This window comes from Mastigoproctus giganteus, chromosome 7 (assembly GCF_048544385.1).
Source record: "Mastigoproctus giganteus isolate SK-2022 chromosome 7, ASM4854438v1, whole genome shotgun sequence".
Lineage (NCBI taxonomy): Eukaryota > Metazoa > Arthropoda > Arachnida > Uropygi > Thelyphonidae > Mastigoproctus > Mastigoproctus giganteus.
The window spans coordinates 221,128,429-221,272,607 of record NC_143581.1 but is presented as its reverse complement, the minus strand read 5'-3'; the positions used below and the strand labels follow the sequence as shown (position 1 = coordinate 221,272,607).

Below are 144,179 nucleotides of genomic sequence, written 5' to 3'. Positions count from 1 at the left end.
TATTCAATACCCACTCATTTGTTCTTCAATTCAAGTAAGAAATACGCAGTATTCTCCTGTAACACCACATTTCAAATTCCTCAATTTTCTTCCTGTAAACTCTTTTCAGATTCCATCCTTCACAACCATAAGTCGCAACTGGAAAAATTAACGAATCAGTGATTCTCAGTTTCGTCTTTAGGGGCAGAATATCTCTCCATAATTTTATCAGATAAGCGACCAACAAACTTTTTAGCAATTGCCTGTCGTCTCTTTACATCGTTTGAGCAGTCACTATTTTTATTTATTTAATCTTGACCCTAAGTAATCAAATTCATCAACTTCTTCGATATCTTGCCCATTAACCTTCACTTTACTGGAATCGAGATTATCATCAATCACCATAATATTAGTTTTACACACATTCAGAAACAATCCAGTTTTTCTTACTTGCTTCACATACTCTCCTCAGAGTTTCTTTAAGATGATCCTTAGAATTACAAATTAGCATAGTATCATCTGCATAACGAAGGTTGTTTATCTTCAGTCCTCCAATTTTGGCCGACCGGGCTAGCCGGGTGGGTAAAGTGCCTGCCTGGCAACCCAAAGGTCGCGGGTTCGAATCCCGCCTCGGGCTTGGATCAAAGTACTGCAAAAATCTTGGGAGGTGCATTATGGCCATAGAAGCCGATGCCCCAACAACTAACTAAAAAACAAACAAAAAAAAAAAAAACCAACAAAACCTCCAATTTTGATGCCAGTCTCTAAATCTTCCAAAGCTTCACGCATGATATCTTCGACATAAAGATTAAAAAGGTGAGGTGACAAAATACAGCCCTGCCTGCCACCGTTACCTATTGTGAAAAAGTCCGTGTTTCCCGTTTTCTCACAGTTCCTTCCTGTTCCTGGTACAGTAGCTTAATCAGCTGAATTATGTGGATTGGGAAACCCATAATAGTCATCGTGTCCCATAGTTTCTCATGTTGAACACAATAAAATGATTTTGCATAATCTATAAAACACAAAACGACTGAAACATTGAATTCTTTGCATTTTTCAATAATCAGTCGTAGGCTTAAGATCTGATCTCTGGTTCCTCTACCCTTTCTAAAACCTGCTTGCTCTTCTGGCATTTCTTCTTCAAGTTTTCTTGGGATTCTGTTCAATTTGATTTTAAGAAGAGTCTTGCTAGCGTGAGAAATTAGGCTAATAGTCCTGTAATTTGAGCAAATTTTCAGATCTCCTTTTTTTTTGGTAAGGGGATGAAAATTGATTTCTTCCAATCTGGTGGCCACTGTCCCGTTTCCCAAATTTTTACAATAATTTTATGAAAAAACTCGGGGCCCTTCACACCAGTAGCTTTAATCATTTCCGCTGGGATTTCATCAGTTCCAGGTGACTTGCCCACATTAGTTCTCTGATGGCTTTTTCGACTTCTTCCTTCAGTGGAACTGGTTCATGATCACGCTCTTGAAAAGGGGGTGGCAGATCATTAGTGCCAGCAGGACGAGCTGCTCACAGTATTCTTTCCACCTTCCTTTGATTGTGTTCTCCTCTGTTGACATTTCCCCTTTGGAGTCCTTAATTACATTAAGTTTTGGTCGGAACTTTTGTCTTAAAGACTTAATTACATCATACATCTTTTTAGTGTTGTTTCGTTTGTTGTGGTATTCGATTTCTTAACACTTTCGATTGATATAATTTGTCCTGGCTCAAACAGCGCTTGATGACTTTGCTTAGTTCCTGATACTCTTCGTTTCCTTGTACACCCTGGGCTTTTGCTGTTCTTCTCTGTTCAATAAGTTTAAAAGTGGCTTCGTGATCTTTGACCTTTCTCTAATGTGTCTATTTGCTGAATCCTTAATAATGCTTTTTGTATTTTACCACATTTCCTCAGGCAGCATATCGTCATCTAGTTCTAATAGAGCTTGAAAACGATTGCCTGCTTCAAGCATATAATCGTTTGGAATATTTTCTACATCCAATCATCTAGGGAAAACCTTATTCATGATCTTTTTCAGCTTCAGCTTGAGAACGATGTGGAGTAGCTGATGATCGCTGCCACAATCTGCTCCAGGAAGTGGTTTTGCTGTGATTATATTGGAACGCCACCTTTGCTGCATAAGGATAGAATCAATCTGATTCCTTGTTTTATGATCAGGAGATTTCCATGTGTAGAGCCTTCTCGGGTGCTGCTGAAAGCAGGTGTCATATATAACACCTTGTAACATGTAACATGTTATATGTAACACCTTGTAACATGTAACATGCCATATGTAACGCCTTACAAGACTGTTCAGATGACAAAAAAATTCAATTAAACTTTCACCCCGCTCATTTCTAGTGCCAACACCAAACCTGCCACATCCGGACTAGAAGAAACTGTTTTGCCTACTTTTGCATTAAAATCACTCATGAGTATCATAACATCCTTTTTTGGGACCAGATCAAGAGCTGACTGGAGATTTTCATAATAAACATCCATGTCTTCGTCTGTGGATGTTGATGTCGGTGCATATGCAACTAAAACTGTGAGATTTACTGGCTGGCTCTGAAGTCCACTGTCATCATTCTACTGTTAATAGGATTGTATCCAAGAAGAGACCTCGAACATTCCTAAATGACTCGACACCATGTTCTTTTACTTGATCACTTCCAGAAAAAACGACCAAAAACTCATTTCCAGTTTTGAAATGACCTTGTCCTGTCCACATGATTTTGGTTGCTCCTAAAATGTCAATTTTATACCTATCCATTTCATTGATGACCGTATCCATCTTGCCTTCTTTTAAACTTTTTACATTCCATGTAGCCACATTTACCCTCTTCTTTCTTAAATTTAATTTTGCAGGGCACACAGTGGCATCCGGGATCTGGTTAACAGCAGTTTTTTGGAGTTGTTTTTGTTGTGGTCTCTGTGGCATCAGATAATGTGGTGGTATGCCATTGCCTACCACATGGCCAATTTTGAAAGGGGCCGGCTTTAATCATAGGAAGAGTCATCATGCATCTCACGAGATGCTCGGGAAGAGAAAGCGAATCTATGGCTAAGTATATTTCGGTTAGAATCCCAGCATTAGCTAGAGGACTTTCGTAACTGTTTCACTCAGGGTTATAATTAGTTGGTGTCTCAGAAGAGATGCAGAGTGTCGATCAGCCTCCCTCTCTCCCCCTCTCCCCCACGCAAAATATAAAACCGACCTGTGAACACAAGCAATTTAAATACACATCACACTGGGCGCTTCTCTAATCAGTGCTTGTTTTGAGAACTGAACGATGATTTTCAATGACGGTGTGTCATTTGCATTATTAGTCGTTTTTTTTTTTTTCTTTGTTTTAATGAACTGGTATAATTCTTGAGTGGGGATTATTTCTTGAATTTTCGAATAACGAATTTGGTCGGTATTTCCACTTTCACATTGTCATCTTTCCATGGTTTACGAATGAAGGAGTTTGTAATTGCTTTTAAATTCTGTAATAGTCTTGCGGGTCTTGATTACGAAATTAATTAAATCCTGAGATGGTTAAATGAAATTACCCATTTCTCCTACTATCTCTAGATCCATACTCCATGTCAGTTTGAATGAATGAATGAAATCCAGAAACACTTTACAATTGCCAACGCGCTCAATGGAATCAAATTGCCAGAAAACTTTTACTGAATCAGTCCAAACTGCAGTTATGAACGGTTTGTTGGAGAAAATATCTACATAAACGAAATCCTAATATCAACTTATAACACCTTGAACCGAGCTGCAATATAATAATATAAAATCTTTAGATTTATGTTAACATACTGTTGAGTGAAAAGTTGAAGAAAGGAGGGAACAGGTACGTTGCGTGCAACAGTGTCCCCCCCCCCCTCTCTCTCTCTCTCTCTCAGTCTTTCTCACACGCGCGCGCACGCACACACACACACACACGTTTTTCTCGTAAGAATTTTACTTTATCTCATTTTTGATAGCTCCTTTCATGTCCTGCTAAGCTCATAGAGCTAGATTGGGGAAAATTGCATTTTAGAATCATCAAACAAAAATATCGTTAAAACCACAATTATCGGTAAGATATAAAGAAAGCAACCTTATTTATTTATTTCAGAAAAGATCCCATGAAAATGGTTTCAAAAAGTCCGTATAGGAACAAGGTCATCTGTTTATTATGCTTCTCATGTCTGTTGTTAATTTAATATTTATAGAGGTATTTTTTGTCTGTAGTGAAAATTGAGAAATCGTGTATTTAAACTTGTAAGGTTTTATATAGAGTACTTAGTAATAAATGAAAAAAGAGAGAAGGGGAGGGAACTCGATAAAATCTTGTTGCTTGGAAAACTGGACTGCACAGCTTCCTAAGAGAAATTTATAATGAACGTTAAACATTGCTGATGGGTATCAGTTATACCGAAGAAAGAACAATAAACCAGTCTGACGTCAATCCTTCGAGGCTATTTTAATGATCTGAGAGTTAATATAAAATGATCTGAGTTAAATATGAAAATATTATCCACATACATTGCAACCGGATACTTGCTTGTTTCAAGAAAAAAATCCTTTCTTGACTCAATGTTTAATAACGTGTAGGCTCACCTGTGGTCTTAATTACACAATGTATCGTCGTCATTATGCAGAAGCAATCTGTGACATCAGTAAGGTGGTATTTTGGTCCTTTCCTCTTTCAACACAACAGTAAATTCAGAAGCTGATTGCAGGTGTGTTGGCCTGGCTCGAAGTTGACACTTCAGTTTAATCCAAAGGTGTTCGGTGAGGGTTAAGATTGTCGTTAGCAGATCAGTGAAGCTTTTGCATGATCATGCGTGTCTTAAATCCAAGCCATTACAGGCTGTGCAGTATGAAATAGATTATTTGTCATGTTGAAACAGAAAGGGCCCCTCCCCATACTGCTGCAACAAGGAAGTGCGGAACTGTCCATTGATGTCAGTTTACCGCATGGCATCCATTGTTCCAAATGGCCACTGGTCCAAGCCAAAACCACGAAAAAAAAAAAAAAAAAAAAACTCCACACTGTCACAGCACGTCCACCAAATTTCATACTTGAGGCAATATATTCTAGTAAATAAGTTTCTTTACACATCCGCCAGACCTAAAGTGTACCGTAATTCATCACTCCGTCACAGTTTTCAAACGTTCCAGGGTCAATTACTGTACGATGGATTGTCCACCAGCACGTCGACGCTGCGCACTGCGTGCTTAATGTGTGCTGCAATATTTTCATAAAATCCGATACGATGTAGCTCCCTATATCGTCCTTGTACATATATCAGTTCCTAGAGCCTCCTTGAACTGCTGTTTGACAATAAAATGAAAAACATTTTGTGGCAATGGGAAATTGTGGGAACGAAGTTGAAAAATATGTAATTAATGATATTGAAATTTCGCAAGATTATTTAATGAAAAAACTTTCGAGCCTACAGGCCAGTAAGGCTCCTGGAGTTGATGGAATATACCCCATAATCTTAAGGGAGGCGGCAAGTGAGTGCATTGAACCATTGAGGCTAATTATGCGAGCATCACTAGACTCTGGGGTGATTCCCTTGGATTGGAAAAGTGCCAATGTATCTCCCATACATAAGGGTGGCTCTAAAAGTGAAGTGGGAAATTATCGACCTGTCAGTCTGACTTCTGGTAGGGAAAATCGTGGAGGCAATGATCAAGGGTGGAATTCTCAAGGATACTCAGCATGGTTTTGTAAAGGGAAAATCACGTTTAACAAATCTGGTTCGCTATTTCGAAAGGGTCACTCACGAGCTGGGTTTAGGGAATAATTTCGACATTGTTTATTTAGATTTCAGCAAAGCTTTTGACTCAGTCCCACATGAGCGGTTGCTTTATAAGCTGGAACAGGTTGGAATCACTGAGAAAATCTTTAGATGGATAGCAGGATGGCTTCAGGGCAGGAGGCAGAGGGTTGTGATAAATGGCTATTCCTCAGATTGGGTTGATGTAAGAAGTGGGGTTCCCCAAGGATCAGTATTAGGACCACTGTTGTTTTTAATTTTCATAAACGACATTGATGAAGGGATAGAGGGCGTGATGTCTAAATTTGCAGATGATGTTAAAATTGGTAGAGCGGTTAATCATCACTGTCAAGCTGAGCTTCTTCAGAGAGACCTAGATAGACTTCAGGAATGGTCAGAAAAATGGCAGCTATGCTTTAATCCAACAAAGTGTAAGGTATTACACCTGGGAAACAGTAATCCCAAAATAACTTATTCACGTGATGGAGTTCAACTAAACCCCAGTACTGGAGGAAAAGGACTTGGGTGTTACGATACGGTCAGACATGAAATTCTCTGAGCATTGTAAACAGGTTGCAAGGAAGGCCCATGGTGTCCTATCGATGATCTATCGAACTTTTGCAAGTAGAGATAGGGACTTTTTTTTTTTAAAGGAGCATTAGCAACTAAGGCCATATTGCTCCGGGGTATGCGGTGGTCATTCCCTGACCTTTCCGCATCCTCCGTATTTGGTGGTACGGGCTCGAACCCCGGTCTAATCAAGAAGCGTGTGCTGCTGCTCCTTCCCCCTTCCCCCCGGAGGCGCCGATAGGGACGTGATAATTCCATTATATAAGGCTTTTGTTAGACCACACTTGGAATCCTGTGTTCAAGTGTGGAGACCGCACCGAAAGAAAGACATCGAGCTTCTTGAAAGGGTGCAAAGATGGGTCACTCGCCTGGTGAGATTGGCAAAAGGGCGTCCTTATGAAGAAAGACTTTGAATATGTGGGTTGCAGAGTTTGGAAACTAGACACCTTAGAGGAGATTTGATTGAGGTGTTTAAGGCTCTGAGAGGCATCAGTAAAATGAATGAGGACGAAATTTTCAAGATTATAAATGATGCTAGAACTAGGGGACATAAATTCAAGTTACGGGGGGGGGAAATGTTTAGTTTAGAAAGAAAAGACCTGCAGGAAGTTTTATTTTAGCCAGTGAGTTATAAATTACTGAAATAAGTTGCCTATATGGGTGGTAGAGGCTGACAGTTTGGGGAAATTCAATGGTCATCTGGATAGTACTTTCGGGTCAGGGACGCGCATAGGATGATAGGTTTAATTTCCTTTTCTTTTACTAATTATTATTATTTATTTATTTTAATTATTTTTTTTATCATTGTTTTATTCGTTTTTTTTTATCATTGTTTTATTCGTTTTTTTTTTTTTTTTTTTTTGGCTGATGCAGCATAAGCCACAGGCTTTCTTGCACCATGCGGCCATTACTAATACTAATACTAATATTCGATTAGGACTGAAGGGATCTACTTACTACTCTTCTGAGCGCCGTCCAGTATCTTTATTTCTATTTTTGCGGTCTGGCCGAATGTTTCACGGCTATTGTACGAGCACCATGGCGTTTCCAGTTGGTGATGTCTTCGTCCACCGTTGATTTAGGGTGTTGCAATTTTGCAATAGTGGTACGAAGATTGATTACTAATATGGCATCCTGTGATGATTCCGTTGGAAATCGCTAAGCATAATGCTTCGACCCATTTACCGAAACTCGTTAATATGCTTAATCGGTGAACACAGTTCACCGATTAAGCATATTAACGTTGCTCGTATTAAGCATATTAACAGTTGCTCGTATACCCATTCCTGATACAATGAAGGGTATGGTTCATTCTTTTCTGATCACAATGATGTGCTGATGCTTTTGGCAATATAATGTAATTGCCAACCTCCGTCCGTATAAGGGCAAGGTCGTCCATTTACAGGTGTCATGACTATTGTTATTTTAATCATCTTTATAGAGACATTTTTTGTGTAGTGGAAACTGGTGAAAATCATGGTTTTAAACTTGGAAGATTTTGAACTCCTGCTGCAGGGTGATACATTTGGTATAATCACTGTCCTCCACATCGGGTAGAAAAGACCTGAGTTCGAATCCCGTCAATGATACCAGGAATTTTTATGGGCCTTTGTCACAACGTGGCTGAGTTACTCGAATTCGGGAGAAGGCAGCACGGCATTTCATCCAGCAAACGGCAAATCGACCACAAAACACCGAATTTATAGACATATAATACGTACACGGCGCAATATGGCCAAAGTTGCGGATGCACCTAAACCCTACAAGAACAACAAAAAACTCCTACTGATGAATTAAAATTGAAAGAGGGGAACATTCAATAAAATCTTGTTGCGTTGAAAACTAGAACTGCAGAGTTTCCAAGAAAAATAGTTATCATGAATATTAGTAGCCTATTAGCGTTGATTCACCGAAGCCAGGGCCTCTTTTACTGCACTAGCCCTATTTGTGAATCTCACTTGCCTTTGGACCTTTTTCAAGAAGCTCAACATCTTTTCTTAGGTGTAGCTTCCAAAGTTGGACATGTTCCGAGTGCAGTTTCATAATTGCGTTAATCAATGGAATTATGACTTCTGTCTATGTAAGCAAATTGTTTGATAAATCATCCGCAGTACGTCATGAACCACTATCGCCTTCTATCTACCCAGATCGTAACCTCAAAATTCCTTTCTTTTACTTTTTAATTCAACCTCTCCAAATGTACAGTATATGTTTTTTGGGATTGTTACTTCCCGTCATTGACGGAATTCGAATTTAAGTCCATCTCCTCTTGGCGTGGACGGGTCTACGTCGAGAGACGGCAGTATCTGCTTTCTGGTACCAAAGTGGCCAGAAACACTGAACAACACAACAAAACACCACTATACGAACGACACGGATTGGACAAGTAGGACCCAACCAAGGACCTGACTCAAGCAGACATGCAGCCGCCAGGCCATACGGCGACCTGTGCCGGCTCCCTTGCCGGGCACACTTTCCTCCCTCCCCTGGCAGAGGCGGAGGCGACAGCCTTCTTGTTGCCTCCCCCTGCCATCCCACATCTTTCTCTCTGGTGGGGCATGGGATTGCCCCACTGGCACATGCTGGGGTCGTCTACTCTATTGACCCCAGTCTTTCCTAGCTATTCCTCCCCCCGCTAGCCTTCAGTCTCCTCCCCTCTCTATCTCTATGCCAGCGCAAGATCCACACCAAAATTCTAGCTTCTTTAAATTATTTCGCCCTCTCCTCGGCCATTAAATTTTCAAACGCAACCCCTTCAAACCGGGAAACATGTATGTGATCAACATACAACATGCAAATTTTTTTTTAGGTCCTTGCCATTGAAATCTCAGGAAAATAGGTGGCAGGACCTGCCAGAGTAAATGCAAATTACTAGGTACCTGGTCTGCCTCCACGGGGCGAAAGTGGGGCAACGTTGGGCCTCAGCAGGGGCCTGGCGGCTAAATGGCCAGAAGAACAACGGTATACGACACCATACATTTCAAGATCCATACACTTTTAAATCTCTGGCCTTTACAGTGAACTGTATCACCACACAAAGTAAACTACGCGGAGATGGGGGAAACCCCTGGTGCCGTTTGACCCTAGATACACTTTACACTATACGAACATAGTACTATACTCATCTCTGGCCTGTTTTACAGAGTTCTATATAAAGACTGAGTACACGGCGGAATTGAATTAACGTTCTGGAGTCACTATTTATAAAAAACGCACACACACCTTTTTTTTTTTTTTTTCTTTTAGTAAATAAAAATTTAAATATCTCTTAATGGTACAGATCTCAAATATGGGCGATCTTCATCCTCCAAGGAGTTTCCTGAGTACTATATTTAATATTAGGTGACCAGAAAATTCGTTGCATTTGTACAATAAAATTAAAATATACACTCCCGCTTAAAAGTTTGGAATCACAGCATACGACAACAGTTTTCTTTAATTTTTTTGAAATTAGCTATGACAATGTAAGGGTTAAAATAAATTTAAAAATAAAAACACAATACCAAGTATTTTAAGATTTTTTATTAAGCATTAAAAAATTTAGAGCAAAATTTATTGAAATGATCAATATTAACAACTATACTGATTTTTAATCAAAATATCATCCACGAGATTACACAGACGTGGCATTTTTGCTGGCGATTAATTTCATAATAGGATGTGGACTAACTTTGTTCCAAGCAAACTTCACGGACTTGATGATCTAGACCAGCAGTTCTCAAACTTTTTCCTCAGCGGGACAAAATTGATGGAATTACGACAATAGAAATTGTAGGTGGGCCGTATACTGTGATAGTAGTGATATCATAGTTGATGCTGTGATATCACTACCATCCTCGCATGAAAGAATGGTAGGAAAGAGAAGGGTATGCAGGTGGTGCACCTTGTTATCCCGACTGTGATAGCTGGGATTTTCGTGGTACCTATCAGTCAACTAATTATTTTCTGAGAACCAATCCCCACCTATATGCCCAGTTCCCTCCATTTTTCTCCATACTTGGAATCGATCATCAAATATTTTACCACGAAATTCAGTTGTTTCGTATTGCTAGTTTACACTGTACTTAGTAAACAAGTCTTATGATTCTATAAAATTTGAACAAATATTTTCTACACATCTATACATAACATCATAAAAAGGGTCGCCGGCCGCACTTTGCGAATCCCTGGTCTAGATGATCCCATAAAAGCTCCGTTAGGTTTTTCAGGAGATTGGAGTGGTTACACAATAATTTTCAATACTCCTCCTGCTGTTTAGTTACTAAAAAGTCCGAAGCACAACTGTAGGCTGTGCTTCGGATCATTGTCTTGTTGTAAAATAAAATTTCTTCCACAAAATCTTTTGCATTATGTTCAAGAATGTTTTTATAGCCATCTTTTCTTAAAATTTCTTCAATTCTGACAATATCACCCACTCCAGAAAAACAGAAGCAACCCCAGATCATGATGATGGAACCACCACGGTGTTTGACTGTAGGCACTAAACTAAACAACGCAGCATAATTTTTTCTTCAGTTGATCGTCTCACATAAACTCTACGCTTGGATCCACAGATTTGGATTCATCTTCTACAGTGTACGTTTTTCTACTCTTCAATTGTCCAGTGTTGATGGACAATTGAAGAGTGGCACTATGAAATTACTCTCTCTCTCTCTCAATTACTCTTCAATGACAATCAACTCTTACCCCCAACACAACCGTTTCTTTCGATTTTCCTGTTTTAATAAGGGTTTTCGGACCGCTACATGTCCTGCTTGTTTAAGATGAAGTTGTACAGTGGATGCAGACACAGGAGTTTATCTGCTCTTAACGAACTCAGTCGGATTTTAGGTGCAGTAAATCGTCGATTACGTTTAGAAATCAGTGTTATGGTCTTATCTTGTGTTTCTGTTGTTACGCGCGGTCGTCCTGATCGTGGTTTGTCCTTTAAACTGCTGGTTTCCTTGAATCCTCGAATGGTAGTTTGTACTCCTTTAAATGAAATACCTAGTTTTTTGCCAATACTTTATACAGAATAACTTTATACAGCGTTATAATAGCACTTCTTTTTTCAACATCCAGTTCCTTATTTCAAGCCATGCTTATCATGAAACACAAAAGTTACACTACACATCTTTCTGAATGAGACGGGCGTTCCATGTTATGAGTTGCAGCTCTTAATTCTCAATTTATATTATTGTTAAACATTCCAGAATCATCTACAATCTTCTATAATATTGAAAAATATTTTCCTCTTTCTAGATTATTCTAGACATATTTCCAACCACATTCAGGAATTTCTTATAAACATTTTTAAAATATTATTTTTGCTTTTTTTTTAAATTTTTATACATAATAGAAAATATTTTAATAAAAATTGGTAATCAAGTTGAGTCTATTTTAATAAAAACTTTGAAAATTAAGAAAAATTGAAATGTGATTCCAAACTTTTGGTGGGAGTGTATGTGAAAAAAAAAAAAAAAGAACAAAAAACAGTTTTTCTCGTGTAACCGTTTGGTCAGAGCATAGAAACTCGAAAGGATGACACCAGCTATATTCAACTACACACACTGACAAATCTTTTATTGGGAAAGTGGGCCTCTTGGCCAGGGGTCCTGTGGAACACCACCGACTCCCTGTTGCCTGGAGCCAGGCCAGGAAGTAGAGAGAAATAAGTACTCTGACGGGACGAACCATGGGGTCGCCAGAAATTCCCAGAGTTTTTGTTTAAGAGGAGCACAGGGAGAAAGACTAAGAATGGGACAGTGAGTTACAGTCATACATGGGTGGTTGGAGGGGAAGGTATCCACCAGGTTTGGGTTTGCGAGAGGGGAGCAGAGGTGGTGGTGGCACATTATGGCCCACACCTTTTGGCTAAAATAAAGAGGACAGTAGGAGGATTTTTTTATTTATTTTATTTATTAACACACAACTGTATATACATTCTCAAGATATATTAATCAATTTATATACAATATTTATATACAGATTTTATATACATACTCTTATATATACTGTAGTCTTTCTGTACATTGATTGTGTGTGTCCTGATATGAAGGGTGGCTCCTAGACATAGTGTAAAGTGTAAAGTGTATTGATGTCTAATGGCACCAGGGGTTTCCCCCCATCTCCGCGTTGCTTTCATTGTAGGTGTACCAGTTCACTGGGAAGGCCAGAGGTTTAAAAGTGTGTGGATTTTGTATATATGTGTAGTGTTGTGTATCGTTGTTCATCTGGCCGTTTAGCCGCTGGACCCCTATTGAGGCCCAACGTTGTCCACACTTGGCCTCGTGGAGGCAGACCAGGTACACAGAATGAAGTTTTACTCTGGCAGGCCCTGCCACCTAGTTTCCTGAGATTTCAGTGACTAGGGCCAAAAAAAAAAAAAAAGACTCGGTAGGGGTGAGCGCTGGAATTAGAAAAGCCAATTGAGGTGTATGCGGTTTAATTTGGACGAAGTTAAGTTTTTGCAGTTTGTGTGGGGTTAAACGCTGGCGTATTAGGTAAAGTAGGGGGGGAGACTGAAGGCTGGGGGGAAAAGACAGAAGTATGGGGACGATAGAGAAGGCGACCCCAGGATTTTCAGTGAGGCAGGCCCAAGCCCCACCAGGAGAAGAATCAGGGTTGGCAGGGGTGGAGAGGAGACAAGACTGTCTCCTCCTCCCCACCAGGGGAAAGGGAGTAAAGGTACCAGGCAAGGGAGCCCGGTACAGATCGCCATCAGGCATTGACAGTTGTGAGCACATGGGGGTCCAAGCGATCTGAACTGGATCTTCTTTGGTGTTCTTTTTCAATGTAGGAGTCAGATCCCAGTCGCAGGGTCATACATGAATGAAGTCCTGTGTCAGGTAGTTTCTGGTTCAGACGTAGGTCTTCCTGGTTGTCAGTTCTCTCGTGAATAAGGCTAAATGATGGTCATGTTCGTAGTTGTGGTACAGTTTTCTTGTGTATTCCGGTTTTCTCTAGTCCTGGTTTTGGGATTCATCATCAGCTTCTGGGTGCTGTGCATGGTGGTTTGCTATAAGTGCTCGCCTTCTAGCAAAGAGTTTCTGTACAAAAATGGTAAGGGCTTTGTATGCTTGTTCCGAGTCGAGAAGATGCTGTTCCATGTTCTGCGGGAAGTAGGCTCCTAGACATAAGCCCATCTCCACCTTTTACTCCTGTGAAAGCTCAGAACGTCTGCAAAACAGGCCTGAAAAAAGAGCGTTATGTCAGGCCATTTCGCCACCAGGGATTAACCAACACCTGGATCAACCATTCTCTATGTGTGCTGTAATGCACAAATCCTGCACCTACCGGAAGTAATGCTATACTGGTAGGTGCCAGAAATCCCGCCCCCAAGGCTGCCCAAACTTGGAGGCCAGCGAAAAAATAAAAAAACTAAAAAATAAAAAATAAATAATAATAATAAAAAAAAAAAAAAAATTCCAACTAAGAACAATGTATACTTGTTGAAACAAAAGCAACATTATACAATTATTTACATGTAAATAGTAAATACATACACTTAGGATGACATTACCTTAACAATAACACTTTGAAACATTAACATTAACACTTAGATTAACATTATCTCCACTTAGAGTCCATCCACAAATGCAAGCCTGCATTTGGGTATCCAGGAGCAGAAGATCATCTCGCACTGTAAACAAGAAACATCCTATAAAGATGACATTACACGAAGTATTCTGTCGTCAAATGTGCAGCACTTCCCTTAATTGGTATCCTGCAATAGATTTCTTAACTCCTGTCCTCTTTTAAAAACTTTGGCCGAGAATTCCTGAAGCAAAGCAAAGATGCCCCACCTCTGAACCAAGAGAGGTAAATTATTCTCCGTGAGGTTTGGTAACCTATTTAGTAATTCCTGCCTGTCTGAAGTATACAGTCTGCATTCAAGGATGACATGTCTCCAAGATTCAACCTCACCGCACGAACAGTAGGGGTCACGTTCTAATCCTCTTTCAAATAGTTTGGCCCTTAAGCCATGTCCAGTGATTAAGTAACTCGTGGTCATGGTCGGAGCAAACCAAGAAGACACCCTCCTGTCCATTGCAAAGCTTACGGCTGGAATGAAGCCTTTGTAATGGTTCCATACTCACTCAAATCCCAACGTTGCTGCCAGCAATTCACAAGCTCACCCCAAATTCTACGTTTTTCCTCCTTTATGTTGTTATTTGGATTAGAGGTGATATTCAATATTTGTAACGCCCTTCCCTTCTTTAAGTTATATACAATACCTCGGAAAATAATGTTTAAATCCAAGGGGATGGTACCTGCAATAACCTGTAAGGCATTTGTCGACACTGTCCTTGGAGCGCGTATAACTGTAAGCAACATTGTACGTTGCAGGGACAGAAGCTTGGCTTTAGTTGTAACCTTGGTAGCAGCCGCAAACCAAATACCAGCACCATAAACTACAATGGGAAGAAATATCGTCTTGTAGTACAATACCAGAGTTTTTTTGGATAAACCCCATTCCTTGCGGGAAATTCTAACAACTGCAGCTACGAACTTTTTGATTTTTTCATTAATTTTAGTGACATGTACGTGAAACCTGAGACGATCATCTAAAGTTAACCCAAATACTTGGTGTTCTGTACATATGGAATTTGAGTACCATATAGGGTTACCTTTGGCGGCCTTCCATAATCGAAGTGGTGTTTAAACACCATGAAATTGGTCTTGGTGACAGAAATCTTTAGTTTATTCAAACCCGCCCATGCCACTAAATTATTCAAAACTGACTGAATTTTTTGTTCGAGAATTTGTCTTGATCCTCCCTGCACTGCCACCACCAAGTCATCTGCATAGGCAACTTTGATGAACTCATCGCTATCCTTCGTGAGCCACTGGTCTAGCACTGCATTCCAAAAGAGAGGTCCCAAGACTGAACCCTGAGGGCATCCTCTTGAAACGGTAGTCGTGTATGATAAATGCTTTGCACATACTCTAATTTGTCGATCCTTAAAGTAAGATCTGAGGACTCTGAACAGGTAGTCATCACACTTTGCCAGTTGCAGTGACCTGAGAGCACTCTCCCACCAAAGGGAATCAAAAGCGCCCTCAAAGTCAATAAAAACAGCAAGAACATATTTGCTGTTTGCCTCCTGAATGTAAGTCAGCAAGGTTGAGATTGCGTCCTCAGTTGAACGTCCTTTTTTGAATCCAAACTGGCAATCAGAGGAGAGTTTATGTTCTGTAAATAATTTAAAAATCCTTGGGGCAATCATCCTTTCAAATAATTTGCCAAGATTGGCCAATAAAGAGATTGGCCTGTATGCTCTGGGGTTTGTTTTTGGCTTTCCCGGTTTATGCAAGATTTTTAAGAGCGCAAGCTTCCATTCAAGAGGGAAAAGCCCTTCTAGCAAGCATTTATTAAATAAGTTCAATAAAATCTCAGGGAAGAATTCATAAAATTTTTCAATTACTTGATTCTCAATGAGGTCAATGCCAGGACATTTTTTATGGTTCAATTTAGCTACTGCAGCTCCTAGCTCAAGCATATTAAAAATGGCAGTTTCGGTTGTCCCCTTATATTCCCGATTAATGCGTCTAATTTCCGCTTGATCAGGGCTGTCCATATACGGCAAGTCTTCCGGAAATAGGCTACTCACTATCCCTTCGACTGTAGATTCCCAGTCCGAAGTTTCTTGATTCTCTCTAATTATCGTGTTGTAAATTTCACCACACAAAAGTTTATTTCTTGAAAGCTTATAGATTATACCCCAAGGGTCAGCATTTCCTGTTTCCTTCACCAGACGTTGCCAACAATTTTGCCTGCTATCAGCAATTGCTTTATGGTACCTCTTCCTCAAGTCTCTGTAATCATTTTTCAAAGCCTGAGTGTCTGCGTCCGATAGATGCCTATTCTTTTGGTATGCTTTTCGTGCTTGTTGAGTTTGTTGTCTCAATTCAGCTAGTGCTGAAGACCACCATGGGACAGAAGTTCTTCCTGTCTGTTTTCTTTTCGTCGAGTAGGCCATCGCTTGATATAAATGATATTGAACCAGAAAAATATATTCTTTTGCTGTTAAGGTGTTAATGATTACTTTGTCATCTCCATTAAAAATTGTATTCAGATATTCACGAAACTTGGTCCAGTTCACCCTGTCCATCCGAAAACGCCTTAAATCCCTTATTGTTATATCCACTTGCCTATCCTCCGGTAAAATCGAGAAGGTGATTGCTCGATGGTCACTATTAATTAGATACGGATTGACGTCCCAATTTTGCACCCTATCCACCAGATTAATGGAGGTTAAAGTAGCATCTATATTAGATTCACCATTTGTCGTCGAGAATGTATATGGTTTATTTGGCAAGTTCTTTACACAGAGATTATGATCCAAGATCAGATCAACCAACTGCTCGCCTCGAGCATCAGAAAAGCCGCTGTTCCCAAGTGTAGACTTAGCGTTGAAATCAGATGTAATTAGTAAGTTGTTAGCTGAAAATCTGCTACATACCCTGTCAAGTCTGTGTAAGGCTGGCTGAATATCTTCCGAGGGAGGAAAATACTGGGAAACCAGATAAAACGACTGGTCCCTGGAGGAAACCAGGATACAAACTGTGGTAGCAGAACATTCACTTGAGATAGTTGTTATTATTAGTTCACTGTTAAAGATAATTATGGCGGCCTTGGGTCGATCGTCACTTGAGGCAATAATCCTTGCCGAAATTGGATATCCTATAACTTTATACGCTGAACCCCCTACCTGAGAAGAGTAATACGGTTCTTGCAAGCATACAATATCAAACCCCAGATCATCAGCAGCTTTCCTAATCTCGTCCGCCGCTGCACGAGATCTTTGCCCATTAATTTGAAGAATTTTTATTTCGCCGTATTGCAGGTTAACACTTGTTGAATCAATTACCCTTGTATTATTCACGTCTGGTTCTTCGGTCTGTCACTTCAACAGCTTTAAGATACTCAGGGCATTTATTATCCTTGACCGAGTGATTACAAACCCTACCTCTACTTTTACAATTAACACACTGAGGTGGTTCCTCCTTGTGAATACAGTCAGAAAAAACATGGCCTCCACCCCCGCAGTGGCCACAAGATACAGCTTTATGGGAACAGAACTGCGCACTGTGACCATATCCCAGACATCTGAAGTAGGAGGAGGGGAGACGGCAAATGTGTGAGAAGGATAAAGTCATAGGACTACGGCACCCTCTTTGGACCGCTACATAATAGTCCCCAGCCATCGCCAACCCAGCGATGGCTGGGCCCGTGGCTGGGGACTTTGATCTGTGCGGCACGAGTTAACGGGATGATAAGTAATGATGTTGATACTATTCTTTGGTGTTGTTGACATAAGCCGTTTTTCTTCGCGTCCAACTGGTGCGTACGACGCGAAGCAGCGACCAGCAAATTGATAGTGTCTGGAGTTCGTTGTCGGTTGTGAGTGTATGGAACACATTGCTCAGTTTGTAAACGTCTCCCAGTCGATACAAATGCAAACGATTGGTCTTTTCGGTCACATTGAATCTTTCTGCAAGCATCTGATATGTTTCGTTTGAATCTGACTCCGTGACCCTCGGTCTTCCCTCACCGGGTGCGCCATAACCTGATTTAAGTTGTATAAATCACTCTTGGGCCACACCGTAGTTTACTCACTGTATGGTTCGAGCCCGTCACCACCAAATACGGAGGATGCAGAAAGGTCAGGGAATGACCTGACCTAAAAACCAAATAACAAACAAATTCACTGTATCTTCCCCAAATCGCTTGCATATGTTACGCGATGCTTGTATGCGTTTTTGTCCAGATTTTGCTCATTAAATAAATGTGTTCGAATAATTGTAATTGTAGCAGCCAGCTTTTCATTACTTTTTATGGATTTTATCGAACTGCACCTAATGCTTGCTATCAGCTGACTCAAAGTTTCTATTTCTATTTTTGAAGTCCATCAAATTTGTGGAAGGCCATCTACAAAGACTGTCACATGATTTTTGCCAAACTGTAAAACTTGAAAACACCACATGATTTTTTATGTCACTAGGTAGTATTAATATTAGTCATATAGTACAAGAATCCACAGGCTTTTACTGCACGACCAGGTAGCCAGGATAATACACCAGAAGCTAGCGAGGAAATACCAGTTGGTCAAAGAAAGTGTACTGTATTACAAATATGAACTCCAGGCCGTACTAGAGACCCCATCCCACAGGCTGTACTGAGCTGCGCCATAATAACGGTCAAGACAATCTCGCACACTGAACACAATCCTTGTCGAGAAGAAGAAGGAAAAAGCTACTTATCCGATTGACACCGCGATTCCGAACACCAGCAACCTCCAGAAAACCCACGAGGAAAAGAATAGGAAGTACACGGAACTAAGACAAGAGATCAAAGAGATGTGGCATATGTAAGTAACGACCATCTCGATCATTGTGTCAACCACCGGTATGGTGCCAAAGACCCTACAAAACAGCCTAGCAGCAATAGGTCCCCAGAGAACACCTAGAAGGAACTCCAGAAATTCGCAATCGTGAACACCTGTAGGATATTCAGAGAGTTCTTCAACCAACAGTAACACCAGACATAACAAACAGCCTGTGCACTTGGTACCAGTATCCATCACATGATGGAACCCCCATCAGGGAGAAATAATATAACAACAATAATAATAAGTATTTGTACTACTTTTATTATCATTATTAAAACAAACGGCACACACACCTGAACATCAACAAGGAGACCCCACTTACGAAGACAGAATGATGGGCAAAGAAGTAACTCGGCGGCAGACATTACGATGACCTCCATCATGGCGAACAGATAAAATGGCTTCCAACGCATCATCATCAGCCATTTTCAATCCACTGCAGGATGAAGGCCTCTCCAGCAACTTTCCAGTTCCTTCTGTTTTGAGCACTGGCCATCCATTTACTACTCGTGAATTTCATCTATCCATCTCCGCCTTTGTCTTCCAGGTTTTCTTCTAGCTCCTCTTGGGTACCATTCTGTTATTTTCTTAGTCCATCTGTCATCATGTCTTTGAGCTATGTGTCCTGCCCAAGACCATTTTAGTTCTTTAGTTTTGATAAGAATGTCCTTTACTTGAGTTTGCTGCCTAATCCATGTGTTTCTCTTCTTATCTAACAGTCTGATTCCCAATATGATTCGTTCCATTCTTCGCTGTGTAGTTCTCAACTTCTCTTCCATTCTTTTGGTGAGTGCCCAAGTTTCACTTCCATAAGTCATGGTGGGGAGTATACATTGATTCATTATTTTACGTTTCAGACAAACTGGGATATTGCTCTTCAGTATGTGACTATATTTCCTGAATGCTATCCGTCCAAAATTTATTCTTCTCTTGACTTCCAGCCATTTATCATTATTACAGCTAATAACTTGTCCCAGATAAGTATATGACTCCACCTTTTCAATTACTGCTCCTTCAATCATTATTTCCCTTTCCGTGGCATACTTGTTCATCATTACTTTTGTTTTAGTCATATTCATCTTTAGTCCAAAATCCTTACTAACTGTGCATAACTGATTAAGATTTTCCTCTTAATTTTTTGGGATCGTGGCTTATGACCACAATGTCATCTGCAAATCGCTTCCAACGCATGGCTCACTAACGTGAGGATCTTTTACAAGATTGGATTGCTACCGAAGACCAGATAATCAACATCAGGAACTACAGTTACCAGTTTTTTTTTTAATTATTAAAAAGCGGCCCGTAGTCATAAACTGATAAATCTGTTATACATTTTACTTTTGAGGACTAAATGCTCAAGGCATAATTACGTTATGGATTGAAATTAACTATATAATATCGGTGTAAATACACCATAGTTTACCCATAAAGTATACCCACTACATAAAGTAGTGTAACGGCATCATTTGATTTTATCTCATATTGTGGCTGCCTTTACAACGAGATAACAAATTTTGCACTACTTCGAATAAATAACGCTTCTCTAGGGGAGACTACAGTTATTTATTCTCAGTGGGCACCGCAACCCTGACGCGTTTCGGAGCTTGTTGGCTCACTCATCGGTGGGCGGGCAGGTATCCTGATAATGCAGACAATGACATCACGGTTGCGAAGTTAATTCCACAATGTGAAGATAATGATAATATTTTGAGGACTAAATGCTCAAGGCATAATACGTTATGCATACATACATATTATATATTTTACATACGTATTATATACAAATTATCAATTAGTCATTCTCAATCAACATATCGCATGTGCACACATCTAATCACATGACATATTAGAATTAAGTCAGAATCAATATGAGAAATATAAACTGTGGTGCAAGGAACCACGAGACAAATTATATGGCACAATGAGCTATATAACATGAAACAAAACCAACGCGACACAAGGAGTAACCGCTCTTATGAACTCAACATGAGATGAGGACAAATAACAATATGGCACAAGTAAGTACACAAGTTGTCCAAGAAGGTTATTTTCTCTACAAAGCCACACAATGATCATCAACTACAAAAGTCATGTGCACCACCAAGGCTGCATTACATGAATTTAAGGAAATATTTCACAACAAAACTGTAATAATTCGGACAGGTCCTCAAAGCATAAAATTGACCTATCGTCCAGATTGGTTGATACAATATCATAAGTTACCAAATATGGCATAATGAATCACATTCAATGTCAGAGCAGGATGCAACATAGAGTGCAGAGCGTTATTAAGAGTCAAAAACATTGACTCGGTATCATTAGTATTAGTTATGGTACAAGGAACCATTCGGATATAAGTTACAGTATAAGGAACCACATCAAATCAAGAGCGAAAATTGACACCAGGGGTCACAAGCATAGCTGTTAATCCTCTTCACTAAGGTAAGCAAATACATTCCCTGCAAAAACACATAGAGGATCAAAAATTGATACGATAAGAACAACAAAACGAAACTATTATATTAAGATCACTCAGTAATTTCTTACGTATATCCGTGTGTATTGTGTCCGCAAATTGCGTGTGTTCTCTGGTCGATTTGTCTGTTTGGCTGGAGGGAAAAAAAAAAGTTTCTGGGGGGGGGGGAGCAACCTTGCTATCTATGCCTGAGACGGCCTAACTCAGCCACGGAGCGAAAAAAGCCCATTAAAGTTCCTCGCGTCATCGACGGGATGCGAACCCGGGCCATTTCCACCCGGTGTGGGGAGGACGGTGACGATACCAGTGTGCTACCCACACAGACCGGCTTGAAAGATATAAAACACTTTTCTGTTAACGACGATGTTTACAGGTGGAGGACAAGAAGTCACGCCGCAATTTTCAAGACCTCCCGTTTCTTACGCCCGCAGTTTACATGTGTTCAAATGCACTGGTTAGGTTATATTAGATTTTCGTTAACAGAAAAGTGTTTTATATCTTTCAAGCCATTCATTTGAGGGCAAATCATTACTTGTCTATTATCCTCCCGGCAGGTAAGTTACAAGTAAGTCTAATCTAATCTAACATATCCTAACCAGTGCATATTTAAGTTAAATAAATATACCTAAATATACATAAATATATACTGATATGATTAGGTATATATGTATGGGCAAGGTTCCGAGGTCTGGGATTAACAGAGGATTTCAGTTGCATCCACGGATGCGTTGGAATGAGCTGTCGCGAGCTTCTTGTTCAATTTTAGGTATTATCCGAGCCCCTTATTAAATTTTTGGACATTATTCGAGTTCTTGTTAAAAAATTAGTTAAAAAGTTTGAACAGATTACATTAACATGGATGACCTTAGCTGAAATTCATTTCAAGCGAGCCCCTTGTTAAGTAATCGAAACACATTACCTCTGATACATCTGTTTCTCCAGAAATGAGCCGATTCGAGAATTTTGTATCTGCAAGGCTATTTCATCTTTGCAGAGTTATAAAATTAGTAGAGAACATCAATCAGAATAATAGTAATAGTGTATGTAAGTGAGGTATAAAAACAGAGAAATTCAACTAAGTTCTTTTGATCTCTCATCTCTCTCTCTTTCTCTCTCAATCACGTTCTTTTGGATTTTAATTTTAAAGAAACAAGTCAGATTAAAATTTCCAAAGATATCGAAATGCCTAGAAGAACTGTTCGGCAGTTTTATGAAGAACTGCAGAAAAAATCCTTCTAGGTATTGAACTTTCTTCATAAACTTCTTGATTTTTTATTTTTTTTATTTGTTTTAGACCTAAAAAATAATATCTGAACTTGGCAGAGAATAAACAAAGCAAGTTAAAAGGATTTAATTCAGCCTAATAAGTATCAAATATCAAATATCGTAGAAATTTCACAACATGGCTGAGTTATTCACACCTTTTGCTGCGTGTTCCACTGGAAACTTTGGTTTTTCATCCAGCAAATCACCAATGCCTACAATATAGTGGAGAGGATAACCTTTCTTTGTAATAGACAAGACTGCACTCTGTTTCACCTTAAGTTGATACCAAAGAAAGAAAGCTCTTAATCAGTTTAAATCTATTTTATGTATTACTCCGTCATACAAAAAATAGTTCAATGGCATAAATAGCACTTAACGTTATATAAATTTGAATCTATGGAAGAACTGGTACAATAAACAATAGACATTTTTCTTATTAATTTTATTTTATATTTGTCTGTATGTAAAAGTGTCGTCACTCCCGTGATGATATTTGACCTTGGAACAGAATGCAACGTTTTTAAATATGGGCGACAACGTGTCCGGTTCACCATTAGAATCTTAATCTGAAGTATCGTTTCTTAGAAATAAACGTGGGAAAAATCAAGAATAGAGTTAGGCAAGATATTATGAATGTACATTCAAAACTTCGAGAAAGAGTGCGAGAGAGAGCATCAATTTCGTTGCTAATAAAATGAACAAACCTTTAAAAAGGCTGCCAAATTACAAGTTAATTTTTTTTTTCAATTTCGTTCTGATCAAAATTACAAGTGATAACGTAACATTAATATTTATTCTTAATATACAATGGTACATATTTTTATTATATTAAAACAAAAAAGTCTGTGATAGAATTGAGAGCAGGACGTACTGTATTAATAATTATGCGATTTCTTGTGTGAGGAGATCAAGTACCTTTTCCTATGTTGAAATAGGTATAGTTTCATCAGTACTCAGCTTTATGTCCTGTAGAGAAGTGTTTGGCTGTTCAAAAGATATCTTTGTGTCCTCCGTATCACCTAAATCGGTACGATGCATTGCATCTGCCACTTGTTTCGAGACGTTTGAACTCGATTCCCGTCATTGACTGAAGGAATTTCCAAAGTCCTCTTCAATCGATGGTATAGTCAGCCCATCTCAGCCGGAGGGAGTATGGTTCTACCTCTCATTACTTATTCCGATTTTTTCAGCTCGTCGACATACACAGAAAAATACACATACGCGGATGAGCGACATGCTCTGATGCCATTAAAATAATAATTTATTTATTTATTTCGTATGATGTGATCAATACACGAAGGAACCAGTTTTTTCTTGCTTCCTTCGTGTATCGTGGCCGGGATATCCAACCAACCGGTTGGTTCGGCACCATCGTGATATCCAGCCCGAGGCGGGAATCGAACCCGCGACCTTTAGGTTGCCAGGCAGGCACTTTACCTACCCGGCTAGCCCGGTCGGCAAAATAATAATGATTTGAGTCCAATGGCATCCGTTTCCACAAAAAACAACACCAGATAACACAGACACTGAAACAATGAATACCCGGGGGATCTCAAGTGCTTTCCTTCTCTCTCGTATAGTTCGAACCTCTACCTTCTTTTGATCATTGTTTCTTAGAACCATTAAAAAGAGTTTGTAGACGCTAAAAATTTAAAAGCAGAAATTTTTCCCACCTAAAAATAGAAATTTCAACGAGAAAGTCATTAAAGTGGTGTAAATCTAGTTCCGACAGCGACCACAAAGCTTCGAAAAAGGCATTCAGAAGTTAGAAGAAAGATGCTAGAGGAGACTACCTGGAGAAGTAACAGCATTTGAATTATTTGATACTTTGTGCCAATAAAATTCTATAAAAGGGTTCTTATTCTTATTTCAACCTCATAGAATTTAAATTAGTATGCCCTGTTACAAATTTGACTAATTCCGAAACATATTTTATACAGTCCTAATATGATAATTTAGTGATTAATGTTTGTAGCCTCGTTTAGATACCAAATGTAAAATCTGGTGTCTAAATAAGCTTAAAATTGTTTTTACGAGATATAATTGCATCTCTTTTCTCAGAAAGAGAAAGAAATTTTGGGTTGGATTATTCAGTCATCTAAAATTCCAATTAGACCTTTTGATGACAGCGCATCTTTTTGTGGGTTCTTCCACACACTGGCGGAGACTGTAGATCAAAGCACATTCAGTGCATGACCAAAAATAGTACATAACAGTAGTGACAGTGATCCACTATAAAATGGCGTTTGATTGTTCAAGAGAGTATAATCATGCATCTGAGATATTCTTAAGAACATTTTGAGGGTGTGAAAGTGGGAAGGACAGGAAGCGGAGCCCTCCAGGCATCTGTCAATAGCTAAATGTAGACCGAGTCAAAAATAAAGAAGGAAATAGGTGTTATCAGCTACCAAGGATACACGGAAAAAACCATCTTTGAGCAGCGAAGTACATGCTCCGATTTTGAAAATATCGCAAAAGTGCAAAGTAATACTTTGGATGAAAAGTAATACTTGGATGAAAATCGAAAAAAAAAAAAAAAAAAAAAAAAAAATACAGTAAAATACGATTTATATTTAGCACAAACACTAAAATATCAGTATCAAATAGTAATATCTTATCTATCTATATATTTATTAAATTTCTTTTAAGTGAGTGCTTGTTATGTGAATTTATCGCAAATATCTATCGATAAATTTGAAACACTGCGCAAGCTAATTTCAGATAATGACATTGTAACCATTAAATGATTTTCCAATATTTAGATAAAAAAGTAATTTAAGTTTGTGATTATTATAAGTTTTCGGATCTGAATGGTTAGAAGCCAAAGAAACAGAACTCTGTTTGAGTAAAGTATGAGAATCGGAACTCCTGTAAAAAAAAAAAAAATATATATATATATATATATATATATATATAGCGAGCAAATAGAATACGTGAACAGAATTTATAAATAACTAAACAATAGAATCTAGGAGCGAGAGAAATACTGGAAATACTAAAAGGAGAAATACTGGAAATACTAATAATATATATATATATATATACACTGCTCGAGAAAATTAACAGAACAAAATGATTTTCATGAATATTTTATTGTGAACAGTGTCGCCGCACACTGTTCACAGGCACTATTACAAGAGCTGCCCAAGGTCGTCCGAGGGCTACATCAACCAGAACAGACCGCTATCTGGCTCTAACAGCAAGACGGAATCTCACGATGTCCTGTCATCAACTGTCTCTTGAGGTTACTGGGGCCACAGGTGAAAACATTTCCAACCGGACTGTGTTAGGAAAGCTCAATTCAAGTGGACTCTACGCAAGGAAGCCGGTGGTTTGTATCCCATTAACTCATCGGCATATAGCCGACCGGGCTAGCCGGGTAGGTAAAGTGTCTGTCTGGCAACCCAAAGGTCGCGGGTTCGATTCCCGATGGATATCACGATGGTGTCGAACCAACCGGTTGGTTGGATATCCCGGCCACGATACACGAGAAAGCAAGAAAAAACTCATTTCTTCGTGAATTGATCACATCATATGAAATAAATAAATAAATCGGCGTATATTCCATTTAAAATGCCATGAGCCAACCACTACCAGTGCATAATGGAAATAAACAGGTTCTTTATGGAAATAAATAAATAATAATAAGCACATCCGTGGCTTGGATCTTATTATAAAATGGCTACAGAGTTCAATTTTATTTAGAATTTTGTTAATAACATTTAACTATAAAAACCTTAAAAACACAAAAGTTAAAATTCACCACTTAGCCCGCTCTCAAAAGTGATATGCTTTGTTTTTCTACATATCTTAATGAAGGCGGTTACCGCCCCTGCCTCGAGGAGGCGGGTGTCCACTATCTAGAATTCTTTTTCTTCTATTAAAAACTGCAACTACGTATGCATTAAATTTTTAAAAATTTTCTTTAGTGGCAAACAGGACACTTAAACGATCTCTCACCATCAATCCTATCGAAGCCTCTAGCAAATTTCTCAAATCTAAATATTGATTGCAATCCAACATGATGTGCTTCGAAGTCTCAACCTCGCCGCAAGAACAGAGGGCAGAGTCCTTGAGCCCCAACTCAAAAAGCCTGAGCACCAAGCCATGACCAGTCAGGAGGAACATAGCTCGCAAACCAAACTGAAGCCATGGTTTAACCTTGGTATTTACGATATCAACATATGGAAAAAACAGATACGTTTGCCTGCCCTTTTCAGATTCCTGCCAATTTTCTTTCCATTGTACAATCACCTCTGATATTATCCTTTTCTTTTCCATTTTTATATCAGAGCGTGAGTAAACATAATTATCCAATGGACAAGATGTAACCCCTAAAATTGTTTTCCTTATATTATACTTTGTATAATATATCATCCCCGCCTGGAGTACTTCATAGTACATTGTAGACAGGTAATCTACCTGCAACCACTTGCAAGGCGTGACTAGAAACAGTCCGACATGCCCGAGTGATAGACAAAAGTACAAATCGTTGTGCCTGTACCAAATGCTTTTGAATTAAAGAATTTTTCACTCTATGCACCCAAGCTCATCAACCGGTGCAATACCACCACTTTGCTTATTGGAGGCTTGAAGTGGTGAAATCCATGTTTAGTCTCTAGAGCAAAGTTTCCGGCATCCCCCTCCCCTCATACTTCTCCTACAACCCATGCACGGTACTAAGTACTATAGGTTTTGATACCTTTCGTGTTTGGGGATTTCATAAAAAAAAAAGCTCCGGAGGCGTACGTTATAATGGGAATGAAGACACATTTATATAACAAATTCAGTGAACGTCCTTTTATCCCCCAATCACAACTCACGACCCTCCTAAGCTTGGAATACTTCGTTCTTAAGATATTTGATGTGTTCAGTGAAAAAATAATCTTTCTTCAAGCATTAACCCTAAATACTTTAGGGTTAATGCTTGAAGAACAGAGGGCAGCATTTGAAGCTGCCCTCTGTTTGAAGAGGGCAGCATTTGAAGAACAGCATTTGGTACAGGCACAACGACAGAGTTACAGTGGGAGGCCGATTTCCACTTAGTTTACCTTTTAATAGCAACTGCACTGTTTTCTCCATTGATATCATCAACTTATTTTGGTTACTCCAAGCCTGCAACGAGGCCATAGCAATTCCAGCCCTAGTCTCAAGTTGCAGGCGAGAGCCTCCTTGCACTAACATTACCAGGTCATCAGCGTAAGCTATGCATTCAACTCTATCAAAATTATTTTCAAAGAATTCATCCATGAAATATTCTAGACAAAGGGGCCCATCACCGAGCCCTGAGGACATCCTCGGGTTATAACTCTATTTACTTCATTATACTTAGTTACAACCTTTACAATCCTTTCTGAGAAATAATCCTTAAACACTTTATACAAATTACCAGGACATTCTGCTTTCCTTATTCTTGCCAGGACGCCTTCCCACCAGAGTCGGTCAAAGGCTCCCTTAAAATCTATGAAGATTCCCAACACATACCTAGCATCGCTCAATTCCACAGCCTGGATTAATCTATGTGCTGCGTCTTCAACGCTTTTACCTTTTTAAAACCGTATTGGTTTATAGAGCACATAGATTTATTTTCATATCTAATCATAAGCCGCTCTATTAACAGCCTTTCATATGCTTTCCCCAGGACTGATAGAAGAGCAATGGGTCGGTATGTGCCGGTCTCATTCATTAATCGATCAGTGCCCTTTATGATCAACTTTACATAAGCCTCTTTACAACTCCTAGGAAAAGCCCCCTGTCTAAGACACATATTATATAAGTTCCGAAAAATATCAGGACTTAGCAGAAATGCCTGTTTCATTACTTTTACCTCGATTTTGTCCGGTCCCGGTGACTTACCATGCTTTGCCCGGTCCGCCGCCAAAAGGACTTCATCCATGGAAAACTCATGCTCGTAGTACTCAGTATCATATTGCTCATTTTGCTCCTTCATCTGGACTTGCAACGAAGTGGGAATGAAACCTTCGATTTCAGGAAATAGATCGTCAAGTATCCTGCTAACCGAGTCGTCCCAATTTAGGGTTTGATTATCCCCTATTCCAATTGAACTTGTGATATCAAGACTTCCTTTTTTATTTGTTAATATTCTCAAAATTCCCCACGGATCTCTGTATCCCTGCTCTCTGACATAAGTCTCCCAATGGGACCTTTTGCAATCATTTATGGCCTTACAATATTCCTTTCTCTTATTTCTATATCTGTCCAAATACCCACTTAACAAATCAATATTCCCCAATCTCCTGCACCTCTGATATTGCCTTCTATATTTATTTGTCTGCCTACGTAACAGAGTCAATTGGTTACACCACCAGAAGACTGGTCTGCTTTTAATGGATCTTTTCTTGATGCTTACATCACATGTTTTTATTTTAATAAATCGGTGTACAGGGGAAACCCTGGAGACCGCAACAAAGTACAAAAAATATATATATATAATAATAATAAAATAAATAAATAATAATAAATAAATACATCCCATTAACTCAACACCACCGCAGAACTCGTCGAAACTGGTTCCATGAACATGTGACTTGGAGCTCTGATAAATGGGAGATACAGTTCTGTTCTCCCATGTGTCCAGTTTTAGCCTACAAACAGATTCTAGAGACATCTCGAGACAACGAGGAATGAGGTACCATCACTCCAACATCAGAGAAAGGGACAATTACGCTAGATGCGGTGTTCTCGTATGGGGCGGAATAACGATCAATGGCCTAACCCTCTATCGTATCGAACCATACTTGCGACTAAAAAGTCGCACATAGGGTTCGATACACAGGCGCACATTATTATTTTAGGGGTGCGGTTGGTCGAGATTTTCTTTTCATTTACGACAGCGCCACAGCACAAAAGAGCTCAAGTCGGGAACCAACACCATACGAAATACTGTCACGCTTGATTGCAAACTGCACGAGTTACACCACGTTTTCTACAGGTGCTGTCGAGCAGTGTATATCATTACTGTTTTACGATAATTTTATTATTTAAGTCTTATCTGTATGATATCGTTTCAGATATAACTGAAACAACATTGAAATAGTCTTCACTAATTCTGAAATGAAATTGCTATAATGACGTAAATAATTAATTTTTAAATATGATTTTGCATCCCAAACTGAGAAACAAATAATAACAAAGACTGTAAAGAAATACAAATTTTGTATAATTAACATCTTTTCTTTTTTAAATATAATCAGTAGATTGAAACAATACTTCAGAAAGGGGATAGCAAAAATGAAGGAAGGCAAAATTTTCACCGTTATGATTCCAGAACTAGTTATGATTCCAGTTCATAAATTCAAATTACGTGGAAGGAGATTTAGACTGGATTGTAGGAAGTTCTATTTTCAGTTTTTAATGACTGGAATTGGTTACCTCCGTGGGCGATTGAAGCTGACAGTTTGGGGACACTCAAAGGTCAGCTGGATAAACACCTGCGTGGGGGGGGGGTGCATAGGTCGTTTAATATTTTTTACATTTTTATATATTTAAAATTAATTTTTATTGTCACGTACATTTTTATATGTTTTTGTTATTTATTTATTATTATTATTTTATTTCTTTTTGGTTATTGCTGCGAAACCCTTGGCTTCTTTGCAATATATAGCTAATACTAAGTCAAGAAGGAATTCGAACCCTGGCTTTTTCCATACATTGTGATCATAACCACTGAGCTAATCGCGAGGACCTGTTTTTTTTTTAGCACTTTTTAGGTTATACAGCAGAGCCGAGAGAAGGTATTTGTGTGCGAGAGAGATCTTGCTGATGTGCATTCTCTTGCTTCCTAAGTGACGGTGTTTATTATTACTGTATTATTTTATTTTATTTATTTTATTTTTTTATGAAATCCCCAAACACGAAAGGTATTAGAACCTATAATACTTTTACCAGCATCGGTTGAAAGCTGAGAAGGCAGAAGATATTTATTGATATTAGACTTGAATTTCTGTAGATTGTAATTTTCGGAAAATACTTTTGAAGGAAGTAGAAGGGATAAATGGGAAATAAGAAAAGTTGGTTCAGTGAATTTGGACTATTGAATGGATGAATTTTGAATATTGAATGGATGCTGATTGGTTTCGGCACGTGTTTGGACTGGTTTGTAAGAGAGTGTGAAGAGTACAGATGTCAAATCGGAGGAACAGTGTCCATTTAAGTATCTATAGAAAAGGCGTGCACTAGAAAGAGAACGTCTATGGGACAGAGAGGGAGGAGAGACTTGACTTTGTCATTAATTAACCTGACTACCCTCCTTTGAATGGAGTCTAGAAGCTTGAGAGAGGTTCCGGGGTACCACCCCAGGCGTGGGAACAACATTCCATGATAGGGCGGATTTGAGATTTGTACAGTGAGGAGCTATTTATAAGAAAAGTAACGCCGAGAGTGAAAAAGAAAACCCAGTTTTTTGATGCAGAGGAAGCAATATTTGTGATGTACTTAAGGCCAAGAGATTAGAAGTCAAGGTAATCCGTAATTGTATGTGATCTTCTCTAGAAATCTGAGTGTCGTCAAAGATAAGTATAGGAGCAGTAGACTCTTTCAAGGATTGAAAATAACTAACTTTTCTTTTTCCCACTCTAAAATTACCTACAGATTGGCATTGACATCCACCACCAATTCTTTATGTCATTTGTGGTGGATATTTGAGAAGTTGAAGTTGTGCAGGACAGGGTTTCTCAAACTGGAAGGTGGATTTTGGTGTGCTAGCATTAGCATAACTATGGATAGGACTTCACTGGAAGAAAGTCGTTACTATACAAGAGGAAAAGAGTAGGAGAAAGAACAGAAACTTTACAAGAGTAGCATTAATGAAGAAATTAGAAGACAGAGAGCTATCTACCATCATCCTCACAGTTACAGAGAAAACTGGTTACCCAATTCCAAAAAAAAAAAAAGTGGGAATCCATATGATTGGAGCTTATTTAGAAGTCTTTTATGCTAAACACCATAAAAGGCCTTTGAAATGTCAAGAGCAACTGCTTGAGTTTAATTAAACTTTTCCACTGAATTCGTCCTTCATAGGTAACATAAACCAATACATCACCAGTGGATCTAGACTGATAGAATTCATATTGGTGATTATTGATGAGACGGAAGATTTTTTCATTATTTTGGAATGAACAGAGTAACTGCAATACGCGACGTATTGCACTTACGTACCCTACTGGACTTCCTCCAAATGTATCTCTTTTGGCAATAGAAAGATGTCAGATGGAGTCAGTTGCATAAAAAATATTAAACTTTTGTTCTTGGAATGCCCGCCCTTATTCTTAATGCTCTAGTGAGTCTAGACTACAGATTTTCAAACCTATTCCATAAAAGCTTGTTTGGTTAATATTTGATTTTATTTATTTATTTTAATGAATTAATGAAAGAGCTGTTGTTGTTGTTTTAGTAATAGGGTTTTAGGAGCATCAGCGACTAAGGCCATATTGCTCCGTATATACTCTCTGTAAATTGCGTGCGTTAGATTTTCTGTTTGTTGGACGAAAAACCCGAGTTTCCGGGAAAAAAACCATGCTATCCTTGCCTGAAACCGACTAACTCAGCCACGTTGTGAAAAGCCCAATAAAAATTCCTTATGTCATCGACGGGACTCGAACTCGGGTCTTTTCCACCCAGCGTGGGGAGGACGGCGATTCTACAAACTTTTCTACCCACGAGGGCTAATGAGAGAGAGAGAGAGAGAGAGAGAGAGGATAACAATGAACAAACCTGGGATAAAATTTTTTGAGATAAAGATATTTTAATCCTGATTAAAAGATATCAAAGTTTCAGTTTGCTACAGCAGTAGTTTTCACAGTGTGTTGTGTAGAACCATGGGGTTCTGGAAACGTTCCGTTAATTTCTTATTATTTTTTTAAAATTTAATCTGTATCTATTACTGTTTTCAATTTATTGTTAATTATTATTGTTTTAAAGATATTAGCGCTCTGCGGAAGATTTGGATTTAGCATTAGCATTAGCATTAGCATTAGCATTAGCAGAGGCATATGATGCAAGAAAGCAAGCTTATTCAGCATCAGCCAAAAAAAACAAAACAAAAAAAAAAAAAAAAAAACCCACTCCCATTTCACCCCTCCGTTCGTTCGAAATACCTGTCCAGTTGAGCTTTAAATTTGTTTAGGCTATCAACTTCAACAACCAGTGATGGAAGTCGGTTCCACCAACCAACCACCCGCTGGCCAAAGGCAAATTTCCGCACATCTATCCGACATCCGTCCTTCCTCAATTTGAATTTATGCCCTCTGAGGTGATTATTCTGAGAAAGATGAAGAATCCCATTGGCATTGAGCATGCTCAAACCATTCAAAGCCTTATACACCTCTATCAGATCACCTCGCCGGTGCCTAGTCTCCAGACTCTGTAATTTGCAAAACTTAAGCCTTTCTTCGTAAGAGCAACCCTTTGTTCCATTTACTAATCTTGTTGCCCTTCTCTGTACCCGTTCCAGCAGCTCTACATCCTTCTTGAAATGAGGCCTCCAGACCTGTATACAGTACTCAAGATGTGGCCTTACCATTGCCTTATACAATGGAATAATCACCTCCTTATCCCTGCTAGAAAAATTCCTGTATATCATTGACAAGACACCATGAGCTACTCTTGCAGCTCGTCTGCACTGCTCAGAGAACTTCATATCTGCCTGCACAATTACCCCCAGGTCCTTTTCATTCTCCACCACTGTCAGTGTAGTACCGCAGAGTTGATACGTTGCTCTGGGGTTACTGTTTCCCATATGCAGCACTTTACATTTGTCGATGTTAAACCTCATTTGCCACCTCTCAGCCCATCTGTTCAACCTGTCCAGATCCTGTTGCAGCAGCATAGCGTCAGTATTGTCCTTAACGACCCTGCCAACCTTTGTATCATCTGCAAACTTGGACATTAAACTTGATATCCCATCATCAATATCATTCATAAACACCGAAAACAACAACGGACCCAACACTGAACCTTGAGGAACTCCACTAATAACATTAGTCCACGTTGAGCAGTGTCCATTGATTACCACTCTCTGTCTTCTGCCACTCAACCATCCCCTTATCCATAGCAGCAATTTGCCTCCAATGCCACACTGCTCCAATTTGTGCAGCAGTCTTCCATGTGCAACAGTATCAAAAGCCTTTCTAAGATCCAAATATATAATATCAAAGTTATTCCCTGCATCCAGTTCTTTTGTGACTACATCATAGTATCCAATCAAATTGGTCAGGCAAGACCTGCCCTTAACAAAACCATGCTGCGTCTGAGCTATAACTGAATTCTTGTCTAGATGATCCTGCAGTGCTTCTTTAACCAGTGCCTCCATTAATTTACCTGGAACAGAAGTTAAACTAACAGGTCTATAATTACTTGTGTCAGCCTTTGAACCTCCTTTGTGAATTGGGGTCACATTTGCACATCTCCAGTCCATAGGTACCTCCCCTGAGTCCAAGGAAGCTCTCATAATTATGGCTAAGGGTTTGCTTACTTCCTTTGCTGCCTCCTTTAATATAACTGGATAGATCCCATCCACCCCAGGTGCCTTTTTTATGTTTATCCCCAACAATCTCTCCTCCACTTTCCTCTCAGTTATTACAAAATCATCCAGCTCACTGCCAATGTTTACTTTACCTACATCATTCTCCTTCCTGAATAACTCCTCATGCGTGAATGTAGATGCAAAATACTCGTTTAGATTGTTAGCCACCTGAGCAGGATCCTCAACTGTTGAACCATCAATATCCAGTGGACCAATCTGATTCATCCCTTTCCTTTTCGAGTTCAAGTATGTAAAGAACTCTTTTCTGTTTTTCTTTGCATCCTTTGCCAAGGATTTTTCATAGTCTGCCTTTGCCTGCCTAATCTCCTTTGTGACTTGGTTACAGACCAACTTATATCTATCATAGGCTTCCATGTCACCCATTAATTTGTATGTATCCCATGCATTTTTCTTCTCTGCCACATGTCTCATTAGTTCATCTGACAACCATTTAGGAGTAAACCTTGAACAATATTTCTTAGTTGGTATGTAAAGCCTGGTAGCCTCCAAGATTAGTTCCTTGAATGCTTCCCATTTTGAGTTTGCTGTTGGTAACATCATCAGTTGGTCCCACTGTATAGAATTTAAATACTGTCTCAGACCATCATAGTCGCCTTTACGAAAACAAAAACCCTTCCCTTTACCTCTGATGGTAGTTACCTCCTTGAGTAAATCCCACTTCAACACACTGTGATCACTGCCACCTAGTGGTTCATTTATCTGCAGGTTCTTAATGCATGAGGAATCACTACTGATAATCAGATCAAGAGTATTGCTCCCTCTCGTTGCCTCACGAACATGCTGATGTAGAAAACAATCATCCAATAAATCCACAAAAGCCTTGCTAGTGTGCGAGTGACCAACCCACAAATTCCAGTCAATATCTGGGAAATTAAAGTCCCCCATTATAAGACTCTCTGATTTACTGGCCCACTCTATTTCCCTGTACAATATCTTATTATACTCATCAGAGTCATTAGGCCTATAGCACACTCCTACTCTCAATTTTGATTTCCCTATGCTTATGTCACACCAAACTGACTCGACGCTGCCCTGTCCATCGATGTCGACTGGCTTCACTTCCTTGGACTTTATGTGTTTCTTAATTAATAGCATAACCCCTCCTCCCCTCCTCCCCTCCTGTCCTGTCTATCCTTTCTATACACATTGTATTCCCCAAATTCCAGTTCCGCATTACTTATATCTGTGTGACACCACGTCTCTGATATCCCAACAATATCTGCCTTTGATGTTTTGAGCAATACCTCAAATTCATCAAATTTATTTACCAAACTCCTAGCATTGGTGTACACGCAGGTATACATGCACCTGTTTCTATTCTTAGCTACCCTAACACAACCCATGTGTTTACTTGTACCGCAATGACTCCCAGCAGTCTCTGAAATATCCTGCATCCTGTTTTTCAGACTTCTGCTCATTTCAATAGAAGCAGTGCAAGAATCACTTCCACCTCTGCCACTGGCTACTGTTAATCTATTAGTCCTTGTATCCCCCCCAACTAGCAGTTTTCCGACCCACCTAACACTGCCTCGACAGCATCAGCAAAAATTCTTGCACCCTTTCTATTTAAGTGTATCCCATCCCTGTAGAAGCAATCTCTCCTGTTAACAAGTACAGTCCAGGCTGAAAAAAATTCTACCCCTTGAGCCTTGCACAATCCCTCCAGGGCCGAATTGATCGACAAGGCTCTCATCATATACTCCCTCCTATCGTGTCTGGGCAGAATTGCAGACACTTTCAAGTTCAACCCTAATTCACGGCTTTTTTTCAACAGTGACCTGTACTTGCTAAGTAATTCCGCCGGTCTCCTACTCTTAATATCATTAGTGCCAACGTGTACAACTATATCACCTTTTGTGCCCTTAAAAGATGATATCCGTTCTACAACGTCATCAACCTTTGCCCCTGGCAGACATACCCTGGTCCTATTCCACCTATCCTTTTTACAAAGGATGTTCCCCGTTTCCCTGACAATAGAGTCACCAACAACTACTAGTTCCTGTGGGACCAGCGCATTCTGCCTAGGGGGCTGCTTCTGTGTTGCCTGATGACCAAGTGCAAGCTCTGGCGTTGATGTGGGCAGCTGAGAGCTTGATGGGCCCCTCAATTTATTTCCTTCGAGGGCATCCACCCTGTCCTTCAAGCTCTCATAAAGGCCCATAACAACGCTGAGTTGTCGCCTGATTTCCTTGCACTCCTTACATCGTGCACACACAAAGACATCCCCCTTGGCAGTATCATGTCCCGTACCCGACTGCTCCGCAAACATCAAGCAAACAGTGCATTTTAATAGACTGTGATTCAGAGGGCAACTGCCCCCCTCAGTTCTCCCCTGAACCACAGCACTCCCATTAGCTTGAGCCTTTTGCTTTGCTGCTCTGGTCAGAGTCATGATTCCGATTTAATTCAATAAAATTCAAAACAAAAATTAAATCCTTAAGTTATATCCCAAAACAGTTATGTTATATATATATTTTTTTCGGTATCTAGTGTTTTCTACGAGTTCCCTTTATACAACTTCCGTATCACGTGTACCACTATAGTTATGTATTAATTATTTGTTAGATTAATCGTTACATATATATATATATATATATAGAGTTAAAAGTACAATTTAATTGACAATAAAGTTTATCAAGATTAATAGATTTACTGATTAATTGGCAATATTATATTATGCACTATACGACACTAAGCTTATGCTATCGTGTAAAAATGGCGGGAATTCACGAACGGTATTTCTACGGACTCGTAAGTATTGATTAGCTTCCAAATCTCGCTATCTCAATTTAGAATAAACTAAGGCTCCTGACTAGGTCTATAATCTACTTATAGAAGATAATTTGATATAACAGTTGGTTAATAAATCGACTAAATTTGGTTAAAAAAAAAAAAAAAAAAAAAAATTTGGTTTGTGACACGTCGATTTGATACCGTTACCGATACTAAGTAATATCTACAAAATCTCTGTCTAAGTTAAACTTTAAACTAAGTATCGTAACTAGGAATATAAAGCTACTCTAGAAAATAAGGTAATATGACAATTTAAACTAATAAAGCAGAAAATAAATCAGGAAAAACTTGTCTGTTTGAAGAGCTTTAAGGAGCAATGTCCGCACAGGCTAACCTCGCACCCAGACTCGCGGAACCATTTACAAAATGGTTCCGCGAAGAGTCAGAGCTACAAAAGGTTTCTGATCCCACCACCAGCCCAAAATAAAACACGAATTCGATTCGGTTTTTTCCTATCGACGACTAGAGGAATTTCCGTGGTCCTCTTCAATCGAAGCTGTAGGGAGTAAGGATTTTCCCCGCGAATTATTACGGTTTTTCTGCCAGCGCAAATGCAAATCGCTTTATGAACAACCGCTTCTACAAATTACACTCTTACGAATATGTGCTAAAAGCGACGATGCAGTTCAAATAATAATTCCAATTTTTCTTTCTATTCTCCTTAAATGATCGCGGGAACAGAGGACACAGAAAACAGCTAGAGATTGAGCTTCAGATGATTTAACACATTTAAAATAACATATAAAATTAAATATTAAATATTTTCGAAGTAATAAGATAAGCAAGGTTAATTGATATTCCTTTTGATATACAGGGTGTCTCAAAAATATTGGTACAAACGTTTAGGGGAGGTAGGTAACATCTAAAGGAATGTGACTCGCATAGGAACCCATAACCGGAAACGTCATGGGAAAGTAGTAGCAGAGGCACAAGAAGCAGAAATGACACAAGACAGTAATTAGTGGCAAACATTTATTTCACATAATATTAACAATGGAGTAAGAGATGGATGCATTTCATGATGTTACAACAGATGCTCGAAGGTTCCACCATGAGACGCGATGCATGCGTGACACCGACGCAGCATGGATTAGCGGACACGGTCGAACACACCTGGAGTTTCTTTGACAGTAGCAGCAGCGCAGACGAGTCTCGCCACGAGATACATTTCCGTCTCCACAGGCGATTCATACACGATAGATTTGAGGGCACCCACAGAAAGAAATCAAGGCTCGATAAATCAAGTGAGCGTGGGGGCCAGGCAACGGGTCCACCACGGCCAATCCATCGACGCCCAAAACGCCTGTTCAAATGGTCACGAACACACCTTCCATAATGGGCAGGCGCCCCATCATGTTGAAACGAAATGTTGCGTCTCACATTTGCTGGAATAACGTCAAGTAACCCTGGTAGAACTTGTTCAAGAAAGATCCGATATTTAGCGGAGTTCATGCGGGATGGTAACAGGTATGGGCCGACTAAGCAGCACCGACCATACCTGCCCACACATTTATTGCGAAGCGACGTTGTGCCGCATGGGGGCACACACCGTGTGGGCCCTCTGCTAATCCATACACTAGGTGAATGTCTGCCAGGTCACAATTCGTATATCGTTGTATGCCTCTTAGTGCTGCGACTACTGCTTGAATGAGTAAACCAGAAATTTTCCCTCTCGCGAACAGATGAACAGCGCCGTGTATCGACTTACGGTGACGTTTCCGGTTATGGGTTCCTATGCGATTCACATTCCTTTAGATGTTACCTACCTCCCCTAAACGTTTGTACCAATATTTTTGAGACACCCTGTATATTAATCCTTTGTGTCAATGTTATTAAGGTCGCTATGGAGCTCTTTCGAAATTTAATTTTTTCGCTCAGTATTACAAACTTTAAGGTAATTACACCTTGAGATATACTTACAAAGTTACACTTTTCTCATGCGTATCCGTGTTTCCCCATTAAAACACCTTGCAGTTGTAGTTCTGAACTTCTGATATGCGCAATCTTTACGATGGATTCCTAAAGAAAGCACTAGCTTGCTTCTTTTAATAGGTAGGCAGAATGATTCTCAACGAATCCCAGAACATTAATTTTGTTGCCTTTAATTCTTCGACACTTTGTCACTGGAGACTCCGTTTTAACTATTGAAAATATTTAGTATACAATTCCACGTAGCTGGTGTAAAGACTTAATTGTGTCCAGTAGACTAAATAACCCATCCGAGAATGGAAGGAGCTATACAAAGAAAAGGAGATGAAAGAAACCGATCCGAACTCACGGGACGGCTGCCATGGTAGTTGCAGGCCCATAAAATCATCCGCAAAAGTGATTTTTAACGATTCTATAGTAACGGTAGGGTTGAGCGGCGAATCATAAAGCACCGAGAATAATACAGGTGTATAAGGGGTTGTAAAGAGAAGTGCGCGTCAAACAGACGCCGTCCACAAGCATCGAACATTATCTGGAGGCGCTAATATCGTACAGGGGAAAATCTGAAAGCTAATAAAATATTTCGGAAGGCTACAATTACGGGAAATAAAGCGAAATATGCATAAATAAAAGTGACATACTGATATCGATCTTTCATATGCTACACCTTCACAAAGAGTTATCACAACATTGCACTATACATAAAGAGAATTTGCAATATAAATCAGTTTTTGTGAATTTTGCTGCTGTAATCGATTCAGCCTTGACCACTAATTTTTTTGCTAATGTGTGCTAAGAAATGAATTGTTTTCACAGACGCATAAAAATAATAGTTAGGTTTAAAGGCACTGTATTTGATGTAGATTTTTGTGTTTCTCTTTTACTATCAGCATTCATAAAATACCCATTAGGCAATACAGTATAAAAAAATTATTTAATCTAAAATAAAATATAATAACTCATAATAAGATATTTTTATTTTCGTACATGGCATTTTTTTAAATAAGAATCTACTGATTTGGCTTTTATTTTCTTAAGGTCGAAAAACGTTCCAGCAGGAAAATTTTGTCTGTTTCTCTGTATTGAAAAATATGCTAAAAATCAAATATTTAGTTGTATTATATATTGGAATATAATACAACTAAACATAGTTGTATAATAAAACTCGACAGTGTTTGACACGAGAAAGATGATAAATGGGCCATACGTCTGCTTCACAGGAAGGGCATACTGCCAGTTCAATTGATAATAGTCCTACGGTGTACAGATAAGTTATAACCCTAAACTGATTTAAAAAAAGCAAAATATTGTGAACAAATAGCAATAATGAGGTGAATCTCAACTGTTACGCGTGTATCCATGAAACTGAGAAATTTATGGAAAAGACCTGAGTTCGAATCCCGTCAATGACGCGAGAAATTTTTATGGGCCTTTTTCACAACGTAGCTGAGTTAATCGGTCAAAGACGAGGGTAGCATGGTTTTTTCTCCTGGAAACTCGGGTTTTTTGTCTAGCAAAAAGCAAATCGACCGCAGAACACATGCAATTTACAGACATGATATATGTATATACGACGCAATATGGCCTAAGTTGCTGATGCGCCTAAATCTCTACCACAACCAACCAAGACGGGGTATTTCTGCGCTCGTGGCAGCTGTTCAAAAGTGCGTTCCCTCCTTTCCAATTAGCTGTACCATATGAAGTTACATCGTTAAATCCCTTAACTCACGAGCCCATTCAAATCTCCCCAAGATAGGCACCTCAGTCGCTACACGTCCTCCCAGCACTGCGATATCACTACGCAATATGCGATTCAGAGAAAATAAAAGATGGAGACGAATGTAAATGAGTAAACAAACGTCTCTTGAGATCAGCGAAGTGAATATCCATAACGCCATCATATGGCGTACTGAGACTTCCCATTAGTGAAAGACCAAGTCCACAATTAAGTAATGACGAGCTACAAGGATATGAGATTTTTTTCTTTCTTTTTGTCCCGCTGGGGAGGGAGAGGGATGATGTGCGTTTAGCACCACACTTCAACATACCTACTTCAATAGTACGAGTTGTGATCAAAAAAGGGACTGACTTTGTAACTTGAAATTACGTCATACCGAGTAAAGACAAGTCGCAACGTGTCTGGTGATTCATATAGATATAGTAACGCGTGAATCACCCGTTTATCTGAAGTCAATTTGAATTAGCGCATGCTGAACAGAAAGTGCGTTATCTGTTTCGTCGCGTTTAAAATGAATGATTTTGGCAGCGAATCTGCGTAAGAGTGCAACAGAAACTTACGAAGTGTTAAAAACAGTTTCCAGAGAAGATGCTGTGTCGTTAAAAGACTTTTTAGCGGTTTGCAGAGTTTAAAAAGGATGATCCTCGCTTTGACCACTCTTCAACTTCAAAAAACAATGATTCAGTTTTTTCTCGTATTGGTGGTGTAATAGAGAGTGATCGATTTAACTGTCGGCGAGGTTGCTAGTGAAATTGATATTTCTTAAGGGACAAGTCAATTAATTTTAACAAGATTTGGAAATACGATGCGCCTCAGCCAAGTTTGTGCCTCTCATTCTCATTGATGATCTCAGAGAGTGGCGAGTTCTCGCATTTAGTATCCTAGTCAAGTGCTACTATTGCCTACATTTAATTCTTTCGATAATACTAGTATCAAATTATGATTGTATGGATATGACCCCGAAACAAAAGCTCAGTCCATTCAATAGAAGACTTCGCCTTCTACAAAGACCAAAAACCAAGAAAATCTCGATCAAATGTGAGGATCATACTTATCTCATTTTCTTACTCACAGGGCACTGTTCATTATGAATTTGTTGCACATGGCGAAACAGTGAACAAGGAACACTCCATAACAGTTCTACGGCGATTGCGTGATGCTGTTCGAAGAAAATGGCTCATAGATCCTTGCATCATGAAAATGCTTGGTGCTTTCTATCAAAAATTTCTGCTAATCACTCCATCACTATAGTTTCCCATCCGCTATACTCATCGGATTTAGTTTCTTGTGATTTTTTTTGATTTTTTTATTTCCCAAGCTTAAAGGGCCTTAAAGGCAAATCTGTGGCCCTTAAAGGGCCACAGATTTGCAACGACAGAAGAAATTAATCAGAAAGCAACACAGGAACTATTTAGCAGTTCCAAAAGAAACTTGGCAGGGTGCTTCCAGACGTTTCAGAAGCGTCAGAATTGGTATATCCAGTGTCAAGGAGACTACTTCGAAAGAGACCCATCCAAGTAGCCGGTAAGCTTCATCATTCCCCAAATATTAGTTCAGTCCCCGAATTTTTTGATCAGACCTGTATGTGGCTATAGATGGAACAGAAAATATGAAAGTGGTCATTTACCAGCGATGGGCCATCGCTGTATTGGTCATTAGACGTCTGCAATTACCTTGACGAAACACCCAACCATAAGTGGCCTAACCGCGACCAAAAAATCGCTTGTTCTCGAGATTCACGAGACTTGATGTTGCCCGAATTTGTCCTGTGTGATTTCGTGAAGAACACTGTTTCCTGAATGACTCACAAACATTGATGACCTGATGGTAAAGGTTGTCGCAGTGTCCCAGCAAAATCACGCTGTAGATAGTGGAAGATGCTTGGGAAATTTTGGTCTCACATTATGAATTGCTACCTGTCAGCAGAGGGGAGAACATCTGGAGCTCGAATTAGCATAATCATCATCTTCTATCCTTGTAGATAACATATGCTAATATTGAGTCGTAGAAGGTAACAGTTGACATTTCACACGTTTTTTTTTTTTTACTTTTATTCATACCCAAACCGATTACCTTGTGTATATGTCAATGTTCAATTCAAAGGAAATTCTCGCCGAGTACCCGTTAAAATGAACACTATAATCCCCGCTCCCGGAAATACATAAAAATATTCATCAGCTGACTTCCCCCAAATGATTTGAACCCCCCCTTCCTAAAAGGACACTTTAAAATTACCCTAGGTAAGACAGGTTTGGATTCAGCACTGCTTTAAGTTCAACAACCTTTCATTAATCCATCAGTATAATTTTAAACCATCTGTTTTATGCTTTTTCTTCATCTGCCTATTATATTTAATGATCTTCGTTATACTTCTTTCATTCTTTTGTCTATCATTCATTATTCTGTGTCTTATTTTTTATTTACCGATCTTTTTTTGTTATCATTATATGAAATATGTAGAATATCTTTTGTCTTTAATCATTGTGTCTATCAGCTTTAATCCATTTATCTCTCTCACCATCTATCATTTCTAATGCGTCTTAACTGACTCCCACCGATCTCGACCTCCTACCATTCAACCATAAATTGCTGTCGTATTCATAATAATTGATAATTATCGTTTTTTATGTAGACACACTAAAAATTAAGACCTAATTTAAAAAAAAAAAAGAATTACTTTCCCATACCTTATTAAATAAAGAAGCAAATTCGTCTGTTCCTTTATATATTTGGATATTTCAAGGAGAGCTAGTGCATTAGTATGACTTCCTTATTCATCTAGAAAATGGCTCAGGGCTTGTATCGATCCAAAATTTTGACTTCCTAGGCTATTTCATTTGCTGTTCAAAGGATACCTCTCATTTCTGGATCACTTAAACAGGTTGTAGTTAAGTTTTCATTGAAAATAACTTTTAAAGAGTTTACCAAGAGGCTTTCTTTAACTAAAAATTATTCAATGCGTATGAAAAATAAAAGTAAAATGATTAAACTGTGAAATTAAAAAGGAAGGGGGGAATGTATGTGTACATTTTGCGACATCAAAGATCATAACCTTACCGGAAACCATAAGTTTAACATTTCCTAGGTTTCACGCAGAAAATATTGAATTTCATTAAAAGAGAAAATCGTATTTGTTATGTGATACCAGTATTTTGCAACGTTGTGTAGATTTTTATTTATTTATTATTATTTTTTTAATATTGGTAGTTATTTCTTTTAGGAAATTACTTTTAGGACTATAAACACTTGTATCCAATGGCAAAGTATTCTCGGAATAGTTTCGAATTAAATTAGCAATGCCTACGATATTGTCTTTCAAGTAACGAAATAAAGCTTTAGACATGTTAAGCTCACTTTCAACAAACTGAATGTTATAAAATCCTCCTTGCGCTCAGTGCTCATATCCGTTTTCTGCGCACAGTTGGGGGAAAATGAACATACTGCGTTACCACGTGCATTATTACCATGACAACGAAATTAGGTACACTTCAACTGTTTTTAAAACCTAAAGAGCGTCTCCTGCTGACTCTATGCAACATTACGTGAATATTTATACGTAATAAATTAGTTTTTAATTCAATGAAGAAATACTTTCGCATCTGTGTACACACAGCGCATCCAACTCGAGGCATTTAGGAATCGTTGAACTGATCGCTTTATCTTATCGAATACATGTTGTCAGATTCTAATAGCGATAGTTTCAGTGTTGGCCGTTAGATGTCGCTTATTAGAGGGAGACGTCATGTTTAGCGTCATCTCAACAGCAACAGCGGGATGCATGTGCCGTAGTAGCTTTGCCGCGTTTACGTGAGGTGCAGGGCGAACGAGTAGCTGGCAAGGTGATGTGGGTTACCCCCCGTACAATTCTCCGCACGGCTCGCGGAGTTCGCGAATATTATTTTATTTTTCCGTCGACACGATAAGATTAAAAGGTGCTCCTCGCTGAGTGCGCCCAACGGTTACGAAAAATGATGTGTGCGCGTTACCTTCGAATTGGAACAACAGAAGACCGTATTATCAATGTATGATAGGTATGTGTGAAGCGCGTCCGTGCTCCTTCGAACCACGAGGTTTTCCGCCGTCTCAGCCATACTGATCACGCCGCTGTTGCATAGCGTTCCAGAGAAGGCATCTGAGTGGTCAAACACGATCGACTCGAGACGCAGTTTATTCCATCGTCATTCTGGCTGGCTTTTTACAACAAGCTTTTCCACTTCCATCAGTATTCAATGCGAAAGAAAGCTGGTTTCTCGAAGACGTTCGTTCGGTAGTATTCGCAGACAGTCTCCAACGATCATAATGAAAGACCATCCATTTTTTCTGTAATCTCCTCATCAAGACATCGGAAGAGGGTTTTTTTTTTTTTTTTTTGAGTTGGTTAAGGGGGGGATGTATTATGGATGCCCTTGAACATGATCCCAATTACGAGCCACATTTTCGGGGAAGATCGAACACTTGGCCTCTCCCAAGACCAGATAATATGCCAGACAAGGACACCGATGAACCAAACGGTGTTGTAGTGGTTAAACACGAACATAGCCCACCAGAACATCACGGGGTACACGTACCAAAGAAGAATTCCTCCCGTAGAAACGCTTGGGGAAATATGTCTTATGCCGACTTAATCACACAAGCCATCCAGAGTTCTCCAGAAAAACGATTGACTTTGGCTCAAATCTATGACTGGATGGTGCAAAATGTGCCCTATTTCAAGGACAAGGGAGATAGTAACAGTTCGGCTGGTTGGAAGGTAAGGATTTCGATTTTTCAAAATTTCAATTACGTTTATTATTTCCGCAATTATCAACGTTAAGTAGTATTTGTGTAATAATGAGTATTGATATAAAAGAAACAAGAAACTTCTACTGAAGCCTAAAATTGCAACGGTAATAATACAGCTTTTACTACAGTTTGATATCCAGCCCAAGGCAAAAGTATTATCACATTAAGCCTACTTTAGAATGTGTATGTATGTATCGACATTTTGTGAACTGCGCCAAGCCTTGTGTCAATCACGCAGAAACCTGTTGCGTTCCAGAGTAGACATTTTGAATTCAGTGAGGAAGTGGATAACGAAGATTCATTTTAACCTGTTATGTCGTAAATTTATTATAGAGAGAACTCATTTTAAAATGGGCATCTAAATATTACGCATTTTAACTCCTTGAATCATCTAAATCTTTGAATTCGGACATAAAACATTTAAAATATCGTAATTACCCGAACAGCGCATGATTTATATATAATGATATTAGTAAAATTAAATAACCTGATCTTATTATGGTATATAATTTCTTTAAGTGCCTTCAACAAGTTGTAGACAATTCAGTCTAATCTTTTCGCAGGAGTAGCTGGTAATAAACTAATTTTTTTTAGGAGGAGATAGGATTTATAACCGACCTATGTAAAGTCATATATTCTGTAGTACCATATTTTAACGTAACTGAAGTGATCATGGAGAAACTCATGACGTGACTGACGGTGAGGAGTAATTATCTGAATGTTTATTTTGCAACGAATATTTGGGGTAAGAAATTCTTTATTGTAAGGTCACTAAAAGCAGACAAAATTGCATTAATAAGGAGAAGGAGCCGATCGTCTCTTATATAAACATGTATCTCCTTATCACTTGATATACTAGTGTACTGTTTGAGATTTCTAATGAATGTTTAATTGCAGAATGAATTTCACGTAGAACAACGTTTCCTCATTTTTGTGTGGATGTCTAGTCATTGCAATAAGAATTTAATGCGACTGGATTATGGAAATTCAGAACCCCAAATTCATGATCTTGCAATCCATCTGAAATTTAAGTCGTTTAACTTTAAATCGCATCGAGTGATTTAAAATTGCGCTTTTTTTGTAATTAGTTACGTATGATACCAACACATTTCTCTGTTGAATTGTTTCCAAGACATCTCACATCATTACACATTTTACAATTCTCTAGATCCCTATTTTGGTGCCCTCGTGGGTAGCACAGTCGGTAGAATCGCCGTCCACCCCGGGTGGAAAACATTTGAGTAAGAGTCCCGTCGATGACGTGAGGAATTTTTATGGGCCTTTTTCACAACGTGACTGAGTTAGTCGGTCACAGGCGAAGGTAACATGGTTTTTTCTCCCGGAAACTCGGGTTTTTCGTCCGGCAAACAGAAAATCGACCACAGAACACAAGCAATTTACAGACAGTACACACACGCACACAGAGCAATATGGACTTAGTTGCTGATGCTCCTAAAACCCTAATACAACAACTACAACAGTCTACAGTCCAGTAAACTATGTAAAAGAGCTTTTAGGAAATTTGACAGAGAGAGAGATACCAATTGTTGCATGCAGAATGATTACTTTGACCTACATAAAGTGTCCTCTTCACTTTGGTTTTTTTTTTTTTTTTTTTTTTTATAAGACTAACATAAAATTCGCATGAGATGAATTTAAGGCCACAAATTTCGTATAACATGAACTGAATATAGTTCAATATTTAATACTGATTTCAAAGGAATTTTCTTTCTTTCGATTCGGATTCGTCTGTTGGCCATCAAGTCAACAAAAAAACGGCAGAACACGATACCCAAAGAACCTATTTGCAATCTAAAAAAAAACAATTAACAAATTTAAAGGTATTTATTGCTTTTATTTTTTGGAACATGTATGAAATAGGCTACTTTGGACTGAAAATACAAAAAAAAAAAAAAAAAAAATTGGAGGTAGGTTTTTTTTTTTTTTTAATCTTTTTCGGTATTTTATCTCTTTTATGCAAGATACGTGAGTTATTATGCAATTTAAAATAATTAAGTTATTTAAAAAGAATAAACTTTTCATTATTCATTCTTTCATATTCATTAATATAACATTTCTATAATATAAGAACATAAAAAGACAAAAAATACATAAAGTGGCTAAAAATTCAATAAAATAATTTTTTTTTCACTTATGTATGTACGGTTTCACCTTTGCGAAACTAACATCATCATCATGGCTGGACCTCACCTGACTGGATAGCAGTTAGGTGAGGTCCAGCCATGGACCCGGTAACAGCTTCCAAGTTACCGGGATAAAACTCCGGATGCGAATTCAAAACGTGTATTTTAGAGATATCGAGCAACCATAATATTTATATAGTTAGGCAATAGTTCTTCTGACATTGTTTTACAGGTTTCTTTCCTTTTATTTATTTATTTATTATTATTATTTTTTTTATTTAGAAACAGTAAGGATTTAAGGGTCCAAAACTGCCACCAATGCAATAGTTTTCTAACTTTGCGGTCCAACAAAGATTTATTCTTTGAGTTTTGCATCACTTCATTAAATTTCGTTTTCCTGTTAAACAGTCTACAACTAATATTTTCTTTGTCCAAGGTCTTAATGAAATACGTACTTCATAAACCTAGCTTCATATAACAGAGGAAGTACCAATTGAAGGATCCACAATCTAACATTACTTTTCCCAGGAACGAACTCTTCATGTACTGGCCAAGCTTTGATAACATAAAGCTGTTATGTTGCTCCATTGTTGTCCCACAAACAAAAATAAGCAGTAATACTGTATTTGGTAAATCCACACTGCTATCAAAGTAATAGCGCGATGATCTTAAAATCACCACAGTTATGTGGTGATTTCAATATTTGGAATATACGATAATAAGTTTTCTTTATTGTAACAGTCCCTTTATATCTAAGCACACACATGGGTAATTCCGCATACCATAAAATATCTACAATTTTCTGTATTTCTTTCTAAATATACAAATTGCATCATTAGCTAACAAATTCCATTCTTGCATTCATGATCCAAAACGTTCCTGCCTGTTGCACTGACATTTAAATCATGTACAGCGTTGTTAACCTGTTCATTAGGTGTGGATTTCTGCATCTCTTTGGAATGCATTTTAGATCTTAGATCTAAATTTTAGATCTTCCATTAGATTCTTTTCTTGCTCACGGGGAGGGAATTCTTTCGAGCTTGTTGGTGGTACAGGATTAGGAATATCTTCATGTGGGACTAACTTCGTTGTAGAAGCAGTGTTTGAATAAAATAGTTGTGTGGACTAAGCGCCAAAGCAACTAAATCCATGAGGCGTCAGGATACTCTGTCTACATTTGCATGCATTTTTCGGTCGGTTTGCTGGACGAAAAACGCGATTCTCTCTAGTCTGGGACTGATTAACTCGGCCATAGTGAGAAAAAAATCGAGAAGAAACTGCGAAAAAAGCCTACTGTGCTGATTACAAGGGCTTGTAAAATATAGAAATACATACATCGATATAGTTGGTTGATTCACACCACACCAAGGGAATATCAAACGGCATGCCCTTCTTTCCTTTCATCCATTCATTGAGCTTTGCACAGCACGATATGCAGGGTCTTGTTCCCCAAGTGGCATCCATAGTAGAGATAATATAACCTCCCCGCTACCTTTTTTTAGGGCTTCTAAAAATATGTGCGCCAGCCTACCTAAATCTTGCTGTTGTTGTCGTGGTAGTTTAGGAGTATCAGCGACTAAGGCCATATTGCTCCGTATATACTGTCTGTAAATTGCTTGTGTTCTGTGGTCGATTTTCTATTTGTTGGACGAAAAACCCGAGTTTCCGGGAGAAAAAACTATGTTGCTCTCGCCTGAGACCGACTAACTCAGCCACGTTGTGAAAAAGGCCCATAAAATTTGCTCACGTCATAGATGGGACTCGAACTCGGTTATTTTTCACATGGTGTGGAGAGGACGGCGATTCTATCAACTGTGCTACCCACGAGGGCTCCCAAATCTTGCATTTCCTCCTCTGTTTCACCATCAGTGAGCGATGTTTGTTTTCTAACATTATGAAAATCATTACTTTTTTTTTTTTTTTTTCAATGTTAAAATTTTGACATGCTAAAAAATTTAGCGTTCAGATCGTTTCCGTTATCAAAACTTTTTAGAGCACTGTAATGAAGACAATGTACTTTTTAATCTACTATCTTCATGGATTTTCTTTAACTTGAGTGGCTAAATTGAATTTGTTTAGAGACAAGTGTTTCGTCCACTCCTACTTATGTTTTGATTCCTTACACTTCAATGATTGTTGAGAATACTTTTATGTACTCCAAATGTATTGTTTATGTTACTGTAAACCAGGCCTAAAGTTTGATGGCGCATTAGGGAAGGCCAGTCTAATTTGGGTGAAGTTCTCATGTCCTTATCAGTCTAATCATGCAAATTATTTAAACTTTATGTTCAAACCTTGATAACAACATGATACTATCTACACGTACCGAGATAGCATATCGCTTTGAGGCCAAAACTGCTGAAACATTAAATATGGTTCAAAGGGTATGAAACAGAATGGTGACCTTTTCGCGCATCTCTCGAAATTTCTTGTTCATTACTTGAAACGTGAAATTAACTAACTTCGTGTACTAAATTGTAGATGAACTTTAAGAATCTCAAGAATAATCCTTGGGAAGTCACTTTAGCAGTTAGTTACTCGGAAGTAAGGGTCGCTCTTATCCAAGAGCAGTTATCGAAAAGTTGGCTTGTTTAGTCACGAGCGTAAATATCGCTGACCACCAGTGGTATGCCCAAAGCAATATACTTTGTAAAGCCTCGATATCATGTGCACATATCACTATTGCGCGTCACCCTAGCAATGTGTCACCCTAATTGGGATTTTCTGGGTCTGTCATTGCAGCATGCACCTAATTGTGTGCACGTGGTTATAAGGCTTATCCTGAAAACATTTTATTTAGCGAAGAAAAAAAAAAATCTAAAAATATATCTGGTCTTAAAATTGCATAAAACAGCAAAAATTGCATAATTGTCAAACCCATACCAATCAGTTCCAATTAATGTCGATCCTAAGTAGCTATTCGACTTAGCCACGTAAATATTATTTGTAAATAATATTCACTTGAATCATATTAGGAAAAAAAAACTTGTGGAATGCGATACAAAAATTTTCTTTAACTGAAGACACAAAACATTTCTCTCAAAGACCATTACCCAGCAATAGAGGTGACTAATAGTTGACCCTGATGGAGTCAGTGACTTGTTCAGTGACGCCAGAACTGCCATCGTACCAGATGGTTATGTGTCAGTCATGTGATTCATTTGACGCTTTGCACCTTTAGCTCTCCAAGGATAATCGCAATAGGGCGCATTGGAAAACGAACACCAGAAAAGTAGAACCTGTTGTTTAAGTAATCGCACTTGATAACTTTTTTGTTCTTTTTTCCAACAAACGGTGTTTGTTAATGGAGAGTGGTGACATTAGTGACCGATATCATTTTCTTTCTTTCTTCCCCTGGAATGATTACGAATTTGTTAAACAACACCAGAGTTTCATTGATAATTGTAACCTGCTTAGATCTCCAGATGTATATAAATAAATAATGTTTTAATTCGATATAAACCGATTGGTGCGTATTTACTAAAACGAATGATATAAACAGTGCATCATCGTACAGAACACTTCTCTGGCGTTTATATTCTTCACCATGGAAACGTACTCTGTTGACCCCAGTGGTCCCCCCCCCCCCCACTAGAAATTGCAGATAGAGGCAGAAATACCGGGTAATCATGGATTTTATTCGATGTACAAATTTCTGTTTCCAAAGATATCGATTTTCAATACTTACAAATGCTACGGTGGATTTATCTTAAATATTAGTACATCCACTGGCTGATTTGTGTATTTTACTCTTTGTGTTCCTTAGACTGGGGTTAGTGATCTCAGTACATAATCAAGATAGCATCGTGGCCCTCGGTAGAGGAATTGGAGACAAACTTCCATCAGATGGAGATACGCAAACCAACTTGAGAACTGTGCATAAGTTGTACAGGTATACACTGTGATGGACCGTATCTGGCGGCTCACTCATGTAAAGGCTTACCCAGCCTCAATTCCTCGGAGTATAAGACGAAATAAATCGGAGATGTAATTTTTACACACATTCGAACTTTTATTCTTCAGCGCAAAATTTCGTTCGGTAAAACTAAGACAAAGTCATAACAGTTCACCACTGTGATGGGCTGAATTTTTGTTTTTCTTGTATATTATTTAAATCAAAGAATTTAAGCTATTTTGCTCTGTCATTTTCAAAAACGTTCTTTACTTGGATAATTATAAACAAAATTGAAAGAAATAATTAGACGCTGTTAAATAAGAAACTTTTAAAAATGGCGCTGGCGTTCAAATGCACTTACAAACGTTTACTTACCCATCAGTACTTCTCTGATGAAAGAAAACTGAAAGTGCCATCGAAACGTTAGTACATTTAAGTGAATGTTGTTTCGTATTTAATACAGCGACTAATATGTATGTAACATATATATTTTTTGAAACAGCAAGCAATGTTTATGTATTGTATAAAATTACATTGCTTATACTCCAGATAATTTCATCGAAACCTTTTAAAATGTAGGATTTTATCAAACTTAAGATTCTTTGGTTTTTTATAATTTTACGGCTTCCAATTTATTCATTTTGTTGAAAAAGTTTATTTACCTTTTATACAACCTCTGACATAATTAAGACGAATTTTGAATAGGCCCTTACGTAAAAATCCAGCTGAGTGAATTAAAAGGTAATTCGTAAAATTCGAATAAAGTCAAGCTGAGTATATTTTTATTTCTTCTTTCATGCCATACTACAGTCACTAACCTTTACACTTCGAGGCCTAAGGGTTAATTTCCACTATCGTGCTTCTCCCCATCCTGGCGTCAACTGCTAGAGCCCCTGGCGCTGCAACCAGTAGATGGCTTCAGGAGATAGGATTCGTCAATTACAAGCAGCGCCCCTAGCGACCAAAGCTACTAATTGTTAATCTCTTTCCTGTATGCTCTAGAACTCTCTTGTGTCCTGATTGTATGGTTATAAAGGTACTTGCATCTACTAGTACTTTTTTTTCCCTTCTTCTTCTTTCTTCCTCACTCGCGTTGAGCGGCGTTCCTGTTGTCCTCAACCACCACTCCTTGCTTGTCAATAGTCACTTCTTCCGACACTTCCCACTCCCGTTTGTTTATATCAATCTCTTTATTCCATGCGAATTAACTCTGTACCGGAGGTTTTTCACTTACTTCCTGTCAAATATGGAAGTACAGTAACGTCCGTTCAAGCCTACAGTTTTTGAGCGAAAATTTTCTACATACGTGTTTTATTAAACGTTTTCGATTTTTATTTATCAACAAGCACAAAACATACAATTTATTTTTATTTTATTATAATGGACTGCTCTTAATTAGGCGCCGACCGGGCTAGCCGAGTGGGTAAAGTACCTGCCCGGCAACCCAAAGGTCGCGGGTTCGATTCCCGCCTCGGGCTTGGATCAAAGTACTGCAAAAACCTTGGGAGGTGCAATATGGCCACAGAAGCCGATGCGCCAACAACTACCAAATCAAATCAATCAATCAATCTTAATTAGGCAAAGATATTAGAGCTAAATGTATGAAAATATTAGGAATAAATCCGTTCTATCCCTTGCTATCGCGAGCATTTGTCATATCGTTAGATGGCATTAAAATGTATACAAACAAAATCCATCTTTAATACATTTTAACAAATTTTGAAGTGAAATCGTAAGAATTAAATATAATTTTAAAAGCGCAAATTTATAGTTGAGGAAATAAGAATGTCATCGCCACCTAGTGTGAAAATAGAAAAGTACTTCCTCCCTCAGTGTATTTCAGTAAAAGAATAAACTGCTCAGTACACTCTTTCAAGTTATTTATAATAACATTTTTTTTTTTTTAACCTTCTCCGTTTTCAAGATTTGTTTTCGTAATTTAAGAACGTAAACAGTTCCTATTTGCAATCGTGCTATGGAACTAACATCTTCTGCTCGCGGAACGCGCGCGCTGTTATTTTCAGTAAGGAGAAGTGTCGTCTGCACTGTGAATGGAAATTTCCATTAATGAATATCGGCTGTCTTTTGTGTGTGCTATTATTGATGAAGGGTATGTAGAAAAATGGAAATAAAATGCAAAATTATCCCCTTAAATTAATTTATTTACGATAAAGTAGTATAAAAAAAAAAAACTTTTAGATCATGCTTGAATGAAAATCGGTTAAAGTTAGAAGAATGAAATGTTTAGGCAATTACAGGTGTATGTATCAAAAAAAAAATTACTTTTACAGGAAGAGAAATTCTGCTTCCGTAACGGGGTATTTTTTTTTTTTTTTTTATTAAACAAACTTATACTACCCTTTTCGGTGGAATACATTCTCCTTCTGAGAACAGCAGCAAAGCCTTCCAAGGCTTCATGAATGTCTGCGTCCGTTGGCCGTTAGCTAAAGTGGGTCACCGGGCGACGTCGTCAGCCACGTGCTGCGAACAAGTACCGTATATTAGGCCTACCGCGGATTTTCTTCTTGTACGGAGCGAGGACTTCCTGACAGCTCTTTTAACAGTAAAAATAACTGCCCCAATATATGGCATGATTTACAACACACCAAGTTGGCCGCCATGTTTCACAAGAAATGCAAATAAAATAAAAATCGGTCCAGCAAACTTTATATGACTGTTTCGTTCCACACACAAAAAAAAAAAAAAAAGGATGGTGCATCTCTACTCTCCCTTGGTTCCTGATGTTGTTCCAGGTTCCAGTATGTCGCTATGAAGACCAAGTGCGGACATTCACCGTATTTGGCAGACGAGATTTACCGATTTGTTAGTTCTGTTGAAAATATATTTCGGTCTGCACTATTTTCATCGAATTTTGCATCAAGAAAAGTGGTAGTTTGGTATCTTGCTCGTCAGAGATTTTTCTTAGATTGTAGTAACCTCCTCCCCACTCCATTAAAAATCAATAACGTTTTAAGTTTTAACAACTTCCCATGTAATTAAAAACATTTATCATTTATGGTAGATCCACGTGTGGATGATGACCACCCATGAACTATTTCCACATGGAAACCCTCAAACGCATTAACAGCAAACAGCCTTGCACTCTAACTAAAGACCTCAATTCCAAGGGAAAATTCAAAAAACTTCCCAAGGATTATGACTTGTTTGACTACTGGCTGTGTCATTTACTGTGAAGGCCATTTTCTGCAATCGAATTTGGGAAGGGGGGGTATGCATAATTATCCCCAAGTTCGGCGTAATTTTGAATATACGTGAATTACTGCCCGTATTGAGTCTTTATCGTCATACAAAGGGGAGGAGGGGGAAGAAATTACATTAATGTTAGTCACTTATCCCTAAGAAGAAATTTCACACTGCATATTATCTACTACAATGAATTAAAGAATGTCACTAGCATCAAGAGTTTTAATTTTACCAGGAAACATTACACAATCAGGTTTTAACATTGCCAACTTACATTTTAATTGCAGAAGCATATGGGAAAGATTAGTTTATAACTAAACAAATGAACGAAACTTAAAAATCTCGAGTAAGTTTCTTCTCTTTTATTTTCTTGTGAAAATGTCTGCGAACTTTCAACATCTGCCTCAAAGCCAGATGCATGTTGAATTCAGTTGGCATATGCCCTTTCAGGAATTCGTAGTAGTATCCACGTAGCCTGTGCGTCGGGTAAGCGTAGGACTTGACTTCTTTACCAACACTGTTCAAAGCCCACTGTACGTACCGTGCTGGAGAAGGTACATCCAACCGTTCTCTCATCTTTGACATTTTCGTAGACACGTAAGCGGGCATGAGAGACTGGATTATGATGTGGTGGGCTTTGTATTCTTGCTGTAACGATCTGCTCAGATAGTCGACGTAAACTTTGCAGGCAGAGTAAACACTCAATAGAGGCATCGGATACAAACCAGTTATTGAAGATACATTGATGATAATTCCTTTTTGCCTTTCAACCATTTGAGGAAGAACTATTCGTATCATTAAAGTACACGGTACCACATTAACACGAATAAGATTTTGCATTGTTTCGAAACCGCCAGGAACTTCGTTGAAATATTCCGCGTATTTATAGCTCATTCCAACATTATTCACCAGCACTCCAATTTCTAGACCTTCCAGTTCAGTTTGTATTTTCTTGTAGATCTCGCAGTCGTCGGTAAAGTTGATTACAACGGTCTTCACTTCTACTTTAAACCGCTCCTCCACGTGTCTCGCAACTTCTGCCAATTTCTCGGAATTGCGACTGATAAGAACCACGTCTAGACCTTTAGAAGCAAATTCCAATGCGTACGCTTTTCCAATACCATCGGTAGCCCCGGTGATAACACACCAACGTCCCATCTGGTTCCATTTCACTTGATTTCTTAAGATCTTTTTCGAAATTGTGAAGTAAAGTCCCGAAAAAATGGATAACAGCACCTGCAAGATTTTTATCGTAGAAACTAAGATACACAGATAACATAATAGTAGGGGAACTTCGTAAGAAAACAGAACTAAACCCATATTCAGTTAATGAGTAGCTCCAACCTTCCTCTTCCGATGTTTATATCCGTTTCTGTAGTCGTCAGTCACGTGGTACATGATCAAATTTGCATTGACAAAGTTATAAAACGTCTATTGAAGCCATTTCTGCTTACCCCTCAAAGTAAGATAGGAGGTATTTAAAATACAGATTAGTATTTATGTAATTTGCTTGGGAAGAAATGGTCTCCGTTTTAATGGAGAAATATATATTTCATTGCCCTTTTTTGGAAATGTAATAGGTTTGCCTGTAGGGAGTAACTTCATCATTATTCGTTCGCTCTAGTAGGTCTTCAGTGGCCCTCATAGTGGCAGCTAATGGCTCCTGGAGCTCCCAGCTGTGTGAGTTATTGCGCTTACGAAGGATGTGCGACGTAAAAACAATTAGTCTTTGTAACTGCAAAAACTAGATTATCCTGACCATCAAACTCGGATGTGCTATTCCAGCGACCTCCCCTTGCACTTCAATACTGCCTTAAAATTGAAACGTTGACCTGCTTTACGTAGTGGACTCATACGGTTTTGCGATACCTTAAAAGCGCATGTGTGGGTGTATAAACACGTCACTTTTCCGAAGCAGAAATCTGATTTTTTTTTTTAATTAAAAAGGGGTTAAAAGGCCTGCGCTTTCTGATATTTAGATTTTTGCATTAACAATGAATTTCAGCAGTAGGCTTTCTCAAAAATATTAATAGAGCAAACACTTTTCGTGCGGATAGGGAGTCCTTCGAAAACTCGCTGGATATAATTCAGTGAATATATCCAGTGCATATAAAAGAGTCATAAAAACTGCGCATATTCTTATAATATGATTGATTTTAATTTTATATCTTTCCCAAACGCCAAAGACAGCAAAAATTTTCGATAGAAAAATCTTATATTAGTTCAGCAAAGTTCTGAAAGGACCTGTTTCTTCACTGAATTCGCAATTCCATTTAAAAAAATTGATTATAATCAGTATGTACAAGAGTGACCTCAATATAATGATTCGGTCACTTGCCACCACTTAAAAAGGTCTGAGTTCGAATCACTGCAGGAATTTACAACGGCTCTTTTCAATTGGGTTTCTCCACCCGTCATTCGCTTGCGCCTCATTAGTATGGGCTACAGTTAGCCGATTTCAGGTGAAGGGAGTATAATCCCCCCCCCCCCCACACACACAACCACCACCACTGTGATACTGCTCGAAAGCAGATTCGTAATCCTGTGAATTTTAATACAGCTATATGTGGGGATTCCCAGTGCCTTCCGCTCCTGTGTTCAAGGCCGGTTTGCCTGTTTGCGGAAAAGGAAAAAACCAAAAGCTAATTCACGGAAAATCCTCGCACCTCCACTTTAGATCAGCCAGCTCAAACCCAAATGGCAAGTCCGTTATTCATCCAAATTTCTCTGTCCTAAGACCGGACTCGAACCCAGACCTTTACAAACGGGTTCCATGTGACTAAACTATTAGTACTTTGTATTTCATTTTTCTTCAATATCATCACAATGAACTACACTATAATGGCAGGGATACAAGTCATATTTGAAGTCACTTGTTGGCAACCATTTTTTAAATATTGCTCAGCGCCCTAGGGACAAGGTGGAAAAGCTGACTAGTAATTTGGAAACGCTGCGTTATTCACCATCCTGCTGTTCTAATCGTGACATTAGAAATAGTCCACTGAATAGACTTTCGTCATGTCCAACAGGCTCAATGTCAACCAATCCGATAATCCACAGAAAGTGAATGAAAACATCAATAAATAAATAAATAAATTTTCTGTTTATACTCCGGGACGACCACACGGTCAGAGGAGTTATAGTTTTATAGCAGCTGAGCGTGGCAGATGAATAAAACAACCTTTTGTATCGTTGATCCCATCATCATTTTGTTTTATTTTATTTTATTTTTATTTTACTCCTGTTATTTAATTTATTTCCCCCCTTTGTAAGTCCCGCTATTTGTTTAGCTAATTTTTTAGCTAATTTTTTGCTGTTATTGTCTGCTCTTGTGACGATATTGATTAATATTGACATTATTACTGACATATACACTATATTGTCAAACGTATCAGGACACCTAGAATTTCTGAAAAATGAGCCGTACTCGCCATGTCAGGAATAGATACAAAAAACAACTGCGCTCAAGTTAGATAACCAGATCCCTGATCGTGGTTCAAGCCCCGACTGCTAAATACAATAAACGATTGTATCATTATTTACTGTGAACTCCTCTGACCTGGTGGTCGTGCCGGACTATAAACAATAACATTTTTTTTATTAACGAAATCCAGTAGATGAGGAACACAGGATACCATATTTGCAATCAATATGCACTATTGTAGCAAAGCTGCAGCACTGTCGATTAATGGTGGCTGCGGTAATAACCAAATGGAAACGTCATGGTGCTACTAACCGGAACTGATGGGAAGCCGCAGGAACTGATATTAGCACACGGACAATACGTAGGATATTAGTACAAGGACGATATGTTCGAAAGCTGCATTACATTGGATTTTACGGAAGGAATGCAACCCACAAACCGAACATCATGGTATGCAATGTACAACCCATCGTAATTGGTCCTGGAATGTTGGAACGCTGTATTACAGAGTGACGAATCGTAGTATATGGATTTTCCGATATGATGGTAGGGTTTTAGTCTGATGGGTGTCCAAAGAACGTTAGTTATCAGTGTGTCGTTCGAAATTTGTTGGAAGTGCTGACACTGTCTGGAGGGTTGTTTCTCGTGGTTTGGACTTGGACCATTGGCTATCGTTCCTGGAACAATGAATGCCATGTGGTACATTGACATTCCGGACAATTACTCCGGCCGACCGGGCTAGCCGAGTGGGTAGAGTACCTGCCCGGCAACCCAAAGGTCGCGGGTTCGATTCCCGCCTCGGGCTTGGATCAAATACTGCAAAAACCTTGGGAGGTGCAATATGGCCACAGAAGCCGATGCGCCAACAACTACCAAATCAAAAAAAAAAAAAAAAAAAAAAAAAACAATTACTCCCTTCCTATAGTGTGGCATCATGACATTGTAGCGTTTCAGCATGACAATGCACAGTCTGTAGTGATTTGGTTTGAAGGCTTGCTCATGCAAAACCGTCATTGGCCTGTCCAGCCCACTAACCTTAACCTCGCTGAACACCTTTGAAATGAACTGGAACGTCGAATTCGGAGCAGGCCAACGCATCTTCAATAAGTAGCTGAATTGATCGCTACTGAAAGAAGAATGTACCAAAATACCGCCTTCCTGTTATCAAAAATTGGTTCCACATCTCGACTAGGATACAGTGTATAATTAAGACCAAAGGTAGGCCGACACGTTATTAATATTGTATAAACTATAAAATATTTAAGGAGAAAAGCCTCATGTTACGAGATAGAATGACTAATGAATTGGTAAGTGCGAAAGCATGAATTAACGTAACTATCTACCAAAGTAGTTAAGTTAAATTGGCATCGTTTTGAATATATCTCATATTGTGAATATCTTCACAACGAGTTGCCATGGTATTGTACTACCTCGAATAAGTAACACTTCGCCAATGGAAGACTACTGTTACTTATACTCGGCGGATACCACCACCCAGACAGCACCGTTTCAAAGCTTGTTGGCTTTTCATAGGTGAGTGGGCAGGTACCCTAGTGTTGCAATAGTGACAACCCAGTTATGAAGTATAACTTCACAATATGAGAGATGCCTGAAGGTGTGCAGTAGTATAAACTATAAAATATTTAAGGGCAAAAGCCTCATGCTACGAGTTAGAATGATTAACATATTTAACAATTGATGCTTTCGCACTTACCCATACGTGAGGCATTCTATCTCGTAGCATGAGGCTTTTGCTCTTAAATATTTTATAGTTTATACTACTGCACACCTTCAGGCATCTCTCATATTGTGAAGTTATACTTCATAACTGGGTTGTCACTATTGCAACACCAGAGTACTTGCCCACCCACCGATGAAAGGCCAACAAGCCTTGAACGGTGCCATCTGTGGAGGGAACCCTGATAGCCACAGAATTTCCGAGAATAGGTAACAACAGTCTTCTCTACTGGGGAAGCGTTGCCTATTCGAGGAATTTATGAGTTTTTGAGTAGATGAGGAGTAACTGACCCTTTCTTCCTTCCTTCGACGGTATTCCTTCTTCTTCCTCTCCTACTATCACCTTCCTACATCTTTTTTGCTTTCATAAATCTAATAGGGACAGTATAAGGATAACAGAGATCTTTATCCCATACTATTTTACAAACGGTGCCGTCTAGGTGGTGGTATCCACTAAGAATAAGTAACAGTAGTCTTCTCCATTGGCGAAGTGTTACTTATTCGAGGTAGTACAATACCATGGCAACTCGTTGTTAAGGTATTTACAATATGAGATATAATCAAAACGATGCCAATTTAACCTAATACTTTGGTAGATAGCTACGGTAATTGATGCTTTCGCACTTACCCATACGTTAATATTGTATCAATAAAGGTTCTTTGAAGCCTTCAGATGTCCGTTTACTTTTGGCAATGTAGTGTACATACATTGTAACTAGGTATCTTTTTGTACATGTATAGTCTCAATAAATACAATGAAATAGTCACTCGTAAGGACCACAGTTAAATACAAAATTAGGATACTGTATTATTTCCAAAATTTAAAGGACGGTTCAGTTAAAAGGAATGGGATTTATTTCGATTTATTTTTTTAAGTTTGGGATATTTGTCATCTGGACCTTTTTTTTGTTGTATTTGGGCTGAAAATTTTGAATTTGATGTTAACATTTGACTAAGTATAAGTACTACCCTTTAGATTTTACGATTTCTAAATGAAATTTTTTTCAATTGCTTTTTTCTCAATGGGAAAGTTGTTCTTTCTCGGTTTTCTTTAAAAACTTCATAGGTGTATTTCTGAAACGAATATAATATTTTTTTTGAAAAAAATAAAAACAAGCAGAAGCCATTATAGTACTGATGAGTGAACATCACATGCAACTGTTTTTACATTCTTTTTTTATTTATTTAATATTTAATTATTTTTATTTATTTATTTATTTTATTTGATCAAATAAAATCAGTTTATATTTGTCCTCTGATGAGTTTTTCGACTTAACCGAAGGCGGGGAACGACATTCACAGTGAGAAAAACAGCAGTTGATTAGGCAACATTTTTATGTAGAGACTGCAAAATTCTAAGCGGTACGGTAATAATTTTGTCTAATTTTAACATCAAATTCATAAATTTCAGACTGAATATGACAAAAAAAAAAAAAAGTCCAGACGAAAAATTTCCTAAACCTAATACACTGGTGTGCAAAACTTAAGGACCAACACTATTTCTAAAGGTTACAACCACAAAAATCTTTACTTAAGGTACTTTTTACTGATGAGAGTAGATTCAGTCCCAGCAGCGATTCTGGACGTCAGCTAATTTGGCACACGGTATCACCACGCAAACGTCACTGAAAGGGATCGATATGGCGGTCGAGGTGTTCTCGCTTGTGGAGGCGTTATCTTGGATGGACGTACACAACTCCAGATACTGGAAGGCGGTACTGTAACCAGTGCACGCTACTGTACTGAGGTAATCCTTCCCCATGTGCGTCTGTTCCTATGTGCCACTGGCCCCGAGTTCGTGTTTATTGATGATAACGCCACAACACATTGCACTACAGCTGTGATATGCTTTTGGAAAGTGAGGACATTGTTCGTATGGATTGGCCTGCCAGTTTCTACCGATCTAAATCCCATCGAACACATATGGGACGCTCTGGGTAGACGCCTAGCGGCATGTCCACAACCACCAAAAATTGTTCACCAGCTGAAGATGGCGCTGACAGAGGAATGGATGATGTTACCGCAAGAACTTATCAACAACATTGTTCTAAGTATGGACAGGCGGTACAAAGCCTGCATCGACATTAGGGGTGGCCATATCTCCTACTGAGCACCACTTCTTCCCTTTGTTCCATCTTTGGCAGTGGTGCATCTGTATCATGGCAGCCTAGTGCTATGTTGCCATTTTTGAATAAAGTCCCTCTGTACCGTTTTGTTTCCGTTGTTGTGTCGGTGTTGTTTCCTTCATCATTTCTGTACCTCACGAAGTTCCTTTGGTATGCTTTTCCCATATCCAGGCCATTTCTATGAGAAGCTACAGGTGAAAACCTTGACTGGTCCTTAAATTTTGCACACTAGTATAATATGAGACATGGATCAGGGCACTTTAATTTTAATTGATTTGTTTTGTCTCCCCACATCTGGTGGAAAAAGACCTGAGTTCCACTCTCATTAATAACGCGAGGAATTCTTATGGATCTTTTTCATCACATGACTGTGTTAGTAGGGTTCAAGCGAGGGTAGCTTTGTGTTTTCCCCCCGAGACATTCGTGTTTTTTGTCCAACAAAACAGCAAAACAGCAAACCGACCATAGAATCCATACAATTTACAGACATAATATATATATACGGCGCAATATGATTGCTGATACGCACAAAACCCTACTACATCCTACACTCCCCCCAGCCCCAACCAGTAATATTATAAAATAGATTAACAAAAATTTAGCCTCTTCTTTCTATAAAAGAGACGAGTTATGAAAAATATTAAAGGCTTTTTTCATCTAACAGCTGGTTTTCTTTAAATAACTCAGTCCTGGGGCCCTCGTGGGTGGTATAGTTGGTAGGGTCGCCGTCTTCCCCACACCGGGTGGAAAAGACCTGAATTCGAATCTCGTCGATGACGTGAGGAATTTTATGGGCCTTTTTCACTATGTGGCTGAGTTTGTCGGTCTCAGGCGAGGGTAGCGCGGTTTTTTTTTTCTCTCCCGGAAACTCAGGTTTTTCGTCCAGCAAACAGAAAATCGACCTCAGAACACGCAATTTACAGACAATTTACGTGGAGCAATATGGCCTTAGTCGATGGTCTTGGCGCATTATAGCCTTAGATGCTAATGCCCCAATAAAATCCAAATCAATCAATCAATCAAACCTTAGTCGCTGATGCTCCTAAAAGCCAACTACAACAACAACTCCTTGTATCCTCATCTTCACAATAGAGCATTTTCGGCTAAGTCTCAATTGCATTAACATCATCTGAATTCCAACCGAAAAAGAAGAATAATCAGGAATATTAATCATCAATTTGATTATGAGTATACTTGTTCTTCGGATGTCCTCTTCATTGCTCTTCAGAAACCGTATGAAATCATGCCGTTAGTGGGGACGTAGTGGCAGATAGTAATCGCCCATTAAATACTGAGATAAATACATGATGAAAAATGTGAAAAGAAATGGATATGAAGATTGCACCGCTTCATCAGAAGTTCCAGTGAAAATACTAACCTTGGAAAAAAAAAAAAAAAAAAAAGTTAAAAATGAAACTAGAAAAGTTATGACAGCACAGAATTTCATATTCATCGATCGATATAAAATTTCGCAACACTTGATGGAAAGTCAAATGACGCACAAAATCCATCGTATTAAAGCACACCGTATTTAAATGTATTTGTTGGAGAGTCGGTATTTTTACTGACATACAGAATTTTACTTGTAAACGTTAACGAAGCATGCGATTGACGTCATGCAGGTGTTTAAAACAATATCATATGGGAAATATTTACAGCATTAATGAGTGTGTTTGTTATATTAATATAACAGATATTGCACAAACTATTTTTATTTATCTTTTTAATTTATACTCGTATGTACACTAACCTCCATCATGTATAGGGACACTTCACTTCTAGGAAATAATGGCTAATTCCGGATGGTGCGAGGAAATCACAAAATCGCCCTTAATGAGCTGACTCGAGAGGCAGTAGGCGCCTCCGTAGCCAGGTGGGAAGGAGCAGCAGTGCGTAGCACACTCTTCTTGATTAGACCGGGGTTCGAGCCCGTCACCACCAAATACGGAGGATGCGGAAAGGTCAGGAATGACCACCGCATATTCACGGAGCAATATGGCCTTAGTTGCTAATGCTCCTAAAAACCAAATAACAATCAACAACAAAACAAACGAGAGGCAGTCTGAGAAGGGTGTATTAAGTGCAGAAACAATAATTAGAAAAATAGTTCATAGAATGGTTTACCATGGTCGCGCAGCTGCTCGTAAGCGGAGTTCTCTCAGCAATGCAGGGTTACCGCATATGGTGGTGCAGAAAATGAAAACATTGGACATTACAGTGGCAGAGGCGCCTCCGTAGCCAGGTGGGAAGGAGCTGCAGTGCGTAGCACACGCTTCTTGATTAAACCGGGGTTCGAGCCCGTCACCACCAAATACGGAGGATGCGGAAAGGTCAGGGAATGACCACCGCATAACCCGGAGCAATATGGCCTTAGTTGCTAATGCTCCTTAAAAAACCAAACAACAACAAACAAACAGTGGCAGAACTCTTTGAGAAATCCTTGCTGCATCCTTGATAAGGTTTACACGTACGACTGTGTCTCAAGAGTATCGAAATTGGTCCAAATAACCAAATAACACCTAGCCGACAGGGATCCTCTGGATGGTGGATCCCTGTCGGTTCAGGGGCATACGGTTCAGGGGTTCAGAAGCAGTAACACTGGGCAGTGTTTCTGTTTCCTAGTCTGCCGAATCCCTGTTACTGATGTTTCAAGATGGGAGGACCAAAAATGACGAAAATAAGATAAGTCTATGGACAGGCGTTAACGGTGCAGGCTGGTTGTGGCGGTGCAGTGGTGTGGAAGTGTTTTCATGATACCAATCGAGCAACATTCTAGTGGCTTATGTTACTTATCTTTCCCTGGCGAGTATCAGAGTGCATGTAAGCACTGTCTTCCCCCCCCCCACACACACACCTGGTGGAAAATCGAAACCCATCAATGACACGCGGAATTTTTGTGGGTTTTTTTCCCCACAGCCTTAGCTATAAAAACCATGCAACCCTTGCTTGAAACCGACTAATTCAGCCACAGCGTGGCTGAATTAGCCGGTTTCAAGCAAGGGTTGCATGGTTTTTTCTCCCGGAAATATAAACAATATATACGACGCAATATGGTCTACGTAGCTGATGCACCTAAAAGCCTCCAACTGGAGCCACGTTTTAGACACGCGCAAATTACATCTTCGCTGTTCAGCAAGAGACGGAGGAGTAGCCAAGGAGTTCTAGTTTTCGAGGCTTTTAATATTTTAATTGAAACTTTTAATGTAGTGTAAGTGGAGATTTTGATAAGTACTCTTCTAATCATTATTGATGTTGGACTATTTGGCAGTTTTGGCCCAAGTTGGTATTGACACTGTACCGGTAGTGATCGAGAGGCAGGGTTGTGAATGTTAAATCATGTTTATTAGCAGCTTACCAACTCATTTCATCAGTGTGTAGCCCTGCAACTGTTACACTCAGCTGTTCCAAATCCCACCATACCAAATGGACTTTGAGTCAAGTCCATCTATTCTGGTTATTCTTCACTTGATAGTATAAAGTGAAAATCATAAAATCATAGTATAAAGGAAAATTCTTAACTTTAGTTTCCAAAATAATGGGAGTAAAAGATTTTGCCTAAAAAATATGGATTGAGCTTTAGAACTAACCATTTAAACCTCTAATTTCAATATTGATTTGTTATCTTTTCCTATGTATAAAGGCTGTGTTGGTGTCTGTTCTCGGGGAGGGTGTTTCCTGGTTGATCTTATATACTTAACTTGGGATTATAATTATTGTCATCATCATCATCATCCAATTCACAGTATCACGGACGTTAAAGTATTCAGTTTTCGTAGGGTTTTAGGAACATCAGCGACTAAGGTCGTACTGCTCCATGTTTTTTGTATAGTGTCTGTAAATTGCGTGTGTTCTGAGGTCGATTTTCTGTTTGCTGGACGAAAAACCCGAGGAGAGAAAAAAAACCATGCTACCCTCGCCTGAGACCGACTAACACAGCCACGTTGTGAAAAATACCCATAAAACTTCCTCACGTCACCTTGTGAAAACAAAGACGGACTAACTCAGTCACCTTGTGAAAACAAAGCCCATGAAACTTCCTCGTGCCATTGACAGGATTCGAACTGAAGCCTTTTCCACCCACTGTTGGAGGACGGTGTTTATAACCACTGTTCTACCCGCGAGGGCAGGTTAAATCGATTCGGGATGATTTAGGCCATGCTAAAGTAGCCGCTTTATCTTTGGTTTTTCTCTTGATCGAGTAAAGATTAGTTACATCACTATGACTTATCTAGATTTCTGAAACAGGTTTCCTGAATTTGGCATTCAAAGTTTAAAGTATCTGAATCCAGCAGATTTATTTATAATTAGCCAGGAAACGTCTTCTTCCCCAAATGCTAGCAGATTTAAAGATAACAGATGACAGTAATATAGACATAAAAATGTACTGTGTAAAAAGTTTTTATCCGCAAAATAAAATGCTGTATTAGGAGTGTATACCTATATAATGAAATGATTATCGGCTTTCGCAAATAGGGATTTGTAGCAGGAACGCTGCAATAAAATCTGTGTATTTAGGTTACCTGGGCGCACGTGTATTAAAAATACCAGTACAGCAAGAATGATACGGAAAGGCTTTGCTCAACTGTCTTTTCCTTGAAAGATGGCGACAAACTTCAACTGTTTCAGAATTGATAAATTAAAAAAAATATATTTCACAAAATGTTGCTAAATAAAATTAACAATCTCCAATTCTGGAAAATGTTCAGAAAATCGAGAAAAACTATAAATTGGGGAAACTAACTTATATTTCATTATTCAACTCTTTTTTTAGATTTTTTTTATAAAATTCGTCAGAAATGACAGTCTCGCTATGAATAGTTTTCTTTCTGTAAAAGATTCTGCACATTTATTTGCACAGTCAACCGAACCCAAAATATCTACGTATAGTATATAGTTCTGCATATTGAGGCAATTGCTTCGCGTACTGCCATACTTATATATTCATAGATAGATAGAAATTCTATACCCGAATGTCTTTAGTAGGAAGGGATTTCCCTTTCAGAAGTTCTGTTGCAGCTTGATTAGTTTGGCTCGATGCCACAGGAGGACACCTTAGAGTTGCCAAGAAGAAATAACGTAATATGACTGGGTCTGGTGCCTGTCACTGTACGGGGAGGGTTTTCCTTCTGATAGCGACGATGACTGGCAAGAATCTGATTCAGCAACCTCTCGTGGTCGCTGACAGCAGATGATGGATTACCTGCCACCCGATAACTTACCGCTATTCTATAGAGTTGGAGAGATGTGTGGAGGGCGCTAGTAGGAGGAAGGAAGAAAGAGAGAGAGAGAGAGGAAAAAAGGAGTTCCTTTTACTGATGAAGGAAAATGTGAAGAGTCATAAAACTGAAGAAATGCAATTGAATATTTCCTGGCTAGACTACTCTATTCTGCTCGTCAGCTGCATTGCTGTTGAAATAAAGATACATCCACACTGACTGGCAACGAAAATTAAGTCTAAAATTTAAACCTTTTTAATGTGAAGTATAGAAATACTCCCTGTGATAAACCTTGTAGCTAATAATTCTTTTGAAATATTCTTTCAGTTGTTGGCATCAATGTTAAAGAAACATTTTTCCGATGTTTTTTAACTTTTAAAATGATAAAGTTGAGATGCGTGCGCCACCTACCGGATAGTCTCTGAAGTAATGCTAATTTTGCATTGAAATTCCTCCAGTTGTAAGCGGTTACATTTTACGGATTTAATAGCTGGTTATCCTTTACTTTTTATATCCTTCCTACCCTATTATAACAATGAACTAGTTCGGTTACACCACTCTTGCATCATCGAAGCAGATGACGTTGTCGTGATAAGATTTGGATTTGACGCTAGTGATTTCCTGGTGTCAGCACGTTTAGTTAACAGAGCACAGATTTACGCAGCCATTTCTCACAATTGTCTTCGAGGATACTTTTTTGAATAACTATAGTTTGATTATAAGACGTCAACTTTATTAACTAAAAATCGCGGCAAATGATTTAAAATTTTTGTTGCTAATGGGATGGAGTTCTCTTCAGTCGGTGGTAGAAAAACATGACTCGCTTCCTGCTGAAAACAATACCACGTAACAAAAAATCCACCAGGAGTGATGTAGGACAGTTAATGAGAACATGATTTTTTTTTATTATTATTTTCTTTTTTTACAGTGAAATCCTTAATACCTATGTTGAGTTGGCCCGTCTTGGCCAGTAAGCATCTCAAGTTATCTTCCGATTTCAGATTCAAACAGGTCTTTTGTATCTATGAAGGCATTTATGCTGTTTGAGGATGTCTGTTGTAGTGATCTTATCACTTTACTTACATCAAATTAAAGAAATAATTGCAAATTACCGGCCTGTTCAAGTCGACTTGAAGCGAAGCCTACGTCACACAAAAGACCGATAAATGCCGATGAATTAGGCACTTTCTACTCCACACCAGCGTTCCCAATTGACATGAGAAAGCTATTTGGCTCTTGGTGCGCGCATGTGTGTGTGTGTCTCTTAGGTCTGGCTCCGACGACGTTAGAAAAGGGGGGGGGGGAGTATGAGGAAACCAGGCGAGACCGTACCGGCCAGCCAGGCGGGCACCTTGCCAGCAGTTGGTGCATGGTATCAACTCAGCTCGTGAGAGATAGTCGGGAAAATGCCGTAGCTGGTTTGAGTAGCCGAAGGGTTAGAAGAATAAAAGATATTTTCTGCATGATATGGACGCTGATGATGAAGTTATTTATTAAAATAAATTGCTGCTTTAAAATATACAAGTTGAAAAATGTTATAGAATAATACTGTTAACCATTGGTGGGAATGGTTTGCGCAATAGGCATGAATTGCAGCCAAAAATACTTTACCTGTCTAGCATATATTTAGCCCTTTTGCGCAATATTAAGAGGTAAATGTAATAATGAACGTTCTTTGCATTCAGGATAGTCTTGCTCATCTGCAGCCAGTCAAATACCTTTCGCTTCTCAGCCTTTGTTATTGTGAAACTGCAAGTTTGAATTTGTACAATTTAACATAGTGACTTTAACAATGTACCATAGAGGGCGCAGTAATTCAACAAGTAGGGGAATAAGCTTAGAGAATGAATTCTTATCGTGTAAAATAACCCGCTGCAGTTCTGAATACGTAAATACTTGAACGTATGTGGAAACATTGAAACAAGCCAAATCATTTATAATAATCAACGCTGTGTTTATTAGCATGATAACTGAAAATTATTTCAGCAAGCGAAAAGAAATTGACTAGCTACAGTTAAGTAACACGATGTGGGTGGAACCAGCTCTGCCCCCTTCCGGAGGTAACAAATAGTATCCTTACGACTTCCTACTTTATTGGGGATTTTGCCTCAATAGTGTTGAATCCGGAACTGATTAATTGAGGCACTTGATAAACCAATGGAGAGAGAGAGACAGATCAGCAGCTCCCTCGTGCTTTAAATTACATCTGGAAGGTAGTGAAAATATTGGCCAATTAAGCTCCTGTATACTAAAACAGTAATTTTAATTAGACTATCCTAATTTAGTATTTGCTATTACTATGACTCAAAAGAACTAGTTTAAGAACTGGATAGTTTTTTTTTTCGAATATATTTTCTTCAAAAAACTTTGAATAAGAAAATAAAATCTTTCGTGGTGTAAACTAACTGTAACCAGAAACTTTCCCACATTAAATATGTAATTACTATTATAGTACAACTCTAACTAATAGTAATTATTTCCTATAATGCAATAATTTGATTTATTTAACTACAACTACTATTAGTTATAGACTTATAGTACAACTCTGAAATATTTTCATATTCCTCTATTAAGTATCTCTTAATGAACACCAACATCATCATCAGCCATTTTCAATCCACTGCAGGATGAAAGCCTCTCCAGCAACTTTCCAGTTCCTTCTGTTTTGAGCACTGGCCATCCATTTACTACCCACAGACTCATGAATTTCATCTATCCATCTCCGCCTTTGTCTTCCAGGTTTTCTTCTAGCTCCTCTTGGATACCATTCTGTTATTTTCTTAGTCCATCTGTCATCATGTCTTCGAGCTATGTGTCCTGCCCAAGACCATTTTAGTTCTTTAGTTTTGATAAGAATGTCCTTTACTTGAGTTTGCTGCCTAATCCATGTGTTTCTCTTCTTATCTAACAGTCTGATTCCCAATATGATTCGTTCCATTCTTCGCTGTGTAGTTCTCAGCTTCTCTTCCATTCTTTTGGAGTGCCCAAGTTTCACTTCCATAGGTCATGGTGGGGAGTATACATTGGTTCATTATTTTACATTTCAGACAAACTGAGATATTGCTCTTCAGTATGTGACTATATTTGACATATGTGACTATGTTCACATAGTCACATATGTGACTATGTGAACACCAACAACAACTGGCTATAGCGGACTCCAAGGTTCCTGTTCTTAGAACTCCAGTTATCAAGTATCACTGCAAAAGGCACAGATCCCTAATATTGTCTCCTGTGAAACAATAAACAAGTTCATCCTTTGCTACTTCACTTGTTTGGGTAGGTCTGAGTTCCCGTCGGAGACTGAAGGAATTCTTAAAGCCTCTTCAATCGGTGTAGTTAGCTCAATTCAGACGAAAGGAAGGTGATTTTTTTCCCTTGGTACTCTGAACTTTCAGTCTATATAGTATGTATGGAGAAATCAATCCTTCTCATTAATGTTATACAGTAAATCTTGCTTAACATGGCGGATGACTTTCTGAAACATAACGCTTAAAGCGAAAACACGTTAAACGAACAATATATATAAGGAAAACGTGGATAATTAAGAAATTAATGAGACGGTTTTGTAAAATGGATTTTATAAGACGCATTTTAATGAAAACGATTGATTGAAGATGAACCACGACGTGGCACCATTGTGCACGCATATCATCATGTATCTTTAGCCCCCCCCCCCATATCCACACAACGAGAGTAGTCGCGTTTCGTTGTAGTCAGTGTGTGTCGAGTCATCGTGAAACAACTACGTGTTTGTCGACTTGTCACGAAAAATGGAGCGGAAGAATATCGAGCAACATTACGCCATTAAATTTTGCGTCAAATCAAGGAAACCATGACGGAAAAGTATGAAAAGTTATAAAGAGGTTATGGAGATCAGCTTTATCCCGAGCCCAAGTTTTCCAATAGCACAAGGCCTTTCTGAAAGGACGTAAAGTCGGTGAAGATGAACCACATGCAAGGAGATGTCTCAGCAACAACAAAGGAGAATGTGGAGAAGGTAAGGGCTTTGATTGTGTCTGGCCAACGGTTCACCGTTAGATCGACGGCAGATAAGCTGAACAAAAGTCACCGAGTCGTCCATGACATTTGAACAAAACATTTGGGCATGCGCAAAATTTCTGCGAAAATGGTGCCAAAAATCTGACTGAAGAACAGAAGCAAGATCGGAAGCACATCTGCCTCGACCTTTTCGATCGTGTTGAAACTGAGCTCCTTCAGCCAATGATAACAGGTGACGAAACATGAATTTTTGAATATGATCCAGAAACCAAAAGACAGAGTAATATGGCACACCGCAAATTCGTCACGCCTGAAGAAACCACGAATGAGCAAATTCAGAATCAAATTGATGTTTATCTATTTTTTTGATCAGCGTGCGGTGGCACACACAAAATTTGTTACGTTCGTGCCTCAAGGTAAAACTGTCAAACTTTCTGCCGAGAAGTCCTTGAACGGCTACGAAAAAGAGTAGGATTCTGCGTGTTCGACCCGAAAAGGGCAACTACCGAAATTTGCTTCACAACAATGCACCCTGCCATACGCGATGTCTGTTACGATGTTTTTGACCTCTAAAAACATTCCAGTTCACCCGCAGCTACCGTGTTCCTTGAATCTGTTGCCATTCGACTTTTTATTTTTTACAAAGATCAAGAGTCACTTGAAAGGACATCATTTTGGGACACCCGACAACATCCAGAGTGCTGTAACCGATGCACTGAAGGATCTCACAGAAGAAGGCTTTCGGTACTGCTTCCAGAGATGGAAGGAGCGGTGGAGATGGTAGAAAATTTTACAAAATGTTTTATGAAATTCGTCTCATTAATTTTATGACAGAACTCGTATACATATTGTGGATATACATATATTACATACATATTATCGTATACATATTACTATAAAATAGTGGGCTGTTTTATAATAATATATTTTGAAATATGGTAGCCATGGTCAGCTGACGACGTATAGACCCTGTGGGCCTTGAATCCAGGCGTCGAAGTATTTTCTCAGGGGTTTGGCATTATTCAAGAAATATGTGTCATATACTGAGGAAGAGCAACTTCTTTTTGTCATTTAACTGAACAGAAATATTGTTTTCGTTTTGTATATATTATGACGCTACCTACATAAAAAGTTAGGTTACAGTTGAGCAATCAGTTATGTAAGTTTCATTCCAATGAAACTTACGCACCTTGGATATAACAGCATTAATACACTGCTCGAAAAAACGTTTTTCATGAATATTTTATCTTGAACAGTGTCGTCGCGAATATTTGATATAATGCAAATTCCGAGTATCCAATAGAAATTGATCCATCAACTTGCAGAGGCGCACATTATGCAAATTATTTATGTCTATAAAAACACGGGTTGCGACCACATCACTTCATTCCCGTCTCTTTTTTTTTTTTTTTTTTTTGCTTGCTCAGTGGGAAAGCCACAGTACTGGATGTGACTGACTTGCCATCCAGTACCTGGGATGGCAAGTCATCGTCATTTAGATGATTCTTTGAGATGGCGGGCCTTTAGACGACTTGAAGGGGAGGCGGAGGTCGGACGTTGCCTTAATGTGTCACGCAGTGTCGTCCCGGCACTATGGAAGCAGTTGCAGTTTTCCTTTTTAGGAGTTCAGGGTCCATTCCGAGTTGTAGTCTTGTCAAGGGATTCTCTTGGGAGAGAATCCCATCCAGGTTGTTGACTTGGTTAAGTTTGGTTTTCTTTGACGGTTTTGGGGTTTGAGGTCCAATCCGGGTTGTAGGCATTGTTCAAAAATGACTGCAGCTCTGGAGCTGCAGTCATTCTTCGAAGAATGCCCCATTCTGGTTAATGATCATTTTCTGTTAGAAGAACAGTGGCATGGAGAGTGCAACTGGTTCCAGTCACTTGCTAGTTTGTCAGCGCGTATCGGGTTCCTCTTCTCTCAAAGAGTTCCTGGGCGAATTTTGGTGAGGTCTTGTGATGTGTTAGCAGGGCTTGAGAGGTAACATACAATATCGTCGGCGTAGGCCATAAACGCAGGTATCATTCAATAGTGGAATAAATATCGCTGAAAAAAGCAGTGCCGACAACGATCCACCTTGAGGTATACTGACTTCCACCTGTTTTGTGATGCAGTTATTCCATTGCTGGAAGGTAAGGCACCTCTTGGTTAGCAGATTCCTGAGGAGATTCGAGACATTACCCGTGAAACCGTAGTAGTTCTCCAGGAGGCACATAAGTGGCTTACGAGACTTGCACTGAGTCAAAAGCCGCTTTCAGATCCCATCATGAATAACATAGCCTTGCTTCAATGCTTGAAGGGTTTTCAAATTCAGAGCCTGTATGCATGTTATCGGTGATCTTTGTGAGAGTGCGTAATGTATATGCTGAGGTCTCTGGGAAAGGATCTGATTGGCAACCACTTTAAACATGCACTTCTCCAGGCATTTGAGAAAAGGGGTGGAGATTGAAATAGGCCTATAGTCAGCAGCTTAAGATCTGATTTTGAACCTTTGGACTGGGATGACTATAATTTAGCCAAGCGTTTAGGACGACTCCCTGTTGTAAAATTCTGTTAAACAACTTCGTAAGCTCATCGCTGATGAAGTAGAGGCAACTTTAAGGCAAAAGGTGGGAATAGAGTCACTTCCCATTGGACAGGGCGTTGATGGCCTTGGTTAGCTCCTCTTCGCCAATCTTCACGTTAGTGAGATTAGTTATGTCGTAGTGGGCACTGTTCCAGGAGAGGTCCGCAGCTGCACTCTATTTTGACGAACCGGGTTACATGATCGCACAATTCGGCCAGGTCTAACGATTCTGCTGACCGGATGTGATTGGCCGACCAGGATCGCTGGCCACACGCTATCCTCTTCTCCATGAACGAGTTGATAACCTGCTTCTTGGATTTCTGGAAACTACATCTGGCTATTGAGTATGCTGAGTATGATCTTTCTGTGGGTGATCTCTTGAATTTGGCATGTAGTCGTTGTTTTTCTTTAAACTGGTGCATAAGGATGCTGGACCACCACGGCTTCTAGTGTGGACAGATGACGCATATTCTTGGCATGACCACTCCAGCAGTGAAAGACAACCATTTCTGAAGCCAAAACGCAGCTTCCTCTATATCGATTTCACTGAGAGTTCGCCAGGGGTAGAGCCTAAAGAGATCCATTGCTGTTTCAATTTTTAGGTATTTTGGATCATACAGCCTTCCTGATCATTTCTAATACTTACACCTTCCTGATACTTACAGTGGAGGCAGTGTTCTCGTGTGGGGCGGAATAATAATCAATGGCCTCACCCCTCTTCATGTTTTTGATGGGAGGTACCATAACTGCGTACAGGTACCCAGAACGAATCCTGTGTGCAACTTTTTAGGGACACAGTTTGCCCAAATTTTCTTTTCACGCACGATAACGCCATTGCACACTGAGCTCAAGTGGTGGAGGAATATCTTGAAACTGAAGATATCCAACGACTGCCGTGGCCAGCACGATCACATGACTTAAATTCCATCGAACACGTGTGGGGCGCTCTTGGGCGTCGCATCGTACTCCGACAGCCAACTCCTGGGTCATTTGGTGAGCATCGTACTCCGACAGCCTACTTCTTCGAACTTGCTGAGCTGCGCTCCACGATCCCTTGAATATGTAACCGAACGAGATTATGCTATATAATTAGCATAATGGATATTTTACATATATCATATCCTGTGATGTTCGAATAATTTTAATAATGTAGGGCTTACTGCCGTCGTGTGTAGCACTGTTGGTAAAGCTGCCGTCCTCTCACACCTTGCGGAAAAGACCTGAGTTCGAGTTCCGTCTATGACGGAGGGAATTTTTATGGGCCTTTTTCACAACGTGGCTGAGTTGGTCGGTCTCAGGCGAGGGTAGCGTGGTTTTTTCTCCCGGAAACTTTTTTTTTTTTTTTTTTTTGTCCAGCAAACAGAAAATCAACCTCAACACACGCAATTTACAGACAGTATATACGGAGCGATATGGCCTTAGTCGCCGGTGCTCCTAAAAACCACACTAGTCTGCAAAAATAGTATAATATGTAGTTAGTCTATTTTCTGGATGATAAACCGTTTCTTTGAGGAAAAACTAGATCCTCTGCTTGGGAGCTGGTCTTGTCTAACTTGGTCAAAGTATGAAAAAAGGCCATAAAGGGAAGTGAAAATCAAACCTTTTCCAAACGGTGTGGAAGAACAATCTTAACCATTGTGCTATCTGGAAGGATCATAGGCGATTCATCTCGTGTCCATTATTCAGGTATTACTAGGTTTAATTTTGTTTTTAGATCGTATACGATTTTATTACAAGCTGGAGATGGCTGTAGTCTTAGAGTGTCTGCGCGGGTAGCATGGCTGTATCGTCACCGTCCTCCCCACAGCGGGTAGAAAAGGCCTGGGTTCGAATCCCGTCGATGACGCGAGGAACTTTAATGGGCTTTTTTCACTCCGTAGCTGAGTTAGTCGGTCTCAGGCGTAGATAGCAAGGGCCCCCCCCCCAGAAACTGGGGTTTTTCGTTCAGAAAAACAGACAAATCCACCATAGAACACGCTAACAGACATAAGACACAAAGCACGGCAGATGAATTTTAATTATTCGGGGGCCTAAAAATAATAGTATAGTCCTAGAGTGCATGCTTCATTTTCAAGAAAGAACAGTTCACCAAAGAGAGTATTAGAAGAGAGAACCGAATATACAGACTTATAATGTATAAAACATTCTAAAAATTTTAATATTGTAGCTAAAATCTGTATAGTTTTAAGTTCAATATCCAACGATCTCATGGGTCCAGCAGTGATAACAGTCAGTGTAAAACTTCCACCTAGACTATTATGAAGCAAGTAAATCAATCTCTGATAAGGAGTCCACGTTTTTTTTTTTTTTTTTCTGCTGGACACTGATGATTTTTATCCCGGAAACAGACAAAACCTACCGAATACATGCAATTTACAGATAGCTACCGAAGGCTAGCAGCCTTCGCTACTTGGAGCTTATATCGTGTTCTAAATATTTAGTGGTGTTCTAAATAGCACCGCCTAACGCCCCCTATCCAGCTGTTACCATTCATAACTATTCCAGTTGCAGCAGTGCTACTTCCTTAGAGTCTGCCATGTAGTCAACTGAGCATGCCAGTATTCTTCAACCTTGACTGCGAGTACTCTTAGATAAAGAAATCAGCAGACACGAAAAAGTCATGTATGGTAATGTTGCCCGTATCCAACATTCAAATTTATCAAAACGCAAGTTTTTCTTGATTTTATCATTCACCTGGGTGCCAGTGCACACGAACAGGTGTGCACTCCTCGCAACGGATGTCAAATGAGAGAACGCATCGCTATCGTGTTTAGGGTTAATGGCATGTTGCCGAGATATCTCGGGGTCTCCTTCTTTGGTGCTTTGTTGTCGTCTGACTGATAATTTGCGCTAATCAGTGAGCGGTGAATCATAGAACTTTGGTTAATGCATTGATAGCCTCTATTCCATATCGATCGATTGTCTACACAGTGGTTGACCCATCGACCCATGATAATATTCAAAATGTCTTTATTGTTTCATGGCTGCTGCTGCTGCTGCTGTCTGTCTCGCTCGTACTCACTGAGCAATATTCTACCTAGCAGCAACAACCATTTGCTCCAGAAGAACTAGTAAAAAAAAGTCTATCCAAACCTAAATCTAATGCACTAAATGACTTCTACCGTCCATCTAAATGTCGATCACGTATGCTGTTGCTGTGCAACACCATTAGCAACAATAATGAATAGCATTAACCATAATTAGAATATTATTGGCTTAATACTAGTCAGTACTGATTACATTGAAGTTAGTTAGTGGCAGAGGAAAGAGCAGTTTGTGTTAATAGATGCTCTAATAAGTTGTACATTAATAATCCACCATACAAGATTTAATATACTTTCGTAATATTACCTAATTTCCCGATGGGCGTCTGGGGAAGCTTGGGACACGAATATTATACTTGTATTAGTTTAGAGGGTAAATCATTATAGTCCATTAAAACGGTACATTAGCGTTCTCTGTAAGAGAATGTCTGATAGTAATTAAGAGATTCTTTCGTTGACTTTTTATCTTCTACTTTTTTAAGGCTTCATTTCTATTCTTGGTGTTTCTTTTTTTATGTACTTGGATGTCGCTTCAGTGCGCCTTCTTGTGGAGTCTTTACAGTTCATTGACTTCGGAGAACTAATTTACATTTTAAGATGGCAGTTTTGGATTTAATATTACATAATAAAAGTAAACATAAAATGATAGACATTACTTTCCTGTCTGGTTTTCTGCGCAATGGAACTGAATGAGAATTACTAGAACTTCGTTGACTTACTGAATTGCGTCATTTGAGCTAAGACAAGATGGGCATCAGAGAAGTGCCCGTCAATAGGTAGAATTGAAATTTAAATTTCTGAGAAGAGAGGCAACTGCAGAGGGGGGTGAATTAAAGACGAACGTTTCACTAAACGGTTGGGTAGCTCGCATTCATTTCAGACCTCTTCGTAGCAGTTTTCCGCCTTTATTCATCACTGACTGCATGAAATTGGTGTCCCTTCTTCCGTATCATTGTCTCTTGCGTGCTGCAGAAGTAAGAGAAAAGGAAAGATTAACCCTTCAAGTGGAGGGGAAAGAGACGACCAAACCGCAAGTGGAAAATTTTGACCCACCTGAAGAGCAACTTGGAGACATCAACCTTTTCTTGCGAAAAAAAAAAAAAAAAAAAAAAAAGCACACGCGTCTGTCACTCTTAGGCCGTGTTATCAACCTCTTGATATCATTCTCATCACTTGTCTTTGGTTACGGAAATGTGAGAACAAAACGACTTATCCATCGTCTTAAAGGCTTCAATACCCTTGAAATAATTATAAGAAATTCGCAGAGAGAGATTTCTCTTTCTCAGAATTACCCTTCTACTCTCATTTGCATATACGTTTGTCAATTATCTATGGGATGCATTATAGCGAAGTAAATTTTCCTCATTTAATCCAAGAGTTTTTTTTTTAATGTTTATTTGCCATGGATATTGAACATAAATGTGCCCTTTGGATTTCTGGTAATAGTCAACTGCTAACTAAACTGGAGATTCAAATCCTTACAAAATCCGGCGCCTCCGTAGCCAGGTGGGAAGGAGCAGCAGTGTGTAGCATACGCTTCTTGATTAAACCGGGGTTCGAGCCCGTCACCACCAAATACGGAGGATGCGGAAAGGTCAGGGAATGACCACCGCATAACCCGGAGCAATATGGCCTTAGTTGCTAATGCTCCTTAAAAAAAAAACCAAACAACAAACTTAGAAAATCCTTAATCATATAATGCCTTGATATTGAGGCTATAATGATTCATAAGGAGATTTATGAATTTTTTTATCACTCGAAGGTGAGCAGTAAGTGATTCCAACCCGAGGTAACCGCATTCCTCTGTTCTGTAATATTACAAATCAAGGTCCAAGATAAGCTTCACTTTCTCCAACAGCTTATGCCCTTATTTCGGAACGATATTATAATTACCTCAATCCACTTAAATCTGACTCATTTTGGAATGCAAGACCTTTAGCTAACTGCATGCATTCTTACCATGACAATGCGCCAGCTAGAAGCGTTCGTTTTGCGACGGAATTTCAGCAGAAGAAAAAAGATCATGCGGCTTTATCTCTAGATTTGTCTCTTTGTGAAATCTTTCTCTTTGCTGAATTGATAAATTCAAAGAAAAGGGATTTTTATCTAAAATTTTAAGGAGAACATGACGATTTTTAAGAGCATTTCGAAAGAAGAATTCTAGAAATGTTTCAAATGATAACAGTATCATTTGTTAATGGTAGGTTTATATAAACATTAATCTAGCATACTTCATGATCGCACTTGATATACCTTTGAACAGATAAATTAGTCATTTCAGAGGGAAAAAAAATCTCTTTTAACAGACTGAGAGGGTAAAGGCCAGAATCATCAGATCTGCTAAATAATTAAATAGGTAATAAATAACTGATTAAATAGCTAATAAATATTTAATGTGATGATTTATATTAAACTGGAAACAATAGACTAGTTTGAAGAAACAACTCATACGTTTGACTGACGTCATATGCTACCATAGGTGTTCGTCTTATTTTCATTTTATAATCTTTTGTATTTTCCTTTGAGGAATTTGCAAGTTTATCCCTATAAGGATTCTTCAAGGTTATGTGTGTAGCTTGTAATATCCCCAAGGTTATCGTCTCATCGTAATAAAGATATTGTTCTTATTTAATGTCCTGAATCAAACGAGTACACCTCACACACTTGACTGGCTACCTATAATTTTCAAGTACCACCAGGCTTATCGCGTTGTCAGGGGCAACATTATAGTGTTTAGAACAACGTAATGAACAGCCAATTCACTTACGATGGCTGAGTAGTGAAAGAACAGCTCTATTACTACAATCAAAGTCATTATCGATGTTGTCATCAATATATCTTGATCTCAGATTTGTGAAACTACCTGATGGCTTTATTTATGCATCTTCTACCAGAAGGACTAAATTTGTATTGTTTACCTTACGCTTGCGAGAAGTCCATTTTGGAAAATCAAGATTACTCGAACTATTATAATTATTCTTTTTTTTTTTTCCCAGAGAGCTAGCAATATCAGTAAGAATAATATCGATTTGCATACAGAATACTCCAAGAGTGGTGTACAGTAGTCCAGTTATTTCATTGCTTGTAATGCAAAAAAACTTCTGAAGATTACCGTTACTTGTGGAGATGATATCTTTGAGATCGCCACCGTTGGAGTTCTTTGCTATTTCTTAACACATTCGGCCAGGTGACCTCACCAAACATGATATGCTACGGTTTCGAAAGATTTCTTGGGGTAAGTCCATGGTTTTCCTCGCAGCGTGGCATGTGACTCCATCCTTTTGAAACTAAATGTCCCGATATCTTTGGCAATATTCAGTAAAAGTTGAAGGAATGTTACGATCACTGATATAGCCAAGGGCATGTTTCGAGCGGGGGAGGTCTGACTCGTAAAATATCCATTTTTTAAGTATATTAGTAAGCTTTAAGCAGTGCAATTATTTTTTACATGTTTTAATATATTTTAATTTTTGAATACTCTGCACTATTTATTAAGAGAATCCAGTGTTGATATTCGTAACATCTCTAGTATGCAAATGAATTAGTCAATGATGTGATGGATCACATCGTAGGACAGACCTATAAGAAGAGCTGCTGCGCTTCAGTGGAATAATTAAAGTTGCACTATGGGAGAGGTGTAGGAGACATCAGCAACCGCACGAGGCATGATCACGGTTGCTAGAGCAGCAGGAGCATTGAGAAACCGTGATCATGCCTTTCCGCGAAATAGCGGAGTTCCCCGATGTATCGAAGCAAGCAGTGGTCTTTAGTGGCTATTGATAGAGGGGAAGGGACAAAACTAGTAACAAGAAGAACATGTCCGGCTGGAACGAAATACTCCAGAATAGAGGTAACAGATGTGTGGACCATCATGTATAAAAAAATCGGAAGGACTCGTTGCAAACACCTCTTCTCCTCACCATCCAGTGTTCCAGCTATTCCGGAGAAGAATCCTGTGATTGCTGTTCCTTGTAAAAGCCGTTGGTAGGCAATTGTATGCTACAGATTTTATGATGAGTCAAAAAATAGAAAATAAAAAAACATTGGACGACAGGAACCATTCCTGAGCAGCTCAAGGTAATGGGTCTAGAATTTTTGGTAGCTCAGAGCAATGGGTCTGAGCAACTGCTCGGCAGTCCGCAAGCCTATCGTATGTGAACAGAACAGAAGAATCACTTTTTTGTGGTATCGGGAACGGCGACAAGAGTCAATGAAGCAATGGAAATGTGGTCAGACGAAACACAGGACACACTGTTCAGCACTGAGGAACATGAGGGCGCGGAGGAAGCCGCATGTAATGAATGAATCCCGGGTGCCTGCTACCGTCTGTGCTTGCCGCTGGTCGTGTTTTCACAGTACGGCAAGGTTTCCTCTTGTTATTCTGAAGGCCCCTGATTTCTTGAGGACCAGGCTCATCCCATGATCCTTGTCGACAATCTGTGAGTCCATCTGGAATGACGAATCTGATGTATCTGAAGGTTATTCTCTAGTTTATTCCTTTGAGTGGCATAGTGTTGTAGGTAAACTGCGTTGTTTGAAGATATCAAAGCATTCAAACCTATGTTGGTAAAATTATGTTTATTTCCGAATTGGGAATACGTACATAATGGAGTCGAATATTCCGTGGTATTTTGTTACCACTTCGTGACAGATGTCTTTGCAATATCTCCATCACAAAAGGTTAGTTCAGCCACAAGAACAAGTTCTTGTGACTGAACTAACCTTTTGTGATGGAGATATTGCAGAGATAGCTGTTACTGAAGAAGTAGTAAAAAATAGCACGAAACGTTTGATTACATTATCTACATATTTCCAATTCGGAAATAAATATAATTATACCAATGTAGGTCTGGGTGCTTTATTATTCCTAACATTCGCATCCATACCACGCAGGACTGTTGCTTTAATTGCCGCCATTCTATTAGGTCCGTTCTTTAATAGCATGATAAGGCAATGTATACAGTTGACCTACGATAGCTTTTAAATGCTGGCTACGATAGTGGTTGTGTTAATTTGCCTGGCGTTCATCGTCTTTAAAGAAATATAGACCAGTTGTTTGGAATTATCCACACAGTAACTCAAATACATACAATTCTCGCTGGCATCAACAGAAGCCTCTGTTGCATTCTCCGTGGTTGTTTAGAGGCCGAAATTATGTTTATTCACAAGAATCATTATCCCTTTCCACCAGAGTATGAAATTGGTTGGGCGAGTATAAACAGTTATCCTGGTCGTTTGAGTTTCATTCTTGTACGAAGTATATCTTGTGTGGTTATTTATGCAATTCTAGGGATAAAATGCGATGTGAAGATCACGGTTGTGCAGGCTCTAAGGAGATACATCGTCTAGACTTTTGAGGGCTTTCTGTTACTGATGTGTGCATGTCCTCTCCCCTTGGTTTTGGATGTCACCCTATCCTGGATTCACTGGAAGTACTTCACTTTGTATGGATTCACCACTTCCTTTAAAAACGTTCTAATAACTGTAGCACGTTCTTGATATGTCCACCTATTCAAAATAAATCTTTCAGATCCGATCGCTGATCTGAAGGAAGGGAGCAATAGCACCATTTAAAAGAACGGAATCATCAAAATCACAGTGTATTACTTTTGAGACACCCTCTATTATTACCGGATACACAGTTTAAGAGAAATATATTAATGCATAAATGAGAAATAAAAATGTATATTCTTGTGTTGCTAAAGTAATCTAATTAAGTTTAAATAGTCTACGATTTATTAAAACTAAACATTTTCGGAGTGTATTCAAATCATTATTATCTCAAACATTCAGAAAATGAAATCAACCACTAAGTACTCAAATTTTGTAAATGACCCCATAATTTAACTATAAACTCCATTTAATACTCTCACTATTAATCGCATTATGTAATTATTAATTAGTATTTTATCAATTAGATATTCACTGAATATGCTCGAAATGGAACTGTAGTTTTGTAAGGACAATTGATTGGATAGTTCAGGTTTGATGTTTAAGTCTATTGATGATATAGATGTGGGCCTTTGTACCATTTGTATATGAAGAACCAAGGTAGCCAGAAGAACCATCAGGCACCAGTATGTTATGTCTCCTACATTGATTTGCCTGTATGCAGGACAAAAAAATTATTTCTGGGAGATAAAGCCATGCAGTTCTCGTTGGGGACCAACTCAACCAAGGCGTGGAAGAAGCCCATCAAAAATCCCTCCCCTAAATTTACATAGTAATATATTACACCTCATAGCTTTAGTTACCCAGGTGCAAATTCCAAAAGAACCAATTTGACATTATTTTATTTATCATTACGGATACTAATACTAAATAAATAAAAGAATCAAGTTTCCCCGTTTATTTTTTAAGTCTGTTTAAAAGCTGATAATGTAATATGGCCCTTTGCAATGACACCAGAATTGGTTGCTTTAAATACAAACTCGCTGAAAACGAGGATTACATTTTTAGAGGGGGATTTTCCACGGCAAATCCGATCGTGGATTAGATTGTAGGCCTAGAAGTGGGAGGACTAGGAGATTAACTTTCCGATTGTCAAGTTGTTTTTGTATAAAATATACTTTAATTTTAATATATTCTATACGTATTGGCTGATCATTAAATTTTCCGGATATATGAGGAGAGTACAAATTTAGAGATTGTCTGATTATAGTTTTCTCCATACAGTGTTTGTTGGTTTTAGAAGCATCAGCAACTAAAGCCATATTGCTCCGTGTGTACTGTCTGTAAATTGCATATGTCTGGGGTCGATTTTCTGTTTGCTGAAAAAAAAAAAAACAACCCGCATTTCCGGGAGAAAAAATCATGCTACCCTCATCTGAGACCGATTAACTCAGCCACGTTGTGAAAATACCTATAAAAATTCCTCCCGTCATCGACGGGACTTTCCACCTGGTGTGGAGAGGACGGTGATCCTACCAACTGTGCTACCCACGAGGGCCATCTGGTAGTATTCCTCCGGGGCCAATTTGCAGATTATCTCTGATTGCCATTGAAAACAGAGTTACCAAACCAAAATTTGCACACTTATCATATAGATTATGAGGTATTAAGGAAAGAGATTGAGAGAGAAAAAGGAAAGGCGGAAAGTTGTAATATTCCCAGCTTTTTAATTTGTTTTAACACTTTATATATTATTACGATATGCATTTTGCCGCTGTTTTGTTTCGGTTTCTGTGTCATTAATAAGTTACTAAAGAAAAAGAACAGTGGAAAACTATTTCCAAGTTAATATTATATGGCATGTAAGCATCATATCGGACCACTGTACAATATCACACACATTCCATAGTTATCCCCAAGGTCAAATAACTCGATAAGATTTTTGCGTCGTTTACAAGGACTCATCCTCCGTTTCCAACGTAATGGATAAGACTATTGTGTTATCTGTAGTCTTCTTTCAGGCCGATGATCTTTTCTAGGCTGGGGTGGTGGGTGGTCACAGCAAAAACCGGAAGTGAGTAAGATGTATTGACGCGGGATTATTTGGAGAGTTGACTCGCGCGCTTACACACATTGCATCACATGATTATCCCCATTGCCCAGAAATCTGTTTAAGCTACTTCTGAAACGATCTCACTGGAGCGAACGGCAAGAATTCACCACATAATCGCTATTCACCGTAGAGGATTATTTCTCCGTTCTTGAAACAGCTTCAGTTCCTCTAGCAGTTGCGTTCTGAGACTAGTGACTAACCCCCAGATGCGGCGTGATAAAGCTACAGTGTCTTGTGGATGGTTCCGAGTCGATAGTAGTGATTTTCTCTAGATCGTACACCCTAACCTCTCTCCCCTTCATCCCTTGACCCCATCTCTCTTTCTCTGTCCCACCCTTATTCGTTAATCTCCCCCCCATTTTATCTAAACAGTGGACGGGATCTTTGGTGCGTGATGAAAGGCTCGCTTAAGTAACTCATCAACCTCTTCTTCATGCTTGCCTCTTTAGAGATTAACTGTGGAGAGATCAAGAAACCAAAGTAGAAATTCCAGAAATTTTGATACGCTGATGACTAGCAATGTTTTTGAAAGGCGAAACATTTTTTAAATAATCATTATAAATTTCGAGTAGCGGCTGTAATCCCCCCGCTTTTCCCACTTCCGTCACCTCTTACCCTTTGAAAACGTGTTGGATCCGTCCCTTTCCGATGTCCTATATTTCCGACACGCATCAGATTAACCGAACAATACCTTAACTGTACGTAGATGGCTGTTAGACAAATTATGCTCACGAAACAGAATAGGCAACTTTGCGCAGTCAGCCCTGCGCAAAGTTGCCTCCTCACCCCCTTTGTGACTCCCATCTCTTCTTTTTTCCTCCTTCAAAGCAGGTGAAGCCACAGAACGCATACCATGCAAGAGGATCGTGGCGGTCTTGAACACTCGCCTACAGTCAAACTCCTTCGTAGCTACGGCTCACAACTGAAGACGCTGTTGGGCTGAATGCTGAACTGTTGTCTGCCATGAAGGGCTTTTTTTTTTTTTTGGCTGCCATTAGTGCAGGTATCGTCTTTTAGATGAGCCGATTATGCATTCTACAGAGGAATAGGTACATTAGGGGAAGAATTTTATTTTAAGAGCCGATGGGGAAAATAGAGGAGGATTCACGAAAATAGCGGTGTGAAATACCTGAAATATAATTGACGTATTTGGAGCATAATTAGCCTTGTCAGATCTAAATGGAGCATGTTTCAAAAGAGCGTCCTCAACAACCAATTTGCCCATGTTTTTTCATCTGAGGCGTGTAAACCTCATTGCGAATTGAGGATAACGAGAAACTAATCACAAAATAAAATGAAATTTTGCTATTAAATTCGGTTTAACCATAAATCAAAAAATTTTAGTTCTAAGCAGACTCTTATAAGTTCATTTTCAATTTCATGATTCATCATAGGTTACTAATATATTAATATTTGATTTGTATGCAATTTTCATGAAATACCTTAGAAAAACCTAATTGGTTTCTATTGCTCCATTTAAATGAAGGATTAGGGACACCCTTCTAGCCCATGAGGGCTGTAGGAATCGTCAAGTTTCACCAGTGGAGGAAATTTATGAGTTTCAACCGTTGGTGCAATCTATCTTGGAATTGATAAGACAAGCCTGGAAAAAGGTAGCTTATTTCCATGGCCTTGTGCCAGTTCTCAGGTAAAGCGACGTGAAATATGACTTCGACACATCTTCAAGGACGCTAGTTTTAACTGTTTTATGTCAGCTGAATGTCCGTCACCCACAATTGGGAAGTGGCGAACGTACCTCGCCATATGTGCTGCACTGGAAGACCAAAGGGCTGTTTTATGCTCTCCCACATCCCCATCTATTCAGTGGAAGAGGTGTCAAAGGCTTTGCGGTTTGGCCTTATACGAAGCGATCTGCAAACCTGACATGTGTGGGTGGGAAGTGCGTTCGCAGCATTCAACGAACGCAATAAATTTTACTGCATCATATAAACGGGGGCCTTCTCATTCGAGGCGTCAAAGGATTCGGTTTCTCAGGGTATACCACGTCCCAATAGGTGACCCCTTTAGTTTGAGCCGAGCATAGTTCGTACGGTGGCGCAGACATAAATCTCGCTTGATGTCGTGTTCTGTTTCGCCCAGACGTAGGAAGTCGGGGGGGGGAACTGTTGTATCGCTCTCCCTAGCCTAGACCTTGAAATGACCGAAGGATGAGCGGTTTGAAGTTTCACTCAAGGTCACACTCGAGGGGTCGAACTTTTCAAGGGGGATGTTTTTTCATTACTTTCTGGGTCTCGCTATTTTCCTCACCCGGAGGGGAAAGTCGTACGCATGGGAAGCCAGGCTACTAGGGATTGAGGTTCATTCCCCGACCCCTCCGACACTAGTTCGTGCAGGCTGCGAAGACTGTTCCGTCTGACTGGGTTCATTTCCCCGTAAAAGGGGGAGGGGATATCTTAAGTCTCGCCGCTCGTCAGACTTCTAAAGAGGGGAGTCGGATGACAAAGGATTTGGGATGATTGGATGAGAATAGGATTTAGAGCAGACGTAGTGGTTGTCTGTGTAACCCTTTGCTCTGTCTCGTTTCCTATTTCCGTGTTGTGAGATACGAGCTTGCTTGATGAGTCTTCGTAAAGTAAGGATGGAATACTCTTGTTTATCTATCATTTGCTTCACTCTTTCTCTCTGTAGAAACTGGTGGAGGAGAGGTCTCAAACCAGTTTTAATTTGTTTCGTTTGATTGACCTAATTATCTGAATAATATTTAATCTTTAAATATTTAAAAATACTAAAATTTAAGAATAATACTTAAGAAGTTACTGCGTAGATATTACCGCTGCAGATATACGAATGTTATAATCACAGAATGTCTAATATGCGGAAAGACTATTACAGAAGTTCAAAAGTTTACAAATTTTAATTAATTACGATCCTTTCGGACCTTGAAGAACCCTTTGCTACTGATACACAATGCGTCAATCCTATGTCTGAGAGGGAAGTGCAGTGTGTACTACAGCTGTACTTCAAATTGGGTTGGCAAGTTTTGTGGAAAGAAAGAAAAGGGGCCTGGAAGAAGATGAAAATCGAACCAATATCCTCTTTATTAGACCTTTATAGTCCAGATCTGGATAACTCGCGTCCAACAAATCCATCCGTACCAAACAAATTTTAATTTCACCATTGTAAACTGTAATGTGAGATAAAAATAAATTTTTAAGAAGACAATATCACAAAATGGAATTTACAAGAAATTTTTCTATAAAATTAGTCCTTTTGGTAACTTTTTCGTAGTGTATCTTTTTGTTTGTTTTTCCCGATGAAATGAAATTCACTTTGAATAATGTTGAGATTCACCGATGGAGGTTAATTTGGGAAATTAGATGAGAGTTGCTTGTATAACAATTCAGCCTACTCGAATAAATTTTTAGTTAACTAAACTTTGCTGTTGTGATAAAAAGTCATGTATGTTCTTTCTCATGTGATCTCCTTAAATTTCTCTGTCATCCCAAAGTGGTGCATTGGGTTATTTGAATTGCCCACGCGGAATTCAATCGATTTTCTAATGTGGAGAATGGAAGCAAATCAAATCCAAGAACAGATGGCATGATGCTTAAATATCGATCGCGAACTATCCGAGGCCGTCCTTGGGTCACTTCACCGGAGGATGGTGTACAGCTATAGTTAGGAGATGCTACTGTTTGAGAATTCATTTTGATGGACAGTAATTCTATATGGGGTTTACTTAGAAGGGCATAATACCCAGCGACCATATACTGACTGGGATGCAGCAGCACGGTGTTCCTTAGTCAGAAATTGAGAAAATTTGTTTAAAACCATTTATTTATATGAAATTGTTAAAAATAATAAAAACTTATGAAGTTAAAATTAAGGAAAAATAAAATATATACACTCTGTGATCAGGCACTGTTAAGAACACTGGCATTAAGGAATGAAGATATGCAGTAATGTGTTGGAATTCTTTTCAATATTTATTTATCGTAAAAAAGGAACAGCAAGTGACGAGTAATTATTCTCTATTGACTAGCTGCGCCCCTCCCCTTTCTCTCTCTCACCCACACATCTCTGGCATTCATTTTGTGAGCGTAACTATGTCAGCTTGAGGCGTACCCGAGAAAATATGACTTTCTCGGATGCCTTCTGGTGGTGGTTCTTTTACGAAAAACCAACCGATCTTCTCCCCTCTCTGCTCTTCCCTTACCACCTCCCATCCCCTTTCAGATTCGCCACCACTGGAATGTGGGAAAGGAAGATAATTGGAAACTTATCGATCAGGTAGGGTAGGGTAGGGCTGATAAGGACTGGTCGGGGCGAGTTTACTAGTTGGAAGTAGTTACTTGACAGGGGTGGGTAGGAGAAAAGCCCTATGCATTTCATTTTAGATATATCTTCCACCCTGCATTCTAAATGTCCGCATATAAAATTTAGTTGAATCAGAAGCAAGAAGGCAGGTTTCAAAAAAAAAAAAAAAAATTCCGAGAAAGTTTAACCTGAAATCTCCAGCAAAAGTATTTTAGTTATATTTGTTCGAGCTTGGAACCGAACCCTATATTTCCTGTGGGCCTGATAGTTCGTCCAACTCGGATTACCATAAACCCTTCGAGAATGTAATCTCCGCCATGTGATGAAGTTTTAGTGTACCACTTTTCAGATTTTTCGAGTCAAGAAGCTTTTTTTATTTTAAATTATAGTACTACTAGTTAGTGTATGTTGTATGAATATAAAATATAAGGTTACTTAGGAAAATGTTATCACACTCTGACAAACTTCTCTAAAGTAAAATTTAAATTCATATTTAAATTGGGCCACCGACCATCTTCACACGTACGGAACGGATGAAGACTAATCAAATGATATGCAGAAGGATAACGTTGCAGTTCTGGTTTCATGGTGTCTTTTTCTTTTATCATGTCTCCTACTTGAGCGTTAGATTTGTAGTAGAAATTCTACCGATTCGTATCATCCCATCCATAGGGCAAGATAATATTGATCAAAAAATGCTCCCATTACAATAATAACTACAGGAAGGCGCGATCTTATTGGGGAAAATTTCTTCATTGCCGACCATTTCCATGATATTAGGTTCATTGATGGTTCGCCCTTTTACTGTGCTGATACGCACCCACATTGCAACACCTGGAAGATTCACATGCTTCGTGGATAAATGATGAAAAAGCGTTGACATGGTTGTGGCTATTTATAGAGACAGTGACGAAAGATCATTTTCAAAATTCCACTTTCCAAACTGGATGATCATCGCGAATATGGAATTTGTTTTCCAGATTCGCTGGGCATCGTTGTATTGTGGACGTCTTTTATAAAAAATCTTGTTTAACCCTGTTGACGGACTTTTATATATTACATCAGGACCTCGCTTTTCGTGATTTTTTGCCATTCGTACCTTTGATCATTAGTGTAAAATGTTTCTGGGGTGAAAAAGTAATGGCCGAAACTTCTCCAAAAAAAAACCAAAAAAAAAAAAAAAAAACAGCAATACAGTGAGTGCGTTGCAGGAAAGTCACCTTGTGAGGTCGGCAGGGCGGTATCAGAAATACTGAATTGTTCACAAAATGGCCATTTTCTAAAACTCTGGGATGGAAGAATTTATAAGTTGTGTTTGAATGTAGTTCCGACCGGAGCGCTAAACAGAAAAAAAAATTCATTTTCTCACGATGCTTAATCTAAAGGATCACTCCTCGTCGATGTATTTCTATACCTATGGGCAAATTTCTCAATATTCAAAAAGAAAAAAAACAAACAAACGTTATTATCCAGTCTGTTGAAGGTTATTGAAGGATGATTATTAATCAAACTATGAAAATTTCTGCCACTTTCCAGACTGTCGTTTCGATGGTAATTGGTACTTCATCAACTGGAAATAACTCCCGATAAAAATAGTAAATTGAACTTACGACATCGATGAAAGTTAAAGAGTGGGGATATTATGTTAAGTAAAAATATAGAAAATGATAATAAAGAGTTTTACTACTAACCATTCTGATTCTTAAGGGATTTATTTTATGTGGTCCAGACTTTTGGCAAACTATGTATACAGCTCTCTTTGAGCTCTTCAAGTTCTGCATACGTGATGTATGCAGAACTTGATCTGTAAAAATCCCTTTATATAGACTTTTTGCTGACATTGCAGTTCAGTTAAAAAATCCGTAAGAAAACGGGAAGTTATCGTCTGCCTCCCTCAGTTTGTCCCCTTTTTGCCCCCTCCCTGTCTGAGTTGCAGTTTTTGCCGGCACTGCCCTTTAAAACCTGGTCCAACAACCACAGACTGGGGCAGTGTTTGACCTTGTACGTCCTGACCTTTCCTCTTCCTGTCTTTTGACACAAAACCTCGTGGGGTGGGGGAAAAGATAAAGTACAGAAAAAATGCTCACCGTGCAGGTTCCTGGAGAGCGGCCGTGGGGTGACTCTAAAATGGAGCTTAACTCGCCCCTGCAGTCACGACAGTCGATACAGGAAGGGGATTTTTTTTTTTTTTTTTCTTGCTCCATGCATTGGGTTTGCCTTCGACAGCTGGATTTGTTCAGATATTACCGGTATAAGTCCCCCGTGAGAAGCAAGAACGCGCAGTAATTCATTTCGCTTTTATATATCCAGATGGAGTTGTTTTGGTAATTGTGGTAATCAAATCAATTGGTTTATAAACTTAATTACCAAAATTTTTGGTAGTTTCGATAATACTAATACCACAGACTGTTAATACAATTTCTTGCAAAGAATCAAAGAGCAGTCACAATATCGAAATAATAATAATAATAAATAAATAAAAAGTGAAACGTTTGCGATATTGGCGCCAGCGAACTTACAGCTGAACTGTAAATATCTCTAAAACTAATCATGCCGATATACAAAAAAATAAAATAAATAAATAAATAAAATAAAAATGTAACGAAGTAGTTGATAGCATGTGGTTTGGTCAGATGAATCCGCACCTTATTTCGATGTGATAGACGAGTTTATTTTTGGAGGAAAGCCAACAGATTCTTGAACTCTAGGTGCATAGCGTTTTCTTGTGCAGTCATGATTTATTTGACTTATGGCTCGTGTAGCTGAATACAGAACATGCCTTAAGTGTCAGGCCCTTCTGGATACATGCAATGGTTCAATGCCAGGACTTGCTAACTTGGCGTATAAAGATTTACGACTCCGCTGCATAACATACTTAAGCATGTTATGCGGTGGGATCGTTCAGTAATGAACAAGAAAGAGAAAAGAAAAACTTTGAAAATGTGTAAGTTTACAATTTCCGGTTTTATAATTAATTCCGAGAAAGAGCAAATAATCAGGGGGGGGGGGGGAGCATTCACTCAACTATTCCAATCCGAAATGAATTGGAAGAAAGTGCTCGGCCATCTGTAAAATGCTAGAACCGTTCGCCAAATCATGTGATGTACAGTATTAATATTATTAATGTTTCACATCGTAAAAAATTAATAAATCATTTATAATAATTTTTTTTCTGTAAACCCAGTTGAAATTATCAACTCACAAAAAAAGTTTGGTTTAAAACAAATTGCGACGATTCAATAATATATAGTTTTGCCAATACATTATAATTCATTATTAGTGAAATTTCAAGTAAAGTGTTGTATTATGTTAGAATTATAAGGGCTTTTAATAAACATTTTCACTTTTGTTACGTTTTCTACAAAATATTTCGTGGTTTAACTTGTGTACCATATTTTTTACTTCAGTAACAAGTTTATAATGGTTTTTAGGGTCTTATAATTATTTCAACAGTAAAAGTTATGGTATGTTTTCTTATTAATCGTAAGCGAAAAGCTTAATCCCAAGGTTTTTGCAGTACTTCGATCCGAGCCCGAGGCGGGATTCGAACCCGCGACCTTTGGATTGCCAGGCAGGCACTTTACCCACCTGGCTAGCCCGGTCGGCTTCTAGGTTGTACAAAAATAGGCTTGAAACAGAGGTCGGTCACTAAACATTAATTTGTTTTTAATGTGTATTATTTTTTTTGGGGGGGGGGTGTTGGATTAGTGGAAAGGCAATTGAGGCTATGAGGAAGTCAATAAATTGTGTCTATAAACTGCAGGTATTTTAGGGTTCGGTTATCTGTTTACTGGAAAAAAAACTAGCCCTGCAGAGCAGCAAAGTTACTCAAAATCACAAAAATCCATGAATAATTTATTAACCAGCGGCGAGCACGAGTAACGAAAGCTCTCTCCGCAACGCCCAATCGTAGTGAAGAGTATTAATTAGAGAATACAGTAATCCCCACTTCTCCCCACCTCCACTCCCGGATTAGAGTGGTCCTAAGTTCATCAGGTGTCTGGAACGAGTAAGTTCTGCAATGCATCTCCTTAGAGCATCCTAGGCATTCTCTGTGTAATTAAGATTGGAGGTACATACAGGCCATTACGTGATATTCTTCCATCTCTAGGTATTGGTGCAGCCTTGTGTGGGTGATATCGTTCACTAAAGTGACGTATATGATAAAGGGCGACCATTAAGTTCGTGGATCTCATCTCGATGCGTACGACCAATTAAATTCCTGCTCACGTAGACGTGCACGTTTTGTGCAACTATTGATGATAGCCGCCCACCATCGGACACTGCCACCATATCTGTCCCTTCTACGAAGTTACATGGGTTGTAGTGACTTCCTCGTTCTTTCCAGATGAAGGTCCGTCGAGAATCGATTCGTAGGTGTGACAATAATTCATGTTTGTAGAGAACGTGACTCCATCTGTTGTCATCCCAGGTTGGTTCCGGTTCAAGCAGTCAATTTGCATCCAACGAACTCTGGATGCAGACCCCCGTTCACTTAGAGAAAAGTTTAAACAATGTCGGGGAAAAGTCAGAGCCGCATTGCGACCTTGCCATCCTAGGTGCCTCAGAAAGACTGAGTTTAACAGTACAGAAACCCTCTAACCATTCATCACAGAAATAAAAAAAAATCAAAAAATATAGGAATTGAAATACCTATCTTCCCCATATTTTTCAGGAAGCAATAATGACTAAGTTGTGTCCACTATTACGTTTTATTTTCAATTAAAACAAGCATGACATAAAATATCTGTTATAATTAAAAACAACACGTAGTAATTAATTTTTCTCTTAAAAATATTACGCTTTTTTTTTTCCTTTTTTTTTTTTTTTTTCCAATTTAATTTGCTTGTTAAAGCAAATTAAGCAAACTAATGCAACTCTGCATACTCGAAATGAGTTCTATAGTTGTCCCTGGGTAAAAGCTTGCCTGGTCTTCACTTCCAGATATCGTTTTGACATTTAAAAAAACAATAATCAATAATAAATAATGTTTATGGAACAGATTGCCAGAGAGTTTGAGCCCCAAAGATGCAAACTTATTTCTTTATTTGTTCAGAACAATGTGTGTGTTTGTCGGGCGGTGGCAGTGGTTTCCCACAAACTTTAACTATTAGGGAGTTCTTGATAAACGTATGAGGCGCCTCCGTAGCCAGGTGGGAAGGAGCAGCAGTGCATAGCACACGCTTCTTGATTAGACCGGGGTTCGAGCCCGTCACCACCAAATACGGAGGATGTGGAAAGGTCAGGAAATAACCACTACATATCCCGGAGCAATATGGCTTTAGTTGCTAATGCTCCTAAAAAAAACGAAATAACAACAATAATAATAAACGTATGTAGTGCAAGGAAGCCACACGCGCTGCGCTACGCTGCCAAAAAAAAAAAAAAAAAAAAAAAAAAAATATATATATATATAAAAAGTTGAAAAGAAAATACAAATTATGCGTTTCCCTCCTAACGTAGGCAATTTCTTCAAACTGTCAGCCTCAACTACCTGCGGAGGCAACTTGTTCCAGTAACCAAAAACTCGCTAGCGAAAAGAAAGCTGCCTGTAATTTGCAAATATGGCCCGTAATTCTGAAATTCTTATAACAGTGAAAATCCAGCCTTCATTCATTTTACTAAAAATGAACGAAGGCGGAATTTTGCCAAGCTCTGTTTTTGCCGATCTCACCATGCGAATTGCAGGTCTTTGGACCTTTTGAAGAAGCTCAATGTCGTTTTTCAGATGAGTTCTCCATATTTAGCCACTGCATTACAATTGCCTTATACAGTGGGACTATGCCCTCCCTGATCTCTACACGATATAGTTCGATTAATCATCGATAGGACACCATGGGCTTCCCTGGCCGCCTGTTTAGACTGCTCAGAAGACTTCATATCTACTCGTATCGTAACTCCCAGATCCCTCTCCTCCGCTCAGGTTTTTAATTCAACCCGACCAACTGTATAATTTATTTTAGGATTGCTATAACACAAAATGCAAGGGCTTACAAATGTAAGACCTTGTATTTTGCTGCTTAAAAACATAGCTGCCACTTTTCTGACCATTCTTGAAGTCGTCCTGAAGGAGCGATGCTTGGCATTATTCATTTAACGACTCTCCCTATCTTTACGTCGGCTGCAAATTTTGACATCACGCCCTTTGTCCCTTCGTCGAAGTCGTTTATGAAAATCAGAAAAAGCAGTGATCCAAGAATCGATCCTTGGAGGACTCCACTTCTGATGTTACACCAATCTGAAGAATATTCATTGGTCACAACCCTGTGACTTCTGCCCTCAGCCGCCCTGCGATCCATCTTAGAATTTTTCCAGTAATCCCAACATGTTCCTATGAAATTGTTCTTAATCTTATCAAATACTTAAGACATCCAGATCACGGGTAACTGTATCAAAATAGCTTACCAGATTAATGAAGTTATTTTTCATTAATAAATGTTCTGGGCCCTTCAGAATGCGATTTCTATCTAAATGCCCTTGGATTGCGCTCTTAATTATGGCCTCAAAGATTTTCCTTACCACTGAAGTAAGACTAACCGATCTATGGTTACCGACGTCACTTTTGAACCACCTTTATGTATTTGCGATATGTTGGCACTTCTTCAATCCAAAGGAACCCCCCCCCCCCAGAGTCCAGTGATGCCCTGATAATTAACCTCAATCAATGGTCAGTATACTCTCTGGCTGCATCCCACAAAATTACTGAGTATATGTCAACTCCAGGAGCCTTACTTGCTTTTAGGCTCAAAACGTTTTCTAAAAAAAATATTAATCTTTAATTTTGAAATCACTAATTTAATATGTCTCAGCTTCACTCGCACAGCCTCTTCTCAGCATGAAGGGTCTTTCGTCGGTAAAGACCCGATGCAAAGTACCTATTTAATTCATCAACATCATCAGTTGGGTATTTAAGACTTTCCTACACACAGTACACAAGGGTTCGATCCGATTCGTCTTTTGCTTCTTTGTATTCACATACATGAAAAATTCCTTGTCCCCATTCTTTGCTCTCTTAGCCAATGCTTTCTCATACTCAGCCTTGGCCTCCCTGACCTTATCGATGGTACTATTACAGATCAACTTGTAGCTGCTGTAGGCTTCAGTACTTTTCACTTCTCTATACCTTTCCCATGCTATCTTTATCTGCTCTATTAGAGTGGCCAACTCCGTATTCATCTGTTTCGACATCCTCCTCGTGCTATTTTGTTAATGGTATATATGCTCATAGCTTCTGTGATTATTGATTTAAAGATATTCCATAATTCTAATGGAATTCACCCTACCTCTCCAATCCGCCCGATTAACAGATGCCGTGTAGCGCCTTTAACTGTCATAAATTAGAAGTTCCTAATACTAGCAGGTGTCCTCTATAAATTGAGAAAAATAAAGTTTTAACATAAACATATTATGTATCAAACTAATACAACATATACACTACTTTCCAAAAAAAGGTATTTCAACACACGTCACTGCCATTCACTTCAGTAGCGTGCTGCTCCCTTTTGGCCGCCGTGGCACACTCCACTTTCCTAGGTAGAAAACTTTCCTACATTCACGTCTATGAACCATTCTCGAACAATACCGCCGGTTTGGCACGGAACATTATCCTGTTGAAAGAAACATAGCCTGTACCAAAGAACTGCCACAACGTAAGAGGGATGGAATTGTCTAAAATGTTAATGTGGGCTTCGGCGTTCATGGTTCTCAACAGAACCATCAAAGGTTCTAGGTCATACTTACCATGAGGAACAGCGCCATACCATAAAATAACACCGAACTCCATTGTTGGCAGTAGATGCTCTCCAAGCACCTTCCACACCCACACAAGCTCACGTGATCAGGCTGGGGTTTAGCGAGATTCGTCAATCCACAGAAGCGATTTCCACTACTCTGTGGGCCAGTTATGGCGTTCGCTGCACCACGGCTGATTGTTGTTAATGTTTGGATTATGTGTCGCCGCACTCCCGTGAAAACCAAAGCTGTGGAGCTCCTTCTCTAGTATGTTCGTAAACTGCAACCCTTTCGAGTACCCGCTGGTCACGTGAAAGGAGCTTCCATGGTCCAGTGGAATATGAAAACAGGAGGGTAACAGAAAACTTATTTTATTATTATACGTTCCATAATCGCATCCCTCGCCGACCAACTAATTTAACCACGGTGGGGAGGAAACCAATATATAAATTTATCCTGTCGTCATGGGATTCGAACCCAATGGCAAAAAGACCAGAACCATTAACAAAACATCAGTTTGGAGGAGAGAATCAGAAAATTATCTGTCACTGAAGCATTAACACAATACACAAAGCAAATATTTTCAATTATTATCATATCATGTTAGTAGCTAATTAAAAATATCCTAATTTTTAAACTGTCACTTTTTTTATAAAACCGTTTCAGTGATGGTAAAATATCAAAAAGTAGCATTAATTGGTGTTTCGCTAATCTCCTCTGAAGGAATGTGTCGTCCATGAGGAACGCGATTACTTCGTTTCGTGACAGACACACAATAGCCCAGCGTGTTAAAAATACTTGACATTGTGGAGGGTTTAGTACAGGAAATGTTATGACGTCACATAATCATCTCATGCACCTAATTTTCAAACACGCATGCGTAGCAGGTTCGAATATTCCACTTCGGTTGCAACAGACGGAAGGCTAATAGAATTGCTGTTACAAGCCTGCATTGACAAGTTTTGCACTGGGGGTGGGCCGAAAATGGGAGGATGATCTATCCAAACCCAACAAGCACGCTGTTTGTTGGGTTTGGATAGATCATCCTCACATCTTCTTGTACTCGCTCTACTTCGTTTGCCGATGGATCTCCAGTTCTTTATTTTTGCCCAGTCCTATTTATATGTTTTCCCCATTTTTTTATATTATATCCATTCATTAATAGCGTTTTATTAATTCTTATACGTCGTACTATAGTTTTATATATTTTAACTTTAGCATCCCAACTGATGTTTGCGTTGTTGCAAATTATATTATTTAACCTCCTTGATATTCTACTCGCTTTCAGTGATTGTTCTTCTACTTCTTCATGAATTATTCCTGAATTACAGTATTTATCTGTGTTCCTAGGTAGTTAAAATTAATTACTTTTCTACCATTTTTCCTTCTAATTTACATCTGAGTGGTTCTTTCGTTAGGCTCTTTGTTTTCCCTATGGATATTTCCATATTATACTCTAGCTTTTTTTATTAAAATGATGTAGCATTCTTTGCAAATTGTTTTCATTCTCTGCTATTAGTACATCATCTGTATAGAGATTATATTTTATTTTTTATTCAAATTCCTTTATTTACTTCATTAATTAATTCATCCATTATCAAGTTGAAGAGAGTTGCGTTGAGCGCGTCTCCTTGTCTTATATTCCTTTACTTATTTCTATTTCTTCTGTGTTCTTTAATCTATTTTGATTATGCATTTACTGTCTGTATATATATATATATATTATTTCTATTAATTGTTTTCGGAACTTCGCGAAACTCTTAAGATTTGTATTACAGCTTTTATTTCAACTGTATCAAAAGCTTTTGTTAAATCTACGAAACACATAACACCAATAAGCCAAAACAATATGGACACCTACCTAATATGATATTGGTCCTCCACGTGCAGCCAAAACAGCTCGTACCCGGCGAGGCATGGACGCTACAAGATTTCTAAATGTGTCTTGTGGTCATCATCATCAGCCATTTTCAATCCACTGCAGGATGAAGGCCTCTCCAGCAACTTTCCAGTTCCTTCTGTTTTGAGCACTGGCCATCCATTTACTACCCAAAAACTCATGAATTTCATCTCTCCATCTCCGCCTTTGTCTTCCAGGTTTTCTTCTAGCTCCTCTTGGGTACCATTCTGTTATTTTCTTAGTCCATCTGTCATCATGTCTTCGAGCTATGTGTCCTGCCCAAGACCATTTTAGTTCTTTAGTTTTGATAAGAATGTCCTTTACTTGAGTTTGCTGCCTAATCCATGTGTTTCTCTTCTTATCTAACAGTCTGATTCCCAATATAATTCGTTCCATTCTTCGCTGTGTAGTTCTCAGCTTCTCTTCCATTCTTTTGGTAAGTGCCCAAGTTTCACTTCCATAAGTCATGGTGGGGAGTACACATTGATTCATTATTTTACGTTTCAGACAAACTGGGATATTGCTCTTCAGTATGTGACTATATTTCCTGAATTCTGTCCATCCAAAATTTATTCTTCTCTTGACTTCCAGCCATTTATCATTATTACAGCTAATAACTTGTCCCAGATAAGTATATGACTCCACCTTTTCAATTACTGCTCCTTCAATCATTATTTTCCTTTCCGTGGCATACTTGTTCATCATTACTTTTGTTTTAGCCATATTCATCTTTAGTCCAAAATCCTTACTAACTGTGCATAACTGATTAAGATTTTCTTCTAATTCTTTGGGATCGTGGCTTATGGCCACAATGTCATCTGCAAATCGTAAATGGTTTAGGTACTCTCCGTTCACATTGACTCCTTTCTGCGACCAGTCTAATCTTCTGAAAGCTTCCTCAAAGGCAGCAGTAAACAGCTTCGGAGATATTGTGTCTCCTTGTCGAACTCCTTTCTCGATTTTAAATTTCCTACTGTCTTTGTCTAGTCTAATAAAGGAGGTAGCACTCTCATATATTTTCTTCAAAATCATAATATATGGAGTATCTATGCCTTGTCTTTCCAGTGCCCGAAACATTGCCTTATGCTGTATGGAGTCAAATGCCTTTTCATAATCCACAAATGCCAGGCATAACGGTGTTTTATATTCATTTGCTTTCTCCATTAGCTGTGATATTACGTGAAGGTGATCCATAGTTGAGAACCCTGTCCTAAAGCCAGCCTGCTCTTTCGGTTGATTCTCATCAAGTATTCTTTCTAATCTGTTAGTAATGACCCTTGTGAACAACTTGTAGATGTGGGATAACAAACTAATTGGTCTATAATTTCCAATTTCTGATTTATCTCCTTTCTTATGCAGCAAAACTATGATTGCATTATTCCACTGCTTAGGCATCACACCTTTTCTAATGCACTTTGTGAAGAGCCTTGCCAGTTTTTGTGTTATGTCTCTTCCTCCCAATTTTAACAACTCTACAGTAACTTCATCTTCCCCCGAGGCTTTCCGATTCTTCATTTTCTTCAATGCATGTTCTACCTCATCAGGAAGAATATCGGGTATGTCGTATGTGTTGCTACTTTGCAATCCATCTTCCCCACTGCTGGCATCATTCCCCTGCTCCTTGTATAATTCTCTATAGTAGTCTTCTGCTATTTGAATTATGCCTTCTCTGCTGTTTATAAGTACACCATCGCTATTCTTCAGTTTCAGTATCATTTGTCTTTCTGTATTACTGTTCATGGCTGCTGATTTAAATCCTTTGTTTTCCCTTAATGCTTGTTCTACTTTTCTTGTGTTAAATCTTCTTATGTCCTCTCTGAGTCTCTTTCTAATGGCTTTGCATAACTCAGTATAGTCGATTTTCTCCCTGTCAGTGTTTTTTTTTCTCTTCATTTGTCGTCTTCGGTTTCTCATGACAAGTGTTTCTTGACTAATTTTTTCTTCTTTGGATTTCTGTTTCCCTATAGGTTTCTTGGGCTTTATCACTTTCAGAAAGTTGTAATATTCCTCGTCGATATCTTGGTCCTGAGCAGTCTGCAGAAGCTCAAACTTGTTCTTAAGTTCCAGTACATACTGCTTTTTCTCCTCCTCTGTTATCTCAAAGACCTTTGTATTATTTACTCGAGTCAGTTTTTTCCTTTCCTTTCCTACATTTATATCAAGTGTACATCTTACCATTCTGTGATCACTTCCAACATTTACCTTATTCAGGACGGTAACATCATTCACAATATATTTTCTGTTAGTGAGGATGAAGTCGATTTCATAAGTGTTAATCCATTTGGACTCTTCCATGTCCACTTTCTGTTCACCCTTTTCTTGAAAAAAGTGTTCATTACTGACAGTCCTTGAGATTCTGCAAATTCCACAAGTCTTTCACCTCTTTTATTTCTTTCACCAATTCCAAAATTTCCTATAGTTCCTCTTTCTGCGCTGTTTTGCCTTTTTCCAACCTTAGCATTGAAGTCCCCCATAATAATAGTGTAGTGGGTTTTCTGCTCATCTAGAAGACTCTCAATTTCGGTGTACATTTCTTCAACCTCTTCATCATCATGGCTCGATGTTGGTGCATAAATCATTATAATCTTTAGCTTGTACCTCTTAGAAATCTTGAGTATTAGTCTTGACACCCTTGGTGATGTACTTTTGAATTCCAAAATGTTGTTTTTAAAATCTTTATGGACCAGAAACCCAACTCCACCTTCATTCCTTTCACTGTTTCCATTGGTGTACAGCAGATTTCCACTTGATAAGCTTATAAGTGATTCATTTCTTCTTCTTGTTTCAGCCAAACCGATGATATTCCAATTCACATTTTCTAATTCCTTTTCCAGCTCCAATATCCTGTCTTCACCGATGAGTGATCGTACGTTATAACAGGCCAAGTTCAGTTTCCGTGCATGGCAGCCTGGTCGTACCCAGAGATTCTTAGCACCCTCTGCTTCCACTCTGATCCTCTCGCTGCCGTAAGAGGGAGAGTGAAAGCTGCTGGGGACTGAGGGCCATTTGTATTGTTGTGCTCTCATGTGCTAGAGGGTTTGGTCTTTTCCTCTTCACGCTGACCAGGCGTCTTGAAGAGAACCACTCTACACGTTCGTTGCCACCTAAGTGACGTAACAGGGCTTACCATCGAGAAGGCGTGCATGAGTGGATTTTAGGGAGGCAGGCCAACTGGACTTCTCCTAAATCTTCTGTAATAGAGAGATATTGGATCCATCAGTGTTTTAGGCTGAGTGTCTGATAACACACAGGATACCTGTTCCCCTCTAAGCCTTGTGGTATCTGGTATCAACACGTAACCAGCAGATCCTTTAACTCCTGTAAGGTCCGTGGCTGAGACGCCGCAGATCGGAGTTTCTGTTCCAACACAGACCACAGATGCTCGATGGGATTGGTGTCTTGGGAATTTGGAGGCCAGGGCAATACCTGTTGCCCTGGCCTCCGTGGTTACCTGTAAGTCTTTCTCATGTTCCGCGAACCAGTCTCGAACAATCCGGGCGATGTGGCACGGCGTATTATCCTGCTGAAAGACGGCACCGCCAGAGGGGAAGACCGTTGCCATGAAAGAGTGTACCTGGTCCGCAATGATATTTATGTAGTGGTAGACGTCACTGTCCTTTGGTATTGCACTCCTTCCACTGGACGACAAATTGGTGCAGCAGCACTAGATAATAGAAGCAGGCACAACTACTCATGCTTAGAAATGGGCAGTGGTTGACAGGGTGTTGATCGCTGTAGAGTGTAGACAGTTTCTCTCTCTCTCAACACAGATTTTGCAAGGTGGAGTTCGACTAAACGTCTAGGTGCCACCCAAAACAAGTACATCCGCATACATACACACATAGTATATCTTTTATTGTTTTATTGCTTGCAAGTGAAGCTGTATAATTAAAATTGTTTTTTTTTTTTACGCAGAATGCGACGATTGTAAATAGAAAGTGTTTGTATCTGTGTATATATGTAATAAAAATGTATGTATGTAAAAAAAAAAAAAAAAAAAAAGTGGTAGACGTCAGGGTGCCCGGCACATGGATAACTGTACCCAGGGTATCCCAGGGCATGACACCGCCAACACCGGCTTGTTTTCGTCCCACAGTGCATCCAGGCGCCATCACTTCCCCAGGTAAACGAGGCACACGTACCCGGTCGTCCACATGATGCAACAGGAAACGTGATTCATGGGCCAGACGACCTTCTTCCAATCACTCGAGGTCCAGTTTCGATGCTCGTGTGCCCATTGTAGGCGCTGTCGCCGGTGAGCCGTGGTTAGCATGGGCACTCGGAGTGGCCTGCGGCTACGCAGCCCCATTTTCAGCAGGGTTCGATGTATTGTGTGTTGTGACACATTACTCCCGTCACCAGCATTCCAATTACCGGCGATTTGCGGCACAGTCGCCCTTCTTTTGGCACGTACCATCCGGGAGAGCCTTTGCTCACCTCGATCATCGATGAGCCGTGGTCGTCCAACACCTCGCCGGCGATTCTTGGGTTTCCTCCATCCCCTTGGACCACTTTCAGTAGGTACTAACCACGGCTGACCGTGATCATCCCACCAGCCGTGTCATTTCGGATATGCTCTGATCCAGTCGTCTGGCCATTGTAATTTAGCCTTTGTCAAACTCTCTTAAGTCCACTGCTTTTTCCATCTGAAGAACAAGAGTAACACTGATTAACGGCGCTCAGTATCAGGTGTTTTTTATACCGTGTCCCGACCCGCGCACGCGCCGTAGTTCACCTGCAGTTGCATCGATTTGCATAACGACTTGCTGGTCATAATGTTTTGGCTCATCGGTGTATAAATTGGTCTATTATACTCCAATAATTTTTGTATTACTGCTTTATCATAAAAATTGCATCTAACTATTTTGATCGTTTTTTTTTTTTTTTTCCCCTTTCTAAATCCTTGCTGCTTATCATTTAATTTTAAAATTTCAGTTAATTTTTCTGATATTACCCTTTGTATACAGCTTCAATGAAATGTTTAATAAATTTGTACCCTATAATTTTCTGGAAATTGCTTATCTCCTTTTTTATATATTGATTCTAATCTACGAAATACATATATTTCGCATCATTGACGGGATTTGAACTCAGGTTTTTTTTTTCCGCCAATCACTTGCTATATTCCCTCGTGGGCAGCACAGTTGGTAGAATTGCTGTCGTCCCCACACCGGGTTGAAAAAAACCTGAGTTCAAATCCCGTCAATGATGTGAGGAATTTTTATGGATTTTTTACACAATGTGGCTGAGCTAGTTGGGTTCCGGCGAGGGTAGAATGGTAATTTTCTTCCTGGAAACTTGAGTTTTTAATCCAGCAAACAGCAAATCGAGCACAGGACCCACGCAATTTACATTTTTATTATATACGGCGCAAAATGGCACTAGTTGCTGATGTGCCTAAACCCCTACAACAACCAACCAACAAACCAACTCTACGTCTTCATCAGCTGTTTCAATTTTTTCCATCCCACTATATATTAATATATATATTTTCCACATTTATTATACCTTTCCCTTTCTTTTTAGTTTCTGTTAATGCACAAATCTTAATTTTTCTGTTTTCTAATTCTTTCCCACCAACAGACCTTACATGACCTTACATTCCATATTCCTACAGATATTACTTATTTTTTCTTATAGGATCCCCTTAATCCATTCCTAGTTGATTCCCTATTGCCAGTCCGGTTTCTATCCTTTAATTTTCTTTCAGCATTTTAATTTTACATCTGAGGGATGGGTTGCTAGCCCTTCTCTTCAATGGATCGTAGCGAAACAGAGAACCGAATTAGCATTAATAGTCGCATAAAAACACAGTGGGTAGTTGTGTGACGCAATCGCAGTGATAATAGATAGACCGCCCTTGCAAGGTCGTTACGTGCAGGAGTTCGACGACGCTGCTCCGAAGGCTTGTATGTGTGTGCGTTTGTGCGGCTGTTTGGCAACACTCCTTCGATTAAGGTTTTCGAATTTGGTTAGTGTGCAGTTGCATACCTGTGGCAGGTTAGGTTGGGTTTAGGAGATAGGTGTTGCTCCCTAACCTAACTTATTTACTTTAAAAAAATAAATCTGTACGGAACTTCATGCTTGCTTTGTAGATATATACAGTGAATTAGCAAAAGTGTCCGTCATCTAACTTTCAACGGCGAGGATTGTCATTTGTGGTAATGATATATTGTGATATGCATAGTTTACACTTAATGTTGCTCTGAATAGTTATAATAATTAGTTGCCTCAGATATACGTTATTCATTCCATGAATAAGATTTAGGTATAGACATTGTACTGATAGCATACGTTGAAGTGGAATCCTTAATCTTAACTTGACAATCATGGTTTTGGGATCGATGCGATACACCAGGGCCTCTTTCTTTTTACAACTATGTTCAAACCACTTAAGACATGCTTTCGGGAGCCCCCTTTTATGCCGGGCCGTGGTGTATCGCATCCAGTGTACTCTCGTTTTGCACTACCCTGAAGTCAATTTTCAACAACGCACGTGTAGCAGTTGATAATTTTGCTTTTTAACTCTGTCAAGGTTTTGAACTCTGGCTTGGCAAGTTCATAACGGATGGATCGACCTATAAAATATAGGTCGATCCATCCGTTTTCGCCCTCGTGGGTAGCACAGTTGGTAGAATAGCCACCCTCCCCATACCGCGTGGGAAAGACCTCGGTTCTAGTCCCATCGATGACGAGAGGAATTTTTATGGGCCTTTTTCACAACATGGCTGAGTTCATCAGTCTCAGGCAAGCGTAGCATGGTAAAGTTTTCAATATTTCGTTGCTTTCCTTGAGTTTGGCCCACCTCCCGTTAAGAGAATAGATATTCCTTAATGCGATTCTCTTACAGGAGTGCAACCCAAAGGTCGCGGGTTCGATTCCCGCCTCGGGCTTGGATCAAAGTACTGCAAAAACCTTGGGATGTGCAATATGGCCACAGAAGCCGATGCGCCAACAACTACCAAATCAACCCAAATCTTACAGGATTCCTCCTCTCTTCTAGGGCAGTGGTCTCCAAACGTTATTGGTCGCGCACCCTTATTTTACTTAAAAGAACTAGCGCGCACCTCAGAATAAAAAATTAAACATATAAGTTTAATATTTTAAATTTATAAATCATTTACATGGAAGGCATTATATCTAAAATCACATTTATAAAATAACGTAATTTTAAAAGATCAAAAATAAACAAAATTAAATCGAAGTTCAAGCACAAAATGATATAAAATCATTAATGTAATGTAATACTATTTGTTTTATTTATAAATAATTTACATAGTATGCATTATATCTAGAAGCACATATATAAATTCACAATCTAATTCGATGCAAAAATACAAAACAAAACTAAATTGAAATTAAAGTACAAAGTGGTATAAATCAAATCAACAGCATTTTTTTTAGTGGGAACAATGCGCTGGAATGTTTTTCATTATTGCTGTGTATCTTGGTTTCATATTTTGGGACACAGCTATCCCGAAGATCTAGTTCCAAGTTAAGTTCTATACGTGGTTTTAATAGTCACTGCAGAGAAAGTCACCTCACATAGGGGCGCCTTCGTAGCCAGGTGGGAAGGAGCAGCAGTGCGTAGCACACGCTTCTTGATTAGACCGGGGTTCGAGCCCATCACACCAAATACGGAGGGTGCGGAAAGGTCAGGGAATGACCACCGCATATCCCGGAGCAATATGGCCTTAGTTGCTAATGCTCCAAAAAACCAAACCAACCAACCAACCTCACATAGGTACGTTGATCCAAACTGAAGGATTGCATCGTTCGCTTTGCTCACCAAATCACCCCCATGGATCATCTCGTGCACCCCTAGGTGCGCGCACCCCACTTTGGAGACCACTGTTCTAGGTGTCGCATCCCATATACATTGGCCGGCATAGCCGAGTGGTCATGCAAGAGGGTGCATAAGTACACGTGCCTTGAGTGACCGGGGTTCACGCCCGTAACTGCTATATACGGTGCTGTTTCTTGTATTCTCTCTCTCTATCTTGTGAACTCCTCTGACCGTGTGGTCGTCCCGGAGTATAAACAGAAAATTTATTATTTACTAATAACCTCTGGTGGAAAAGATTAAAAGTGTTAAGTATATAGTACACCAGATAGTCCATCAACTTTTGGAAGGAGAGTGTCTAAACAATTGGTCGCAAGAGTAAATATAATAAGAAGGGTAAAATTTTCACGGCTCTTGAAAGGCTACCACAGCATCTTAAAAATAATAACGTACTAGATGATCTGTCCCACCACTGTATCCTCTGTTAGGCATCTGTCTGCCTGTTTACATAATTCTACGTTGACAGTATTTTGATTACTATTTAGAAATCATCCGCAATGTGGCAACGGAAAAACGAACAAAAACCGAGAGAGGAGAATGGGATTAAACAAAACGTAATCATCGCTTTTAGGGATCATTGCTCAACCCCATAATTACAGTAGGTTCCCTAGAAACACCCCCTTCGATGTGCTATTGTACCGGACCAGTTTATGCAAAATGAAATCAGCCTACAGACCATGACTGATATTAAGCTTTGGGAGAAATTACGAATGGGGATGCTGTCAGACCATGACCAATAATAAGTCAGTGTCCGCGTCTTTCGTTTTTTGTCGGGTGTGCTTGACTAGAATTCCCAGCCATCTGTTCTGCGGTCCCAGGATGTTCGTCCTTTACTGAGATTGATTTTTTTCGAATATGCCGCATTCCAACGAGATTATGCGCTGTTCAAAATGGTCTACTGAGAATTTACGTTCATGCGCAAGTTCGTTCGGTATATTACATTTCTTGTGACAAGTGTCTTCATTTCGATCTAAAGGTCACATATTGTCAGGGACTGCTGCATGAAATGGGTGACCGACTATTCGTCTGCCTTCTTTGCAGTTATCCGCGAATTCTTGGCGTCGGTGGTACCTTAAGACATTGGCGCTACGCATGAAAAAGAAAACTTTTGTAGAAAAATTTTCCAGACGACACTGACAAAATTTCAAATTTTCTCGGCTCGACTTGTCCATAAAATCCATCTTCTGTATTTCTTTACGTCTGCAAATGAACGTCCGAACATGTCCATTGCCTCTGTGCAAGGTCGGGTTCTCATTTCTTCCGCTCAGAATGCACCATCATTATTCTATCTAATATATTACAGGTACTGGCAAGGCGCCAACTTAGCGCTCCACTGCCGGGTGGCGCCAAAAGTCCTTGTATGCAGTCTATAGTAGCACTAATTCATGTCAACTATGTCAAGGGAATTGCCTTCTTTAGTATTCTGCCTATATAACCCTTTGAGGCTGGACCCTAATTAAAGAATCTATCCCGTAGACCGCCGTAAAGATAAGTGTATAGGCCTTGGAGCAATAAAAATGCTTCCAGGTTACAACTTGAACGTTTAATGAGATTTAAAGGTAATTGAATTTGATCGAGTTGAATCTGCATCAGAAGTCTATGAGTTATGATTTCTTTTTATGTGTTAAATGTCCATTCGACAACGTGCTGCGATTAAATGGCATCTCCAACTCATTTTGCAATTTGACAAATCTAGTTAATATTCCTGTATGCACAACCGTTCCAAAAATGTAAAAATATTAAATTTTAGTTTCAGTCACGTCTAGTTTTCATAACAAAAAGTTCAATGATCGCATTATACAGAGCCATTTCGAGAGTGGTAACGTAACCCTTTATGCAATATATCGACTTGCCCACTATCTCTAATTATTTCTTTTTTTTTTTTTTTTATCGAGAAAAAGAAAGCAAGGCGAAACAGAAAAAATGTATTCGTTGGCACACCAGCCACCTGCACATTTCGCACAATTTCCATCTGATTGTAGCGCAGCTGTTTCCCCGCAGTGTAGAGGTACCTGTTGCGGTGTATGGAGGTCATCCACGTGTATTTCGAACGGTAGCACGCAATGCGCTGGTTTAAGGAGTAGAGGAAAAATTCTCTCTCTCTCTCTCTCTCTCTCTAAATCTGTATTTATGGTCTCTCGTTCGTTCTTTTCACGATATCGATTGGAAAGAGAGAGTGCGAAAATGTAGGCCGTAGCTTGATAATCAAACACCCCGAAAGTTGGCGCCTGTTGCGTTCTTTTTGATCCTGTTTCATTCCTTGGCGATTTGGTGGGTGTTGAAAAATCACTGATTTGTTGAAGGGGGAAAAAAAAAGGAACAGCACTTTACGAACAACAGTTCCACTCCACGACGTCAAAACCACTTTCGAAACTAATTTCTACGAGATAATGTAGTTTCCAAATTTAATTATTCCATTAAAAGTACTAATGGACTACCATACCTGCTCAGATGGTATTATCGGAACCTCAAAAGAATGAACTCATTAAGTTTCTTCACGTTGTCTCAATATTAATCTATCTTACTATAGTTCAACTACAAACTAGAAATTCTAGCCAGCATCATTGAATTATATAACTTGGACATGGATGAGTGGAATTACGGTGTTATGACACTTTGATAAATGGTTCTTCAATGACAATGCACGAACCGGTCCACACGCCATGTCAGGTTCAGCATCACACGCTGTAGTGTGGAAGAACTGAATAATGTACAGAGCCTGATCAGGAATTTCCTACTGAGAATTCGGAACTGTGATCAGGACTCTCTTATCGAACTAAAGGGGCATTATATTGAGAAATGACAGCTATATCTTTGGTGTCCAGATGGACAGTCTATAAATGCAATTTCATTGTGTATTTATTTGTTTCGGGGTGTGGGGGAAGTCGTAAATTTCTCAAATACGAGGGACTAATGTTACCTATCTGGTTATTACAAAATTTTTAGTAGCTGTGGGTTGTGACATAAAGAGCCAAGTTCTAGGAATCAAACAAGTTTGGACAACTGATCTAGTTAGAGCAGGCCTTCCGCTATTGCTTCAGAATCATAAAAGATAACGGGATACAGCTGCATCTTGTGGTGAAGTTAAAGGATGGTTATGGCAAAACGTAGTGGCAACCAGTTAATACCGGGAAAGTACAATTCATCATCATGTAGATAATAATTACATTCCTTCATTATAATCACCGCCCATCTGTATAACACTTTCCCATACCCATGGTAACCGGGAAATTGCATCTGCAGTTTCCCCTCTCTAATATATCGAATGGTTTATCAGATGGAATTTGATATATTCACCACTTAAAATTATCCGAAAGATGAATCAAAAAAACAAAAATGAACATTAGATTGATAGATAAAAATTTCCATGCATCTTCCGCTTTGGAAGATGTCGACAGTCACCCTCCACTGAATATAATACTAATTTTTTTTTTGCTATCCACCCCTGACGTAAATCATCAAACCAGTGCTGCAGTGCAATCAGATATGACAGCTACTTGCAAGCATCAGTTGGCCAGAAAAATGTACGGAATTTCCCCTCATAGCCACAATAGAAATTTCCAGTAATTAATAGTTAATTTTGCCTCGTGCCAGAAGACGAAGATTGTCTTTTGAACGTGATTAGACTGAATTAGCATTCTAAGGATGAAATTCCGGTTGGTGTACAGCGATTGCGTCATGTAAGAGTTGTACAATCTAACTATTTCCTGAACATATAAAATATTTCCTCGTAAATACACTGGTGACAACAAAAGTTAAGTAACAGATACAGTAGTCGTGATTCCTTAGCAACCTTAAATGAAATTAATCTAATTTACTGTAGATAAATAAAAAATCTCGTAGTCCATATAAGAACTTCAAGATAATCATTAAAATGTTATTATTTTTTAGAAAATGAAATACACTTTCATAATTTTTCTCTGTGCCTAATGACTGAAAATGGTCACAACAAAATGACGTATCCAACAAACCATTCACTGGGATACTGAGCTGCAAACGTTTTGACCCCCAAACAAATTATATGTGTGGCTCTGATGATATTATATGTCTGTACTCCTGCGCGCTCATGGATATAACATTGAACACAGGCTTCCATGTTAGGTCGACTTTTTGTTAAACTGCAACCAGCCACATCAACAATCTGTGAAAAACGTAACTCCATCTGTTGTTACCTCAAGTTAGGTGTTACCGACTTCAGTTCAAGGCGGGGGGGGGGGGATTCTTTACACTCGGGTTAAATGAGCGTGGTCGATTTGAATAAAGGTCTGTTCATGAATCTGCTATAAATGGTTTCTAAATAATTCCTTCTGCGATGGATGTCTAAGTTGAGATGCGGTAGTTTTTTTATGTAGTGTTGTAATTATGGCAATAAGAGTTTATCGATATAACTGGATTTGGCCTTCCATTCTGGCTTTTGATCCCAACCTCAGAGAGTTGTCTGAACGATGTCGCCTTGAACGTTTTCCAGAGACTCATGTGATAGGGTTGACCCATTATACCCCAAGGTAATAAAGGTGGTGGTTGATTTCAATGAGTTCCTATATGGTTTGCATGTTTGAAAGAACTTATGTAAATTGATTCCGTCATATATTCAGCCTTGTCTTTTCTACATGTGCCATGATTTTTATCTATTCATTGTAATTTATGGAGCTATTGATAAAACTTGGATATGTTGCTTTATTTTTGAACACTGGTGCAGTTTCCAGCCGCCTCACTACAGAGCCGTTGTAGACGAGTGATCAGGCTGGAGAACCATAGCCGAGTGGTCAGCGCAAGGGTATACACATGCCTTTAATGACCGTGGTTCAAGCCCGTGACTACTAAATACGGTGTTGTTCCTTGTATTCTCTCTACCTTGTGCCTCCTCTCACCGTGTTGGTCGTCCCGGAGTATAAGCAAAAAAAAAAAAAAAAAAAAAATAATAATAATAATAAATAAATAAAATAAATATAAAAAAAAATGTATAAGTTATGCGCTTTGAGTAACCGGGGTTCAATCCCGTGGCTGTTAAATACGGCGTATTCTTTCTATCTTATGAACTCCTCTGACCGTGTGGTCGTTCCGGAGTACAAATAAAAAAATTATTTATTTATTTTATATAAAAAATAATAATAAAGCTGATAATTGGCCCCTGTGAAAAATGCCCATAAAACTTCCTTCTGTTCTAATGGGAGTTCCGTCAGAAAACGAATCAAACCCAGCTCCCGAGAGGTTCACGACCCCGAGGGAAAGAGCTGATATTTTATGCGCCCTTTCCCTTATTTTTCAGAAGAAATTTGATGCTAGAAATTATTTTGATAGCTTGATGCTGCACCCCAGAGGGCAAATGTCCCTTCTGATCTCCGATCCCATTCTTATTTCGCTTTTCGTTAGTTAAAAGTATTAAGTTCTTAGAATTAACGGAATAACATTGCAATCAAATGGCTACCGCCATTTTTTCAAACAGCCTTCGACCCCTTTTTCTTCGTGGGGGCGGGGGAAAGAAAATGATATATTCTCAGAGAACGCCTCATGCAGTTTATCGTTTGAATAATAATATTTGTGAGACTCCAGATGTCAGATTTTACAACCTTCTTGCGTTTCGGTGGCTAATACGGAAATTCGATTCTGTAATTTTTCATCGCCTAAGTGTCAGTACTGAAGGTTATTAAGCTCCGAATTAGCAAAAGGTTCACGTATAAAAACACTTGAACTTATTCACTCAAAACATCCTTTATGTTCGAGTGCACCTTGACGGAAGACCTTCACCAAAGGTCGTAGATACTGAGGCTCTAATGAAAGAAATTTATTTCAATCGCCATTCAGATAGAGCAGAATTTTGATTACCAATACTTTTACAATTACTGCGAAAATCATTTTTACAGCATAAATTAGTTAATTTGAGGTAAGTTCGGAATTCATTTCAAGAAATGTAAACGCAGAGAAATTATAACATGGAGAAAGAAAGAAAAAAAAAAAAAAAACTCCTCACTTGTAACAACTGTCAGGTTCACATTGTAGGAGTGATTAAACGATTTCCTGCTCTCTGGTTCAAGTTCATGTTATGTAAAAATATTAACTACTTTGCTCTCTGCCTGCCTCATGTCCTTCTAGAAGTATGAACAGAAATTTTATTTATCTACATGTATTTTGGTTCTTTGATTTCAGTTAGTTGTTTAGGATAAGCGTCGAGGTAACCAACGTCACGAAGTGCCATCATATCATGTCATGTGCGGCAGTTCTGTGTTGTTGTTGTTGGAATAGGCTTTTAGGAGCATCGGCAACTAAGGCCATATTGCTCTGTGTATATTGTCTGTAAATTGCGTGTGTTCTGAGGTGGTCAATTTTCCGTTTGCTGGACGAAAAACTCGAGTTTCCGGGAGAAAAAACCATGCTACCCTCGCCTGAGACCGACTAACTCAGTCATGTTGTGAAAAAGGCCCATAAAAATTCCTCACGCCATTGCGCGAACTCGGGTCTTTTCCACCCGGTAGGAGAAGGACGGTGATCCTACCAACTGTGCTACCCATGAGGGCGGCAGTTCTATGATTCGTTTGGTTTGTGTAATGGAAAATCCAAGTTTCGGGAGTTAAAACCATATAATTATCCGACTAACCGAGACCGACTAACTTAGCTACGGTGTAAAAATTCCAAAGTTACTCCCGTCAAAAGCGGATATCGAACCTGTCTTTTTCGCATTGTATGAAATTACAGTAGGCATAGCGCCAGTTTTAGTTCAAGCCCAATTAATACGATATTTTGCTTATAGGGTCGAAGCTCTATATAACGACCCCACCCCCAAGGAAATGAGAAAACGATCGTTATATCGATTGTTCAAAAAATAGCATTAGGTTAATGAGAAATTGGCCGGGACCAACCACATAGGACGTTATAACGCGTGGGGCGTTAAAAGAGGGTCACTATAAAGAGGTTCGACTGTATATTTATTTCTTTGGCTAAACTACGTGCTTCAATTGTAATATACTTATTCCTAATAAACAGAAGCCCTCGGCAATTTGTAAAGTTTTCATTGAGCTGCAAATGAATCCAGATTACCCGCTCCTATCCTAAATTGAAGCATAAAGCTGGCTATAAAAATAAATACAGCAGGGTTGTGCGTATATCGTTGGATAAGCAACAGGACCTGATTTAGTATGGGCAAACATCCTACGTTGCCTATGCGTAATACAGGTTATGTACAAAAGTGTCTTAAAGTTAAGAAACGAGTACTTCTTTCTACGTAAGAACCAATTGTATTTTATTTCCTAAGAAATGTATACAAAAACTTAAGTTTCGTCGTATGTATAAGTGTCTTTCATGCACACTTACGTTTTACTTAACCATTCGCCGCCACTAAACGCAATGGGCTTCCGATTTTATGACCTGCTAAGTGGGAATGGTAAAAGGTGTCAGCCGTCCAGTGCTTTGTTGACCCCGCCGCCAACCGGAAGGACAGACATAACTTGGCTTTCCATCTGAACCACCTCCTCGTCCCAGCAGTGTTTGCTAAATGACGTTTAATGTCCTCTGTGTGGACTATTTGGTTGTAGCGGCTACTGTTTTTCTGGGAAAGAGATGGCGAATGTTAAAAGCCCAATAAAAAGTCGGTTACTTCACCAGAAACAACATCAATGAACTGGAGTACTACTGCCCAGTAGCTCTCATCTATCCCTCTTGAACCCCCCCCCCCCCTCCAACCATTATTTACGGGGGAAAATAGCCCCATTACTACTCTGTTTAAGATTCAGTAGGCTGTTCTGTTGAAGGACACTCAAACAGAATCACGTTTACCAAGGTCACCAACACTAAACAGGACTGCTACTGTGGTGGCCAATTTGTCTTTTAAAAATTAACTACGCACAGATGATCAGAGACCAAAATCTCTCAACAGAGGTGTGTGTGTGGGGGGGGGGGGGGTGATTATCTTCATTTTAAGCGGTGTGTAAGAAGCTTTTTGTTGGAATAAGAGATTTCCTTTCAGATATTTTTACCAATAAAAATTATTGGTAGACAACAGAACTGAGTTCTTTATCTGAGAATTATACTTGTAAAATTTATTTACAACATTAATATCATTTTATTTTTTTTCCACTGTTCGCACTTTTTGTGTGCAGTCGCCTAAATAAATCTTTTATTTTTGTTGTATAAGCCGTCAGCTGACATAAATATAGCGTCACGCTTGGAAGTGCACACTGGTGAATTTCTTGATCCTTCCTTATCTGGTCTCCCATCTTAAACTGTCGCTAATGAGGAGGCGTGAGACGACACTGGAAGGGGAGGACTAATAATGTAATTGTCCATGCACACTCCCTTTACAGCTCCCACCCCTTATGCGAGGGTGTTGAAACTTAGCGGCCTTGCACACCCACCCACCCACCGCTGGGGGAGTCCCTGTTTCCGTGTGATTACCATTACCCCGCGCAGCTGGTCTGACCTAGGTAAAGAAGTGTCGCTCTGGCGTCATCGTGACTCTGCGCGTGGATTGTTCATAGCGCATAGACGTGGTGAATATTTTTCTTTCTTTTTTCTTCTAACTTTCGTCATTATGGCGTCCTAGTTCTCTTATTCACCCGATTGCTCCAGTTGCTAGGTCAAGCGATAAAGTGGATACCCCGGACGTTTTCCTTAGCTTTAAAAGTCACGTGTATTCGATTCGAAAGAGCTAACTTCGCTTTAAATAAACATGAATTTGACCGAATATTGACATTCGGTTCGTACATTAAATACCAGTAATTCTTCACACTCGATTAGCACCAAATGTCTTCAATTTATTTATATATTCTTATCCGAATTACCACTCGAAAGATTTCCAAATGTATTGAGCATTTCTTAAAATGACTTAACAAATTCTGAATTCAGATTTTATTGAATTCAAAACAGCCCTCAGCTACGTCCGCCCGTCTGGATTTTAAAACTACTTAATAACCAGCTTTTCATAGCGGGGGGGGGGGGGATTTTCTGTCCGATGTCATCAATTTCTTACTAATTATGAAATTGATGGTATCAAACAAGTACGTGTATGACCTTCACGGCACCCTCAATATCAAGTCCGATATTTAATGTGATTTGCGTATCTACGCAGAAATCTTTCGTTCAAATGATCTTTTCCTTGAAGTATTTCAGGGAATACACTTTTTCGTGCATTTGTTTAACTATCCTCCCATATTCTCCTTTTTTTTTAGATAACATCTTCCTTATTCATTAATAGATAATTTGGAATTTCCAACCGTCAAATGCTCACTTGATGGTCACGTCCAAAAACGGGCGGTGGTAGGCAGAACACCTACTCTATCAAGCGTTTGACCTTGGATGTTCTTTATAGTCATACAATTTGTCTTTCGTTCTTTCAGTGCTTCTTCAAAAAGGATATTTAACCTTACGCTACTTGCTGTGATCCACAGTTCCACGTAATTGGATTCCATGTGTCTTTCTAGATTTCCTGGTTTAAAGGGAGAATGCCGCCATCGGCTCAATTGGGCTTGCGCCAGATTGTTGGTAAATTTTGGATGATTTGCGGAGTACCATATTAATTGAGTTAGAGATATTATTGTCAAGAATATTTTTAAACCAGCCAGTCATTTAAAATTTCCCATCTCTTCATTTGATGAAGAATTTTAAGTGATAAAATATGTTGTTGTCGTGGAGGAAGCTAAGGCCATGAGGCATCGAAGTATAATATTTGTGAATTGCGTATATTCTATGGTCAATTCGCCTGTTTTATTGGATGAAAACCCACGTCTGAGACCGACTAAGTCGGCCGCGGTGTGGAAAAGACCACACCGTGAGGGAAGAATTGGAACAAAACAAGCTATATAACGTACACAATTATATTACAGGCGCTTAAATTAATTGAATTTTAATTTTCTCTGATTAATATACACTGTGAAAAAAAAATAACGAATTAACTTGTTGCCAATTAATTACTAATTAATTTATAATATATAAAAATAATTATTTTCAATTCACTGCTCGTAACTGAACATGACATTTATTATGACATCAATACGTATTTCATGATTCTGCTGTGATTAATATAATAAAAAAATAGTAATAATTTGTTATTTTATATTTGGTAAATTGGAAACAAGAAAAACTAACGCTTTAAAAAGCAACGACTTCCATGTGTGCATTGGCTTAAACCGAAAACTTCTGTCTGCGCATGGCAACAAATATAATGTGAGTGCTTCAAGTGAAATAAAGAAAGAAGTAATAATAATAATTGCTGGTTTTCATTTGTCAGATTTTAATGAAATTTTGGATGGCCTGACAAATCTTTCTAAAAGACCCAAGTATAAAATTTCATGAAAATCTTCCTGCTTGAAATTGATTTGTTACAAGCGACAGAAAGGACGGACGGACGGATGTGGTGAAAATATGCGTTTTAAGCATAATGCGAGTGCGTTTTTAACAGAATCTCAGACATGTGAGTCACAGAACATTAAAATTTTATTGCGGAATAAAAAGACATAAAACGATTGTTTTTGCCGGTTCTTCGTGGTGGTGGCACGAAAAGAGCACACGAGCTGTAGGTTGCCCAACCCTATTATGAAAGGTTTGAATACCATAATGTAGTTTCTTAACATGTAGCGAAATCTCTGTGTTAAGTTTATTTAGAGATGAATATAGCTTAAATATTAACACTGAAAAAAATTTAAGTGCGAAATTTTAGTCTCGATTAGTGAGATGGGCATAATCGAATGATTTCCATAATCAAATGATTAGTAATGGAGAGTTCAATGATTAGTAGTTACTAGCCACTAATTATTCGATTACATCTTTCGAATAATATAAACGAATGATATACAGAATGACTATATATGACACTTGATTATTAAGCTCGATTAAAATTTTATTTTAATAGATATTGTTAAAAATAAAGCAACCCAAAGAAGATTTCTTATCACAATTTCTTATCACACAACCACACTTAGTAAACCTCCACATGCGCACCTTTGGTGGAACGTAGATTGCCAAGACGGGAGCAGATTTCATTCCTAGGGTTTTGAAGAATCTCTTGAGAAATGGAATTCACTGCTTGTTCAATACGGTCTTTGAACTCTGTGACGTTGTTAACCTTTTTTGTGTACACCCTGTCCTTTACGTAGCCCCATACAAAGAAATCCATAGGTGCGATATCCAGGGAACGAGGAAGCCATGAAATGGGACCATCCCGCCCGATCCATCGGTTAGGAAATTTTTCTTCAGGAAATTGACTGTATGTGGTTGCATATCTTCCGACTGAGGTGCAGCACACAATTCGAGCATATCTAGGTAATTTGGGAAGTTCACAATATTTTCGTGGAAGAAAAATGGCCCAATCCTGGCTGAAGGACAGTGAGCACCTCACGTTTACTTTTGGACTATCACGCTTATTCACGAACTGAGTGGGGATTTTCAGATCCCCATATGCGACAATTAACGTTACCATACATGTCACTTCACAACTGAAAACGACATTTTCCAGAAAGTGATCATCTTCGTTCCAGAAGACCGTTCTCAACCATATAGACGGTTCATTCTCAACCGTCTATACGGTTGAGAATGTGAATAGCGAATTCTTCTCGTTCTACTTTGTCGTGAGGCTAAATTTTCTGGACGATTTGCACTTTATAAGCATAATGGTCCAATCTCTTGCGAACCACCTTGTGCACTATTGTTCGCAGTATTTGCAGCCACAGGCTTGGAAGGGCGGATAGATTTTATAGGACTTCTGGTAAACACTTCCTGAATTTCCGAAACTTTATCTGCAGATACACTAGGCCTACCTGCACCTTTCTGCTGCAGCTCACTGCTGGTTTCTTGAAACTATTTCAACCACTGCCTCATTGATTACTCCGTAGGTGGATCTTTCTGGAATTCCAGTTGAAAACGTCTCTTTACAGCTATAAAAATAAAATTTGAATAATTTATAGACACCATGTAATTCGATTATATTATTTGAATGATGTAATCGAATGATTTTCCATAATCGAATGACTGATTCGAATGATATGAGTATAATAGAAATAAGCGATTAATTTGCTGCAATCGATTATGCCCATGGACTGATCTCGATTGTATATGATATACGAGCTACTGTACAAAACTAAGTTCCGTCCAATCGCTGTAGCAAATGAGAGAACAATGAGTGATCATATCCCCTTTCCCCGGTTTATTAAGTAATGCTACTGTTGTTGTAGGAGCATCAACGAGTAAGGCCATGTTGCTCCGTGTATATTGTCTGTAAATTGCGTGTGTTCTGAGGTATTTTTGTTTGCTGGATGAAAAACCCGAGTTTCCGGAGGAAAAAACTATGCTAACCTCACCTGAAACAGACTTAATTCAGCTACGTTGTGAAAAGGCCCATAAAAATTCCTCACGTCATCGACGGACTCGAATTCAGGTATTTTCCAGCCGGTGTGGGGAGGACGGCAATCCGACCAACTGTGATACCCACGAGGGAATATTACGTAATATAACCAAGTTTCACAACCATTCAATCATTAGTGAGTTAGAAAAGTCATGTTTTGAATACATGACGTAATAAAACCGGAAAGGAGTACTCATTTGCGTCAGCAAATGGTCGAAACTACTTCTGTGTTGTAACTTGTAAAATTGTCCGAAATTTTTGTCTCTTTAGCTGGGTTGGGGATACAGAAGTCTACTGTTTTAGGATGAAATGTGGATAATTTTGTAGCATCACCAATAAATAAAAAAATAAAAATAAAAAAAATAGAGAGAGACAGAAATCACATCGGTCTTTTAAGTCTTCGATTCTTCTACATTTGTTGAAAGGCGCTTCCCTGTAAACTCTATCATCAATCAGCACATGCATGGCGATCAGCCTGTCGGCTATCCCTTGGAATGTTTCATCATACATCAACTGAAACACGATAAGCAACTAAGAAGAATGAAATAGAAGATGTCTTTTTTCTTTTCTTTTTTTTTTTTTTTTTTTTTTTTTTGGTTTAGATGGCAATCTTTCTTTAGAAAGTGTAAATGCGATTCATTTGCATGATTAACGACACCCGTTAATTAAGCACAATAAACTGACGCTTGTTCGATTCATTAAAATATTTTGTGACGTGATGACAGAAGAAATGCTTTTGCTTTCTAGCAGTGCTTTTGAGTGTTGGTTATTAATTATGTTGTCATCTTTACCATAGGGCAACCTGATTGAACAAAGGGGTTAGGGAAGTTACAGCAGACTGTAGCTTCTTCACCCCTTCCCTTTTAGCTCAAGTAGTAAATGATGAAATTGAGAACTCGCTATGCATGTGAACAATATCAGTTTTGGAGAGCAATTTTATTTTTTTCGCCTCCAGGGTGAAAGAAATCACGTGACCTTGAGATCTCATACAACTTCACCTGAATGAAGAAAACATGAGTACAAAGAATGAACTCATATTTTCGTCAAGAATTTTCTTTCGCATTGTCTTCAAAAATGTTCTCCTAGAATTAGATTTCTTTTTTTTTTTTTTCATTAACGATCCTCTGCGTCTTTTGTAATAAGGCATCCAAGGTAATGCCATTATCAAACATTCCTGATTTGAAGTGAAGCAACCACACGGCCCAGAAAACTGCCAACAATAAAATTAATTCCATTACCAACGTATTCACCAGCGGATTTTTCATTTGTATGATTTCTACAGCATTTTGCTTCTTTTTTTTAATTATTTAATTATATTTTTTACGGTAATGTCAAACACAAAAGGTACCAAGTACTGTTAGGACCCAAGATTGGTAGGATCCCCAGGATAGAAGGAACTTATTGTTAGATTTGAATTCGGAATGTATTGTAAACGAAGTGAATGCACGCTTTTACCAAAAAATTGGGACACTATGAAAAGAACATTCTGAGATAATTTATTTGCACACATTGTAGATTTGTTGTAGTAGGGTTTTAGGAGCATCAGCGACTAAGGTCATATTGTGCGTATACACATTCTGTAAATTGCGTGTATTCCGCGGTCGGTATTCTGTTTGCTGGACGAAAAATCTGAGTTTCCGGGAGGAAAATCATGCTACACTCGGCTGAGACCGACTAACTCAGCCACGTTGTGAAAAAGGCCCATAAAAATTCCTCACGTCATCAACAGGACTCGAACTCAGGCCATTTCCACCCGGTGTGGAAAGGACAGCGATTCTACTAATTGTGCTACTCAGAGGTATAAATGAATCTGCAAATGTAATGGTATTATATACAATTGATATAGAACACTTAATGACCTAAGCAAATTTGAATACTAATGTTGGGATCCAGCGTATGGTGGATTTCAGAGATTCTCAACATTCCAAAGATGGAATTTCGTACTGAAGGCAGTTAGTTGTGAAAAAGATGGAGACAATGGGAACCACATACTTTAACAAGAGATCCCTGAAGAATGGATCGTTATCGGAGAAAACTGCTTTCAAAGTTTTCAAATAAATCACCGAAGAGGTCCAGGAACTTAGAGGAGTAGTCGTTGCATATATTACACATAAAGCGTTACATAAACTGAGATTCCACGAACGAGCTATCATCCACAAGTCTTTCATCATGAAAGGAAATGTACAGTATATTGGTTGGACAATAGTTTCATGCTCGGCAGGACTAGTTACTTGAGTTGTGAATCTCGATATGTGCAGTTTTTATCAGATGAAAGAACTGAAATTATAGTTCTAATGCAGTACGTTTAGAAAAGAACCGGACCATGGTATTAAGAAATAATTTGAGCTTTATTTTTCGTAGCCTCCTCAATAACGTTGATCTTCTCACGTTAATGTAATTTTTTTGGCAAAAGATTTTACGTTTATCAAAAAGGGCAGTTCTTCCTCTCATGAAGTTCGATGTGTGATGATTTGTAAAGAATAATGTGACACTGATGGACTGACTTAGAACGCAATTCAAAGATTCTGACTCACTCAGAATCGTAGACTAATAAAACCACTGTGGAATGAATTGGAAAGACGTTTCACCTTTTGCTACATAAAATTTTCTATTTTTTTCCCCAAGGAGCGATGAACTTACTAATCCATCCGGAATTTTGCGTAGATTCAAGTTTTAGGTTAGATTGAGGTGTTTCCGATAAAAATTTGTCTAGAGGCAGTAATGCTCTGAGACGTCAGTGTATCGTGTCTGCAGTCGGTTTGCTGTTTTTTCGGGATGAAAATCCTTTAAACTCAACAAACCACACAACTTTCACTAACTCGGTACCATCCCATCGAATAGTATTTCTTAACTTCTGCCAGAAGAAAGAATCGAAAAACAGGAAAAAAGTATGTAAAGGAACAGAAAATTGATATGTCCGAGCGTTACTTGGAAAACTTAGAGGTATAAAAGATAATGATCTATTTACCAAAAAGCGGCTATAAAGGAAGTTAGCCATCTGAGAATAAACCAAAATAGGAAAATTTACTACAAAGTTCGTATCATGCTGTATCAAAAGTGTTTGAAATATCAAACGCTTTAGACATTTAAACGCCAAAACGCCCAAGTTTTCCCCGTTTTTTTATCATTTTCCTTTTTTGTGGCATTTGTCCAAAATGAGCAATATAAAACAAGATCTGTAGATCGACAATGGCAATATTAATTAAATGGGAAGTTTCAAGGTTTGGTTGGCAATGAATTTTCCGTAGTTTAGAAGTAGTTGGAGTAAGGAAACTGGACGATTACTGGTACAATAAAAATGAATTTCCACTTTTACGGAACAGAATGGATGTGGGCAACTTTCCATGCTTCAAGAAAACTGCCAGCATAAGAAGAGAAAGCGCAAAAGACGACACATAACAAACGTAACTTCTGTGGTATAGTAGTTAGGGTATTTATCAGAATACTTCCTGGTAGCGCGGCTTTAAGACTTTTCAAGATTCTCATCGTAAGACGAGAATTTAACATCGTTGGAAGACCATCTGGCCGCAGAAAAAGAAATGGGAAAAAGTTGTAACTTTAGCAAAGGACCAGATATACTATTTGGACATGAAGCAAGTTTTCTGCTTTAAATTTTTAAAACGTAATTTGTACTCATTAATAACTTTTTGCAACTGTTCTTGAAATGCTGCTTTGGGTACCACTGTTGTACAGAGTTGTTATTTGACTGACTGTAGCATTTCTGTTACACTCCACAAGTCTTATCAGCCTCCGTTGGCCTCTCGAATCAGCGAACTGTTCCGACCAGAGAATATCTGCTGGCTGGATGTTTGGTTATTACAACACTTCTCGATAAACTCGAGAGACAGTCATGTGTGAAAACCCCAGCATGGTTAAGGTTTCCGAGAAACTTCAAGTGGCATGTCTGACGCCGACTATCATGCCACGTTCAAAGTCACCAAAAATCTTTCGTCTTGCCCATTCTCACACTGAATTCTGCGCAGGCAGCATGCTTATTTTCTCAGTTGCTTTATATCGCATAGTACGAACACGTGATGGTGTTACTGAAGGAGAGCTCCATTTCATGAAAAGGGTTGGTATACCCAGAAAAAGAAATATGAGATGTTGATGTTGATGTAAGTCACTTGTGTTATTGTTATCACGACCAGCCATGGCACATTTGTTGGTCATCAAGGTAAGAGAGAGAAGTTAAAGTAGGATATGCGATAGATGCTTTCGTTCTGGTGACAATGATTTCAGTGACGTCATCTGATGAAGTACCGTATATTTCGGAGTATAAATCGACATTTGAAGCACTGAAAAATCGATCGTTTAAGATTAATTTATATGTCGAGTTTGGAATCGAAAGTGCGGTCTGTTCTCACACTGCAACCGCCATATAGGGTGGAAAGAAACCAGTGGTTTATTCCCTTATAGATGGACGGAACTGTTAAGAGGTTTTTTTTAAAATTATTATTTATTTTATTTTATTATTATTTTTTTCCCCACACTGGCTAAGTTAGTCGATCTCAGTCGAGGTTTTACGGTTTTTTATATTGCTTCCACTTAACCTGCGCTGCAAAGGCCGCCCTAAGAAGTCTTCTGGAAGTAAATTCCAGATATCTTGACGATCTCCGGACATTCCACTGCGCTCTCATGATCGTGTGCAAGGTCTGGAAACTTCCCTTCAACTACTTCCTGTCATGTCAGTCACTTGTTAAGGGGTTACAAAGAGTGCCGTATTTATTTCTGCCTTCCGTCAGATCTTGGGTCGGATAGCGTACTTTGACCTGCCAAAAACGTTTGTTTCTTGACAGTTTTGGGTGTAGTTCAAGGTCTGATCGACAGCCGTGGGTGTAGTTCTCCAGCTTGCGCTACGGATAAGATGGTAACACCTACTCTCTGCTGTATTTCATATTCGTAATCACAACCGGTGCGGTGCGTTCACGGAGACGCGAAGAAAGGGTGTGCGTCTTATTTCCGTCCTCCGCATAAATTTTTTTTCCCACCGTTTTGCTAAAAAGAAATGTCTAATTTTTAATAAGAAGCCAAAGATATTTCCATGTCGTAGACTGAGTGCTGACGACTAAGGCCACGAGGTGTGAATATACTGCCCCTGTAAACTGTGTGGTATTTTATGGTTCGGTTTGCCAGTACTGCTGGATGAAAGACCAGGTGGTTTTGGGAGAAGAGGCAAGGATCCCTCACCCGAGGCCGACTCTGACCATGGTCACGGTGCCAAAAAAAAAAAAAAAAAAAAAAAAAAGAAAAAGAAAAAAGAAAAGTGCTCTTTAGAACAGTGAGGTTGATCAGCTCAGTGGTTAAGGATAATTAAATATTGTATTTGTGTGGCTGTACAGTAATCAAAATTAACTAAATATTTTTTTTTTTTTTTTTTAGCCTTAGGTAAAATTTTTCCATCAAGTGAAAGTTACTCGAGCAGGACAAAAAACATCTTTACAGTAATGAAGGGTGTTTAGAAAGTTTCAATGCCTGCCAGAAGGAGGGGAAATAATTGAAAGTCTGGACGTTGATGTGCCCTAATGGACAGTAAATAACTTGGGCTGGCGGTGTTCTTCGGCTAGATGAAAAAAAAAAGTGATGCTCTGGCCATCTGCCGGCTTGGTCAGTCGGTGTCAGGAGAAGGTCACTGCTAATTGCTGCTGCTTATCACACCTCGTGAAATTCCCGTACACCTGGCAGTCTCTCGTAACTCCGCCCTGTCTGGAGCGGGGAAAAAAAGTGTTATGGAGGGTAGTGGAGGACTGGCTTATTCCTGTCGTTCTCTCCCTCTGGATTTCACAGCTTTTTCCCTCAAACTACTACCCTAGCCGTAAGGCCCGAACTGTATTCAGTCATCATTACCGCACAGAGCACTTCAGTGTGGTTACAAAAGACGGCGAAGAAGGAGTCCCGTCAAGTGTCAAAGTCAATAGTCAGTTTATAGCAGATATAAACTGACTATACAATCAAATAGTAAGCTCACGTTTTGTGAAGTTTAGTTGATGACTGGTTTCTCCTTATATTCACGCATAAAATAAAGAAAACCAAGAGAGAGAGTTGGGAGGGGCAATGTTTTCTTCTCCTCTATTGTTCTCCCATAAATCGTATAATGTATGAAACGTCAGCTATATCTACTTCATCAGCCATTTCCATGTATCATCATAGCACAATTTTGGAACATCCGAGCGCACTGGTTGCAACAGAAACGCGGACTGGTGATGATAAAGTGTTTAAAGCCTCGCTACATATGATTAATCCATCTATGGTGTTTAGGCGAGACTGGGTGGGTCGAAATAGCGGGGGTGCTTGTGCTGCACACGGTTCATTAACTGTACGGCTTTCTTGCGGCAGACGCCAACCGCCTATTTCCGTCTTCCGCCTTTTCTTTCTGATACCTTTTCTCTTTCCCCCACACTGGTCGTCCATAGCTGCAGGAGGTGATTAGCAGTTTCCATGGAGATGATGTGCACGCATCAAGTGAGTTTGGCCTTTTCATTTGCTATAGTTGGTTATACGATTATTCATTGTCTCTCTCTAATAACTACCACTGGGTCTTTTGTCCATTACTTAGAACTATGCGAAAACGGCAGCACAAAACACTTCCTCTGCTGCCTATTTGTGTTTCGATAACAGTTTTCGATAAAGCTGTCGATCCAATTTAAGGAAAGTGGACGCCGTACATCTAAATAATTAGAAACGATTTGTTTTAGCAAACGTACCACAATAGCGCTTATCCCGTTAAAAAAAATGAATCATATTAAGAGCTTACGTTTGTTTGATCCGTATTGTTGAGGCAGGAGTGGTGTCAGGTGACCTGTAAGGGAGTGGGTGGAAAATAATCATGCGAACCTACCACAGTAACTGAACGAACGAGCCGGGAATTAAGAATTACTTTTTCTCCAGTAAACTAGGGTGTTTCATCCCGAAGTGACAGTACAATACAAGTAATCTACAGACACGACGTAATTGACGCCTCATGGCTGTACTAATATTTGTGGAAACTTGTCGGTGAACGAACGTTGCCTGTTTAGGGGTCATCCGTATTTTATTCAGCACTTATTAGTGGGATAACGCCTGAGATTTTATGACTGTTTTTAACGTGGGAAGGTGTTCAGGAAATTATGACCTCACCGTTGAAATTTAAATAATAATAATGAAAAAAGATAATATATTCTTCATTGTTGTTGTAAGAGCATCAGCAATTAAGGCCATTTTGCCCAGTGTATATGTCTGTAAATTGCGGTGGTCTGAGTTTGATTATCTGTTTGCTGGTTTTTCGTCTGAAATGCTGTTTTGATCCAAACGGAAACAGCAATTCACTTTGGATCTCTCTCTCTTGAAGGAATGTTTTTGGAGAAACGAGAAAGGAAAACTTGTGGCACCTCCAGAAGCTGATCCTCGATAAGTGCGATGATTGCCTTCCATTTTGTTCATGAAAATAAATATTGAAAATTCCATTCATTTTTTGAGTAGGTGTAGCTTCGTTGCTGTCATTACAATATGGTCTTAAATGAAAACTGTCTCGTGTTAAAAAAAAAAAAAAAAAGTATACTTTCTTCATAGAAGGGTTATTTGCCTAATAGTGGACCGGCCTCCGTAGCCGAGTGGGCAGGAGCGGGAGTGCAGTAGCACACGCTCTTTGAGTAGACCGGGGTTCAAGCCCCTGACTGCTGAATACGGTCGATCTGCCAACCCGCACTGGACCAGCGTGGCAGATTATGGTCCAGTTCCCTCAGCATCAATTGTTGAGGCTTCCACCCTGCAGTGGGTTGATAATGGCTGCACTTTACTTTTAGTGGCGGCACACAAAGAGTGATGAGAAAATCTTTGAAGATTTCTCTATACCCTCGTATGTAGCACAGTTGGTAAGATCGCCATATCGAGTTGAAAAGACCCGAGTTCACGACCAATCGATGACGTGAGGAATTTTTTGGGCCTTTTTTAAAAAGTGACTGAGTTAGTCGGTCCCAGGAGAGGGTAATTTGATTTTTTCTCCCGAAAACTCGGGGTTTTCGTTCAGAAAACAGAAAATCGAACTCAGAACACACACAATTTACAGATCGTATATATGGAGCAATATAGTCTTAGTTGTCGATGCCCCTAAAACCCTATTACAACAAGAACAACATATTTATTTATACAAATCGTCCGAATGGTTGTAAACTAATAATAATCTTTACGTGGTCAATTAAAGTAACCAGTTCGTGTAAGTTTATTTAAGTTAGCATCCGTAACAAAATTACTAGGCTGCATGTATGAGTGAATGAAGGGATGCAGCGGTTGGTAATTTAAATAATAAATACGACAGTGCGGAGTAATATTCTTTACCCATTAAACTAACTAACGGCCACCCCTATTCTGGATGATATCGCCCTGTGTTTCTTAATAAGTCCCTATAAAAAAAAAAAAAAAAAAAAACCTTCACATTCGAACCATCCTCGTAATAGTTTGATATAGAATGATATGATAATTTGATAAATTATGAATTATGTTATATAATTTAACTCATTTACTATAAAACAGCTATAAGACAATACTGGAAATTTTTGCCAGTTGAGTAAATTGTCAATTTAACATAATCAGGAATGAGCTGCAATTTATCTGCGGTTCCTAAAGGGAACTGTCATCTGTCCCCTGTCATTTGCCAATTAATCGATATTCGACTTATCCTTAAGATGCATTCAAATTGTGGAAGTCCGCATATACAGATCAGAGGACTGCTCTGCACATGTGTTTCCGTAGCAGCACAGTGAATTCATCCCTCAGCTCTTTTCCACCATTTGGAAAAGAGCTGAGGGCTGTTTACGGTCTAAGATCGAAGGAATTGTCAGTGAAACCTTTTATCACACGGGACTATACTTGTCCGGTCTCTGGATGAGTGCAGAGATTTTCTTCAAGATGAATACACGCAATTTACAGATGCATATTTCGTGGTAAGCGCCAAGGCAACAACTTTAATTGCTTTGTGCTAACTTTTATTAACCCAGCCCAACTGCCGATATGTGAGAGAGAGAGAGAGAGAGAGAGAGTATATCTTAAAAAAAAAAAAAAAAAAAAAAAAAGGAAAAAAAAAAGGATAAATACAGGACGTCCCAAAATAGTTTACCTGCCTACTCCCGTAAAACATTTTGTGGAAACGTATAATCAGAAACGACATTAAAGACTAGCGAACGGACGATGGCCCAGGGTGCCGATATGTCAGGACGCCAGGCAGGGACTATTTAGGCGCATCTTTAAGCACTGGTACCACTAAAGGAGGCATTTCGCTCGGAGAGTCATTCAGGCTATCGTCGGCCCTGGCCCTAATGTAGATTCAAAATATTCGCCATCAGTGTGTCCGCCTGTTTGCTTATGCGCTTTGTGCTGAGGCAATAAGATCGTGATCTGCAAATTGTGTATTTTATGATCGTTTTGCCTGTTTTCCGGGATGAAAAACCATAGTTTCGGGTAAAAAGAATGATTCAATCCTTGCCCGATAAGCAATATAGGCGGCGTGGAAGAACCTCACTGTTACCAATGCACTAGCAACGAGTACACACACACACACACACACACACACACACACACACACATACATAAAAAAAAATAAAAATATATACATATAATATACACACACTCCATATTAAGGCCACCTGAGAGTTAACTCATGTGGCCATATGTAAAAATTTTCATTAACTGCCTGTTTGCCTGTTCTGCTGGACGAAAAACCCGAGTTTCCCGAGGGGGGGAGAGGACCTTGCTATCAACGCCTGAGATCAACTAACTCAGTCACGGAGTGGAAAAAGCCCATAAAAGTTCCTTGCGTCATTGACGGGGGATATTTTTTGGGCTTTTTTCACTCCGTGGTTTCGAACCCGGGCCTACTTTCATCTGGTGTGGGGAGGACGATGATTATAGCCACTGCGCTACCGCGCAAAAAATTCAAGTTATTTTTATTAGAATCACCCAGAATTGCTTCTATATACCCATATATGTACTGTACTGTGTCTGTAAATTGCCTGTGTTCTCTGGTCAATTTGCCTGTTTGCTGGACGAAAAAAACCTTGCTATCTATGTCTGAGACCGACTAACTCAGCCAATGGGCTTTTTTCCATTAAAGGAAATCGCATCATCGACAGGATTCGAACCTTGGCCTTTTCCACGCGGTGTGGGGAGGACGGTGACGACACAACTGTGCTACCCGCGTAGACAACCTCGAGTTCACAGCGATGGGTTGGGTTGTTTAAAGTAGTTGTTGGGTTTTACGCGCATCAGCAACTTAGTTCATATTGTGCCGTGTATAATACAGTATGTCTCTAAACTGCATGTACTCTGTGGTCAATTTGCTGTTTGCCGGACGAAAGACCGAGACCGACGCCTTAAATCGACTAACTCAGTCATGTAAAAATTCTGGCGTCACTGACGGGATTAGAACTCAGGTCTTTTTCACTCAGTGTGAGGAGGGCGGCGATTATACCACCTGTGCAACCCACGAGAGCTCTAAAGTAATTACAGAATTGGCGTCAGTATGCTTAAGCCTATTTGCATATACAAGGAAAAAAAGTTCCATTTTCATGAAGGAGAACTCTACACTGCACCTTAGACTAGCAAACTAGTCCCCCAAAATGAAAAGAAGAGTCCGGTATGGCCTAAAAAAAAGAAATGGGTCCGCAGGAATTATTTTTTAATAACACGAAACTTCAACAATTTATCTCTACACATGAGACAACCTGTTGAAAGATTATGATAAATGGGCCTGGAGTACTGGTGTCCATGGTTAAAAAGAATATTAACGTATTTATCCAGTAAATCATATATTTATTTATTTAAGTATAAATAAATTATATTTCTTTATATTCCATGTCCATTTTTCTGTTGAAAGATGGACATGGAGTTCAAGTCTTTCTGAAATTCCCCCTTGCGGAGGCCTTAGCTGCTATAATCGTTGTAATTATATGTAATTATAATCGTTGTAATTATATGTAATTATAATCGTTGTTCTTGGACACTTTTGGAGAAGACCTCTGTTCGAATCCCGTGACAGGAACTTATTTATTTTCAAACGGTGGCCAAGTGAGTCGCTCTCTGCCTATATACATATATATATATATATATATTTATTTATCATTATTTTTTCAAATGCCCGACTTCAATTAAACTAACTGCATGGTTTCTTATACTCGAAACTGGGTTTTCCATCCCGAGAAACAGCAAATCGATACACACTTCGCAAGAGGCTAACTCCCTAAAAATTGACCCTCTCCTTGTAAACGCTACCTCTATTGTTTAAACCAATGCTTTCAAACTTTGCTAACGCTTACAACAATATGTAAGTGCCAAAAATAATTCAATACACCACAGATTAGATAGGAACAGATAGTAGACTTCTACAAAGTATTTGTAGCGCCACCATTGCTTTCAGGCACAAATACTCATTTCTTTCAGAGACGGTTGCCTATTGCGAGCAGTATTCAATTATACGATTCAAAATTGTATTATTACTGTAATATAAAAGGATTTGAACCGACCGCATATATGGTCTGAAAGGAAGGAGAACAGTAGACTTAATCTTATGAATTTTATCTTTGGGTAGCATATTATGGATTGTTGTATTAAGTTGCCTGCAAAGCGTCCAAGGCGGAGAGTTAGGCAAAATTCAAGGAAGAATTGTATATTCTGGTAACATTTATTACAGCTTTAAAATTTTGAATATCTAAAGAACTACTATGTTTAGTGTTGTAATTTTATCTCTTGCTTTAGTAAATTCAGTTCTATGTATTGTAAAGTATTAAATGTAATGGCGCATATTTTGTGATTCTGAAAATCTTAGAGTATAATTTTCTGAATTGTGTTATTTTATAGTAAAATTTCACGTATTAAAATTTTATTATTACAGTTTCTTTGTCCTTATGAAAAAATGGGAGAGAAATGTTTTCCTTAATAAATCGACGTTTCGGACGAGAAATAGATAATCTTTTAATATTTCGTAGTAAAATTATTCAAAATAGAATTCATGGCGCTTATCTGAATCAACGTATACCAAAAAATACAGTAATGTTATTGTGTTCTCTATCTCGTAAACTCCTCTAATTTTGCTGTCCCTTAATATAAACAGAATATTTACTTAAATTTGGAACGTCTGATTTATTAAAATTTCACAATGCAAATATGAATAAAATGTATCGATTGTTTTCAAAACAAGGGAGTAACATCAAATTCTGGAATAGCCGAGCGGTTTACGTGATGGAAATAAAACCATCAACTGAAATAGCCAGTTTATATCTGATTTCTGTAAGGGCGCTGAAATCGTTTTTGTACTACCAAGGCGGTCTACGGAGGCCCACCCCCGTTGTAGTGGTTACTGTCTGCACGGTAGCACAGTGCTTACAATTACCGTACACTCCCCCCCCCCCCACTGGGAGGAAAAGGCTCGGGTTCGTATCCCGTCAATAACAAAAGGAACTTTTATGGGCCTTTTGCACTGTGTGGCTGAGTTAGTCGGTCTCAGGAGAGGATCGCAAGTAAGTTTTTTTAGAAGGCACATGCGTAACCATGTCCATCTGAAAAAAAAAAAAAAAAAAAATCTCTCAAATCGACTGGTTCAGTTATTAGTTTTCAATATATGCGGTGAAAGGAAGTCAGAGCAAAAAAATATGCGAATATGAATCAGAATTTGGCGGACACCACGTGACAGTCCATTTTAGAAAGTTCTGGTTTAAATACTTCTCTATGCAATTTGGAGGTCGACATAACTTTATACAATAACTCTTTTGTAACGTCGAACAACTTACCGCGTTTCTAAGTACATATTGTATAGTGTGTCTATAATTAAAGTTCAGTTTTCTCCGACGTGGTTGCAGGAAAAAGTACTCATTAGAGGCTTTTAATTATGGGAATTATACTATCAAAAGGATGGGGAGGAGAAAAATAAAAAATATTACTGTAGTTTCAAAAACACAAACAACGGAACTGTCGCTGAAGGTTGCAATCACCTGTAATACTCTTACGACTCTCCTAAAAAGGAGGAACTATTTGGTCTAGTTGCTGGGTCATCTGGCAGAAGTTGGCCATCTTATATGGAACATGGAATGGAACGTGTCCGAATCCGTGTTTAATTTGACGATAACTTATTTCCTAACTATTTTCATTTCTAAGTCCATTTAGCGTCATTTGGACCTTTGAATCCTTTAATTCTACAAAACTCCTTCAAGATTGCATTCAGTGTAATGTATGTTAAACGCCAAAGCAACTAAGGCTATGAGGCGTAAGTATATTGTGTCTGTAAATTGCGTGTATTCTTGGGTCCATTTTCTCTTTGCTGGATTAAAAAACCCGATTTCCGGAGGGAAAACATGCTACCCTCACCTGAGACCGACTAACTCTGCCACGTTGTGAAAAAGGCACGTAAAAATTGCTCGCGTCATTGATGGCATTCGAACTCAGGTCGTCTCCACCCGGTGTGGGAAGGACGAAGATTGTATTCGCTGTGCTATCCGCGAGGGCTCAATGTTCCTTTACTCTGATAAAACACTGACAAGCAGCACACGTCCTTTAGTGATATCGGTTCAGCCATTTTATGATACGTACTTTAATTATAGATACCTGCATTATGGCCTTAGTAGCCCTTGCATCAACAACAACAACAATTATAGATAACTGTGATCTTTTGAAGAGTGTATCTGAATGGGAAAATCGAAGTTTCCGCGGAACTTTTAAGAGGGCCATATTTATGACCTGCCTGCCTCGTTTCTCCTCGAGCCTTCTTAAAATTCAGGTTTGTCTATGACTTTATGTAGAATAGAAGGAGAAAAAATATAGTTTACTTTTTTATAAATCTATTGGCGATCAAACCAAAATTTAGAGGCGAGAAGGACTACGAACGGCTAGCAAAAAATCAATAACTGCTAAGGATTCAACTCGTATATGTAAAAAAATACGAGTTCATTGGGTTATATATGACTTATAATTACGCAGTATTCATAAAGTAGTCTTGACCTCTGGAAAATCTTTGCTAACTGATGATTTAACTTTGAATGGCATGAACAAGTGCACAATAAATAGCTCACTGAGTCAAGCAAGCTTCGTGTCACAGAGCCCTAGAATTCTCCACCTAAGAGTACTTGCTCCCTGTGAACCCTTTTACGAATTCCTCTTTACCCCCATCTCGCTTGGCTGATGACCAGCGTGTCCTACAAGGGGGAGGGGGGAAGATAAACGTTTCATTCATCCAGCTCATACTTGCACCGTTTTCTCTGCCTCTTATTGTTCGCCGAAATTATCCGCCTGCATGCCGATCTCTGACACGGCGTCCGTTCGGAACGCACTGTCTCGTACAGTCTCTTCAAGAACAGCAGAGGAGTTGAAGATGCCACTAGAGTTAAACTCTTTACCGAACTGGAGTGCAATTCTATCCGCCCCTCCCGGCAGCGATCGTGAACTCATTAAAAACCAGCCGTAATGAGACTTTCGGAATCAGTCCCCCCTCTTCACTGCCAGTCCCTTCTCTTAAGCAGTTGATCGTAAGCGAGCAGTGGCGGACGCCACAACTTACCCGGCGGCGTTGCGTCCCAATCTGCCGCATCTATTTTTGCTCTCTCCCTCGAGTGTCGACCATGGAATGCATCTGCTATTTTCATAAACAGGGGACCGAAAATTACCCTCTATCTGACCTCCGTTCCACGCCCTACTGCTACAATGGCCGGAATCAAACAGTGAACAGACTTATCCCTTGAAGACCCCCAGCTTCTTATAGGGCTGTGATAAAATGCCAATACAGCCTTGTTTGGTGTCTACAAATAACTGCTTAGCAGAGATAATAAGAAATGTTTTCCTGTTTATCTTCTGAAATCCTGTTCAACCTTGAAGTGTGTTGGATGAACATCCGATCTGAGCAACCAGTTCATCCTCGATCGCATTCGGCAGCTACATCTGCAGGAAACTGAGGTTCCGGTGATGCCCTAGAAATACATAAAAATGGGGTTACATCCTCGTCTTTAAAGTTTTTTTTGCCCATTAGCTCCCCCGGGGTCTTAGGGGATGCTAAGAAATAAAAAAATGTCCAGGTTTCGTTACCTGAATCAAAATGTCAAAAAATAGCCGAAACTCCAAAAAACTCAGCCTTTCACAATGCAACAAGCCGTGAGAATTATCCCTGCTAGGACGCTTCTCTGGAACGTTATGCGGACGCTTGCCGGGCTCTCGCCGCTGCATGCGGTACGGTGGACGCTAAGTGACACAACAGCGTCTAATACAATGCTTATTCCGAAAGGCAAAGATTAATTTTTTATTATACATATTTGTTCATAATTTAAAGGCATTTCAAGTTTGGATTTTGTATAAGTTGTTTTACAAAGAATTGATGGATGATAAGCTCGATATTTAATATGATGGACAGAAAGAGTGAGCAGAGAAGACAACGTGCTAGGCGGAGGGAGGGAAACTCGGAGCTATATTTTGGAAGCCGGCATTTTTCTACCCGTTGGTCCACAGCCCGGCACCAGTTCGCAAGTCTGAAAATAAATTCGACAAATCAGGCAGATTACACCACTGTTAAAAAGAAAATGTCTTTCGTCTTCCCCAAACCGGGTGAAATTTCTGGGGTTCGAATACCATCATGACGCGACGACTTTTATAAGCATTTTTCATTCCGTGGCTGAGTTAGTCAATCTCAGGCGAGGACAGTGAGGTCCTGCTCCCCAGCAACTCGGATTTTTCGTCCAGCTACACAAGTATACTGACCAGAGAACACACGCAATTTACAGACATAATATACACAAGTGGATGAGGTAATTCTCGCGTTGCCCTAATATAACTTCTTTTTTTTTTTTTTGTTAAAAATAAAATGGAAATAAAAAGTTGTTCCTTCAGATGTCCATTCTGGTAATTTGATGGTTATCAATGTATTAATTGTTAATGAGCTGAGGTGTGTTTTAAGATTTCATCTGGGAAATCCTATTGGGTTTTTTCGTAAGGAAGTAATAGAGTCATTTCCATCAACATATGTTATAATACAAAAAAAAAAAAAAAAAAAACAGCGACAAACATGACAGTGTATTTAATAATTATGAAGAAACATGTTTTAGAAACCTAAAAAAAAAAAAATAATAATAATGATAACACAAACTTGAATTATACATGTGCATTTAAATACTTTTCAAAGGTAATGAAATAAGTGTTGCTGGCGCTCAGCCAAATCTCATGTGCCCGGTCCGATAAAACGAAACTGTAATTATCTCACATATCGTATTACGTAATGTTTAAATCACATTCATCTTATTTTATTTATGCACTGATTCCATCTACAAGAATAGTCTTAACTTTATGGAGATTAACTTAACGGAAAGGGAAATGTTACACTCCATTTAAGCCCTTCTGGAGACTGCTAACCACTAATGGATGAGGAGGGGCAGGGTTAAAGGATGCATTTTTTTATTCAAAGTGATAACACAACTAATTATTAGTACAACGCTCCATAATCTTACCTGTTCTTTTATCGGGAGCCTGTAATGACACGTATAACTGTTGTGGTTCCATTTGTCACTGCAAAGAAAAGGAATGGATAGCTGACAAAGAAATTGAGAAATATTTCGAAACGTTGCATTGTAACAATTAATAATTATTAATAAAAGTGTATATTGTCAAATTGATTTCCCTAGATTTATAAAGCATTCTAAGGAAGAGTTTGAAATAACAATGCGCTAATTTTATTTAGAAGAATCTGAATGCCATCAAGCGATCTTGGATGACAATGATGGTTGTTAATAGTGTTTGGAGAACACGAAGTTCTCTCGGTCATAATTCTTAAGTTATTTTCATGTACACCAGGTGGAAAATGCCTGAGTTCGAACCCCGTCAATGACGCCAAGATTTTTTATGACCTTTTTCAAAGCGCGGCTGATTTAGTTGGTCTCAAGCGAGGGTTCCATGATTTTTCTCCGAAAAATACGCGGTTACAGGCACATTATAGTGACGCCTCGTGGCCTTAGTTGCTTTGGTGTTTAACACACACACACACAACATATAATCTAACCTTTTTTTCATGTTGACACCTACTATGAAATACGTCTCACTAAATGCTGCTTTACTGATTTAATGGGATGTCCAAAAACTTTTGACACGTTAGTGTATAAGGACAGTGCAAACGTGTTAATAAAATTATTTTGACAGAAATGTGTGCCGAAACGATCCTAATTGTAATTAGTTTAAAAAGAAATGTCAAAATATCGCACTGCAGGTTAGGTGAACGCCTTGGATGAATCAAAAAGACACCCTTAAAAAAGAAAGAGAAAAAAAAAACTGGTGCTGGGTCAATGCTCCAGCTTTAGATTAGTACAACGACATCGTACGCTAAAGCTTGGAGATCCTTTGCAGGTTTCCACCTTACGTATATCAGAGGAACTGTGTTTGGACACCTGTTGCCTAGGCAACGAACGCTGACGCGCTTCGTCTCTACCGACACTTGTTAGCTTAGTCTCCATTGACGATAGTGTTACGTTGTGCCTTCTTTGGTAATTTGTCTTCTGGAGAAAGACGCGCTTTGGGAGCATGCAGAAGCACGCTATGTAGTTCGGCAAACGGCTCTCCTGACAACGAATACCTTCTAATTCATAAAATTGCAGCGGAAACAGAACGTCGCTCGGCGGTGGCGTGATGAAGAGACATTTGGAAGAAATGGTGAGATAAATTGAATCGAATAACGGGGAGCGAACGGTGGGCCAAGTTTTCAGTTTCGGAGATAAAGGATGCTTATTGGATGGCGAAAACAGGAAAAGAATGGGTAGACAGCAATACCGATTTATAAATCGTCTTAAACCGTTATTACCTGTTGGTAGTCTTGCTTTCATACTTATTGTGACTAATACATGGGAATATTTTCAAATAAAACCATTTGTGTGATCGGTATGCGCCCGCCTTTGGTACTACTACGGTATCCCATTAAATTCATTTACATCAGTTAGACTGATGCGCGCTATCTTTACCGCAACTCTAGATTTCATATTAATGCTATACAACAACTAGTGCCCTCTGGCGGAGAACTAACTGTCCAGAGTTTGTTAGCTGAGTCAATATTCTTTAAAAATGTCATTACAGGATTGACAAAAATGGGTAGCAGAAACTAGATTAAAAATAAATTTTCTGTTTATACTCCGGGACGACCACATAGTGAGAGGAGTTCACAAGATAGCGAAAATACAAGAAACAGCACCGTATTTGAACCCCCTTCACTCAAGGCAGGTGTACCTACGTACCCTTTCGTTAACCACTCGGCCATTACTGATTTCACGTTTATCAAATTATATTTCTATCCCAAAACAAATTTCTTATTTCATATAATATTTCTTGCATTGTAAAATAGCGTTGTACATAAAGATTTTATTAAAATATCCTCTTGCCTATATCTTACTACAGGACTGTATTAATGGGAACGGGAGTTTTATTCTTTTTATTATTATTATTATTATTATTATTATTTTATTTATTTATTTATATATTTTATTTATTTTTATTTTTTTCGCTCTTCGAAGAGTTTTTTGTAGAATTGGGAACTTCGTGAGATTGGGAGGTGGAAGATGATGAAGATTTCAATGACACAAAAGTCGAAACGTTAGCCCGGAAGAACTCTTCAGAGGAAATGTTCGTAGTGTGTTGAAATAATGCACTTGATAGCGGAACAGTCGACATCACGTGCAACCTATCCCCCTTCCGCCCCTTCAACCTGTCGTAGGGCAGAATTTAATAAGCGTGCAGGACATCCCACACTACACATGGAATGGAAACGTAATTGAAGTTTAGCGGATAATGATCCGGTCAGTCGGACACACTTCAGTAGCCTGCAGGCTAAATGGGAGGAAGGTGCTGTTCTAAGGCACAGCGCGTGCCATGTTACACTTCCTTTTTTCGAACGCAGGCCGACCATCACGCGACACGACTATTAGTCCTGGTCGTTCTTAGGCGTGCACGTACAAGCTATCCTGCCTCCCGCCAAACCTTATTCCCGCCAGCACGCCTGCTCTCTTGGGACTAAGCAATCAATAGCTGCTCAGCATTCACGCGTCCGGCACCATTATTCCAAACACATATTCACAGATGTATCGAGCCCCCAAACCTCCTGGTCATCTAGCGTATGTGATATGGTCGTAATGGCTTGGCGAACGTCCTTCGTTTCAAGAACAGACATCAGCTCGCGAAGTGAGAAACGCTTTTTCCTTATGGACGTGCACTTAAGGTATATCACCGCAGAAATATTCTATGGCAAGTAGGTACTTTTAAATTGCTTCATTATGGCCAACCCCTCAAAAAAAAAAAAAAAAAAAAAAAAGAATTAATTAAACTTATTCCAGGGACTTCAATTATCTGATAGCTCACTAGCGAGAGTGGGGGGGGGGGGCTAAACCTTTTAAAATTTAGCGACCGTCAATAATTCGTGTATCTTTTTATTTTACTCAGGAGATATAAATAATTTTATTCTGTTTTAATGATAATACACGCAACAGGTACGTCCAGTAACATCTGAAGTTGAATCAAAGTTAGTGTCGAGTAAAGTTAGTGTTAGCAATCTTGCATGAGTTGAAGGCTGAGAACAGAGAAGATACTTGTTGACATTAGATTTGAATTTTTGTAGGTTCTTCCTTCGTTCGCATGTATTTTCAGGAAATGCATGCGAAGGAAGGAACGTTCGTTCCAGAAAACAGAAGTAGAAGAGATAAATAAGGAGAAGGAAAAGTTGGGTCTATGAGATTGAAGTTGGATTTGGACAGACGATACCTCCACCGAGAATGTACATTTTGGGCAGCCACTGGGTATAAAAATACACGACTTTACTTCTATTTTATGAATTTTCAGAAACAAGAAAACGAAGAAATAAATTTAGAGTGATAAAAAAGTACATTGTGCACAAAATTTTGATACATTTTTGGTGCCATGGATATAGACCTACAGTAATTCTGGGTACCCTAAGCAACCGCGACTTGCTTATTCTTAAATCCGTAATTGCATACTGAATAAACTGATTAAAAAGTTATATATATTTATAATTATTTATTCTCTAACAGTTCTATTGGTCCATACATCGTAACCAATATTTTATTTTGCTATCTCAACATTTATTAAATATTTATTAGCAATAATGAATTAATTAAACAAGCTTTTTTCTTTTCAGAACTCCATTCGTCACAATCTCTCCCTGCACAACAGATTCATGAGGGTTCAGAATGAAGGAACGGGCAAGAGCTCGTGGTGGATGATAAATCCAGACGCCAAGCCAGGAAAACCCTCCCGTCGCAGGGCCACCAGCATGGAGACTCAAAAATACGAAAAGAAACGAGGCAGAGTCAAGAAGAAGATGGAGACGATGCAGAATGGAATTAGCAGTACACCAAGTCCTAGCTCGTCAATCTCAGAAGGTCTGGACATGTTTCCAGATTCTCCTTTACATCACGGTTTCCGGCTCAGCCCTGACTTCCGTCCTCGAGCCTCCTCGAATGCTAGCTCATCTAACCGCCTCTCGCCAATCCCAGCTGTAGAATCTGAAATGCACGACAGCCCAGGACCTGAGTTGTCGCCAATCCCTTGGAACATGGACCTTGCCTCTTCTACAGGCATTGGTAGTTTCTATGGTAACATCGACAGGTATGGCACCGACCAGCTAGTAGACACTCTGGCCGAAACTATGAAACTTGGGAATGGCGACAACAGTTTCCTTATGAGTGATTGCGGAGCTAAAACACAAATAGGAATCTCTTCTCCTTACAGCATGAACTCTTCTTACAGACACCCATACAGGATGAATGGTGGGTTCAGATGGTATCAGAGTCCAGATTGTAACATTACAACACCATTGGCCAACGGCGTTCACAGGAGGAGTCCATCTCACGTGTTAAACGACTCTAGGTACAGCATGGCTAATCTCCAGGCTGTTTCTCCAGCCCACAGTACTCCCTCGATCTCTCCCACCCACTCCATTAACCAGACCAATGGCTACCATACCTCTCTACAACCGGGTTATGGTACACCAATCCAGGACGAAGATTCCATGGAACATTCTCCAATGATGAGACTGCCAGTGATCCAAAAGGAATCCAATAATCTCGGGCATCAGCACAATCTCACTCCATCTCCATCAGTGTCCGCATCTCTAGGTACCACGGCCAGCCAAGTGATGGGTCATCTTTTGTCGCTCAATAACCCTCTCCCCAATGACCTGGACATGACATTCGAGAACCTACAGGGCGGACTGGAGTGCGATGTGGATCAAGTAATTCGCCACGAACTGAGTGTAGACGGTAACTTAGACTTCAACTTTGATCCCATGGCGGCGAACATGGGCTCTTCTCAACAGTCTGCTTTACACACAAGACCATGGGTTCACTAAACATTTCCTGTTATAACTGTGCCACAAAAGGGCAGTGCCACTGCCCGCAACCACAAGTACTCCGTCAACTGCCTTTGCCAAGCAGAGTGGGAATTACTACACATAGCAAAAAAAAAAAAAAAAAACCGGAGGGGGGGATGGGTAGAATGGAGTAATTCTGCTCTTTCTCTCAGGGGTAAGCCATCGGTAATATTCACCCTGTGTGGTCCTCTGCCTTCTTTTTCTAGGAAAATATCCATAAATCAGTAATCTGCCTATTTTTCAGACGTATTCATCATATTTTTTTTCTCTTGTTACATCAGTGTTAGCTCTCCTGTTTAGTCACAAACTTTAGCACAACCCCATCCCCTTCGCAAAGACACTTGGGATGCCTTTAAATCCTCCAGTCAAAACATAAACAGTGGAAATAAAGGCCAAGGATAACTCTTTGAAGTTGTACAAATAAACACTGTGCTTGCTACTCGACCAAAGCCTGTTCTACAGAAATGTATATAAAGATATGTATATTATATAAATATTACAAAAATATATATATAGCCTATATATATTGCCAGCGTGGTATGCTACATCACCAAGTAAAAGATAAAAACCATTTCAACGGGTTGAGTAGCTGATTTAAGAATTAGTCACGATTTTTTATTCGACACGGTCGCAAAACATCAAACTGCCCGCATCAGCCGTGAGACGTAATCTGTTCCATTTTTATGGTCTTTGCTAGTGATTATAAAAATCAAAACTTGTTTAAGTTATATTTATGGTATTGAATATGTTCCTAAAAGCGATTACAAATGTTTATACTAAGGAATGGAAAGATTACTCATAAATATTATTTATAAATTGTTCTTAAACAATCAGAATTAAATAAATTTTAAAATGGTATATTTTCATTATAAACCATTCCTTAAGAAACGAAGAGAATAATAAATCATATTTCATGTTAATTATTATATTAACGATATTTTTTTTAAAATTATTTAATTAACTAAATACTGTAGCTTAAACTTTTGTTTCCTACTTTAAGTTGTTTCATTTTAAAAATTTTACAAATGTTATAAGTAAAGATGTTAATGATTTATCAACTGTGATTATTGAAAAACAAAACTGTCTATTGTTGTAGGATTAATAGTACGATTTCCCAGGCAAATTTTAAAACCGTCTTTTAGTGTAGGCTAGACTGTTGGTGTGTATATACAGCTGTGGTATTTTGCTGGTTGCCTGTGATATTTGTATTTTGTATTACGTAACGCGGCTGATGCTTCAAAGAGATTATAATCGTGACGTCGTGATGGGGGAGGGTCGATAAAAAAAAAGGTTTTTACAACTCTAGCTATTGTCATGGTACTGGTGTTTTTGCGTCATCATGTGTCCAAGGCATTCTTGAAGTATTGTTTGCTATTGTTTCCTGTGTGAGGAATACGTATCGAGTTGTGTACTGATTGAGTTCCTATATGAAGAGTTGGATGAAGTGAAAATGGTGGGAAGAAGGTCCAGTGTGATATTGTTTAGTGATTTGACCGTAAAGAATGATTTTTTTTTTATTGTTTTGTTGCGGGTTTGGTGACAAGTTCCTTCCAAGAACATTGGCCATCTTGATTTTTCCCTTTCCTTTTTGCAGGTCTTTTTTTTTTATTCTTTTTCAAGATGGCGATAATGTGGTGCTTGATGGACTTCAACTTGAGCTGAAGAACGCGCGCTTTTTTTTTTAATTATTACTTTATAGTTACAAAAAAAAAAAAAAAAAAAGAGAGAGAGAGATCGCCATTACGCCATTTATAGTTTCTTTGTTTGTTTTCAGTTTATCTATTTACTCTTTAAATTTTGCACATAATTTAATCTTTGGTTCTCGAAGTTGCTATCAATATTAACTGTGTGTGTTGTACGTTATGTGAATAATAATGTGGATTTGTCAGTGTTAAAGGATATTAATTGAGATTGAGAGTATATCCACAAACCATGCGGGTCGAAAGAATGGTACTATAATGCACGGTGTTGCTCTAATTCTGTTTTTCCCTTTATCTTTTTTTGTTTCATCTTAAAAAAAAGAAACTCAAATTGTAGATGATAAAGTATTATCCTCTTTTAGCTGTAACTGTGATTTTTTTCCGTCAGGTGGCAGTGCTGACGTGATAATCTGGGTCCTAGTGGCTCATTGTGAAAGTGATACGTAATGCTCACCTGGTAAAACGGAAAAAAAGTTTTAGTTTGCTGTATTATTCTCACTGTTATGAAATGACAAGGATTGTGGGGAAAAATAAAAAAAAAAATCTGTTGAATTTAAAACTGGTTTTATTGTGTTATTTATTAGTCCACATATATTTGGATTAAGTATATCTTTAACAAACAGTGGTTTCAGTATCTCACAAGTTGCACAATAAAAATTTATAGGTACAGGGTAAGTCAAAAGGAGTCATACACAAAAGTTGATGCCTTAACTTTTTATTACTTTTACATAGAAGAAACATTATTGACAAACGAAATGGCGATGGGGACTTGTACGTTGGTCCTTAATGTAATCCCACAAAAAGAAGTCCGATGGCGTGAGCGAGCTGGCTGCAGAATTGGACCTGCCTTACGTACCCATCGTACACCTGGAAAGTAGAGATCCAAACAACCTTGAGCAGTCTTGATTGTTCTTTCTGTGAAGAAGAACGGACCATACGCCTTTCTGCAACTTTCGCAAAAAGCTTTAACTTTGAAAATGTCTCGGAAATGTTCCAAAATCATGTTGATTTTTGTCAGTTCCGCATCTGTCAAGTTCTCTTCTGTGTTCACCGAAGTGGAACGTGCACTTGTCAATAGACACAAAATTTAAGTAACTCTTCATCTTCTGCCACCTTGGTATACATGTCTACACAGAATATCTGACGTCTGATGTTGCCATCAGCCATAATCGCTTGTACCATCTGCAACTTGTATAGTTTCAGATGCAACATTCTCCACATTTTTTTTTTTTTTTTTTTTTTTTTTGTGTTATACCAAGTTCTATGCTGGCTCGATACGCTGATTTTTGTTCAGTGTGGATAAAACTCCTCACTTCCTGAACGGTTTCCTCACATGTATGGTACTTCTGCCAGACTTCTTACAGTGGCTCACAAAACTTGCGTCGAAGACCGTTTCTCCCATCTAAAAAATGCACTGTGCCCTTTCTGCACCAGTTTATGTCGCTATTTCTGTTTACACTTCAGCAGTGCCGCAGGTGGCTACTTCAGCAATCAATAACAAATGAGTATGAAAACTCCGATTTTAACTTTATCTATTTTTAACATCGTTAACATATTTTAACTGTAGTAAACACGTTTACAAACTTTTAAAGTTCTGAAGCTACTTTTGACTTGCCCTGTAACATTGCAGTTCAGGTATTATAATATATTTTATTCAAATATTAAAAAAAAAAAGGAATAGGCAGGTCATCATAAGAGGTGATGAATTCAAATTAATAAAACATTGCGAATATTAATTTCTAGCTTCTATTTCCCTGCCAGCAGAGATGAAATCCAACTTATGATGAAGATATACAAATTTTAATACTAGGGGACAATGACTGTCCATCACTGGAAAGAGTGGTGGATTAGGAGGGAAAATATCATTATCGTCCTAATGATCACCGTTTGGGAAGTAATTGCCTCAATATATTTAAAATCACTACCCTACTGATTACCAGATATTCACATTACTGCATGTCTTAACATGTAATTTACTCTAAAGTTGATAATATTGGTGGTAATTTTTCAAAATAACAGCCACTTTCATATTATACCACTGTTAAACAGCAAAGAACTCTGGGAAAAAAATGGCGTTCGTTACGTAAACGCAGATTATAAACCAGATACGCTACACTTTTGTCCAAAAGTTAATTTGCAAACATAAAATCATGAGATATAAAGAAAATATAAGACTCCGATATTACGATTTAAAAGAAATGCGCCTGTATTTTTGTGAATCACAATAATGAGATTATGACTACTCAAAATTGAGTGAAAAGTTACGCATAATCCAGACGTTTAATATGGAGTAAGATACTCCATCCGAAGAATATCTTCACTTTAAAGCGATTCATCGATCAGCTCAGCCTTATGTCGAAGAACATTATCGTCCATGAAAATGAATTCAGAGCCTATGGACATTAGCAGTCAAGGCCCATCTCCACATCTTCGGTGGAGATCGGTGCGAAAGCTCATCATGATGCCTCCCAAGATCATCAGGGTATCACCAGATAGTGGGTTCTTTCCCTGACACGTTCGAAGTCCTCTCCAGAGAGACACGTCGAGAATCACTTGAAAACTAAATGATGATTAACCTGCAAAGAAAATAATACTCTGCATCAAGTCAGATGGGCTGTTCTGTTGGAAGAGGTGAGACCGGCACGGTAACATAGATCATGGGCAGTTTCACATAAAAGTCCCACTTTCCCGAAGCCCGCTATATACAGTTTACTTTAAAACTGTTGTTGAGAGAGGAAGGGGGGATTGTCTGTTATCTCTATAATGTCTCGTTGATACAACACGGCTGTATTCCTATGGTGTTGCAACTCCTGAACTTATATAAATATGATGCTAGACCAACACTGCAATTCATCCAGAAGTTGAAATTCAAAATCGGCCATATAGTTTTGACAAGGCTAGATATATCGAAGTAAAGCAGCGCAGTTGCTCCAGTGCTCTAAAATCCTGGAACAATTGCGCCACT

At 39.0% G+C, this 144,179-nt stretch overlaps 2 protein-coding genes across 2 annotated transcripts; one reads left to right on the top strand and one right to left on the bottom strand.

Moving 5' to 3' along the window:
• Positions 1-44,830: 44,830 nt before the first annotated feature.
• On the top strand, positions 44,831-139,597 carry LOC150083709 (forkhead box protein O-like). Its single transcript, XM_090378140.1, has 2 exons — positions 44,831-45,190; positions 138,282-139,597. Exons 1-2 carry the CDS (start codon positions 44,837-44,839, stop codon positions 139,491-139,493), a joined length of 1,566 nt encoding a protein of 521 aa, XP_090234266.1. The 5' UTR covers positions 44,831-44,836; the 3' UTR covers positions 139,494-139,597.
• Positions 54,722-55,782, bottom strand: LOC150083710 (very-long-chain 3-oxoacyl-CoA reductase-like). The gene has a single exon (XM_090378141.1). The coding sequence runs from the start codon at positions 55,621-55,623 to the stop codon at positions 54,799-54,801; it is 825 nt and encodes a 274-aa protein (XP_090234267.1). The 5' UTR covers positions 55,624-55,782; the 3' UTR covers positions 54,722-54,798.
• Positions 139,598-144,179: the final 4,582 nt, after the last annotated feature.

Coding starts and splice junctions, on each gene's coding strand:
- LOC150083709 (XM_090378140.1), top strand. CDS start 44,837: ATGGATGCCCTTGAACATGATCCCAATTACGAGCCACATTTTCGGGGA. Junction 45,191..138,281: donor ACAGTTCGGCTGGTTGGAAG/GTAAGGATTTCG, acceptor TTTTCTTTTCAG/AACTCCATTCGTCACAATCT.
- LOC150083710 (XM_090378141.1), bottom strand. CDS start 55,623: ATGGGACGTTGGTGTGTTATCACCGGGGCTACCGATGGTATTGGAAAA.